The 144,179-nt window shown below is 45.2% G+C and overlaps 1 protein-coding gene across 3 annotated transcripts; it reads left to right on the plus strand.

The window, feature by feature from the left end:
• The first annotated feature begins 39,901 nt into the window (after positions 1-39,901).
• On the plus strand, positions 39,902-120,490 carry LOC146026037 (cytohesin-4-like). 3 transcript variants are annotated; one of them, XM_083156359.1, is made up of 14 exons: positions 39,902-40,038; positions 42,456-42,911; positions 57,725-57,798; positions 60,764-60,828; positions 60,909-60,975; positions 68,206-68,324; positions 70,974-71,054; positions 74,712-74,824; positions 83,598-83,746; positions 84,842-84,956; positions 109,943-110,043; positions 111,284-111,355; positions 112,812-112,957; positions 117,030-120,490. In XM_083156359.1, exons 2-14 carry the CDS (start codon positions 42,815-42,817, stop codon positions 117,106-117,108), a joined length of 1,278 nt encoding a protein of 425 aa, XP_083012485.1. In that variant the 5' UTR covers positions 39,902-40,038; positions 42,456-42,814; the 3' UTR covers positions 117,109-120,490. The 3 variants fall into 3 exon arrangements, with proteins under 3 accessions (XP_083012485.1, XP_083012484.1, XP_083012486.1); XM_083156358.1 differs by lacking the exon at positions 39,902-40,038 and having other exon boundaries at positions 42,376-42,911; XM_083156360.1 differs by lacking the exon at positions 39,902-40,038 and having other exon boundaries at positions 42,377-42,911; positions 109,943-110,019; positions 117,030-120,489.
• Positions 120,491-144,179: the final 23,689 nt, after the last annotated feature.

A 144,179-nucleotide genomic window follows, 5' to 3' on the forward strand; every position in this document is an offset into this window, starting at 1 on the left:
GCATAGTACGATGACAATATAGGGAATTAATTAGGTGCGTGATTAATGCTTGTTAATATGGAGTCTACCACCCCTTTTCTACCTAATTGGCTACTCTATCAATCACGTGCACTTCTATGGAAAATGAACTATTCAACAACTTTATTAGGACAATCACAAAATTCACAGGCTCTTAAATGCCCTATGAGGTACAATATTTATTTTATAATCTGATACAATTCATTTGGACTTTTTACTATTGCCTACTTTTGTTTTGTTTTTAGAAAAAAAAACATATTCATAAGTATGTTTCTTTTTACAACACATCTGTTTGCAACACATCTGTTTGCAAATCAGCACAGGCATCTGGAAAACTGCAGAAGTGCATCTTTATTAATGGAAGTAATACTGAAAAGAGTCTGAAGTGAGGCACTTCCTGTATGGATTCCTCCTAAATGTACTGCTTTCATCAGGAAAGTTCTGATTTTTGTAGTCAGGTCACAGGGTCCCATTGGGGGTGGGGGGATGGGGGGGAATGGGGAGAAGAACTTCCACTTCTGTTCTGCATAACAGAGCAACAGGTGTATGGATGCCGAGTACAGGATCATACTGTAGCATCAAGTTGCAGAGCTGGGAGAGCCTTGGGCAGCCCTGATCAGAAGAGATCTTGATGCCACATCCCCTTCCTGCCAACCCATGCCTTACAACTCCTCACCAACAGGTGAGCGCAGCGATCCAACTGCGAACTACATCAGTATCTCCATAGCATCTGTCCCCATCTCTCCACCATCTGCCCCCCCCCCCCCCCCCACTCTCTCCTCAGCATCTCTCCCCATATCTGTCCCACCTCTCTCTGTCAAGCATATGGTTGCCCCTCCCCTCTCTCTGGCCAGCATATGACTGTCATACCCTCTCTCTGCCCAGCATCTGGCTTTCTCCCTTCTATCTTTTTTTACTTGTACCTCCATCCATTTTCCAGCAACACCCACTTTTCCCTTGTTCTCCTCACAACTTGCTGTTCCTCTCACATTTCCCTTTCTTACTCCTCTTCTGCTGTCTTCACACCTTACATCACTACTGCTGTGGGCATCATGTGTATTCTGTCTAAGGTGCATTACTACTGTGGATTTTATGCATAGTGGATGCTACTGTAGACATTATATATAAGGGGCACTACTATTGTGGGTGTTTTCAGTGGCACCACTGTATATGGGGCACTACTGTGAGCTTTGTGTACAAGGGACACTACTGTGTAAATAACATGTTTCTACTATATGCTATCATTAATTTGGGCTATGCCCATGCCTTATGATACCACACCCTTTATTTGTGTGTGCTATCCCTTTAGGCGAGGGAGGGCGCATATTATAGATTTTTGCAGGAGGTCGCTGGACACCCTAGCACTGGCCCTGGCCAGGTGTTTAAATGGTGGAAATTATGGAAATCAGCCAAGGGAAGATTCAAAACAGCCATGGACTGTGTGGACTGTACTGTACTGTACAGACAAATATCTGTATTCCCCACTATTATCCACAATTCTGCAGAACCTGTTGAGGTTAAGCTGTCAGAGAGCACAGAATCATCTATTTGTAAGGGTAGATTCTGCAGCAGGAAGTAACATATCAGATGTATACTGTATGCTACACACTAATTATAGATAGAAGAAAAGAAACACATATGCTAATTACTGTAAGCTAGAAATGGTATGAAATCTACACTCAACAGTCTATTTTGTATCAGTCAGCCTTCCTTATTTACTGCTATGTATATCAGATGTACAGTAAGCAAAGGTAACTCTGCTTCCCACCTGTAATGCCTGCTGTAATTACAAGCTACAAATGTGACTCTTCTGCCACAGCATAGTGACATGAAAACTGACAACACCCAAATCTACATTTCTTCCCGACCTCCGCCCTTTTTTGCAATCTAATGTGACCGACTGTCTCTCTGCTATCTCTACAGGGATGTCCCAATATTACCCAAAGCTCTATATGTTCAAACAGAATTTATCATCTTCCACTCCCAGCACCCACTCCCCTCAAACCTCTTGTCTATCAACATCACTACTGCCTCAGTCACTGAAGTTCATTGCCTTAGTGTAATGCTTGACTCTGTTCTCCTTTCTCCTCACATCTAATCTCCCTCCCACTCCTGATGTAACTACAGAAGTATAAGTCATCCATGTTGGTAATGTAGAGCACTCCTGGGTAGAGTTGCCACCTCTCCAGGATTTCCTGGATTCTCCCTGAATTGCTGGCAACCCTCCAGGACATTTTTGCAGTCTCCCGGATTCTGGGATTCTCCCGGAATCCGGGTGACTTTGAAAGCCTCCACAGCCTCCCAACTGAGTGTGCACACTGTCAGGGGTGTAGGGAGGGTGGTTCCCAGAGGAGCGCGAGGTCCAGGCGCCAGAAAGGCCACAGGGCATGCACAGTGTGTCTCCAGCACTTGCAAGTTGCTGCCCGTCCCACAGCTACCTCTACTTCCAGAAATATTTAAACTGGGCCGCAGGAGAGGAGAGGACAGAGGAGCACTGTGCAGCCAACAGCTGAGGATGCTGCAGCAGCGCTTTCTCCCAAACTGATCCTCAGAGGAGAGATAAGCCGGCTGCTACTGTGTATCAGTCCCAGGACAGAGCCCTCTGTGCTGTCAGGCGAGGAAATGGTTAGGCCAGTGTGGAGGGGGGATTTGTGTGTGTGGGCGGTCAGTGTTTGGGGCAGATATGCATGTTAGAGAAGTGAGGGGGTAGGGAAGGTTGCTGTGAAGTTGTTGTCACTGGTTTCAGGGTGAGGGGAGGTATCTCTGTGGATCAACGTCAACCCGAAGCGTGGCGAGCGCAGCAAACCCGCAAGGGGCGGCGGTACGCGTCCTTCGACCTTTTCATACCCCCACTATCCATGTTGGCATGGAGTTGAGAATAGAAAGTGTGGCTCGCTGCACTCGCCACCGAGCCCGAAGCGTGGCGAGCGAAGCGAGCCCCGCGAGGGGACGCGGAACACGCTCCCGAAGCGTGGCGAGCGCAGCGAGCCCCGCGAGGGGACACGGATTACTTAACATGTATTCCGCGTCCCCTCGCGGGGCTCGATGCGCTCGCCCACGCTTTGGGTTCGTATTCCGCATCCGCTCGCCACGCTTCGAGTTCGGTGGCTCGCTGCACTCGCCACACTTTCTTTTCTCAACTCCACGCCGACGTGGATAGTGGGGGTATGAAAAGGTCGGAGGACGCGTACCGCCGCCCCTCGCGGGCTGGCTGCGCTCGCCACGCTTCGGGTTGACGTTGATCGTGGGGTGGCGTTAACAATTGGGGGGGCCATTTCACACTTCAGGGTGGCTATTTGGGGTCTGTGGGCCATTTAACATTGTTTCCTATGTAAAATCGGGTCAATTGGGCCATTTAACATTGTTCCCTATGTAAAATCGGTAATTGCGTCGGTCGCATCGCATGCGATTTTTTGGCCGCATGCGATGCGACCGACGCGATTTACATTTTACCATGCATTTCTATGTAAAATCGCGGCCATCGCATGCGATGTACAAGCGATGCCCGCGATGGGCGCCCTTCTAGGAAACAAGTACCAATGTGTTATTAAATGTAACAATAGGGACTTCAATACATGTCTGTATTAGAGGCCACACACACTTTACTGAAGAGGTCATGCCCTTTTCACAAAACTACGCCCACTTTTCTGGGAGCGCATGCGCACATGAAGGTGTGTGGGGGGGGGGGGTTGGAATCTCCTGGAATCGAAGATGCCTAAGGTGGCAACCCTACTCCTGGGCTATCTCCATATTACCTTGTTCTGAGGCCAGAGGAGGAACTACCATTGGTGCAGCAGGCGCAGTGCATCAGGGCCTCTGAGGACTAATTTGCATAATCATCCATTCGCAGCCTTGGTTCCAGGGGAGACATCATTCGAAGGTTGGTGACCATGGAATGATTCTCCAGCGCTCGCAGATCTGAGATCTTTCAGGATCAATCACATCTCCCAGGATAAGAACCGGAATGTTATGCTCGATATTAGTATTAGGCGCTAATTCAACTCTGACAAGTGGATAGACACTAGAAATGTAATTCTGGCCATATATATAATCACACACACACACACACACACACAAAATATATATATATATATATACTGTATATATATATATATATATATATATATATATATATATAGTCAGGATACGATCCGGCACTCACTGGGTGTATGTAGTTAACGGCTCCGGTGCCTTCTTTGGAAGCAGCAATTCCCATATAGTTGAGGGAATGAAGCGGCACTCACAAGTCTTGTTGAAAAAGTAGAAAATTCTTTATTTATCCGACATGTTTCGGGGGGTAACCCTCCCGTCGTCAGGGATATACATACAATGAACAACCAAGTGGATTTATGCAAAACGTCAGGTACATCTTGACCAATCAGGTGAATAAGATATTTAATTAGACACTCCCATCACACCTGTGGCCTTGGCTCCCCACGGAGACCATGACCAGTCAGGATAGTGGCCTGGGGTGACGTCAGTAATCCCACATGTTTAAAAAATAACCAAACAAACTTCAAAAAAATTTAACACTTAGTGGAATAAATCAATATACGTGCACATAGTGATATACAATAATTTACAAATTTAAAAGGAAGAAAAGGAGAATTCATTGTGTACCTCATATATTGTCCATGCGGATTAATATATGTAGGCAAAACTGAAACTACTTTTAGGGAACGGATGGCCAACCACAGGTTGGCGATACGATCAGCCCTAACTACTGGAGCTAGCGATCAACCTGTACCCCGACATTTTGTGTCGGCAGGTCATTCAGTAGCTAGCCTTCGCACTAAGATTATTGACCACATACCCGAACCCCGACGAGGTGGCAACAGAAGCCAAATGTTACTAAGATTAGAAAGCAGATGGATCATGAAATTGGAAGCTATGTCACCCCGCGGCTTAAATGAGCAGCTGGGGTTACATTGCTTCCTATGATATGGCCAAATGGCCCCATTAAGTTTTCAATTATATCTTTGTTGGACATATTTCTTATATATAGTGTCTTCGGACAATTGTCTACCCTTTGAAGTTCACTGCATAGGGTTAACATTGTGCCAATTAATTATTCTATACCGTCAGTCTGTTCTTGCATATTGAAAAACATCATAGTATCGATGTAGATGTCTGCATGTATTTTTATTGACCTTTTTTTTCCCCTCTTTTCTTCCTTTTAAATTTTTAAATTATTGTATATCACTATGTGCACGTATATTGATTTATTCCACTAAGTGTTCAATTTTTTTGAAGTTTGTTTGGTTATTTTTTAAACATGTGTGATTACTGACGTCACCCCAGGCCACTATCCTGACTGGTCATGGTCTCCGTGGGGAGCCAAGGTCACAGGTGTGATGGGAGTGTCTAATTAAATATCTTATTCACCTGATTGGTCAAGATGTACCTGACGTTTTGCATAAATCCACTTGGTTGTTCATTGTATGTATATCCCTGACGACGGGAGGGTTACCCCCCGAAACATGTCGGATAAATAAAGAATTTTCTACTTTTTCAACAAGACTTGTGAGTGCCGCTTCATTCCCTCAACTATATATATATATATATATAATATATATATATATATATATATATATATATATAGTTGTTACAAATGCTCACCTCAACCCCCTGCAGTTTGCCTACCGAGCTAACAGAAGTGTCGAGGATGCAGTCAACCTAGGGCTGCACCACATTCTACAGCACCTGGACAGTCCAGGCACCTATGCAAGGATACTATTTGTTGATTTCAGCTCGGCATTCAACACTATCATCCCTCACATCCTGGAGCCAAAACTCCGTTCACTAGGAGTCCCAGAACCTACATGCTCCTGGATCACTGACTTCCTGACTGAAAGGAAACAGGCGGTGAAAGCAGGCGCATTCATTTCAAACACATGCACAATTAGCACCGGTGCCCCTCAAGGATGTGTCCTCCCCCCCCTGCTCTTCTCCCTCTACACAAATGACTGCACCTCAGCAGAACAGTCAGTAAAAATTATAAAATTTGCAGACGACACAACGGTTATCGGCCTAATGGATGGAAACGAGTCGGCATACAGACGGGAGGTGGATCGGCTAACTAAATGGTGTAGCGGAAACAATCTTGACCTCAACCCCCTCCAAACGGTGGAGATGGTGGTGGACTTCAGAAGGAAACCAAATGCCATGCACCCACTCATAATATCTGACAGAGTAGTGTCGAGGGTCGACTCCTTCAAATTCCTAGGAACAAAGATTTCCTGTGACCTCAAATGGGGTTCCAACATCATTACAACTGTCAAGAAGGCTCAGCAGCGGTTGTTCTTCCTGAGGCAACTCAAGAAATTCAACATCCCGCAGGAGCTGCTGCTCATCTTCTACACTGCCATAGTAGAGTCTGTCCTTTGCTCCTCGATCACAATCTGGTTCGGAGGAGCAAACGAGAATGACAGACGAAGGTTGCAAAGAGTGGTGAGGATGGCAGAAAAGATCATTGGGGCAGAGCTCCCCACTGTCCAAGAACTATACCTAGCCAGGGTCAATAAGCGTGCAGGAAAGATCTTGGCGGACAAGCTACACCCTGGCCACAACCTGTTTGAACCCCTTCCGTCAGGCAGACGTTTTAGGTCCATCCCAGCAAAGATGACAAGAACTACAAAAGGCTTCTTCCCAATAGCTGTCCACCAACTAAACCGTATTGAACATACCAAATACTAAATACTAACTTGAACTTTTCTAGATACATGTGAAATGTATGTGATGTATGTTTATGCCTCTCTTCCCACCCCCTTTGTGTTCCCTGATTGATGCTGCACTGTTACCACAAAAAATTCCAAGCATACGCAAGTATACCTGGCCAATAAAGATGATTCTGATTCTTCTGATTCTGATATATATATATATATCCAAATGAAGGCAGCACTCAGGAGGTAATGTAGTAGAAAACGAAATTGCTTCCTGAGTGCTGCCTTCCTTTGGATATGTATGCAGTCTTCTGTCCGGGCACCGGGGCTAGCTGTTCTGTATATTTATTGAGTGCCAGCTGATTTGGATATATATATATATGTATATATATATATATATATATAAACCAATAAAATATATAAGTGCGCTGATAACTGTGCCGAGTCTTTACCAACAAATTTAATTGATTAAAACCAAAACTTCACACATAAAACAACTTGAGGATAGTACTTGTACCGAATACTTCCTCTGGAGTGGACTAGGATACCACAAGATTTTATGTTGTATATAAACACTCCACGGCTCAGTCAGTCTCTCCTCCGACAGGGTACTGGAACACAACGCCGCGCTGAGTGTCCTCCACGGACAACAATGCACGCCGGGAACCTTCTCCTTGTGGATACAGACACGCCGGGCACCGGGTGGGACAAAGACAGCTCAAGGGAGATCGGCTGGGACTTCTTCCCTAAGAGAAGTCACAGTAATGTATGGGGGCCTTAAGAATTTCTGGCATATGCAATAGTCTATTCAGATTCTTCTAGCATAGATATTCACACACACTCACAATTTCATGATACATTTTTGATGCTGATGGTCAAAATCCCGATGTTCAGAATGCTGGCAACAGTATCCCGATAGTGAAAATGCTGGCTTTTTATGATGAATATATAAGGCTAAACCTAACCACCAATCAAACAACCTCTCCCTAACCATACTCTTCACCCCTAACTGCACCCTAAACCAAACTGTCCCATTTGGCAACCTAACCCTAACCTCCCCCTTCTTCAGCCTAGCCCTCCTCTCCTGCAGCCTGACTCATACCATTTGCCATTGTAGGCATTTGAGCCCTCGGATGCCGTATTGTGAGCATTGGGAGCCTTGTAGTATTTCTCAATAGTGAGTAGTGCTTGAGCAAATGTATTGGCGTACTGTATTGGTGTGCTGAAATGATTGAAAGAGAAATTATATGCAGAGAGCTAAATCAAATGTTACATTTATTACCTCTTAACATTGTCAGACTGGTGACAGAGATACTGATGGCTCAGCTAACAAATTACCTGTATACAGAGATTGGTTTTAATACAAGAGTGACAAGATGGTATTACTATGTGTGCGTTCTTTCTGTTGTTATGCTTATTTTAAGTAATTATGTATCACTAACACTGAGCAGTACCAGACGAGATCTGTCCAGAAGGACACGGGGTACTTGTGTATTTGCAGGGCACCCAATTCGCATACGTACGTAGGCATAGCGAAATCGCATCGCATGGTATGATTTTGTGTCGTGCGATGCGTGAGATGCGATGCGATGTGATGCGATTTCACACCCGCTGTCAGTCACAACTCCAGAGGCGCCAAGACAGAAGCTGCACATGACGAGGAGCGGTGAGCAGACTGCAGATCCGGACCAGCGTGTCCCTTTTGCTTGGTAAGTAGTTTTAATGTCTTTTTTTTGCTTTGCAGGTTTAATGGTGGCTGGATCTGGCGTTCACCCCCATGCATGTGCATGGGGGGTGAACATTTGTAGGGGGGTGAACATGTGCAGGGTGGTGATGATGTGCACGGTTGGGGGTGATGATGTGCAGAGGAGGGGGTGATGATGTGCACAGGTGGGGGTGTTGATGTGCAGAGGAGGGGGTGATCATGTGCTGGGGGGGTGAACATGTGGTGGGGGGGTGATTATGTCAGGGGGGGGGTCATGTGCAGAGGTGGGGGGTGATGATGTACATGGGTGGGGGTGATCATGTGCAGGGGGGTGATGATGTGCAGTGGGGGGGGCGGGTGATAATGTGCAGTTGGGGGTGTAATAGTTGTTATGCAAGGTGACTAGCCTGTTGTGTCATGGTAATACTATTATAGCAGACTGCGGTGACATGTTGTTTATTGAAATATATAAGGAAAATGACTGCCTCTGGAGGACCGATCACAGGGACTATCATAATAAGGCCAAAAGGAATCAGGTATATGAGAAATTGGTTAATTACAGTAGAGCCCGTGACAGTGCTGCAAACTCTAAGTGGGTTCGGAAGAAGATTGCAAATATGCGAACAGTGGTGGTGAAGGAGAACAATCAAGTCTGGGAATCTCAACGTTCAGGAGCCGAGACTGATGAAATTTACAAGCCGAAATGGTGGTACTAGGAGCAAATGAAATTTATCGTTGAACAAGCACCAAGGAGAAGATCAGAGGGTACTCCTATGTATGAAGACTCTCCGGAAGTTGATTCGCTAGAAGATCTGGAGAGGGTGGACATAGTAAGTTTTTTATATGAAATGTTTTGTATGTAAGAAACTGTCAAATTAAATAATATTATTAACTTTTTTTTTTCTAGGAAGTTACCCCTGAGCGGGAAGCAGAGACTGGTCCTGTCACGGAAACAGAGGGTCCTCCGGAGGAGACTGTTTCCGAACCTCCACTAAGGAAGCAAAGGGGGAAGCAACCCTTCAAGACGACCAGCTCGGCTCCAGTACTCAATATACAGTACAATATATGAGATACAATATACAGCTCTCCTATACTCAAACACTCAGTGACCATCTTCGTCCGCATACTTATCTCCATCATTGGCCTCAAGCCTCTTATAGTATGTTGATTGAGTCCTCACTACTTATATTTAAGCTGTAATGTGTATTGAACTGTGGCGCTCTTTATTTCTATTTTTGTAAATTTTTCAATGTAATGCCCAGTTTTGTCTCCCTGTACTGTTCCTTTGTACAGCGCTGCGAAACACTTGTGGCGCCTTATAAATAAAATGATAATAATAATAATAATAAAATCGTCCAAGAGCATTTTTGTAAGCATGCGTAGGAAGCTCTAAAATCCCCTGGATTCTTTCCAAAATTTAGCAAATCACATGCCTGTGAGATGCGGGCGTTGGACCCAGAACAGTTCCGCATCTTTAAGCGTTTAGTACATTGCGGTATGTCACGCGCAGCAGACAAGAACTTTACTAATGAGTGTGACATAACACCAGGTCCTATATGCCACAGGCCATTGCCCCCACCACCCAACTACCCATATCACCACCCCATGCACATTGCGCCGGGTAATCCTCCACCTCCCCATTCTTCTTATTATGCGCCGCGGCCCCCTATACCATCCACCACTGCCACTGAAACCAGTACATTGTCTGGTGGTGTGTACTCAGCTTTGCTGTGTACACAATCCCCTACACCAGATGATGACATTTAACAATGTGTGGTTTCTTTTATTTGGATGTTGACTTTTGTTGTAATTTGAAATGTATATGATTCTGAAAATGTTTCTCTCAGATGCTGGATGACCTGCCCTCAGTCGGGATTCCGACGGTCAGTACTCCGACGTCGGAATCCCGACTGTTAAACTGCCCGATAGCCAGGATCCTAATTTACAGGGGCTACTCTCCCTCTTGGGATTCCATGACTATCATAGAGGTAGAATATAATCTGTTCCTAAAACACCCCCAATATCCACGTCACCCCAAAGCGTGGCGAGCACAGCGAGCCCCGTGAGGGTCGGCGGAATGCATCCTCCCGACCTTTACATACCCCCACTATCCACGCCGGCGTGGAGTTGACTTTATAAAGTGTGGTGAGCGTAGCGAGCCCCGCAAGGGGACGCGGATTAACTTTACATGTGATTCGTGTCCCCTCGTGGGATTCAGAGGTGCAGTGGCTGAAAACAGGGCGCAGCCCTAATGTGCATACGCTGCACCCTAAATTGCCCCCTTTTCGGGTGCTTGTGTGATAGAGATGGGCAAAACGGGTCACTCAAAAGAGCTGAGATCTAGTGATCAATCCGTGAGAAGATCCGGGTCTTTTAGACTGATCATCGGCTCGCTTTGAAAAAAGGGGTAATTTGATCATTGCGAAGCATAATTGGTTTTACAATGACTTATTGCCATAAACGGTAAAATCAACACTTTATTTTTATTTATTTTTTAAAAGTGAGCAGCCATCGATGGCATCTGCACCGATGGCCATCCCTAGCAGCAGCCTTGTTATTCTTTCTTTCACTTGCAGTCGCAGCACTGTACTCATACTCTGGAGTTAGTACATATCATCTGTCATAAGTGGCAGTGCTGAGCTCAGGCAAATGCATTGTAATGAAAAATGAAACTGAAAGTAAGAGAATGACGGTTCACCTTGTTGGGATCGGCGGCTCACTCACCCTTGTATGGTATCCGTCCAAAAGATCTGCTTCATACGCGAAGGACCCATCTCTATCATGTGGCGATGTCCCTATTCCTGCCATGGAAAAGGTGAGGTATGCAAGTGGCATGGGGAGAAGAGGAGCGGGCAGCATGGGCATGCTGCAGCCCCATGCTGGGGGCTGTAGCGAGGCAGGCTGAAAGTTAACCCTTGGCAGGCGGCGACTCCCTGTCCACAGGGAGATGTGATAGGTTAGGTAACTGGGGGAAGAGTCGGTGCTGCGGCTCCCAGCGTGCGGCGTTGGAGGAGGGAACGGGACACTGGACAGGGGGAGTGGAGGTGGCTGGATTGGGGGGCGGGCATATGTGTGTATAACGCTGGGGGCAGAATATTCTAAGGCAGTCTGTCAATCATCCAGTGTGTATAACGCTGGGCGGGGGACTGTAACACCGCCCAGCGTTATACACACAGGTGATTGACAGATCTGGCTAAATATATGAGATATAATATGCTTATATTGTAGTAATTGTACTGGTTGTGTGTTAGGCAGGCTGTCAGTCAGTGTAGTGGGGTACACAGGCAGGCTGTCAGTTAGCTTTCCATTGTTCTTTTTTTTTTTTTTTTCATTTTGTTGTGTGGTCACTGTGGTGTGCTGCACTGGAATCCAATACACCATACATAATATACTGTATATACTACTGTCAGAAGTTTTGTGTGTGATAGTTCTGCCTCCACGGTCCACACAGTGGCCCTTATTCTGATTGATGCGGATATTCCCAAATTCTTACGGTGCGGTCCGCACGCCACGCTGTGCTGCCGCGTGCGGCCATCGTCCGTAGAAACGCCCACGTGTCCTCCGCATTCGGACGGACTCACTCTTTAAGAACAGGGCGTGTTTACGGACGACATACAAACCATGCGTGTGCGGGGGAAACACTCAGATTCTGCACGGTATTACAGAGTATGCACGGGAATACCGCATCCGAACGGATGGCAAGCGGTCCGTCCGCACGGAAGCGGTGTATTTACGCAAAACTACCCACTATTATGTCTATTCTGCAATACATCACATGACCCACTTATTCAATTACCTATCCTCATAAAAAAATGTTTATTTGGAATTGGAATCAATTATATGCCAATATATCCTTACAACCATGCCTAACACATGCATTGCACACATTAACCCTTACAGCAATTGAAGTGCAATGGTTTCAATTAAAGCACTGACAAGCGTCCTATTAGTGAGTAATGAGTAAAGGAGTCGATTGTATTGGGTTCAGGTGTTAATGCTTGTAGTCATTAGGCGTTCCGTTCGCCTACCGCAAGACCGAGTGGTTTCCGCAAAGCAATACTTGACTTATGGACACCGCACATTTCTATCGGTTTTGTTCGCGTGCATTCGGAGTGCTATCCGAATGCACGCCCCCCAACATAAGTGTACTCCCCCGTGTCCGCCCATGTTTCCTCCCAGTTTTGCCCACTTTGAAACTACGCCCATGTGTCATTCCGCATGACGCCCATAATACGCCCATATTTCCAGACTGATTGCGGTGCACAGTTTTGTACGGGATTTGGCCGAACAGGTACGGAGTCAATGCGTGGCACATGCGCGTTGCGTTCTCCACGCATGCGCAGACGCCGTAAAGACGCTATCCGAAAGTATGCGGAAAAGTACGCATCAATCAGAATAAGGGCCAGTGTTATCCAAGGCCCATCCATAAATACAGTATAAAAATAAATTTTGCTGTTCTTTATTTTTTTGCTGTATACTGCACCCCAATAGTATACACCACAAGTTCCACGTGTGATTGTTCTGCGTTATACAAGCTGTGCGTTAAAAACAAATTAAATTTAAAAAATCCTAATCAATTTTTCTTGTCTTTAATTATTCATTCTTTGTGTGTAGTGCACCCATAGTATATATTGTCAGAAGGTGGGTGTGTGATTGTTCGGCCTCCAAGCAGTGTTATACAAGCTGCGCATTAAAAACAACTTAAATTTAAAATATCCCAATCAATTTTTCTCGTCTTTACTTATTCATTTTTTGTGTGTAGTGCACCCATAGCAGGGGCAGGCTGGGCCGGGGGGCAGGGTGCCACATGCCCCCCGGGCTGGTATGTATTGGCTGGGCCGTGTGGATTGCCCGGCTGCTGCTGTCTCCGGGTCCTGCTGCCACACACAGGTGACAGTCTCCATGTATGGCGACGGCCCCTTCAAAAATGGCTGCCGCCTTGGAGGAGACAGACACTAGACGTACTGCTGTACCTCTAGTGTCTGTCAGAGGATGACAGCGCGGCCAGCGCTACCCGGAAGTGCGGCTTCGGGTAGCACTGGCACGCTGTTTAAAAGGAACCCCTAGGCAATGAGCATTTACCTGGGGGGGACTAGCCGGGGCCTGGGAACAGTTTACCTGCGGAGGCTGCCGGTGGGAGCGCAGGTGGTACTGCACCAGGTCTGCCAGGGGAAGCTGCATGTAGGCCCTGGATGAGCTCATGGAGGCTGAGCTCGAGCTGACCCTGCCTGTCTTGTAAGTACATTGCTCTACCTAGACTTATACATATAGATATTCTGGGGTGTGTGTGTGTGTGTATGTATGTATGTATGTATGTATGTATGTGTGTGTGTGTGTACATACCGGTAATGAACAAACAGTGGCACTCCACGGGTTAAAGCAGGCAAATATATGTTTATTGGGCATTACAGTGTGTTGCAATATGTGTAATGGGCATTGCGGTGTTGGCATTATGTGTAATGGGCATTGTTTAATTGGCATTACGGTGTGTGGCATTGTTTAATTGGCATTACAGTGTGTGGCATTGTTTAATTGGCCTTACGGGTGTGTGGCATTATGATTAATTGGCATTACGGTGTTGGCATTATGTTTAATTGGCATTATGGTGTGGCAATATGTGTAATTTGCATTATATGTAATGGGCATTGTTTAATTGCCATTACGGTGTGTAGCATTATGTGAAATGGGCATTACGTTTCTGGCATTATGTGTGATGGGCATTACGGTGTGTGGCAATATGTGTAATGGGCATTGCGATGTTGGCATTATGTGTAATGGGCATTGTTTAAATGGCATTATGGTGTTGGCATTATGTTTAATTGGCATTACAGTGTGGCAATATGTATTATTGGCATTATGTGTAATGGGCATTGTTTAATTGGCATTACGGTGTGGCAATATGTGTAATCGGCATTATGTGTAATGGGCATTGTTTAATTGGCATTACGGTGTGTGGCATTATGTTTACTTGGCATTACAGTGTGTGGCATTATGTTTAATGGGCATTACGGTGTTGGCTTTATGTGGAATGCGCTGTCCCTATTTCGGGTGTGTGTGTCGGGGGGATGATTGTTTAATAATTGCTGCATACTAGATAGAGGGGAGAGGGTAGGGCGTTGAAACGATGGTGATGGTGGTGGGCCACTTGCTTGTGTTGCCCCCCAGGCTGAAAGTTGCCAGCCAGCCCCTGACCCATAGTATATACTGTCAGAAGGTATGTGTGTGATTGTAAACATGATCAAGCCAGATAGGGGTCTTATTGGGTATTGAACTGACAAAAACAGATACACACTCGCAGAACAAGTCCGACTCAGTGCTGCATGAAACACCCACTGCTCCTCGTCTTATTGAGTGTTAAACTGATGCTTTTTGGTGCCTAGTTTTTCAAACTGCCATCCTGTCTGCCGCTGCAGTGCCACTCCTAGATGAGCCACGTGTTTGTGCCACACACTTGTGTGGCTTAGCATAGTTATCCAGCTACCTCGGTGCAACCTTTTGCACTAAAAACAATATTGTGAGGTGTAAAGTGGTCAACATTGTCTGGAAAGGGCTGGAAATTAATGTTATCGAGGTTAATATTACTCTAGGCACAAAAAAAACGCAACATTTACATGATTTGGTAATTTTTTGACCATTATTAAAAAAAATCCAAATCCAAAGCTTTTCACCGCCACTCGACAAAGCCAAATCCAAATCCCGGCAACAAATCCAAATCTTCGGCCCCGGCGCTCATCTCTAGTTTGTACCATGATAAACTGAAATAGAGATCAGCATGTTGTGCTGCGATTACGGGACTAATTAAAACAGGCCCATATTGTACATGTTCATAACATACACAGGGTTTGTATAAAAAAATATCTATTGACGATTTCTCTACAAACAATTAAAATTCTTCATATTAAGACCCTTGTGCATTGACAGACTTCGGTCAGATAGTTCACCAAACTTGGAAGGTGCCCTGGAAGTCCTTTCCGGAACGTCCTTCAAGCAGCGCGTCAAAGCCGCTTTGACTTCTGCTACGGTCCCATGGCGGTGTTCTTTGAGGGCTGTTTTCACTCGGGGAAACAGGAAAAAGTCAGCCGGGGCCAGATCGGGAATGTAGGGGGGGCTGGGGCAGCGTTGTGATGCTGTTCCGGACCAGGTAGTCATTGACTATGAAGCAGGTGGGGCTTGGTGCATGGTCATGATGCAGCTTTTAGTTGGCGGAATGCACTTTCTTGATCAAGGCCAACGTTTCCATATCCAATGGCAAATTTAATGGCATAGCGCTGTTCAATAGAACGTAGCATTTTTAAGCTTAATCGAGCCTAGGTCCACTAAAACCACAATACAAACTGAACAGGATCTCATAGGCAACTGATGGTCGGTGCATGTTGAAGCTGACTTCTTCCCCCTCCATCGAACCCACCCGGAGCATGCACGCTGTGACGTACTGTCACATCAGAAAAAAATAGGTCTCATTGCTTTTTGTACAAACCCTGGCCTATGGTAGCATGTTGTAAATGTCTGAATAAAATGTTTCCCATTAACTAATGTCATGAGTGCCAAAGAGCCTAGACCACTGTTACAAGTCACAACAGAAATAAGATGAGACCAGAGCATACAGATTCTCGGACATCTAGCTGAGAAATGTAAAAAATATGGATTTTATTTGTGTATCTAGATGTATCACTGCAATAATAGCCTTTTTAAACAGTTGAGCTCGCAAGGAAGACAACTAGTGGCAGCAGATTTGTGGACATAATTAGGAAATGTGTGTTTAGCTACAGCAATGGTGACTCACCAGCATAAATATAGAGCTGGGGCACAGGAGCCATGTGATCAGCAGAGCCCAGGCTGTCTTCATTGGGCACAGTATTAAGTACAGACTGTCTCATAGTGTTTTAAAACACTTTGTAATCTGCTTATATCATATAAACTCCAGGGTAGGCCGCAACAGGTCACCTTTCATCAAAACACTTTGCAAAATATTTTTTTGTAATAGAAGCCAAATGTAAAAAAATGTATATAAATATAAATATGTGCACCGATGACAAAAATGACAATATATATATATATATATATATATATATATATATATATATATATATTCACCCGTACAGGCCAGCACACCTCGTCATCAGCAGCAGCAGCGTTGCCTTCCCCTGGTTTCCCGGATAGGATTCCAAATTACAGACACTTTGTGGGGCGGCACTCGCTTCAATAAATACGCTCACACTTGGAGTTAAGGTCTACGTTTCGGAGCTTTTTAATAACACTCCGTCATCAGGATATCGTCCTGATGACGGAGTGTTATTAAAAAGCTCCGAAACGTAGACCTTAACTCCAAGTGTGAGCGTATTTATTGAAGCGAGTGCCGCCCCACGAAGTGTTTATATATATATATATATATATACTCCACGTTTGGCCGGCACTCCAATGGCCTCAGTTAGTTTACTTGCCCGGTGCCCTCCGATAGATCCCCGTCAGCATGGCGGGTACATATGTCTGTCATACATACGGCGGCACTCTCAGTCAGAATAATGACAATGACACGGCTGTCTGGTGTCCAACGTTTCAGTGCTGTGTGCACTTTTATCAAGAACAGTGTAACAAAAAATGCAAAACTAACCCACATATATAGTAACATAGACCCTCATACGAGACGCTGCTTCCGTTCGTTCCAGCCATCAGCTGGTCGCACGGCTCTGACGTCAGCCACACCACGTGATACTGTTGCTTGGCAACAGCTGTAAACAAAAGTGAAGAACATTTTAAAACCACATTTAAAATCTCAAAAAATAGTGCAATATGCAATAGTGTGCTTATATCATTAAAGTGCTGCAGTGCATACATGACCAAAGAAATACATTTCAACTTTTGACTAACTATTTGGTTAAAACGTCATGCAGTTTGGTCGACACGCTGTCAGTGATACCCTGTGTCGATCCTGATATGTCTGCAACTTATAAACGAATATATCTAAAATAATTGCTATAAATATCATAATATTCAATTAGCTCTGACATATCGGCGCGTGTTCCGACCAATAATGCATAACGCTGACCGAAAATACAAGTTTATAAAAAATATATAAATCTTGCTGCAAGTTTATTGGTGCACATCCTCCTGGTTAAACAAATGTATATGAAAGACTGCTAGCTACACAGCAACAATTCCCCGCTTGGCATTTTTTCTTCACCTTACAACGCAAGGAGCACTTCTCAGAGCGTGCACTCAATCACACTTGCAGTATAAGACAGCATTCTGTGGACAGTGTTTTCTACGGTATTGGCTGCACACAGTGGTCCTACAGACGCCACTAATTAGGATGAGTCAACAGGAGGACGCAAGGGGATATTGTGGCAATCCACTCTGAGTGCCCCTGTGCCCTCAAAAAGGCTTAATGGCAGCCAATGCTGCTATTAGGAAAGACTGCAGCTTCATAGACACTGCAGGGATGTGAAGGGTTAACAGACCCAGCTCACATCCACGTGCAGAGAACCTGACATTCCCCTGATTGGCTGCCCTGGAGTGTGTGAAGACAGGAAGCTGAGAGGTCAGGGGTCAGCCAGCAGAACGGACAGAGAAAACTTGCTGCAGTGGAGAGAAGGCAGAGATTGTGCACAGAGAGAGAGAGAGGACACTTGGCAGCCTAAAGACCTGCAGAGAGGGCAGAGGTCAGCCCAGTGTGAGAAGAAGCAGCAGCAGCCATCACAGAAGGGGCCTGATTCGAGACCAGCAGGAGCTGGCAGCAGCTGAAACAGGTATTCCAATCCTCCTGTCTGCACCCTTGACACCCCAGTCCCCCTGGGACACTGTTGGCCTGACCTGTACCTGGCTAGTCTATGCCGCCCAGCAGTCGGCCACACTGCCACACAGTACCCTCACAGTGGTGTGAGGTGTAAAACTCTGCATATGCCCGGCTACTTTGCAGCCCCATTATCCCAGCCAAAGGGAACTAGCCACCGCTGCCATCAGCCACTGGCGGAGCCAGTGACCCCATCGCCAGGGTGTTGTTGCACCCAACCTCACCCCTTACAGTTGTTCCTCACCAACCTCGCAGGGAGTTGCCCTAGGTAACGGGAACCCGCCTGTACCCCTTTGAAGGGGATTGTTCATTTGTTCTGTACTATTCATAGTAGTGTGCACACTGTTAGGGCCTAATTCAGAGTGAGGATTTGTGCGTCGTGGGACCGTTATTGCCCTCAGGAACTCTGTATGGTGTCTGAGACTGCAGTTACAGGGTGTGCAGCGCCACCCAGTGGACAATCTGATTTATAGTAGTACAGGTGTAGTTAAGCATTTTAGTGTCATATTATTGTCTTTAATATTTCTCTCTTTAATAGTATTTTCTTTAAATGTCTTTGTCTTGGTTATTGATGTTTGCATATGTGTAGGAGTATATCACAGCGACTAGTGCAGTTGTTTTTCTTCAATAAATATTTGTCGCTGTTTCCCGAAGTAGCGTTGTCTTTTGTGGGTCCCTTGGGTTGTGCCGTTCTCTGCCACAGGTTCTCCAGCAGAAGCCGCGAAGAATTCAGAAGCCGCCGCCGTCACCAGCTCCAGATTAAGGTACGCCATCTTGCACCACACCGTACAGGGGCACTGTCACACTTGGCGTCTACGAACAGGATTGCACAAGACCCCTGTGAACGGCAAGATGTGGCGATCGCAGTACACAGAACCGCAGGAGATGCAAAGAACCGCCACTCCACCACCCCAAGCCAATCAGAACTCGATTTGGGCCATCATCGGAGCGATGACTGAAATGACCAGGATGATCCGTGAGATGCGTCAGGAATGGGCGGAGGATGAGAAGGAAAGACAGCGACGTGAAGGTGGCAGAAGGCATAGATGGCAACAGAATCACCAATGGAGGTCGGAACGACTACACAGTGACCGAGCCAATGTATGCCCACAGACTGGGAGAAGGCACGGGAGAAGAGGTCCACCGGCAGTGTTCCAGAACGCGTCAAGAGCATCCGGTGTAACTCAGATTACCGATAGGCCGCGAACCGGCCCAAGAAGGATCACAGGTCGTGTCCTGTGGTTTGATGTGCCACGCGGATATGGATACATTAGACGTGCAGACAACGGGCGTAGCGTCTATGTCCATTACACCGCCATACAGAACGAAGACCCCCAGAATTGCTTCCGGAGCCTTAGCGATGGTGTAACCGTCGAATTTGAATTAACAAGCGGGAAGAAAGGCACCAAGGCCGCAAAAGTGACTGGGCCGAATGGAACGCCGGTGCTACGCAATAGACACGCCCCGGAACAACAGTGGCACTACCCGCACCGTAAAGAGCCTCCACCCTACCACCAATATAGCGGAAGCAGAGTTGAACCGAGAGAGGTCAAGCAGGAGAACGAAAGGGTCAACACCAACCCTCCTCGACCAGGACAGATGCCCCGCCCACCAGAACCTGACATCACGAGGTCAAGCGAGAAACCGGTCGTGTGGAGTGAGGCGGTCCATCAGAATCGGCAAGAAGCGACCAGGCCTCAACTTCCGGAGCCAACAAGAGAGTACGTCCCTAGAATGGATGATGCCGACTATCGAGTGGCGAACCTAGGGTCAAGAAATGGTGGAATGGTTTACCAACAGAGAAGCCCCGAGATTGTGGTTCACATGGCTGTGACACAGACAGTGGAGCCGTCAGCAGCAGAACCAGTTGTGCCACTGCCTGAATCCAAGGCCAAAGTAGAAGCACCAGAGAGAGATGACAAGGCCGAGATTTATTCCATCGCTGGGAAGCCAGTAATGAGCAGTGAATACGCGACCATCTCTGGAGAGGAATTTGCCTTCAGAATCCAACAGGCAATACAGAGGTCGAAGAGGCAAGATCGAGAGGCGAGACATGCCTAAAGCTGAGTGCAAGTCGTGAGAGTGGGCGCCATCCGTTGACAGCAGTGGAGAAGCTGGCCCGCAGAGGGATGGAGTCCTGTGGCGGAGGGATGGTTGACTCAGGGTGCCCACATTGGATATCAGGTGATAGGGAGGCAGTAATTTGTATTTGTGGTGAATGTATGTGTACTCACCTGTTTTCTTTCTCACCATTAAATGTCTTGTCAAGGACATTGAGAGGTTTTTGGCAGGAACCTACTGACCCAGGTTAAGTTGCCTGCGGACAGGCAAATTTCCAGCAGGGAGGTATGTGGCAATCCACTCTGAGTGCCCCTGTGCCCTCAAAAAGGCTTAATGGCAGCCAATGCTGCTATTAGGAAAGACTGCAGCTTCATAGACACTGCAGGGATGTGAAGGGTTAACAGACCCAGCTCATATCCACGTGCAGAGAACCTGACATTCCCCTGATTGGCTGCCCTGGAGTGTGTGAAGACAGGAAGCTGAGAGGTCAGGGGTCAGCCAGCAGAACGGGACAGAGAAAACTTGCTGCAGTGGAGAGAAAGCAGAGATTGTGCACAGAGAGAGAGAGAGGACACTTGGCAGCCTAAAGACCTGCAGAGAGGGCAGAGGTCAGCCCAGTGTGAGAAGAAGCAGCAGCAGCCATCACAGAAGGGGCCTGATTCGAGACCAGCAGGAGCTGGCAGCAGCTGAAACAGGTATTCCAATCCTCCTGTCTGCACCCTTGACACCCCAGTCCCCCTGGGACACTGTTGGCCTGACCTGTACCTGGCTAGTCTATGCCGCCCAGCAGTCGGCCACACTGCCACACAGTACCCTCACAGTGGTGTGAGGTGTAAAACTCTGCATATGCCCGGCTACTTTGCAGCCCCATTATCCCAGCCAAAGGGAACTAGCCACCGCTGCCATCAGCCACTGGCGGAGCCAGTGACCCCATCGCCAGGGTGTTGTTGCACCCAACCTCACCCCTTACAGTTGTTCCTCACCAACCTCGCAGGGAGTTGCCCTAGGTAACGGGAACCCGCCTGTACCCCTTTGAAGGGGATTGTTCATTTGTTCTGTACTATTCATAGTAGTGTGCACACTGTTAGGGCCTAATTCAGAGTGAGGATTTGTGCGTCGTGGGACCGTTATTGCCCTCAGGAACTCTGTATGGTGTCTGAGACTGCAGTTACAGGGTGTGCAGCGCCACCCAGTGGACAATCTGATTTATAGTAGTACAGGTGTAGTTAAGCATTTTAGTGTCATATTATTGTCTTTAATATTTCTCTCTTTAATAGTATTTTCTTTAAATGTCTTTGTCTTGGTTATTGATGTTTGCATATGTGTAGGAGTATATCACAGCGACTAGTGCAGTTGTTTTTCTTCAATAAATATTTGTCGCTGTTTCCCGAAGTAGCGTTGTCTTTTGTGGGTCCCTTGGGTTGTGCCGTTCTCTGCCACAGGTTCTCCAGCAGAAGCCGCGAAGAATTCAGAAGCCGCCGCCGTCACCAGCTCCAGATTAAGGTACGCCATCTTGCACCACACCGTACAGGGGCACTGTCACACTATGCCAATATCCCTCTAATCAGAGGACATTCATATGGCTTCTCAGCAGAGGATACGGCCCGGGTTTTATTCCCTGAGCAACTGTCGACACAGGAGGACAGCAAGGGAGCAGAGGATTTGTTTCACCAACTTCAACGCCTCAAAAAGAGGGAATCTGACTTCCAGCTCCACGGCATAGCACTGTCAGATTATTTTAGGGAAAAAATGATTCCTCGAGGATTCAGGATTCGTAACGTCCCCACTATAGGACGTTACAATCCTGAATTTTGCAGTAAGTGGGTGGGAATCCTCAATCGCTGCAGCCTGGACTTGGTTCTCCTGGTAGTGGAAGAGGCTGGACGCGAATTGGCTCTGACCAAGGAAAAGATAAACCACGTCGAGCCCACCTTCAGAGCGGCCGCCATGGACGACCCCAGCCAGCAATGGCTGACCAAGCTTCAATCTCAGGTGGATAAATACCACCGTGATCTGGTAAAATTCAAAAGGTCCAAAATACACGGCTGTGGCTGAGGACTACGAAACCAATAAAGTTTACAGATGGGCCATGGGGGGTGAACAAACTGCTCAGCGCCCTTACAACGCTAGGGCTAAACACCACTGGCGCAGAAGACGTGAAGGCCAGAGCCGCGACATCGCTAAATCTAACAGCGACAGCGAGTTTGCCTATAATGACATGGACACCATACCTGAACCAGCCAACACCATCCCTTTAGGGAACTCTCCCTCCATGGCGCCCACAACAGCAAGAGGAAGAGGCAGGCCACCCGCAGGGGCAGGCAAAATCAAAGGAACACCCACAAGGACAACTCCAAGGAATCGGTGATCTACAACTTATCCTCATACAACCTCAACCCTGCTGAACAATCTGTATTGGAGAAAGGTTTATCATTCATCCCTACCAATAAACATGACGACTTACAATGGGGCATTGATACATACAAACTTGCAAGAAAACTCAGGCTAGGTGAACACTTTCAACATTCCCTTACTCCTCCGACCACAGATAACCATCAATCATTTATAGACAGTCGCAAGCATTCCAAGTTCGATCCCCAGTCATTCAACCCGTCCATAAAAACTTTCATGAGGCTTCTAGGAGACTCGGTGTCAAAATACACCAAAGCATCAGAGGTTACTCATCATAATGTGTCCAATGAAGAACGGCAGGCCCTCCGCACGCTGGGCGCAAACAACAACATCATTGTGCGCCCAGCGGACAAAGGCGGGGGCATTGTCATCATGAATACGGGTGACTATCGGGCCGAAGCCCTAAAACAACTGAGTGACAATCAGACTTATTGCAAACTAGAGGGGGATCCTACCAGCAAATACAAAAAGGAGCTGGACGCAGTATTGGATGAAGCAGTCAAAAAGAACACCATATCGAGCAAACTGGCCACAGCTCTCAAACAAGACTTTCCTATCTGCCCAGTATTCTTTACGGTGCCAAAAATGCACAAAAATTGCGAGCAACCGCCGGGCAGGCCTATTATTTCAGCTAGGAATAGCCTATACCATCCAACATCAGCGTTCCTAGATGGCCTGCTCCAACCCCTCATCCAGAAACATCCGAGCCACATCAAGGACACTACGAGCTTTTTGAAATACATCCAGCAGTGTACCATCGATTGCACAGGCACACTACTGTGTACTATGGACATTTGTAGCCTATATACGGCGATCCCACACCGAGAGGGTCTACAGGCTATGCGGGCATTCCTCATGAAGGAAACAGAACTGGCACTTGACATAGACCTATTTCTGGACCTGCTGGAGCTAATCCTTTAAAGGAACTATTTCCTCTTCGACGGGTCATACAACCTACAAAAGAGCGGGTGTGCGATGGGGAGCAACGTCTCTCCATCGTACGCCAATGTATTCATGCTCCAGGAGGAACAATTGATGTTCTTCTCGAAGGCCATATGGGCTGAACGGATACTATTATACTGTCGCTACATAGACGACGTCTTCATCTTGTGGCGGGGCGACAGAAATAGTTTGGATGAACTTATCCTCTTTATCAATTCGAGGGAGTCACCCATCAAAGTGACATCACAGGTGGAACCTGCAGCAATTAATTACCTGGATGTGCTGGTGAGCATAGAGGCCGGGGGACTTCATACTGAGGTATATTACAAACCAACCAACAAAAATACACTCCTCAGAGCTTCAAGCCATCACCCCAAAGCTCTAAAAGTGGGACTGGCGAAATCGCAACTAATACGCAGAGCCCGAATCACCAGCAATCCCCAGAAGCTGGAAGGAGCTCTTAACACTGTAGTCCACAGGTTCGCAGACAGAGGCTACGACAAAGGTACCCTGGAGCGACAAAAGGCGGAAGTGTTGCAGATTCCTAGACAATCACTGTTGGAACCCAAGTCTAGGTCCCAGAAAGATGTGCTGGCTTGGACCAGCAGATATTCCACCTCAAGCCCTGTCATACCAAGAGCCACAAGGGCCCTTTGGCCCATAGTGAGCACCGATCAAAGTCTGACATGCTATAAAAACAAGAGGCCGATGACCTGCTTCACCAGGGGGAGAAGCATAAAGGACATGATCGTCCATACGGATATCACTGGGTTTACAAACAACACTCAAAATCAACCCGGGGCCATGTTTCTCACCAAAAAGCCTGGGTGCTATAAGTGTGTGAAATGCACAACATGTCAGCATATGGACACAGGTTCCTCTTTTCAAATTCCCTCAGCACCAGGCACCTTCAAGATACGTCAGGTGGTAACATGCAGTACATCGCACATAGTCTATTTGCTGACGTGCCCATGCAAAAAGGGGTATGTCGGCAAAACGACTAGGCCCTTCAAGGATCGAGCAGCGATGCACCGCTCTACAATTAAAGCGGCATTAATTAACAAAAGTAAGGGAAAGGTGTCCGAGCATCCAGTAGCCAGGCATTTCGCCGAAGAGAACCATAAACTAAGTGATCTTAGACATTTGATAATCGATCACGTTCCGATACAACGTCGAGGAGGCGACAGGAGCACCAGGCTGTTACAGATGGAGGCCCGTTGGATATTCAAGTTGGGGACGGTGTTCCCTCGGGGACTTAACGAAAGGATGCCCTGGAATGTCTTTTAATGGACGTTGACCATCTGTCCTGTCCCACAGCCAGCGGCACCCCGTAACCTCTTCCCTGGTTTGCATCCCATTTAGGACCTCTCCACCAGCCAGCTGCTGTTCTAGCGCCCCATTGATTTAAAATCTCTAGGATCCATTGCGCACCCTAGGTTACTTCCAACCAACCATCCCAGCGCTCGCTGGGTAATCAACCCTTGCCCACCTGCTACACAGCATTAACCCCTATACTAGTGTGGCACCAGTAACATATGGCCGGCCAGCCTTTGTGTCACGCAGTCCCACACACCTGTAGTGCTTGCCCAGCCAGTAACCTCAAGCCACTGTCCTCGCAACATTGTTTGCAAATCATTGTCATGTTTAGCAGCTTATCACGCTGTATATGATACGTTGCTGCGCTAACTGTTTTGTAGTGTTTCTTGCTTTTAATCATTTTATGCACTTCAGTCACTTTCACATTTGTTTACGTGCAGGTCGCCTTGGTAACCAGGCGTTGCGTGAGCCGGACGGAAGAACCGGAAGGAGAGCATGCATCACTTCCGGCGACGCGCCGGCCACGGACGCAGGTGACGGGCTCCCGCCTCTGCCCTCTCCTACCTGATAAAGGTAAGAGTCTTACCAGTGTTTTGTGTCACGTCTGCACCTTGAAAACGGGGTTTTCCCCCGAAACGTCGGTCTTTTTGCACAGTTTGATGCGTTGATAAAAGTTATTTTGTACCAGTCTTCGAGTGCCGCCGTTGTTCTTTCTAGCCTATATATATATATATATATATATATATATATATATATATATATATATATTCACCCGTACAGGCCAGCACACCTCGACATCAGCAGCAGCAGCGTTGCCTTCCCCTGGTTTCCCGGATAGGATTCCAAATTACAGACACTTCGTGGGGCGGCACTCGCTTCAATAAATACGCTCACACTTGGAGTTAAGGTCTACGTTTCGGAGCTTTTTAATAACACTCCGTCATCAGGATATCGTCCTGATGACGGAGTGTTATTAAAAAGCTCCGAAACGTAGACCTTAACTCCAAGTGTGAGCGTATTTATTGAAGCGAGTGCCGCCCCACGAAGTGTTTATATATATATATATATATATATATATATATATATACTCCACGTTTGGCCGGCACTCCAATGGCCTCAGTTAGTTTACTTGCCCGGTGCCCTCCGATAGATCCCCGTCAGCATGGCGGGTACATATGTCTGTCATACATACGGCGGCACTCTCAGTCAGAATAATGACAATGACACGGCTGTCTGGTGTCCAACGTTTCAGTGCTGTGTGCACTTTTATCAAGAACAGTGTAACAAAAAATGCAAAACTAACCCACATATATAGTAACATAGACCCTCATACGAGACGCTGCTTCCGTTCGTTCCAGCCATCAGCTGGTCGCACGGCTCTGACGTCAGCCACACCACGTGATACTGTTGCTTGGCAACAGCTGTAAACAAAAGTGAAGAACATTTTAAAACCACATTTAAAATCTCAAAAAATAGTGCAATATGCAATAGTGTGCTTATATCATTAAAGTGCTGCAGTGCATACATGACCAAAGAAATACATTTCAACTTTTGACTAACTATTTGGTTAAAACGTCATGCAGTTTGGTCGACACGCTGTCAGTGATACCCTGTGTCGATCCTGATATGTCTGCAACTTATAAACGAATATATCTAAAATAATTGCTATAAATATCATAATATTCAATTAGCTCTGACATATCGGCGCGTGTTCCGACCAATAATGCATAACGCTGACCGAAAATACAAGTTTATAAAAAATATATAAATCTTGCTGCAAGTTTATTGGTGCACATCCTCCTGGTTAAACAAATGTATATGAAAGACTGCTAGCTGTTCTAATGAAACCAATATTACTGTGTGGAGGTATTATTAGCAAGCCCTACAGGAAACAATGTAGACCGAGTGACTCATTGAGCCCTCTCGGGGCCAAGGTGCCAAGTTTTTCTATCCACATGGATTCTCTTTGTAGGAGCAGAATGTTCCTATCGCCTCCCCTCTTCAATGGGGGTACCTGGTCAATTATCATGTACCTTATTGCTGTTATGTTGTGTTTAGCCTTAGCAAAGTGTCTTGCTAAGGGCTGATCACTATCCCCCTTGAGGATAGCCGCTTTTATAGCTGAACGGTGCAATGCCATTCTCTCTTTAAACTGCCGTTCAGTTTTGCCAACATATTGCAATGCACACGGGCAGGTGATAATATATACAACGAATTTTGAAGTACAGGACAGTCTGTAATTGATGTTAAATTTTCTTCCTGAGAAAGGATGATTAAATGAGCTGCCTGTCTGCATAAAGCCACATGTGGTGCAATTGGGGCAACGAAAGCATCCCTTCTTGGGGGTGCCTAAAAATGTGCCTCTGTCTTTTTTAGACATATCAGTAATATCTGTGCGCACCAGGTAATTTCTAAGGTTCTTATTTCTACGATAAGCAGGCATGAGTCTGGTATTCAGTACTGATATTTATAGCAATTATTTTAGATATATTCGTTTATAAGTTGGAGACATATCAGGATCGACACAGGGTATCACTGACAGCGTGTCGACCAAACTGCATGACGTTTTAACCAAATAGTTAGTCAAAAGTTGAAATGTATTTCTTTGGTCATGTATGCACTGCAGCACTTTAATGATATAAGCACACTATTGCATATTGCACTATTTTTTGAGATTTTAAATGTGGTTTTAAAATGTTCTTCACTTTTGTTTACAGCTGTTGCCAAGCAACAGTATCACGTGGTGTGGCTGACGTCAGAGCCGTGCGACCAGCTGATGGCTGGAACGAACGGAAGCAGCGTCTCGTATGAGGGTCTATGTTACTATATATGTGGGTAAGTTTTGCATTTTTTGTTACACTGTTCTTGATAAAAGTGCACACAGCACTGAAACGTTGGACACCAGACAGCCGTGTCATTGTCATTATTCTGACTGAGAGTGCCGCCGTATGTATGACAGATATACAGTATATATATATTCCCTTCCCACATCTTTGATATTACTGTTGCAGAGGCTCGTCACTAGAAAATTGAAACCGGAAGTGACATCACCTCTGATCAGGTATAAGATAGGTAACCTCACATCAGCCCTCACACTTCTGTTTAGAAGCTGGAGGACTAGGCTCTATTTTGGACGCTGGTAGGTTCCATTCTTGATTGACCTGTCAAAATTGTGTCGCTGTAAACTTTATTTGATACTGCTGTGGTATCTGCATGTAGCTGGGAAGATGTTTGTTGAGGTTGTTGCGAAGGTACAATTTTTCTGTCTTAACATTGCAACTTTAAACCATCTTTTTTTCTGTCATTTTTTGAAAGTCAGCTATCACAGATGTATGAACTCATGATATAGGAGGTTTTATGTATACCTCACTCGAATTCATATACCTATTGTTTGATGGTTGGGTTAGATTCTTAGCTCCCAACACATTGCCAATTAAGGTGATTATGTATGGGGCTGTCGAGCACTGTATATTGATTACCCATGATTGATTATTGATAACCCGTTATTGGTTTAAACCCTCATATATACATTTTGTAGGTTCAAAAATCCCCCACCTAATCAAAGTGCCGATATTGAGGTTATTTCGTATCGGGTATGTATTCGATTTTTTCCATTCCCTCACTATCTCCTTCTTGTCAGTCCACCTCGGTTTTTTAAAGAATTATATGCTCATTCTTTTGGTTCAAATTCCACAGATCTCTATAGAGACACCTAATCCTTTCATGAATTTTTAAAAGATTGCATTAGATCGACATACAGCTCTTCTTGGTATGTGAAATTTTATTTTTTTATTTATTATTTTTTATATATATTTTTATGTCAATTGGCTATTATATTGTATTGTATTCTTATGGCATTCTGTACCACCCATAGTATACCCCTGAGGAAGTCTCTTCGGAGACGAAACGCGTTGGGTTTTGTCCTTGCGGTGATTCATCAATTGAATTGGAATCAAGCAGATGTCTTCTGATTTTTAATAAATGTTATTGATTTATACATCCTTGTATCATTGTTCACCTTTACTTTATTACTGAAGGTGGTGGTACTTTCAACAGCGCCCTCTACGCTCCTACTTCATATATATATATATATATATATATATATATATATATATATATATATATATATACATACATATAGGAATACAATGCTGCCGGCACTCCAAATTCAAAAGAACAATATACTCTGGTGCCAGAAAGAGATAGCATACAGTCCAAATAATCCCAGGGTGTGGGACAAAGAACGGCCCTCGGAGATAATTAACTTTGAAATCTTTGTATTAAACTACAACATTGTAGGGCATCACTGTACCTGTACCTGTGATGCCCTACAATGTTGTAGTTTAATAGTGCCGTTCTTTGTCCCACACCCTGGGATTATTTGCACTGTATATATATATATATATATATATATATATATATTGTCATCCTCATCTGATTCTTCACCCCCATTAGTGCGTATAATCTCTTCCTCACAGACTTCTAATTTGTCCCCGCTGGAATCCACCAGGTCCCTCTATGCATTCTGGAGGCAATTGCTGGTAGTATTTGTAATTCATGAACATTATCTTCTTCACATTTGGAAGTAACCTCCTACGCCAATCGCTGACAAGGTTCCCGGCTGCGCTAAAAACTCTTTCGAAGTACATACTAGCTCTTGCTCCGCCCTGCATCTTCACTAGCATTTATGCTAGGAAAATTTAGATTTTTCCTCGCAGCCCCAATTGAAGGAGGAGCTGTTGCTGTGTCACATTTCGCTTGAGCTAGGTCTTGAGCTAAGGGGGGTATTCAATGTCTGTCGAGCTCGTTATTTTTGGCGAGCTTTGTTGTTTTCTCGACGAGAGGTTGGTTTTTTATGAGACCGCCTATTCATTGTCTAGTTTTCTCGACTTTGGTTTTCGGGTTCCTCGACTATCGAGTTGAACAATTCTCGACTTGTCGAGTTATCTTGGGTAAAATCTGTCGAGATAATTCCTGCATCCTATTCAATGTCAAAGAGTACACCTGACCTCGACTGTTTGAAATCACTCTTCCCTCAAAATTAACTCAACAATTCTTTCTGTCGTGACATTGTTGCATGTCCAAAAATTGTTATAACTGTATATGCAGGATTCTATAATGTTTGTAGTGCTTATCTTGACTTCTGTCTTTGTGATATTTTGCTAAATACCTGTATTCCTCTTTTGTTTCATTTTCCATTTGCTGTATGTTTATATGGTATGCTTTATTCCATTATTCTATTGTCAGCATCAGTTTTCTGCTTGTATTATTATGCATTTGTTTAAATTATTCCATTTGCCAAATAAGAATTATTCACTTTTTTCTGCTCACCTTTTATGTTCACTGTGCTGGATTTTGCCCATTGAAAGTCTTCTGTAAACATGTCTATTTGTGTCTACTTCTGGTTTGACCAAACACCTATGTTTAGGTCCCTTGTATCCATGTTGGGGCAGATTTACCCAGGATTCAATGTTTGTTGTTGCCATACTTTTGTTTACTTCTCCTACAATGCACTCTGGCCCTTATTCTGATCGGTGCGGATTTTTCCGCATGCGGTCGTACCGCCGATGGTTTCCGACTGCGCATGTGCAGCGGTCACTCTGCGCATGTGCAGTCGGTTTCGCCGTACCTATTCTTTAGACGCCGCACAGGGGGCGGAGAGGGGCGTGAAGGGCTACTTAGCCTCATTACCCTATGCATACGCCCCGCGTTTCATGGGCGTTCCCATGCAAACGCAGGGCGTATGCATGGTAATGAAGCCGTGACGCATGTGTAGGGGGCGGGCATCTGACATCGCCGGATGTCAGCTGCCCGCCCCCATACATGATTTCATACGGACAAGTGTCCGTGTGGTCTAGGGTGGCGGGCGCTGGTGGAGCGTGCGGCCCTGCATTCGATGTTCGGCGACCATCGAATAGAGGGGCTGCTCCCAAGATGGAGGAGGCGTATCCCCGTCCACTTTCATGCGGACCGCCACATATCCGCGTACGGACGGAGGTGGCGATCCGTATGGAAGGCGGGGATTCGCCTGCACGGTCCTGGCCGCATATTCTGATCTGGCCGCACAGATCAGAATAAGGGCCTAAGTTTACCTCAGAGCTCTCACTGAGGGCGGGATGTTATAACATCCGCGGCCCCCCTTCGCCGGACATCGCATTTTTAATAACGGCATATGCTATAACATATGCCGTTATTCATGCAAGGGACAGCTCTTGCGGTAAGAGCTGTCCCTTGCGATGTGGTGCCGGCACTGGACTTCCGGGTCTGTGACCCGGGAGTCCATCTGCGCATGCGCAGACCCCGGCGCCGGCCGCAGGGCACGCTGGGAGGGATCCGTGACGGATCCCTCAAACAGCGCTGCGGTAAGAAGCCCATAGGCTTCTGCAGGGATTCGCCAGCTTTAGCTGGCGATTCCCTCCGCAGCGCTGACACTGCGGAGGCGCCATATAGCATATAGAAATGCGGTAGAAACCCCGAAAACGGGGTTTTTACCGCATTTCTGCTATATAGCATCCCGCCCTGAGACTTCATGGAGATTCCAGCAATGTGCAGTCTGCTGATTTGGAAATGTTTTTTTATAGGAGAATTTGCATTTTTAACAAATATCTACTTTCATATCATTGACAACAAAAATGGAGCCTATGGGGGATATTCAATCTCCGGCGAGCACCTCCCACCGGGGAGATGCCCGCCGAGCCCTATTCAATGCTGTCTTCCCCGACAGCATTGAGCAGGGTATCTCGGCAGAACGAGCCCGACATCACAAGCTGTCGGTCTCGTTCTGCCGAGAACAGCCGGGAAGTGACAAGCTGCCGTCTGCAGCTCGCCTCTTCCCGGCCGCAACTCGCCGCCACGCCCCCTTTTCGCTCCCCGGCAGGCGGGACATTGAATCCCGCCTGCGTGTTCTCGGTCGAGCTGACCGAGAACGGGACTGGGTCATGGCGGTCGAGCAAGCTCGACTGCCGTGACCCTGACATTGAATACCGCCCTATCTCTGACACAATTGCCACTTTTCTCTCTAGGGGAGAACTCAACTTGTCGAGTAGTGGAGAACTACATTTTCATTCAAGCAAAATAAGATAAACAAATGCAAATGCTCGACAATTCGGACTGTTACTGGTGGGATTGAAATTACAGTTTGAATAGGTGAGAACTCGACTTGTCGAGCTAAATTTTCATGTCGAGCAGAACGAGAAAAACAAATGCTCGACAATTCAGACTTTTACTGGTGGGATTGAATACCCCCCTAAGAGAGATACAGCGTAATCTTTAAACCTAGGGTTGAACACGATGGGCAAAATGTATTGATCTGATTTCAACAGATTGACCACCCTTGGATCCTGGCCTTTATCCAAAAGTCCCACATACTTAGTGGAATCACTCCATTTTAGCTCCTCCTTCTCTTTCTCCAGCTGCCACTGCAAAAGCCTGATGAGTGAAATGACCCGACTCAAGCTGTCAGTGTCTGAACTGACTTCACATGTGGCAAGTTCGAAGGGTTGGAGAACCTTGCACTATGCGGAAATCATTCTCCTCTGCGCTTGAGTCAGCTTGGTTGCAGGGTTGCGGGGGAACTTGATTTGAGAGTTAAGGTGAGTTTGCTGGATGGGAGTCCCCTCAGTAGTGGGGAAGGAGCCAGGACAGTGTTCTTACTGGAACATGGCCACGTCTCTTTGGGACCAGCCAACTTGTGCACATTCATGGTTCATCATTATCTGTTTTTTCCTTCCGTTTCCCTGCCCTCTCTCACATGCTTACACATGGCATATACTGTAACATAATGATTTACACACAAATTTCATATAGATTTTCATATCCAGTTTGATTTACAACATACTGCAAAAATCTACTATTTACTACTTGCCTGGCATTCTGCATCAGATGTCACCAGTCAGGCTGGCGACCATCGAATGCAGGGGCTGCTCCCAAGATGGGGGAGGCGTATCCCCGTCCACTTTCATGCGGACCGCCACATATCCGCGTACGGACGGAGGTGGCGATCCGTATGGAAGGCGGGGATTCGCCTGCACGGTCCTGGCCCTTACATTGTTGTATCTGTTGTGACTGCCCACTGGCAGCGCTGGAAGGTTATTTTCTACCAGTCTCAGTGGGACCTCCAGGTCTGTTTGCATCCTGGGTATCCGTACAGTTCATAGATTGACAATCAATGGGTCGACAGTCATAAGGTCGACCACTATTGGTTCACAGTCGAAAGATCAACAGGGTCTAAAGGTCACCATGAAAAGGTGGACAGGGTTTTAAGATCGACAGACAATAGGTTGACAGGTTTAAGGTCGACAGACAAACTTTTCACTGTCGACCTATTGACCCTGTCGACCTTTTAACCCTGTTGACCTTTTGACTCTGAACCTTTTGACCCTGTCAACCTTTTCACTGTCTAACATTAGTGGTCGACCATATGACTGTAGACCTAGACATTGTAGATCTAATGTACTGTAACCTACATCCTGTATCCTCCTTCCGGTGTATTCCTTAGCAGGGCCGGCGACAGGGGTGTCAAGGGGGACAAGTGTGACGGGCCCCAGCGATCTGATGAGCCCCAGAGCATCCATGCCACGCCACGGCTGCCAACTGTACTAGCTGGCCTGTCAGTGACCCTTGTGGCCCGGCCGTCTACTGTGCACCATCTGTGTGTGTCTGAGTCTGACTGACTCACTGTGTGCCACTGCCGTCTACTGTGTGTGTGCCTTGCTTCTCGGCGGTCAGAGCTGTCTACCCTGTTTGTGCGCATGCCCTGGGGCCCCAGACGCACAGCCATACCCGCCGCTGGCGTTTTAGCCTCAGTCTCTGGCTCCTGTACTTTTACTGCACATGCACGGGTCGTCTGTACCTCTGCCTGCCTGATGGTAGTGCTCGGCATTCTTTTGTGAAAGTGACAGACCAGCAGCAGCCGGGAGCCAGGCCAGCAGGACTTATGGAGCCCATACACGGTCCGTTGTGTACGCCTCCGTTCTGTACTATGCGATGCGCGCTCCCGTAGTATGGAACAAAAAGTATGTGCTTCACATACTTTTTGTACTAGGTACACATCGGATCGGATCGCAGTGCATGCACACTGCATGCACTAGGGATGCGATCCAATCCGATGTGTACTATTTAAGTCCCAAACGGATCCGTTAAACTGACCGTGTATGGGCTGCTTTAGAAACAAGAGAAATCCGCACCTGAAAACAGGATCTGGAGCAGCGAATGGTTAAATGAGGCTCCTGCAGAAGAGGGTTGTGTGGATTTGGGATTAGGTGGGGCCCCAGAAATATCATTGTACAGGGCCCCAAGATTTCTGTTGCCGGACCTGTTCCTTAGTGGCACCAGATTCAGCTCCTCCTGTCCAAATTGCTGCACCCGGTGCCCTCACTAACCAGAGGATTTGTAGGAGACACGATGTGCGGCACTCGTAGCAAATAATCAAGCAGAGTCAGGTTCGTATATTAACGTTTCATTCCTTAGTGGAATTTCATCAGAATACAAAACATAAATGAAACCATCTTACCTTATATCCCCACCCGGTGCACATTTCGCCGCCACGGCGTCCATCCACGCTGCACGGCATCCCGATGACGTCACCGTATCAGCGCCACGCATCCCAGCAGGCGCACATCGGTGACGTAGTCATGTCAGGACCCGTATGGCGTCTGGTTACCATGGGGACGATACCTGTGTGTTAAAACAAATACAAAGGACACATTTGAAAGAGAAGTATTACAATAATGAGAACAATTTTGTATAGCTATACTCCATAAATATACCGCGGCAAATACATGTCCAACTAGTCATAAAGTAGTCATAACAAATAAAGAATATAAGCCTAGAACATATATAGTCAACATATGCGACATGGTTCTAAGATTGGGAAAGATTTTAGGTGACTAAGATCCTAAGTGGACTGTGAACATCATCCCTGTCTATCTAGTAAGTAGACATGATAATGGCATCATGTCATTCAGACCCCGAGGTGTGATGGTATCTAATTTGTTTATCCAGAATGCTTCTCTGCGTAATAGTATAGCATTCCTGTCACCCCCTCTCTTTAATGGGGGCACATGATCTATCATGCGATATTTTAAACAGGTGAGATTGTGACCGGCCTGCAAGAAATGTCTTGCGACCGTTTGATCACTGGTTTTTGAGGTATTGGCAAGTTTGATGGAAGAGCGGTGGGCCCCCATCCGCTCCTTGAATTTACGACTGGTTTTACCGACATACGCGAGGCCACACGGGCAACCAATCAGGTACACCACGTGTGTACTCTCGCATGTCAAGTGATGTCTGATGGTAAATTTTGTACCCAGGCATGGGTGAAAAAATGTGTCACCTGTCACTAAGAACTTGCATGTTGTGCAGGGACATTTGAAGCAACCAGGTTTTTTATTGGACAAGAAGTGTTTAGGGCCTTCTTTACCTCTATCAGTGATGTCTGATTTAACTAGGATGCTGTGTAGGTTCCTGGAGTTGGAATAACAGGGCATTAGTCTACTGTCATCCAATCCCAGAGACTCATCCGATTGAACAATATTCCAGTGTTTCTTGGAAATCCCCGTTATACCCCCAGATGATGTGTTGAATTGCATTACCCAGGGTATAACATCACCTGCAGTTTTTTTGAATTTAGGCTCCAATAATTGAAGTCTATCCAGCTGAAGCACTCGGTTTTTGGTGGCCAGAAGAGAGTCTAATTTATACCCTCTCCTTACAAATTTGTGTATTAATTCATCTATTTGAATGGCTGCAGTCAGACTATTGCTGTTAATCCGATGTATTCTCAACATCTGAGAATACGGTAGGCCCTGTTTTAATTTAGTAGGGTGACAACTGCGCCAATGCAGAAATGTATTGCGGTCTGTATTTTTAAAGTATACTGATGTTACAAGTTTAGATCGTTCAATCGAAATGGCAACATCTAGAAATTCAATACAAGTCTGACTCATTTTATAGGTGAATTTCACCGGGCTGTCAGATAAGTTATTCCTCTCAAGAAGTGCTGTTAGGTCCTCGATGGCTCCCCTCCAAATAAATAGGAGATCATCTATATATCGAGTAAAAAATATTATCCTAGAAGCGGTATAAGGATCTGAAAAAGAGATCATCTTCAATATCAAACATATAGATGTTTGCATATGTAGGAGCCACCGAAGACCCCATCGCACAACCTTTAGATTGCAGGTAATATAAACCATCAAATAGGAAATAAAATTTGGTCAAAATGAACTAGAGTAATTTCACCCAAAAATCAACAAGAGCCAGGTCCTTATTGGGCTGTTAAAGTAACAGGCGTTTAACTGCCTGCAAACCCGCACCATGCGGGACTACAGTACAAAGGTTCATCACATCTGCTGTGACAAGCCATACATAAGATGCTATTGTGCCCACACTGTTCAATTTCTTGAGTAGAGTAGATGTGTCGAGCAAGAAGTGATCATGGGCCTGGATATGTGGCTGCAGAATGGAATCCAGATATACTGCACTGGGTTGTAACAGTGATCCCCGAGCCGATATAATCGGTCTACCGGGTGGGGGATCTAATCCTTTATGGATTTTAGGGAGGGTATACAACAGGGGAGTTATAGGATGTTTAGGCAGTAGTATATCATGCAGTTCCTGTTTAATCAGATCAGAGTCCAAAGCATTATCAACAATCTCACGTAAAGTTACATAGAAGATATCAGTAGGATCTCTTAGTAGTTTACAATACCCCCCAGGATCTGCTAGCTACCGATAGATTTCTGCGCAATATTTATCAATGTCTTGGAGGACTATTGTGCCCCCTTTATCCGCCGGATGGATTATTATTATTGAGAGCTTCTTGTTCTTGGGGAGAGAGATTATTTATAGATCTATCGGTGTTTTTGATAACGGGCATCGTGTCCCGATCTATGAGTCTCATGAAGGTCTTGATGCTCGGACAGTTTGACAGTGGATCGAAGGAGGACTTAGGTTTAAACTGTTGTAATTTATTAGGAAGTTCATCGACTGGAGGCACTGAGGAGGAGATTTGTGATGCAAAAAATTCTTTCAATTTCAGCTTACGATGAAGCTGATGTTTCTCTGCTAGCCAATTTAAATCGTTCAGATGATTCGTAGGAATGAACGATAAGCCCTTTGACAGTACTGATTTCTCCGATTCTGTCAGTTCATGGGTGGATAAATTGAATATTAATTCGCTTTCTTGGTTATTTTCCTTCCTCCACGTCCCTTGGCGCTGATTTTGTTTGCCCCTTCTGGTGTATCTTCTACGGGGGCGTTTTTGCGTCGGGTAGTCACCCCTAAAGGGATCCCACGCCCGCGTCCCCTGGATGTAGTGGGTTCCGTGTCACTTGCCATGCTATTAGCTTCCACTGAGGTGTCAGTATCTAAATTGCTTCTAAAATTCTTAGATCGCCTAAAGAATGTTTTTTTTTCTAGGGTTCTGCTGTTGTATGCCGGATAGCCAACCATAGACCTGATGGGTCTCATAGTCTCTTTAAACTTTGGAAAATTTTTCTTTTTTAAAGTTGATAAGGTCTCTCTTATATATGGCTAATTGGTTATTCAATTTCGCCAATCAATCTGTCTCCTCATCAGAGGACAATGTAGGGAGATTGATCTTTTCGAAATCCTCTATCTTTTTCTTGTAATTGGCCATCTCTTTGTTAGACTGGTCAATAACCAACAATATATGATCCATTGCACATTTATTAGCAATTGATATCCACTTGGCACAGAACTCTGAATCAAATCTGCCAATTGTAGGGCTATTTTTGACCCTAAAGCCCCTTGGAATTTTCTTCCGCGGAAATATTCACTCAAAGACATTGCATGGTAAGTATAGTCAATCTCTTTCTGTTTTAGGCTGAGTAAATCTCTGTATACAACATCGGCAGAGCCTTTAAATTCTATAAAAATAACTTGAATGAGGAGGCGTTCGCAAAATACAAAGAATCAAACAAAACTTGTAAAGGGGTAATCAAAGCAGCTAAAATATTATATGAAGAGTGCATAGCCACTGAAAGCAAAACCAACCCAAAGAAGTTTTTTAAATACATAAATAGTAAACGTTTAATTAAGGAAAACATAGGCCCACTAACTGATACTAGTGGAAAAAGTGTTACTGAGGACAAGGGAAAAGCAAAACTGTTAAATGAGTTCTTCTCATCAGTATTTACTAAGGGAGAGCAGACTGTGGAACGAACATTTACCACAAACGGGATAAATAAGCCAGATCTCATTGTGGATTTCACGCCGAAAGAAATAATACTGAGGCTAAGCAAACTCAAAACAAATAAGTCACCAGGGCCAGATGGGATTCATCCGAGGGTATTAATGGAATTAAGGGATGAACTAGCTACCCCCCTACATTATATCTTTAGCAAGTCACTATCGTCAGGTATAGTGCCAAGAGATTGGAGAATAGCGGAGGTAGTGCCAATATTCAAAAAAGGAAAAAAAGGAAGATCCAGCTAATTACAGACCCGTTAGTTTAACATCAATTGTGGGTAAACTATTTGAAGGATTTTTAAGGGATGGTATCCAGGAATATTTAGATCATCACCGTCTACTCAGTACTAACCAACATGGGTTCGTGAAAAATCGTTCATGCCAAACTAATCTACTAGGGTTCTATGAAGAGGTTAGCAAAAACCTCGATAATGGAAATGCTGTAGATGTGATTTTCCTAGATTTCGCTAAAGCATTTGATACTGTCCCACACAAGAGATTGATTAATAAAATGGAGAACCTAGGATTGGGTGAAAATATCTGCAGATGGGTAGGGAATTGGCTATGTAATAGAGAACAAAGAGTGGTTGTGAATGGTGCCGTATCAGATATGATACCGGTACTAAGTGGAGTGCCCCAGGGTTCGGTTTTGGGGCCCATTTTGTTTAACATTTTTATTAACGATATTGGGATAGGGTTACTCAGCAATGTATCCATCTTTGCGGACGATACAAAACTTAGCAAAGTCATCAAATCACCAGAAGATGTCACCATGCTTCAAAATGATCTTGCAATTCTAGATGAGTGGGCAAAAAAATGGAAGATGAGGTTCAATGTAGATAAATGTAAGGTTATGCACCTTGGGAGACACAACCAGTGTGCAAGTTACAACCTTAGCGGAGAGGAACTGGGTAATTCCATACTTGAAAAGGATCTAGGAGTCCAAATAGACAGCAATCTAGGATGTAGTGCCCATTGTAATGTAGCTACAAAAAAGGCCAACAAAATTCTGGCATGTATTAAGAGGGGAATGGAAACTAGGGACTCAAGGGTAATTATGCCACTATATAAAGCATTGGTGAGACCTCACCTAGAGTACGGAGTACAGTTCTGGGCCCCACACTATAAAAAGGACATTATAGAATTAGAAAAAGTCCAAAGGCGAGCAACAAAGCTTATTAGGGGAATGGAGAATTTAAGCTACGGGGAGAGATTAAGCAATTTGGGACTATTTACATTAGAAAAGAGACGTTTAAGGGGGGACATGCTCAACATGTACAAGTATATCAAGGGCCAATATAAGGAACTGTCACACACCCTATTTTCTACTAGAAAGGAATCTAGGACGCGAGGGCATGAGTATAGATTAGAAGAAAAAAGATTTCATTCAGCTAGTAGAAAGAATTTCTTTACAGTCAGAACAGTCAAACTCTGGAACTCTCTTCCCAGAGAGGTGGTAACGGCTGGCTCATTAAATGCGTTCAAGGCAAAGTTGGACAAACATTTACTGGAGAAAAACATCCATGGGTACAAATAAGAAATATAATTTGTCTGTAAAATACCAGAACCTACCAAATCAGCAATGGATATCTATACCAGGTTGAACTAGATGGACGCAAGTCTTTTTTCAGCCTTACCTACTATGTAACTATGTAACTATGTGTTTCAGGCAGATTAAAGATCGGTTGTTCATGCATCTCATTATTGTAATACTTCTCTTTCAAATATGTCCTTTGTATTTGTTTTTAACACACAGATATCGTCCCCATGGTAACCAGACGACATACGGGTCCTGACGTGACTACGTCACCGATGTGCGCCTGCTGGGATGCGTGGCGCTGACACGGTGACGTCATCGGATGCCGTGCAGCGTGGATGGACGCCGTGGCGGCGAAATGTGCACCGGGTGGGGATATAAGGTAAGATGGTTTCATTTATGTTTTGTATTCTGATGAAATTCCACTAAGGAGTGAAACGTTAATATACGAACCTGACTCTGCTTGATTATTTGCTACGAGTGCCGCACATCGTGTCTCCTATATATATATATATATATATATATATATATATATATATATATATATATATATATATATATATATATATATGTACGTTTATATTAACCCCCCCCCCCTGCAGTTACCCATTGACCGAGTTTATACTGCCTTTACTCTGTGTTTTGACAGTGTAATACTCTCCCGTGCAGTTTGTGGCCAGTAATGACAAGTGGGAGGTGGCCCCCTGTCTAAAGTGACCCCGGGCCCCCTAAAGGCTTAATCCGGGGAGGTTTTATATATATATATATATATAAAGTTAAAAATAATTCTATTGTTTTTTTTCTACTTTGTTTTTATAAAAGAGTTATTGGGTGAAATGTAAAAGGATGAGAGAATCAGAAAGTGAGAGATTTGGGAAGAAATCTCCAGTTTTTTTAAAGCGGCAATCATTTACACCGCAAAATCAAACTGGTTTTGCAGTGTAAATGATTGCAGCTTTAAAAAAGCCTGGAGATTTCTTCCCAAATCTCTCACTTTCTGAATATCTCATCCTATTAAATCTCACCCAATGTCTCTTCTGAAATTAATGTATTTTTTGATATAGAGAATTTTCATGCTTTGGGAATACTCACTACGGCCACTTCACACTTACCTTCACTTATCAACAGTAAATAGGGCTTTGTAGGAAGGAATACGGATCATACTTACTTGACTATTTTCGAAACGTCTAGCAGGCTCTCAAAAAATCGAGCGGCACTGCTGGCCACATGCAAAAGTGGGCAAGTCTCCCGCAACCGCTCACCCGCACTAAAGTGGTTGGTATCGATAACTGGATTCTCATTAAATTGTCTAATTGTACCTGGACTCCACTTTACAATACTGGTAATGTGGCTATTGTAAAGCGATGATGTAATGCGGATAGTGAAAAGCATGCTATTACACTATTGCATCTCGCGCCCCTGGACCGCCTCTTCCATGACGCCCTCCTGTGCAACTTAGCTGCTCCATCCCAGAGGGAGCAGCCATAAAGTAGGCAAGTAGGATATGGAAAGGACCAATGAGAATTAGATTTGTAGAGTAGGTGCGGCAAGTAAAGCATTAGAACCTTGCTACTTCTACAATGTGTGGTGTTACTGGCTGCTTGTCATCAGCTTCTGTTAGAGATAAGGGGATACTTACAGTACCTACTCCTCTCTAGGAGAAGCTGGAAAAGAGACACTGCTGGGCAATACAGGGGGAGGTGTCTAATCATTGGGCCCCAGTCCCCAAAATATGGAACCACCATTCATGTAGCCCCACTACCCTTCCTGCTCCTCCCTTGGTTTGTGGAGCGTAACATATAATCACTAGGAAGTGGGCCTGATGCGGTACAGCTGTCTACTCTTCCGAGATTTTGGGGTACTAGCCCAAAAATCAGTAGCCTCAAACAGCTTCTGGGACGGTAAGCAATTTTGGATTAGGGGAAGATTCAACTGGCAAGGTATAACCATACAGTCGGGATTCTGTCACACATTTCTCCGACATCATAATCCCAACTATCAGCAGCCTGACAGGGAGGCAAGCTCATTCAAGCATTCTACATCTACAACGTGTGGTGTTACTGGCTGCTTGTCATCAGCTTCTGTTAGCAATAAGGGCATATTTAGATACTTTGTAAGTCTCTTCCTATTCTATTCTCCATGTTTGGGGGAGCATGGACCCCCACGGGGGAAAATAGCACATGTAAGTCAGGATTCCGTCTGTCGGGCTCTGACAGTCAAGATTCCAATGTCGGAGACACGTCCATCGCAATCCTGACTGTCTGTGAGTCATCCGGCACCGATTTACCAAAGATTGGAGAGAGCAAAAGTAACAACCAATCACCTTTAACTTGTCAAACCCAGCCTATAAAATGACAGATAGAAGCTGATTGGTTGTCTCTTTCCAAGCTTTGATAAACCTCCTATTGTTCCATTACCGCCCAACCCTCCCCTTCTGAAAACATCTCTTCCCCAGAAATGAATGACGTGTTTGCTCAAAGCATATTTTTAAATGATATACAAAACATCTGGCTGCACACAACTTGTGGTCTTTCAAAAAGGAACTTGCAGGGAGAGGTTAATGTTATTTGTTAAAATACACAGAGATATGGAGATGAAAGGGTAAAAAGAGAGGTAGACAGTGTTGGACAGCGAACAGCTATCTAAGTAAGACCACAGAAAAGGGATAAACAGGAAGCAGTAACTGATCTCTATAGTGCATTGTTGTTGATTCACATAGAATTACAGGCAGCGTTAGGAAGTGTGACTTCAGCTAGCAGAACACTAACCACAGCTTTCATGTCCTCTTCCTGTTACTAGGATTCTACTTCTCCCACCAGTGGACACCCTGCGCACAGACATTGATTGTGACAGATCTAAAACAAGTCATTGAATGAGCAGACAGAGCTGGTGCAGGCAGATTATAGAGGAAGCGGACACTGGAGGATACAGTTGTCTTTAGATGAAAACAATCTGTGGGTGAGACAAAGCATTGGCATGCGACGTGGACTGAAAATAAAAAAGGACAGGCCAATATGAAGAGTTAGAGAACATTTAATAATGAAAAATCAAGGTTCCTCAGATAAGAAGAGATACAGTATTGGATGGAGAAGCAGGTGATTCACTAACAGCCTGTGCCTTAAAAGTAAAACAGGGGATCTCATCATAGACCACTCTAAATGGGGAGCAGAGACAGAGCAAGATATCTGTTGATACCACCGGGGCCTTGTGCAACAAAGGGAGACATCCAGCTGTTCTTGGATAATAGTGACAGCGGTAAGTTTCCTATACAGTGTTGTTACAGTTATTTCAAAATAATTTCCAATGTTCTTGATCTTAGATATTTTGTGATATCTGCTTGGTGGTTGCTCATACTCTCGGTTCTTCATCCTTGGTGTTTTTTTATTTGTGAGTCTCTATGCCGCCTGCTCGGCCAACCAGTACCAAGTACCAACCACTGCCCTCTGAGAGGCAACATTTACATATGTCCTTTTTGCTGTTGGCCAGGTGCGTGTAAACATGTCACATAGGATGTATTCATAGCCAGCCTAGATGTGGGCCATATATAATATGGTGTAAGAATCAGAAAGTGAGAAATTTTGGTAGAGTTTTCCCATTTTTTTTAAAGCGGCAATCATTACATGGCAAAACCAACATGGTTTTCCAGTATAAATGATTGCTGCTTTAAAAAAATGGGAAAACAAAATTTCTCACTTTCAGATTCTCACACCCTGTTATATATGGCCCACATCTAGGCTGGCTTTTTCTCACACCCTATTACATTTAGCCCCCTGAATTCTGTGTTGTTCGATAGGAACGTTACAGTATCCTTACATTATTTTGTATGTACTTCCTCGCTCTCCCGGCACTGTTATTCTCTGTACTTGATGGTTGTCTCACATTACATACCTAATTCACATGCGCACATTCACTTGTGCGCAATTTGCAATACATTTGCTGCAACTGCACATATGCAAAAAAATCTGAAAACTCCTCAGGTGAGACCGTATCAGAAGAAAGGGAGTTGGAGTGTTGGGAAATCCTGGGTGGTTACTGTGAGGTGGTCTGAAATAAATGCTATGGGCAGATATAAGCGGTGTTGGTGCACACAATGGTGCACAGATTACCGGCTGTGTTACAACATGCAGAGATGCTGAAAGTGGTGGTCTGTGTGCATGCACATTCCGGGGCACACTGGTACACAAGGAGAAGGCTGAAACCAGCATTGCATATTATTGCTCCCGTGACCCCAACCACAGATGCATAAGTGGGCACAGCAGCACTCACCTCTGTATCAGGCCCCACATGTGATTCCCTGCTCACCTTGTTGTGAGGCTACCAGTAACTTATGCACATTTAATTAGACTTATTTACTGATGCAAGAATAATTGCACTGTTAGATCTGGGATTTACTGTCTAATTAGCGGTTCTAAATGAGCTGGTAAATCACTGTACTCATTGCTCTTACATTTGTTTTATTGTCTGCTTAGTGTTTAGGCTGATGGGAAGTCAGGTATCATAAGTATGGGGCCAGCAAACGCTTGCAACTTCACATACAAACTAAGGAGCCGATTCGGGATAGTAGTGATACGAATTTGGCCCCTGCCCCGATGATCGGGGTTTGCGCTTGCGCATTTCTGTTACACACTTATCAGGTTCTTTGTATCGGGGATGAGTGCGGTGGCGACGCTGAGCCATGGGAATGCTCTATGGGCATCCCCATGAAACGCTGGGTGTTCCCATGGGTATGCATACGGGCCGCCCTGTCTTCTTCCCGATGCCTGCAAATACAAGTCAGTTGAGACTGACTTTTATTTGCGATGGCAGGTGAAATCATTCGATGGTCGTTGACAATGAAGGTATACAAGGGGCTGGTGAGGGGGGGCAGGAATTTGGCGCGGCGGCATCTCTGGTGCGTGGTAAGATGCGATCTTTACAGTTTACTGAGCCAACCAGAATCACCACCTAAGGGCCGGATTCAGACCTGGTCAACACTGATTTAAATAGGATTTTGATCCAATACCTTCAATCCAGACAGAATAAATCCCACTCCGTGCAAGTCTGCTACCGGCTTGCGAATGGATTGCTGATCTGCAAATCCATTCACAACTCAATCACCACTGAATGCTTTTCCCAGTCAGTGCAAATGGGTGTAACTATGGCCCTTCCACGACTCTGCAATAGAGGCCACCTGCCCTCCCTTTACACACCTGGGCATGTCTGCGCGGTACTCTTTACCTAGCACGGCGCCCACGATTTTGATCGTGGGCATCGCAGGTAAAAAAATCGCAGGCATCGCGGGCATTGAATGCACTAAAAATCGGGTGCGACGCGACCGACGCGATGCCCGCGATTTCCCATAGGGAACAATGTTAAATGTCTCAATTGACCCGATTTTCATGTTCAATGCCTCAATTGACCCGATTTTTCCATAGGAAACAATGTTAAATGGCCCACAGAGGCCAAATAGCCACCCTGAAGTGTGAAATGGCCCCCACAATTTTTAACGCCACCCCGCGATCAACGTCAACCCGAAGCGTGGCGAGCGCAGCGAGCCCGCGAGGGGCGGCGGTACGCGTCCTACGACCTTTTCATACCCCCACTATCCACGTCGGCGTGGAGTTGAGAATAGAATAGTGTGGCGAGCTCAGCGAGCCATCGAGCCCGAAGCGTGGAGAGCGCAGCGAGCCCCGCGAGGGGACGCGGATACCTTCACAGATAAACGCGTCCCTTCGCGGGCTTCACAGGTATCCGCGTCCCCGCGTGGGGCTCGCTGCGCTCGCCACGCTTCGGGCTCGCCACACTATTCTATTCTCAACTCCACGCCGACGTGGATAGTGGGGGTATGAAAAGGTCGTAGGACGCGTACCGCCGCCCCACGCGGGCTCGCTGCGCTCGCCACGCTTCGGGTTGACATTGATCGTGGGGTGGCGTTAACAATTGTGGGGGCCATTTCACACTTTAGGGTGCCTATTTGGCCTCTGTGGGCCATTTAACATTGTTTCCTATGGAAAAATCGGGTCAATTGAGGCATTGAACAGGAAAATCGGGTCAATTGAGACATTTAACATTGTTCCCTATGGGAAATCGTGGGCATCGCGTCGGTCGCGTCGCACCCAATTTTTTAGTGCATTCAATGCCCGCGATGGCCGCCGTGATAAGTAAAGAGTACCGTCTGTGCTTTTCCTGACACTGGAAAGCATCAGGTCACCGCCCACAAACGTTGTTTCCTGTCATTCAATTTTTTTTTTGGCTGTTTGGCCTCAAGCCTATGCGCTGTGATCTGTATGCATGTGTAATTGATCGATAATCGATCGGCTTACGAATTTGCACAACAGCGATCAGTATGAATAACCCCTCACATAAGAGTGTAAGGAAAAACAGCCTTTTATATTAGGGCCCAAAGACTTGGGGTGATGCAATGAATTTACCTACATTTAAAATACCGATCACAGTATCTGGCGGCTGCTGGCGGAGGGTTGACTGGCGGACATGGACACACGAGCGTGGACGTGCGAGCGTGTCCTTTGCTGAGAAGGGGGAGAGCGTGCGTCTCTGACGCGCACTCTCCCCATCCACCAACTGGTGATAGTGCTGGTTGGCGAACAGCGCAATGATAGACGCTCAGATGAGAGCGGCTCCATCTGTACTGACATGTCCAAAATACCAAAGTCATTATGCCGACATGGTCAAAATGCAGACACGGTCAAAATGACGACTTTTAAAATATTGACAGGTTAAAAAGTCTACCTGCATTTTTCATGACTTTTTCTTTGAAACCAACTTGTTCATACTTTACCATCCCAGTGGACGTGGAGCGGGAATATAATGAGTGTAGCCTGAAGCGGGGCGAGTGATGCAGGCCATGCGAGGGGACGCGGCACACTTATTTGATGTTGATGTAGAAGAAACCCCCCCCCCCCCCCCAAAAAAAAAATCTGTATAAAATACAAAATCATAAAAATGTATGGTAGAAGGACAGTTACCACCTTCTGCATAACACAGTACAGTATATCCTCATTTCACTGCTTAAAGTATTCCGTGCTAGTTACACTGTAACCACAGAATATTCATGGGACACAACAATAGTATCATTTCAATGCTGTAACTGATTACATGGCACAGATATATCAATTATCACATGCAGTGACAGAGCTTTCAAGAAAGCTCTGTCCCTGTGATGCCAGCCTGCAGCCATATCTGGGTATTTTTCACAAATAATACCATGACCATGGGCTGGGCATGCACCTCCAACAACACAGCCACTGGCACCTCCGTCCTGCCCGTCACAATGATCCCTCTCCGCACTTCAACCTTTTCTCCCCCCCTATCATACTTACTAAACCCCGGGGGATCGGAGCTCCTGGAGAGCTGACAGTCAATGGGGCTTCAGTGACCTCCAGTGCTGTAAAGCGAGCTGCCACTTTGCAGCATCACTTTACGGCATGGGTGGGCAAAGGAGCAGCAGGGAGCCCCGATGACCGGCAGCCATCTTTCTATTTATTTTTTATACTGTAATCAGCTTCAGTGTTCATCTGACACACATAGCTGATCATCCTGGCCCGGACCCCAAACTGTTTTCTCTGCCATGGGGCATATAAATCTGTGCCTGGGTATGGGATTTGCAGTGAGCCCTGTGAATATTATAGCATTATCACATTGGGCGGTATTCAATGAGGCTGATTCGCCAGGTTTTTATGGCGATTTTGTGCTGTAAGGCGAATTTCTGACTAAAGCGGTGAATCACCCTATTCAATGACCAGATGGCGAATACATTTCAAGGTTTTTTTCGCCATGATTCACCAAGTAGCAATAGCTATATTTTTATGGTGAAGTGGAAGGTGAACTTTTAAAATAAAGTGTTTTTTTTTTTTACAATTGGTGTCAAAAAATCTGGAATTTTATTCTGAGGAGGGGCATGCTATTTTTATTCATGTGCTGTAAGCACATGAATATATATTTAATTTAAAAATATATATATATTTTTTTTTTACACAGACCAGCCAGCAGGGGGCCGGAGCCGAGCCGCTCATTAGATATTCATATATTCACTTCACCCGATCATTACATATGCATGATCGGGTGTAGTGAATATACCCGGTCCCCTGCTGGCACCCCCGGGGGGCAGCCTGTGCTGCCTGGCACCCGGGGAGCCCACCTCCCCCCCACAAACGTTCTGGGGCAGGCAGGGAGACTTCCATCTCCGTGCCTGCCACCGTCCTCAGGCTCCCTGCGGCGTCCGCCGCAGGAGCTCAAATTCGCCAGTCAGGGGCAGCGAGCCCCTGACTCGTTGAATACTGGAGCCGGTGAATGTGCAGCGAATCCTAAACAGGATTCGCTGCACGTCGCCAGTATTCACATTGAATACCGCCCATAGTCTCTGCTCTGATTCATAGTGTCCCATAATGGTATATAGTAAATAGTACTCAGTGTTGTGTTATTCATGTTGCTATTGGGATGTATTTGTATATACCTTTAATTATGATACTCTATGTGATGATTACGGACAACCTCTTATGTTTCCCTGAGTTCTTCCCTTTTCACAGGAATTCCTGTTCAGTTTGCTAAACTCTAATAAGTTATGCTCCCTTTTAGAAGTCTTATGATCTGTATCCTGTGAGGTTATGTATTCCCAAATGTGATGCTCGGCATGCAACTGGCCTTTTCCTATACTCATAACTCCATGATTCCTTGCATTGTAATCCACTCTGCTTTAGGCTCTGTCATCTCATTGGGCAGTATTCAATGTAAATATTCACGGCGTGCAGCGAATCCAGTTTAGGATTCGCTGCACAGTCACCACTGCCCGCCGTGTTCCGGAGCCTTGCCGTTCCCCCTATTCAACATCGCAGGGGCTCGCTGCCCCTGACGGCAAGTGTGAACCCCTGCAGCGGACGCCGCAGGGAGCCTGAGGACGGTGGCAGCCAGGGAGGTGGAAGTCTCCCTGCCTGCCCCAGAACGTATGTGGGGGGAAGGTGGGCTCCCCGGGAGCCAGACAGCACATGCTGCCCCCCGGGAGAGCCAGCAGGGGACCAGGTATTCACTGAACCCGATCGTGCATATGTAATGATTGGGTGCAGTGAATATATGAATATCTAATGAGCGGCTCTCGGCTCCCGGCCCCCTGCTGGCTGCTCTGTGTAAAAAAAAATATATATATTTTTTTAAATTAAATATATATTCATGTGCTATAGCATGAATAAAAATAGCATGCCCCTTCTCAGAATAAAATCCCAGATTTTTTGACACCAAATGTAAAACAACAACAACTTTATTTTAAAAGTTCACATTCCACTTCTCCATGAAAAGATGGAGAATTGCTACACGGAGAGACACGGCGAAAATCACTTAGAAAGACGGCGAGAAGTGCACGTTGAATAGGGTGTTTCGCGTTCTGACCCAAAAAATCACCTTCCAACGCGAAAATAGCACAAATTTGCCGTGAAACAGGGCAAATTATCCTCATTGAATACTGCCCATTGTGTTCCCATGCTATGTAACATACTTGATTGCTTTGTCTTTGCTTCCCCATTTGCTGTCTTACCTCCTAATGGGGCAGATGTATTAAGCCTGGAGAAGAGATAAACTGGAGATAAAGTGTAGATAAAGTGCAAGGGAAGAAAGTCTATGATGCAAAAAAAAAGCACAAAATATTCTCACTACAATATGTAAAAAAGGAATAATCGAATAGCATGAAAAAAAGTTCATCCGACAGAAGGTTCAATAAATCATGCTCTAAAGGTATAGAAATGGCGGTGAACACTCCTCCTTGTCCATCTTAGATGCAATGACCAGGGTAGAGGAGAGGCAACATCATTGGCTGACCGGAGAGGATGGAAGGAAACATGTAAGGAGTGGAGGTTGGAGTTTGAAGGATTCTATAGGGAAATAGGAGCCAGTGAAGGACTTGGTGGAGGGGAATGCTTGATGTGGAATGGTGAGAGAGGAAGAAAAGTCTAGCAGCAGCGTTTAGAAGAGGTTGAAAAGTAGTGAGATGGGAATGTGGTTATTATTATTGTAAATACATTTATTAAATCTTCAAAGGAATACATAACAAACTAAAAAGCACGGATTCATTACATATAAATGCGTCTGCTCTATGTGAACTGAGCCATCAAAGTTGCACTTCAAACCAGTAATAGTTTGAAAAAGTAATATCACTTAAATCCAACTAACAGATTTTATTGAACTAAGTAAAATAAGACCTTAGAAGAGGTTACAATACAACTGCCATACGTTAAAAAAAATGTAAGTACTTGTTGATGAGTCTGTAGGTCTAGTACTCAACAAAGTGCAGTATTCAATGCCGGTGCGAGCGGCCGGCGAGGGGGTTAAACTGCGAGGATCACAGAAAACCAGTGATCCTCGCAGTTTAACCCCCGCGCCAGCCGCTCGCACTATGCAACGTTCCCGGGGGAATCCTTGCAGTCACAGAACTGCGAGGATTCCCCTAAACTGCGAGAGCCATGGCTAGTGCAGCAAACTCGCTGTAATTAGCCTCGGCTCTCGCAGCTTTTGGAGGCACATTCGCAAATTCCCCCTCGCTCAAAAAACGGAGCGAGGGGGAATTTGCGAATGAGGGGGGGTCAGTTGAATACTGACAGTGGGGGTCAGTTGAATACTGGGGGGAATACTGGGGGGGTCAGTTGAATACTGACAGTGACTGCGAGCAAAAAGTCCTGCTCGCAGTCACCGCTCGCCCACGGCATTGAATATATGCCACTGACTCCCCACTTCCTGTAAAAGTGGAAAGTGGAAATCAATAAGAGAACTTTCGTAGCAATAGTTACTATAACTGTCAGTTTTGGGATTAGTAGTTTTTGGGAGGGATCAAGATTCCAAGAAGTGAAATACGCACACAAAAGTGCTTCAGGATCTAAATGTGTTTGTATTTTAAAGGTGTTTTAAACAATAAAAAAATTGGCCACATAACTCCCATTCTCTACTCCCTCCACTGGCTGCCTATTAGATAAAAGGGGTATTCAATGTTGGGGAAAAAGGCCCAACTGCTTTTAAAGTCAAGTCCTTTCTGCCGAGATGCCTCTTCAATGCTGTCCGGAAAGACAGTATCCAATAGGCACCCACCGTGTAGTGACGCCTAACAGTCAATCAGGAGTCGCTAGGATATTTCAATCCCAAATGCTGGGATTGAAAAATGCCCCTGGATTGGCTTCTGTAGTTGTGACCAAGTTTAATTTCCAAACTAATAACTACTAATGAATTTTTTTTCTTAAACTTGCTTTTAAAAGGCCAGGGAAGATGTTCTACACAAATGAGGGCTGCAATCACATTGGTAGTGTGTATAAGTATGATAGGTTCTTTTTTTACTGTGATACATTGTCAGCCTATCATTAATAAAGTAACAGCATAGACAATTAGTCTTACAATTCTGACTTATAAAATCAGGTACTGTTTACCTAGAACGGTGCCCACGATTTTGATCTTAGGCATCGCAAGGTAAAAATCGCGTCAGTCGAATCGCATGCGGCCAAAAAATCGTATGCGATGCGACCGACGCGATTTTACATAGGGAACAATGTTAAATGGCCCAATTGACCCGATTTTACATAGGGAACAATGTTAAATGGCCCACAGACCCCAAATAGCCACCCTGAAGTGTGAAATGCCCCCTCCCCCCAATTGTTAACACCACCCCACGATCAACGTGAACCCGAAGCGTGGCGAGCGCAGCGAGCCCGTGAGGGGCGGCGGTACGCGTCCTCCGACCTTTTCATACCCCCACTATCCACGTCGGCGTGGAGTTGAGAATAGAAAATGTGGCGAGCGCAGCAAGCCAACGTGCCCGAAGCGTGGCGAGGGGACGCGGATACCTTCACAGGTATCCGTGTCCCCTTCGCGGGCTTCACAGGTATCCGCGTCCGCTCGCCACGCTTTGGGCTCGGTGGCTCGCTGCGCTCGCCACACTTTCTATTCTCAACTCCACGCCGACGTGGATAGTGGGGGTATGAAAAGGTCGGAGGACGCGTACCGCCACCCCTCGCGGGCTCGCTGCGCTCGCCACGCTTCGGGTTGACGTTGATCGTGGGGTGGCGTTAACAATTGGGGGGGGCCATTTCACACTTCAGGGTGGCTATTTGGGGTCTGTGGGCCATTTAACATTGTTCCCTATGTAAAATCGGGTCAATTGGGCCATTTAACATTGTTCCCTATGTAAAATCGCGTCGGTCGCATCGCATGATATTTTTGCCGCATGCAATGCGACCGACGCGATTTACATTTTAACATGCATTTCTATGTAAAATCGCGGGCATCGCATTGGTCGCATCGCATGCCATTATAATGGCATGCGATGTACATGCGATGCCCGCGATGGGCGCCGTTCTAGGTAAACAGTACCTAAAATCATAATTATTTCTATTTCTATGTTGCTCCAAGTCTCTTCAGTACAAACTCATCCTTACTGTAGGTTGAAGTAAGTAAAATGTCAGTGTGATTGGTATGCATTGTTCTTTATGTAGTGCAAGGTCACTTGGGAAACATTATGAAAATGTGGAAATCCTATTAATAGCACATATAACCAGACACGGTTCCTCTTTTTCTAGTATAACATCTATGACGCACAGAAATAAAACTGTACATCAGATACCTATTGGAAAGACAAGATGTTACCCCTATCCACACATCCAAAGAGTAGTATTACTGTGCATTACCAATTGCCCGAAATCCACATTCTGACACAGGGAATGAGCCAAAATTCACATTCTGACACACAGAATAAGCAAAAAATCACATTCTGACACAGGGAAAGAGCCAAAATTCACATTCTGACACACAAAATGTGCCCAAAATCCACATTCTGACACAGGGAATGAGCCAAAATTCACATTCTGACACACAGAATACGGAAAAATTCACATTCTGACACACGGAATGAGCAAAAATTCACAATTCAGTCTAGCAATCTCCCTAATTTCACCTAGCCCACATTACACTGTAAAAAAATTTTGGGGAAAAAGAATAAGAGACAGATGCATTTCCATTCAGCGCCATTTCCCAGCACTTTACAATGTACAGTAGCTCTTACTAACTGCTTTAGGGCTGATCTACATATGGATATTTCACAAGATTCCCCTCAGATGTAGCAGTACACAGCCACGCTTCCAGGTGCCACGTTCACAATCTCTTTTCACAATCTCACCATATATGGAACTAGACACACCCTGTGGCTGGAGCATGACACGCCCCCTCAGTTGGGTGTGGTGCAAAATTATACCACCAAGTATAATCTCCCTGAAACTAGTTTTCAAAAGTAGGCAAGTGTGGTGATGTATGCACTAATGAAAATGACTAGCTGTATGGTTACCGACAATCTGGAAGAGGGCAGCCAGGTAGTAATAACATGGACGGCAGGGGGTAGGGGGCCAGACCGGTGGGGCATGGTTTGCCCCCAGCTCCACCCTCTATCAGCTGCTCCATTCCTGTCCCTACCCCTGCCTCGCCCGTTCTGGTACTGAATTTCTCTTACCCAGGCTCTCCCATACTTACCTCATTTCCATTGGCTGGCTGGGTCCTCCTCCTAGGCTAGGCCTGTCTTGCCTCCTTGGGCACATGCATGTCGATAACCTTCCAGACTTGTCATCTACAGGCCCATTTGGATCTTTATATGGCACTGCAAATAAGAAGCATATTCTATCCCACGAGAGGGGCTATTTAGTGTGACTTAGACGTGAGAGCAGTGTTCCCTCTAAGCTGTGCGCACGTGCGCGCGCACACAATTCGACGAGCATGCGCACAGACATTACAACAGAGCGCACAAAGCAGCAGTGGTCCCTTTTTGCAGTTGTGGACTCAATTATTGTGTGTTTCACCCATTAACTACATTGTGTGCTGTGTTTTAAATGTTTAAATGTTTAATATAATTTTGAAGTAAAGTTAACACAAATGCTGAGCGTGATTTTCCAGTTATATATAAGTGACGCACAAAAATTAAAATTTCCTTCCAAAGTTGCACAGCCCAAATCTTTTGCCGCACACAGTCTTCGTAAAATTAGAGGGAACATTGCGTGAGAGCCAAGAATGTAAGCTCTCACGAGCAGGGCCCTCTCTCCTTATGTGCTTTTCTAAGATTATATCTGTTACTTGTATACGTGTATCAGTGTCCGCTGCTGCAACTGTCTTTTATTTACCATGTGCTTGTCCTAATTTGCATTTGTACTGTAAATCAGTATTTTCTTGTTTTTTTTGCTCATCCATCTATTGTCAGGCGCTGCAGAACCCTTGAGGCTCCATATAAATAAATTATAATATAATATTAATAATAATAATGTTTCCTATAGTAACCAGTTTCTGTCTTTAATTTTTTTATTGCATCCTAGAAAATGATAGACTGGTGCTATGGGGAACATCACCTCTTTTTAGAAGCTTTAGTAAATATTAGAGATGAGCGGGTCCGGATCTCCGGGATCCGGCAGATCCGAATATCGGGATCCGAGTCGGGATCCGAGCCGGCTCGGGAGTTCCCGCCTAATTCCGGACCAAGGAAAAACGAGGCAAAACGTCATCATCGCGCTGTCGGATTCTTGCAAGATCTGGATTCTATATAAGACGCACGCGCGCCCCGCCATCTTTACTCCAGCATAGGAGAGGGAAGAGGGTGGTTGTGCTCTGTGCTGTGTGCTGTGCTATAATAATAATATATTATTTTGCTGCTGCTCACTCGATTAGGGTCTGCAGGGGCTGCTATACACAAGTCCAGTGTACAGGGGCTGCAGTGGCCAGTGTACAAGGGGCTGTGTTCAGTGTGACAGGGCCTGTGTACAGTGTGACAGGGTCTGTGTCCAGTGTACAGGGTTTGTGTCCAGTGTACAGGGGCTGTGTCCAGTGTACAGGGGTTGTGTCCAGTGTACAGGGGCTGTGTCCAGTGTACAGGGGCTATGTCCAGTGTACAGGGGTTGTGCCCAGTGTACAGGAGCTGTGTACAGGAGCTGTGTCCAGTGTCCAGGAGCTGTGTCCAGGGGCAGTGTCCAGTGTACAGGGGCTGTGTACAGGGGTTGTGTCCAGTGTGACAGGGCCTGTGTCCAGTGTGACAGTGTCTGTGTCCAGTGTACAGGGGCTGTGTCCAGTGTACAGGGGCTGTGTACAGGGGTTGTGTCCAGTGTGACAGGGCCTGTGTCCAGTGTGACAGTGTCTGTGTCCAGTGTACAGGGGCTGTGTCCAGTGTACAGGGGCTGTGTACAGGGGTTGTGTCCAGTGTGACAGGGCTTGTGTCCAGTGTGACAGGGGCTGTGTCCAGTGTACAGGGGCTGTGTACAGGGGTTGTGTCCAGTGTACAGGGGCTGTGTCCAGTGTACAGGGGCTGTGTACAGGAGCTGTGTCCAGTGTCCAGGGGCTGTGTCCAGGGGCAGTGTCCAGGGTGACGGCTGTGTCCAGTGTACAGAAGCTGTGTCCAGAGGCTGTGTCCATTGTCCAGGGGCTGTGTCCAGTGTACAGGAGCAGTGTCCAGAGGCTGTGTCCATTGTCCAGGGGCTGTGTCCACGGTGACGGGCTGTGTCCAGTGTCCAGGGGCAGTGTCCAGGGGCAGTGTACAGTGTGACAGGCTGTGTCCAGTGTAAAGTAAGAAAAATAAATAAAAGTAATAAATAAAATAAAAACACATTTTTGGAGGATGATGGAGGAGGAAATAGTGGGAGATCAGCAACCTGATAGAAGTGCTGAAGCTGCTACCACCAGTCATGACAAGGCCGATACCTCTTTGTATTTTTTGCTCTTTGGAGCATTTCTCTTTTTTTGGTATAGTTTATTAAACTGCCACCCTGTCTGCCCCTGCAGTGCCGCTCTGCTTCCAAGATGTGCCAGGTTGGAAGTGTAAGGTCCACATGTATGTGATGCCGACTGCTGTCGCTTAGCTTAGTCATCCAGCTACCTCGGTATACCCTTTTGGCACAACTACAGTAAATGAAAACAATTTTGTAAGCTGTGAAGTGATCAAAATTGACTAGAAATGAGTGGAAACTAATGTTATTGAGGTTAATAATACTTTAGGGGCAAAAACAGGCCCAAATTCTGTTATTTTAGCCATTTTTAGCATTTTTTTCTTAAAAATCCAGATCCAAAACCAAAACCCACAAGGGTGGTTTTGCCAAAACCAATCCAGATCCAAAACACGAAGGGAGATCCAGATCCAAAACCAAAACCCGAAAAAGTGGCCGCCGCACATCTCTAGTAAATATACACCTACAGTAGGTTACCACGTCTCAGGTGGGTCCGTAATAGGAAGTTTAAATATGGGATGAACAACCCCACTAAGAGGGTCATTCTCATTCATTCGGATGGGGCTAAATTCACCCCAGTTCTGATGTTTGAGGGTCTGTTCGTGCGGAAGGTGTTTCATGCGCATGTGCAGCTCCCCCTTGCGAATGGCTTTGGCGACATAGTCTCTGAGCCGTTCACAGGATTGGGGAGGGCCAGGGGTGGACAGCATCGGGGATCACCCTTAAGAACGCCCAGTGATTATGGGGGTCCCCATGAAAACGCTGTGTTCCCATGGCTATGCGGGTGGGCCCATGCCACAGGACGTCAGCCGCCCCCCTTGTCTTTGTCCCGGTATTCGCAAATAAAAGTCAGGTACCACAGAGTTTTATTTGTGAAGCCAGGAGAAATAATTTCATGGTTGGCGACCATCGAATGATTTCTTCTGCAGCGGAGCAATGTGAAGGGAAGTGTTTTCATAACGCATCCTCTCGCATGGATGATCAGCAGCTCCGGGGAAGGGGGTGGGGTATTTGGTGGGTGCTCTCTCTCAGGTGCGAGTTGCAATCTTTGCAGCTTACCGAGCAAACCAGAATCAGGCCCTAAGTCTGTGACAGCCAGGCACCACAGGGCAGAACACTAGAAAATGTCTAATGCTGGCTATACACTAGGGTAATTGGATGTGTTATATCCACTTTTGCAGCGATTAATCCTATAAAAAGTGTTCAAACCGCATGTACAGTATCTGATAGCAGGTCCGATGCTATGCGCTCTACCGCGGACATCACATCGGAGCCTGCGAATCACAGCTGCTGCATGCAGGGCCGGTGCAAGGTTTCTTAGCACCCTAGGCATTTCTTCAACATAACATACTACATGAAAAGCCTGTGTTTGTCCCTCTGTATCTTACTCTGTAGGAGTCGTGACAGGCTCAGCGCTGCCTCTGATTAAAAACCCTCCCATGACGAGGCCACTGCTGCTTCTGTCCTCCATGGGCCTGAGAAGCATATGATGAGCTCCACCAAGCAGAGCTCAGCAGAAGCCACTCAGCCTCTGACCTCTTGTGCAAAGACTCATGGGACTTAGTCAACTCCCAGTAATGCACTGCACACTTATGCAGTCAGTGTGCCTTGGCTCCTGATGCTCAGCACCATTAATCATTGTTACATTGGCAGACAGGTGAAGCTGCAGCACTACCTCACTGTCATGCACAAAACCTTTAGCTAAAAAAATTTAAAAACTGTTTTTAAAAATACATGTCAACCACAGCGGTCCCCTATATAGAGGGGGCCCAGGGGTACTGACCCCCTGTGCCCCCCTTCCCCTTAATCCGGCCCTGCAACTAAGAGGGTAACAGGGAGAAAAGAGAATTACAAGGATTTCTAGTATCTGAAATAATTTTATTAGCCTTGACTTTACTCCGTTTGGCAACCATATCTGCCGTCCTAAGCAAGGGTTGGCCAATGATTTTTATCTCTATCTAAGGAACCACAATCAGAACACTTGGAATTCCTATACATTACTGCGATAGCATAAGTTAATATACTCTCAATTCAGCAGCAATAGAAATTCACAAGTATTGGCCAAGATAACCCTACTGCCCTAAGTCTCCGCAGAAATCCGCCTGAATCCGCCTTGGGCCTGCTCTGTGCAGTCGCTATCACTGATCTTTTAGTCCAGAAAACCTAGATCACATCTGAGTTCAGCTTTTATTACGGATTTCCTATTTCCTCTGTATTCATCATTTCATAAAATAAGTATCAATTGAATGTAATATAACTGATCGCATTCAAAATATAAATAACTATTATTGTACGTAGCGTTTTCCTATGTGTGGCAACAACTTCATTGAACTCGCTTTATTTTTGTCTTCCGCTTAGGATATACCATGGCCCAGACAGAAGAGACCAAGAGAACATCATCCAACAGAGAAGAAATACTTGAATACATTAAAGTATGGTCTAGCTTTCACTTCTTTATCTTTCCAGCTGTTACTACAGTTTTTTCTTACTCTTCCTTTTATAAAACTCCAGCCACACATAACTTCAGCAATGGGGCTTTATTGCGGCATTTATTACAAATGGTGATTACAAAAAAAGGGGTTACCAATCACCCAAATTTCAGAGATCAATCCTTATTTGAGGTCTCTGTCCAGTTTTTACAAACTGGAATCGGCACACCATGACTCGGGCACACCATGACTCGGGCACACCAACTGAATTTAACACCTACACCCCCTGTAGCTTTATACCAGGCCCCAATGTGTGCGCACACATTGCCAATACTCAAATGCCCTTATACACGTCAGGCAGCTCTGCAAGACATGGCTGCATCATACCAGCACCTCATACCTCCGCAGCCGGCTTCCCTGCCTTTCCCCGTAACACTGCTTACCCGAATGTTAGTACACAGCAGCAGTGGAGTATTTGTTAATCCCTGCATGCTTTAACAATAAGATATCCTATATTATCTGCAGCCCCACTCACAACCCATAACATTCACATCCTGTTCCTACCCTCACTCACCTCCATCCCTGTCATTCCATCTAATAGTGCGGGCCAACCCCAAGCACTGCTCATGTACAGTAAGGAGCTGGTGCTTTATTTTTTATTAATATAACACTTATGTCACCTACAGTATGTAGCACATCTAGTACTTGGCTGCTACTTCTTATTAATGTATCACTTTCTAACACATAAACGAAACCTTCTTACTAGTGTGATAGCTTGGTTGTTAGGTTGAGCTTGCCCTGGGAGTCCTGTACTCTAGCCAAGAACCTTGGAAATGCTATGGACCCATTTAATAAGGTCACCTGGTTGTGGTAGACTGGACCATATTTTTGGTTTCAATTATGCCAAGAACCTCAATTTTACTCCATTTAAAATAATTGCAGAAAATTATATAGTTATTCTGATTAGCAATGTTCTTAAAGCCCCCATCCACTAGTGAGATTTGGCAACTTTTTATGCAATTCCGACACATTGCTGCGATGGATCGCATGACAAGTGACACATCACATGTCATTTTCCTGCGATTTTGATTTGAGGCACATTCCCATGCACCTCGAAATGCTGTCACAGGACCTACTGGCTTCCATGAATATTTGTCGCAGCTCGTAGCCCTGGCTTGGAATGCATACAATACATTGTATGCAATAGGACTGCATACAATGTATCATTGGCGATCCTGCCACCCGGCAGCTGCCAGGTGAGTTGGAGGGGTATTGCATGCGAGGTACCGCATGTAATACCTCACCCTAGTGGATGGGGGCCTTTAGTGTGCACCTGACCTTTCTTTTTTCGGTACTTGTTTCCTAGCATGGCGCCCATCGCATGGTATACCATAAGACTAAATATGGTATTCGATGCGATGCAACGCGATGTTGTACAATAAAAAATTGTATGGCATCGTATGGTCGAAAAGGTCGGAGGACGCGTACCGCCGCCCCTCACCAGCTCTCTGCGCACGTCACACTTTGGGTTTGCGTTGATAGTGGGGGGTGGCGTGGGGGTGCATTTAACATTCTAAGCACCCATTAGGGTGCTTATACAATTAAAATTTGCATTGCATCGCATCGCATGCATCGTATGCTGCTATATGGCATGCAATGCATGTGATGGCATAAGATGTCATAAGATGGAAATCTTGGGCGCCGTGCTAGGAAACAAGTACCCTTTTTTCTGTTTTTCAAGTATGATCAAGTATCAGCTTCTAACTGTCATTTTTCAAAGCCTGTAAGCCTGTAACATGACACTTAGAAGCTGATTGGTTAGTCATTTATCTGCCTACAAGGTTTGATTAATCCCCCCCCCCTTCATGTGTCTAACTTCATATTTGTACTTGCTTCACAAAAAATAGAGATAAATGAATTTCTCTGTTGAAATAAAATACAATACAGTATACTGTAATTAGATGATGTAATATCTCTTAACAAAAGGATAATGTCTTAATAATGATTTACAGTATATACAGTACCATAATTTGACTTTTTGAATCTTACTTCCAGTAATTGTCTTTAAATGTGTGTGGTCAATCATGATAAAAGTAGCAATATACATTAAAATTACAGTAAATTAGCAAGAGAGTCCATAAATATTAGTTTAGGAATAACCTTGTAAAGCAGATATATTGATTGATGGATCTATAAATGTTTAGATTGTTGGTGGAACTAAGTATAAGGCAAAGCCTTTTAAATTATTACGACCTTAGATCTACATCTGAGATTGCTGAAATTGTGCTGTGACACAGAACTCGCAACTGATTACGTATACACCGATAGTGTCACTAAAGGCCTATATACACTGGGCGACTTTGAGCTGAAAGCCGCTCAAAACAAAAGGTTTGAGCGGCTTTCAGCTCAAAGCCGCCCAGTGTGTATACCTCAGCAATGAACGGTGAGCGCTGCTGCCCGCTCCCGCATCATCGCCGGGAAAGCCGCTCTTCTGCTTGTAATACCAGCAGATGAGTGGCTTTGAGGACAGCTTTGCATAGCTCTGCGCTATGCAAAGCCATCCTCCCCTCTGAGGGGGAAAGCCGCTCAGTGTGTATGCACTGAGCAGCTTTCCCAGCAGTGGTGATTGTCCTCATCGCTGTCCATACACACTGGGCATAGTCGCCCAGTGTGTATGGACCTTTACTAACCCTGTACATACTAAGGTGGCCCTACATGTACAGTTTTGTTGTCAGATCTCGCTGGTTCGACCAAAAACATGGTATTAACAGAATTACATTTTATCGGTTTTCCAGTGTTTCGAAGCAAATGGTCAACTGTCATTTGTTCTCATCCATTCAGTCAGCTTGGACAATAAATCTGTAGATGTATGATCCTTCCAATCTCTACCTCCTTCCACCAGCTTTCATTTTCCAGCCTTCTCCACTGTCTACTCTCTCTACAATTCCTCTGTGGTTTTTACTCACAGAACTTACAGAATGAAATAACGGAAATAGTGTCGGAAATAGATGATTTTGAGCGACTGGAGATAAGGTGAGTGAATCTCATTGCGTGACCTGCGTGTAAGTGGTGCGGTATATAACATTATTACAACTGTTTGCTTTGTCTTGTAGCCGTAAAATAGAGAGGGAGAATGAATTGCTCAGTGCTAACAGGAAATTTAACATGGACCCAGAAAAGGTGAGTGCAAAGCAACAGAGAATAATTGCTATATATCCTATGGTGGCTTACTTATATTCAATTCTAGAGCACAACAGAATAGGCTGCAGGCTGGTGCTGTATAGATAAATAGATAATGTTAATACATTTAGGGTAGTAAAACAAAAATGTTTGCTTGCCAATTTTCACACCTAGTTTGACAAAATCCCTTGGCACTCAAAGAGTTAATAGGAATCTTTATTATATAGCATAATATAATTAAACAGTAAAACATCTGGTAATGTCACCATATAATAAAAGGTTGTAAGATATCTGATTGATGAGTTATCTATAGTCATTATATTGTAATAATAAATATAGTTTCAGATTATGCTACAATACATGATGCTTATGGAGCCACTTTCTGCCACGGGAAGATTACCGGCATAGGGCTGGTGTATGTGGTCTGCTGTAATAACAACATTAACCCCTTCCCGACATATGACGTACATGTACGTCATATGACGGTTGCGGGGGAATCAAGCCAGCTCACGGAGTGAGCTGGCTTGAAAGAGAGCAGGTAATGGCTGTATATTACAGCCAGGTACCTGCTCTCACGGCCACGAGCGGCGAGTTCGCCGATCGTGGCCGTTTAACCCTTTAAGCACCGCGGGCAAAGCGCCCGCAGTGCTTTAATAGCTGATCGGAGGGGGGGCGCCCCCCTCCGGCGCCGATCGGGGCCCCCCGCGGCGAGATCGGAGGGTGCCGATCGGTTGCCATGGCAGCCAGGGGTCTAATGTAGACCCCTGTGCTGGCCATGTCAGCATTCCTATTACATCCTGCCTGAGGCAGGATGTAATAGGAAGTGCTGAAAATCACTATGTTCAGCCATAGAGCTCTATGGCTGAACCTAGTACAGGCGATCGCGCCCCCTAGTGGTCAAGTACACTAGGGGGCCTTGTAGTAAAAGTAAAAAAAAAAAAAAAAAATAAAGTAAAAAAAATAAAAATATTAAAAGTTCAAATCACCCCCTTTCCCCATTTCACAAAAAAAATAAAAAAATAAACATATTTGGTATCGCCGCGTTCCTAAAAGTCCGATCTATTAAAATATAACATTAGTTATCCCGCACGGTTAAAGGCGTAAACGGAAAAAAATTCCCAACGCCAAAACTACGTTTTTTGGTCGCATCGCCTACCCAAAAAAATGTAAATAAAAGAGATCAGAAAGTCGCACATATCCCATAATGGTATTAATTAAAAAGTACACTTCAGCCCGCAAAAAATGAGCCCTCACCCAGGTCCGTAGGTGGAAAAATAAAAAAGTTATAAGCCGCAGAACATGGCGACGCGACGCAAATTAGAAAAACCGTAAAATTTTCTATTTTTTTTTTTGTGGTAAAACGTAACGAAAACTATATAAGTTTGGTATCACCGGAATCGTAACGACCCATAGAATAAAGATAACCCATCATTTTAAACGAACTATGAACTCCAAAAAAAACGTAACCAGCGCAAAATTGTGGAATTGCGTTTTTTTTCCTTTTTACCCCACATTGAATTATTTCCTGATTCCCCAGAATATTTTACGGTATAGTAAATGGTACCATTAAAAAGTACAACTTGTCCCGCAAAAAAAAAGCCCTCATGTGTCTATATAGCCGGAAAATTAAAAAAGTTACGCTTATTTGAACGCGAGGAGTAAAAAAAAAAAACGCCCCGTCTGGAAGGGGTTAAAGCCCCATACACACTAGACGACTTTTTGAAAGATATTGCTCATTTTGGTCCTTCTGAGCAATACCTACAAAAAAATGGCTTAGTGTGTATGCTCAATATCGTTAATGATGCACGCTCCCACGCATCGTTAGAGACCCCCGTCGTCTAAACCTACAGTGCAATGGCCTTCAGGTTCAGCATGGTCCCGGTGACGTCACTGATGATATTGCTTACCTATATAGTTCAATATCGCTTGCCCAGGAGTTCAGAGGAAAACACTGACGATATCGTACATTGTTCATATCATCCAGTGCATGGGTGGCCAAACCGGTCCTCGAGATCTACCAACGGTCCATGTTTTCCAGATCACCTTGCCGGTGCACAGCTGTAGTCATTACTAACTGTCACATTTTCAAACCTGCTGCAGTCATTCCTACTATAGATCCACAAGTTGCCTGAAAAACATGTTGGTAGATCTTGAGGACAGGTTTGGCCACCCCTTGGAAGTATGTATGGGGCTTAAGAAAGTTATGGAGAAAATACTTTAGTGTAGACATCTGTCAAACAAAATGTAGGTAGGGATCAAAAGCTTTTACACCACAATCGTAATGCATTAGACCTGAGCATCCAAGAATCCCTGGTAATTAGTACCCGCCCTCTCTTGGCGCCACTGCTCCTATCTACCCATTCTTCTCTTTGATGTTCCTGGTTACCCATACCACTCTCAACCATTTTTTAAAAATGATTCTCAGTACATTATGGGCAAAGACAGCTCAGTTGCGGCAGGGACATTACAGTTATCACACAGGGGACATGAGGTTATACATAAGGTTACATGTGGCTGAGTGCACAGATCCCAGGCAGCCATTTGGGGCGCCAACTTCATGTAAGGGAAATCGGTGGTGGTGGTGGTGGTGGAGGGAGAGTCACTGAGGCCTAGGGAGAGACAGTGAGGCCTGGGGCTGGAGTTGGGCCCTACCCAGGCTGAGTTCCATGCCGCTGCTATAGTCTAATCATACCTCCTCCACAGCATAGAGGGCTCCCGCATCTGCGCTGATGCTGGGGGACAGCGACTGGGGCCTGAGGGCCTGATCTTCCTTTGTCACGGCCGGGAGCCACCTCCAGGTGCCGATGGGGGTCATCATGCCGGGGGGCCGAGCCTACGGCCGGGTCTAGAGCCTCTGGTGCCCCTGACGAAGACCGTAGTCGAAACGCGTTGGGCGTGGCTTATTCTTGCTGACGGAGTGACGTCCTGTCTTCCACCTGTGGTCCCGGTGCTCCCGATCGTGTGCGGCGAAGTCCTGAGGCTTGGTTCAAGGATCCCTGGGTCTGCGGCTGAGTGGCGGTGCTTTGGCACAATTCGAGGAGGTCCACCGAGATTAGGCTTCTACTAGGCTGGCAAGCATATTCATTTAAACTTTCAATGTACGTGAGCCTTATTGTGCAGTAAATTTGTCTTGAATTATATGCTCATGGTTGCGTCTCTTCTCTGGTTTTTTGCAAGTGTACTACTCGGATCTTGGTACGATCCTTTGGAAGAAGATTGCACACATTGACTGATACTGTGGACATATTTTCTTCTGAGGACTTTTGCGCTGGGTATCTTGTTTTCTTCATATATATATATATATATATATATATATATATATATATATACACGCATATGGCCGCACTCCCAATAAGCAGTCAAGACACAGGTCACTTGAAGTTACGTTTCGAGGTTTAATCACCTCTTCATCAGACTCAAATACATAGCATACAATACGTGATATTTATACTTACATATCCCCAAAGCACAACCCTCCGAGCGCGGGAGCAGGAGCCGGCGTCTTCCGCATCCGTCACCACTGAGCGTCGCACGACGTCACTGCGCTCAGGCGTAGAGGCGGTCCGACAAGCCGTCAGCTCCGTTACCAGGGAGATCTGTACACAAAACCCAACATAAACAAGCGATCACCAAAGTGAACATATACCATAGAAAAACTTTAAAAACAGCTGGCAAGCAGATAACTGAAGCAATTTACCCACGAGATATAACATTAAATAGCGAAATATGATAATGAGAAAAATATCATTATAATCATAGCGCATAGAAATTAGTATAATCACGCCATACAAGGAAAAACATAGCATAACATAAATCAGAGAGAACAGCGCAGGCCTAAATGCTCATTAAGACCCCGTGGGGACAGGGTACCCAGGCGGTGAATCCAGGCGGTTTCACACCGCAACAACTTTAGGGACCTGTCTCCACGTCTAATATTGGCCGGGATGTGGTCAATGAGTATAAAGCGGAGGGCAGCAACACCGTGGGACGCCTGCATAAAGTGGCGAGCCACCGGCTGGTCACTGGCCCCGCTTTCAATGGCAATTTTTATAGAATGTCGGTGAGTGGCCATGCGATCCTTAATGGTACGGTCAGTCTTACCGACATAACCGTATCCACAGGGACAGGTCAACAGGTAGACCACATACCGAGTGGTACATGTTAACCTGTGTTTGATAAAGTATTTCTTTCCTGAGAAAGGATGACAAAAGAATTGTGAGGCCGTCATGGATCTACAGGTGATGCACCCTAAGCACCTGTAACAGCCGTTCTTGCGGGCCAAAAAATTATCCGACTGGATCTGACTACTGGACACCCCCGAAATATCAGTATGGACCACCCAATCAAAGATATTGCTCAACATTTGATCCGGTGTCCTATAACACCTCTATAAGGACATTTGGGAACATGCTAGACAACGACATACAGCCACTATTGGCTCAACATCGATCAGGAAATCTTAGCGTTGCAGAATTCCAAGCCCTGCGTGATCTTTCATCATATAATGACATTGTCATACGCCCCGCAGACAAAGGCGGGGCAATAATCATACAGGACATTGAACAATACAAGAAGGAGATTGCACGCCAGTTGTCTGACTCTAATGTCTACTGCAAACTGCCGAAGGATCCAACTGACCTATACAGCAAGAAATTGCAGACCATCTTGTCTACAGCTGTGGCATCTGGCAGTATTGATTTGAAATTATCAGAGGCATTGCTCCCAAAAAATCCCGTTGTGGCTATTCTCTACACCCTCCCAAAAGTGCACAAGAGCCTGGTGGACCCTCCTGGTCGACCCATCATTTCGGCCAGGGGGTCGCTCTTCCAGGCTCTATCAGTGTACTTGGATGCACTAATTCAACCGTGTGTCATTAATGCTCCTGGACACATTAGGGACACCACTGCATTTCTTAACCTGCTGGCCGGTGTTGGTACAGTGCCATCAGGTAGTGTACTTGTGAGTCTGGACATTACCAGTCTATATACCATCATTCCCAACATTGATGGTTTGCATGCAGTGGATAAGTTGTTAAGGGGCAATCCCTATTACTGTGGTCCTCCAATAGAGCTTGTCTTGGAGTTACTGAATTTACTGTTGACGCATAACTACTTCATTTATGATGGAGAGTTCTACCTGCAGCTGGCGGGGTGTGCGATGGGGTCGAATGTGGCCCCATCATACGCCAACGCCTATATGCTGCAGGTGGAACGTGAAATATTTCTGGATGTCCCTGGCGTATGTGATCACATCATGGCATACGCCAGGTACATTGACGACCTGTTTTTTATTTGGTCTGGGCCTGTGTTGGAGCTTGAGAAACACCTTGAAGAGCATAATATGTCTGGCAGTCCGGTCAAGCTTACGCATTGTATACATCCCTCAAAGGTTAACTTTTTGGATGTGCAGGTATCGGTACATGAGGGTACCATCTCTACAGATCTATATACCAAAGCCACTGACCGCAACACCATACTTCATGCAGATAGTTTTCATCCAAAGTCGCTGAAGTATGGGTTGCCTTACTCACAGTTCTTACGTGTGAGGAGGATATGCAGCTCTGACCAGTCAGCCATTAGACAGATGGATAAGATGACACAGAAATTTGAGGAACGTGGCTATGAGAGGTCCTCAGTTCTGTCTGCCAGATCTAAAGCCATGTCTAAAACTAGAGGTGATCTTCTTGAAGCGAACCCCCGCAAGACCACTGGTGACCGCATGCCATGGGTCAACCATTATAACATCCAAAGTAATGAAATAAATAAAAAATCTAAAAAATGGTGGCCTATTGTCACCTCTGACCCAAAAATTGGCCTTTCTGATAAGAGGTTAATGCCATGTTACCAAAGGGGTCGCAATATCTTTGATTGGGTGGTCCATACTGATATTTCGGGGGTGTCCAGTAGTCAGATCCAGTCGGATAATTTTTTGGCCCGCAAGAACGGCTGTTACAGGTGCTTAGGGTGCATCACCTGTAGATCCATGACGGCCTCACAATTCTTTTGTCATCCTTTCTCAGGAAAGAAATACTTTATCAAACACAGGTTAACATGTACCACTCGGTATGTGGTCTACCTGTTGACCTGTCCCTGTGGATACGGTTATGTCGGTAAGACTGACCGTACCATTAAGGATCGCATGGCCACTCACCGACATTCTATAAAAATTGCCATTGAAAGCGGGGCCAGTGACCAGCCGGTGGCTCGCCACTTTATGCAGGCGTCCCACGGTGTTGCTGCCCTCCGCTTTATACTCATTGACCACATCCCGGCCAATATTAGACGTGGAGACAGGTCCCTAAAGTTGTTGCGGTGTGAAACCGCCTGGATTCACCGCCTGGGTACCCTGTCCCCACGGGGTCTTAATGAGCATTTAGGCCTGCGCTGTTTTCTCTGATTTATGTTATGCTATGTTTTTCCTTGTATGGCGTGATTATACTAATTTCTATGCGCTATGATTATAATGATATTTTTCTCATTATCATATTTCGCTATTTAATGTTATATCTCGTGGGTAAATTGCTTCAGTTATCTGCTTGCCAGCTGTTTTTAAAGTTTTTCTATGGTATATGTTCACTTTGGTGATCGCTTGTTTATGTTGGGTTTTGTGTACAGATCTCCCTGGTAACGGAGCTGACGGCTTGTCGGACCGCCTCTACGCCTGAGCGCAGTGACGTCGTGCGACGCTCAGTGGTGACGGATGCGGAAGACGCCGGCTCCTGCTCCCGCGCTCGGAGGGTTGTGCTTTGGGGATATGTAAGTATAAATATCACGTATTGTATGCTATGTATTTGAGTCTGATGAAGAGGTGATTAAACCTCGAAACGTAACTTCAAGTGACCTGTGTCTTGACTGCTTATTGGGAGTGCGGCCATATGCGTGTATTTGAGTGATCCCACATCGTGGCTTCTCTGGACCGGCACCCTTACAGATATACTTTTGACGGAGTTGCTGCTTCAAACCAAGCCACTATATATATATATATATATATATATATATATGAGGAAGCGGCACTCGTCAGTCTTTACAACAGATTCTTTATTGTTTCGGAAACAAAACGCTTCCTCCGTATATGATATGGAATTGTCTTATTGTTCATACAAAGCACCGGAGCATTCAACATTCATGTAAAGATACGAGTGCTGGATATCTGAATATATATAGAGTATACATTATATATATAAATATCATATTGTTTGTCTAATCTGTAATTTTTGGTTGTGTATTTCAGGGAATTCAACTGCTGATCAACAAGAAGCTACTGGAAAACGATCCTGAACAAATTGCTAGTTTCCTATATCAGAGTTCAGGCCTTAGCAAGGCTGCCATTGGGGAGTACCTGGGACAGAGGTTAGAAGCCATATACAAAATCTTTTATGGTATATTTAAAATGCAGGGAAAGCATGGACACTGTATAAAATGGCTCACAAAATAAATGAGGTCTGGGCGCTTACACTCCCACAAGAATTATAAACAGCCGCCAATATAAAAATGCAGCACCCCAGTTGGCAACGCTGTATTACCACACTTTAATGAGGAACAAATGGAAATGGTAGTAAATATACCCAAGGATAAAATTGAAGAATGTCAAAATAAATGACAAAATATATTAAAAATGAACACATTATTATTAATAATAGTAATTATTATTGTATTAGAAATAGCATAAAACATATCAATACACAATTGATCTGATTCAGACCCGTTCGATCGGGTCCGAATTCGGCCCGTGTCCCATGGTTGTGGGTTTGCGCATGTCCAGGGCGGGCAGGGAGCTGCAGCAGGGGAACGCATCCCCATAAACACACTAGTCATTCTCTTGGGAACGCAGGAGTGTCGATGCCTGTGTGGGATGAGTGGCCGATGTCATATGACATCAGCGCCCGCCCCCTTTTCAGAGATCTGCGGCCGGAATGAAAATCAGTTTAGACTGGCTTTTATTACCGAAGGGTGTAGAAATCATTCGATGGTGTGCGACTATCGAATGATTTCTCTCCCATTCGGCCACATGCGAGGGAATGTGTTAGGGATGTGTTTGGATGTAGCCTAGCGATCAGGTCTGAATCAGGCCCAACATTACAAAATTCTTGTAGAGAAGATCTGGAGGCAGGTGGAGAAGAGCTTTGGCGAGGGAGGAGGTGGAGCAGCGGAAACGGTTGTTATCTCCGTCCTGTGACTACCCATAGTAACTAGATAGCGGCTGCACTGTGCAGAGCGACCCTGTACTTTGACTAGTGGGGGTTTGGAAGTACAAAATGGATTGTAATTGTACTGTCTTAAAAAATACATGCTTATGTGTTATTATATTTGGTTTGTGCCCTTGTAATGCTTTTGAAAAGTTTAATAAATCTAAAATATGTCATGGTACAAAGTGCAGTTCACCGCAATTTTTCTTTAGGAACTGAGGGCTAAACGCGCCGCTATAACAGTTCCTGCTTCGACTCATTAGCGAGGCGAAGCAGGAGGGGACACCGACAAGATGTATCAACATCTTGCTGGCCGAAGCGGGGGAGCAAAAACTCCCCCCTCCAGCGATGTTCCCTCCTGGAGACAGCGCATCAGTTAATATTAATGTGCTGTCTCCTTCCCCCCCAGCCAGCACACTGCACATGCGCGGGATCTCGCTACTCACGCGAGATCCTCAGCGCAGCTTAGAGCCAGCAGCAGGGACAGCGCTGTCCCTGCTGTGGGCATAGGGCATCGCTGCCTGCAGCTGTCGAAGTTGAAAGCTGCAGGTGGCGGAACGGTCAGCGATGCTGACCGTTCATAAATTAGGCAGGAGGCCGGCGCGCACTACGAAATACCGTAGCTGCGCTATGCCTTCTGCCCCACAGCGCCTCACGCTAGACCCCCGCTCAGCGGGTGTCATAGATCAGGGGAAGCTCTATCCCCTGCCACAATGCACAGGGATAGTGCATATTCCCCTGATCGACAGGTAATAAATCTACCCCTTAGGGTGGTAAGAAATCTCCAGGTTTTTTTTAAAGCGGCAATCATTTACACTGCAAAACCAGTTAGATTTTGCAGTGTAAATGATTGCCGCTTTAAAAAACCTGGAGATTTCTTACCAAATATCTTTCTGACTCTCTCATCCTATTAAATGTCAACCTTACTTTTCTTTACTATACAGTATATATTGATATTAGTTCTAATTTGCTCAAAAACTATGGGGTAAATATATTAAGATGGGGGTTCTTTTGAAGATGTGATTTTGCCCTTAGCAACCAATCAGATTATATCTCATTTCTTCTAGAAGGTGCTTAATAAATAAGTACATTCTGATTGGTTGCTCCCATTTTAGTAAATAAACCCCTGTGTTAAAAACAATGTTGGGTTTACACAAGCAAATACACCTATTGGCACCGATATCCACCTCCCAACCAGGCAAACTCCAGTAGTAATATGACCAGTGGGAGAACGAATATGCTTATTTCTAGCTACAGTAGAAAAAAAATAGATAAACGACATCGTCTCGCAACCCTTCCATGAGCCCTCTCCACAATGTAAAAATTGATGGGAGACCACTGAGATTCATGCACCTGAGGGATTTCAGAGCTGAAACCCTGTGACCACCTTTTTTTATTTGGATGCCATGTGTGTTGGGATCATGCATACAGTACCTGTGGTAATCCGAAATTGGGTGCTAGGACCACAAGGTTTCTAACCTCTTTAACCCTTGCTCACAACTGACTTCCAAGTCCACATAGGGGTAAATTATATTAGGAACTAAGGGCCTGATTCTGGTTCACTTGCTAAAGCAAACTCTCTCTTTAATGAGCTCAACCATGCTGATGTAACATGTGCAGAGTGAGTTAGATTTATGCAGCCTAGCAAACATGTCTGAATCAGGCCCTATTTAACAACATAATACCAGCATTTAAATAGGTCATAAAGATATAAATTGAATTTCATTTTTTTTTCTCACAGTATCTTCCTCTTGCTCTTATGGACACCAGCCTGTTTCCGTCCTCTCATATCACTTTTGTTCTTTCTCACCAGGGATTTGCTAAATATTCAGGTTCTACAAGCCTTTGTGAAATGCCAAGACCTCAAGAAACTTGGTCTCGTGGAGGCTCTCAGGTGAGAAATGTATATTGTATGTATCAGTATCAGAGCACCACAGCACGAGCACCCCACTAACTGTGAGGTGAGGACGCATGATCTCCTCATGTCACTGTCAGATGATGAAGAAGAGGAATTCAGTGAAAAGATTGAGCGATCACTGCATGCTACCTATTATTATACGGTAACTTTATCCAGGCAGCCTTGGAAACTGGCAACAGTTTAAATTTTAGTCTGAGGAAAACTTTGAGATAGTCTGTGTCAGAGCTCCGTACAGTGCTGCTTCATTGGTTTTCTATAAAAACCGCAATGCTAAAATGCCACTCCCAGCTAGACTTGTTATTTCTGCAGATTTCCTGTGGTTTCCTGTGGTGTCAACTATCCCTAAATACTTGATAACATATACAGTAGTGTCCACATACATCTGTCCAATGTGTACTATGTGTCGCATAATACACAACACGCGAGCTATGTGTGACTTGATAGCGCTAAGCGTCTGTGCGTGCAACTTTATTTTTTTACAGTACATTGCTAAATTATGCGAATAGGACACACAAGCAGCTTATGTTGATTAAAATGATATGCAGCAGGTGTTAATTCTGTGTGTGACTGTGGCTTAGGGTGACCAACTCATCCCTTTAATCCGGGACACATATTAATTACACAGGTTCTGTGGCAGTTCAAAAGCAGGTGAAAACCAGCCACAGAACCTGTGTAATTAATATGTGTCCCGGATTAAAGGGATGAGTTTGTCACCGTACTGTGGCTGTATCTGCAAATTAACTGCTGCAGTACTGTATGTTACTGAACATTGTATATGCAGATACAGCTTTGGTTGTATGTTTATCGGCGAGATGTACTAAGCCTTGAAAAGTGATAAATTGGAGAGTGATAAACCACCAGCCAATCAGCTCCTACCTGTCATTCTGCATTGCTCAGATCACTCAGCAACACCTCCCCGTGTGTAGTCCCCTTAAGTCTAAACGGGAGGTTTGGTAAACCCTACAGAGAAGATTTGGTTCCCATAGCAACCAATCAATCCTATCATTTTGAAGAATTTACTACATAGCAAGAAACTAATTGGTTGCTATGGGCAACCCCTCTACTTGCCCTTTGAAAGTTGTAACACATCTCATTATATGTTTTTGAAAGCCCTTTTTTCTGCCATTGGTATGTTAAGATAAGAATCTGGATGTATTTTTTTTTTTAAATGAAGGAAATATAAAGGAATGTGAACATGCAATGAGTATACAATGGCAAAATATTCTACGTGATATTATACAATATAAAACAAAATCATATTTTTCATTTTCTAATTCCATTAAAAGTACACTTTTCCATGCTTTTAATAAAACGTATGTACTATATACTGTATCTTTCAGTCATTCCTTAGCTCTTCACACAAGAGAATGCCCTGCTCTTTAATGTGGAGTGCAGTGGGGAAAATATATATATTCTAGAAAATGATATTTCTGTGGCCTTAACTAAGCCACTGTATACCCATCTTTTACTCAGCATGAGAAAATGACTGTATATTACAGATGATGGAATACAAAAAAAGGACAATTCTACAGAAAAAGGCAACATTTCCATTCCTCCACTTACTGTATCCGTATATAGAATATGTCATTGTATCTAAACTTTCTATAGGATAAGGTGTGTCATAATCAGTGCCAGATTAAGCCTTCAGGGGGCCCGGGGTACTTTAGACAGGGGGGCCCCCTTGTACTTGTCATTACTGGCCGCAAACTGCATGGGAGAATATTACACTGTCAAAACACAGAGTAAAGGCAGAATAAACTTGGTCAATCGGTAACTGCGGGGGAGATATATATATATATATATATATATATATATATACACACACACACATACATATACATACATACCACATGAAAAGCCTGTGTTTGTCCCTCTGCACTTTACTCTGTAGGAGACCTCACAGTCCTAGTGCTGCCTCTGATTAAAAACCCTCCCATGACTAAGCTGCTGCTGCTGTTCTCCATGGGCCTGAGAAGCATGTAATGAGCTCCACCAATCAGAGCTCAGCACAAACCTGAGAGGTTTGACACTTTGCCCTCTGGTGCAAAGTGTCACGGGACTTAGTCAACTCTCAGTAATGCACTGCACACTTGTGCAGTCAGTGTGCCTTGGCTCCCGATGTTCAGCACCATTAATCATTGTCACATTGGCAGATAGGTGAAGCTGCAGCACTACCCCACTCCCATGCACAAAACTTTTAGCTAAAAAAATAAAAATAAAATTATTTTGAAAAATACATGCCAACCACAGGGGGCCCCTAGCTAGAGGGGGGCCCAGGGGCACTGACCCCTTGTGCCTCCTTTATAATCCGGCCCTGGTCATAGGTGTAAATCACTTAAACCCTAAACTCTAACAAAAAAATAAAGACAATGAGACATCATTTTGGCAGCAAATTTTAGCTAATGTATTAATTGGCATTTACTGGAAAGCTTATGGTGGCAAAGAAAGGATGACCAGGATCGGCCAAATCTGCAATGCACAAGGAAACATAGCAGTCGGATACCTCCTTTAGTGCAACCGTAACCATAAACTTGTCAATGCAACCAAAGGTATTCACTCACCCTCCAACGTTACTACTCAACCATATGAGTGGTACAGCTAACTACCAGTCAAAGGCCCTTATTCTGATCGGTGCGGCCGGAGCCGATTATGCGGCCAGGACCGTGCGTGCGAAACCCCGCCTTCCATACGGATCGCCAACTCCGTTCGTATGCTGTAAGAAGCTGGCCGAACGGACCGCACGTATATTTTTCACGGAATACGCCTCCTACATCTAAGGGAACCTCCCCCATCATTCGATGGTCGCAGACCATCGAATGCAGAACCGAGTGGTCCACCAGCTCCCGCAACCTCAGACCACACGGACATTTCTCCGTGCAAAAGCAGGGATCTGGGCGGGCAGCTGACATCCGGCGATGTCACATGTCCGCCCCCTACACGTGCGTCACGGCCGCATTACCATACGTACGCCCAGCGTTTTCATGGGAACTCCCATGAAACGCGGGGCGTATGCATATGGTAATGAGCCCAAATAGCCCTTCACGCCCCTCTCCACCCCCTGTTCGGAGTGTTCACATATCATGTGGATTTCGCCATACGCCCCGCTCGCACATGCGCAGAGACGCCTCTGCACATGCGCAGACACAAAACATCGGCGGGCCGAACGCACGCGGATATATCCGCACCGATCAGAATAAGGGCCAAAGAGACCTTACCCTTTCACTCTGGACCTTAAATAAGCAATCTCCTCTACCTTACCCCCTAAACAGCTTTAGGCTACCATCTCGGTGATCAGCACTAAGCCAGCCCCCATCCTTGAGGTTTAAACTACATCTTTTCGCACTGTATCTAATTATTCGTTTTTTTTATTTATTTAAGGGCTATGTATACAGTATGTACATACACGTCTACAATAAGTCCTGCACAGTCATCAATCACACATCCCGCTTCTGTCTACTAGTACTAAGAATGGAGTTATATTGAAGAGGAGATGTTGATATGGGCAAACAATAAGAAAAAAAAGTAGGTTCTGATTGGTTGCCCATAGCAACATCCCATCCTCAAAGGAACTCCAATTTTAGTTAACAAACCCCTAATCTGAAATGACCTCTTTTTACTCCATGCCCTTTGCAGACGTTTCCTGGGAAGTTTTCGGTTACCAGGAGAAGCACAAAAGATTGACCGCATAATGGAGACTTTTTCAACGCATTATTGCCAGTGTAATCCAGACACCTTCAAGTCCACAGGTGATTCTAAACATATTATAATGTAAAGTATCTTTATTATTTATTTATTTATTTACAGTTTCTTATATTGTGCAGCATATTTCTTTGCGCTTTACATTTGGAAACAACAATGATAGAACAAAACTAGGGTAATAGACAGATAGGCAGGAAGGCCCAGCTCACCAGCTTGCAATCTATAAGGATTTAGGAATTGATACACAAGGATAGGTGTTATCTATTGCAGAATGGTCCACCAAAGGTTCTTGGTAGACTGTATAATATGGTTACATGGCAATGCTGACCAGAAAGAGGTGCAGTAAATAAAGACAACATATATGAGGAAATGAGTGGAATATATAGAGGGGATGTACTTGAGTAGCATAGCTCATAAAAGTTATGTTGGCGGTTCTGAAATATGATAAGGTGAGGGAATATTAGAAGGTTTGGAGAATACAGGAGAGTCTTATTGTGCGTGAGAGGGCATTCTGCACCGTGGGTGTCCTACAAAGTCCTGCAATCGTTAATGGGCTTGATTAATGAAAGACACTTATCTGGGGCACGATTCAACTTGAATCGCAAAGTTGCGAGTTTGGCCCCACTCTGATGTTTCAGGGATTGCTCATGGGGGTTATTCTGATTCACTCGGAAAGGCACAATCACTCTCTAATGGACAAAACCATATGCACTGCAGGGGGGCAGATGTAACATGTGCAGAGAGAGTTAGATTTGGGTGAATTATCTGGTTTCTGTGCCGGGTAAATACTGGCTGCTTTATTTTTACACTGCAATATAGATATCCTTTTGAAGTACAAACCCCACCCAAATCTAACTCTCTCTGCACACGTTACATCAGCCCCACCTGCAGTGCATATGGTTTTGTCCATTAGAGAGTGATTGTGCCTTTCCAAATGAATCAGAATAACCCCCTATATGCTGTTCTGCGCATGTGCAGCCCTTCTGTGTGATTGGCTTTGACGACTTGCATAGTCACTGAGCTGTTTGCAGTCGTCAATGGTGGGTACTGGACAGGCACATGGGGACAGCCAGCGTTTCCTGGATGTGCCCACAAAAACAGTGGGTGCACCCAGGGAAATGCTGGGCGTCCCCATGCAAACACAGGCAGGCCTCATGACATCAGCGCCCATCGCATCTGCGTCCCAGATGCTCGCAAATATAAGTCAGTCTAGGCTCAATCATTTGATGGTCTGCAACCACTGAATGATTGTTCACCCGTACACTCGCATGCAAATAGCTGTGTGAGAGTGCACATTCATTCACATGCAAATGCCGGCAAACGTACGGGTAAGGGGGCCGTACATTTGTACAGCCGGAAGGTAGCTTCTGATGGCTCAGTAAGCTGCAAATGTACACAGCTTACCTAGCCTTACTGATTCACCCCCTTATGCAGAGCGGAGATGTCAGGTTAAAAGTTATATTGAGAGATGTGCGGCTGAGCTATCTGTCAGGGTCAGTATTCTCCATGAGAATACTGTCTCTGACACCGGCAATTATAGATTCAAGCAGCCCGCTGTAGGGGCAAACCCTGGATTTTCACGGGGGGTTTCTGTCACACACACACACATTCATCTGTACATTCATACACATATAGCATGCATACACACTACAGACTCAAACACACATAGCATAAATGTGTTTCTGGTTACTCAGAACCCCCCCCCCCCTGTGTGCGCGCCTGCACTGGATATTAATAGTCGGAGCCTAAACATGGAGCGATGTATTGAGAACGCTCAGAAAATGCCCGGGGATCGCTATGTGTGTACAGTAGACACCATTAGGGTGGCATGGCAGTGTGTAACATTCTTCATATATTATCTGGAAGAAAACAATAGTAATGTTAGTCAGGAAAGATTGTTGGCTACAGTAGTAGTATTGGTACTTGTGTATTATCATGGCGCCCATCGCATCGCATCGCAATGGACCCAATTTCAGCCTTTTCCCGGGGCTGTGTATACAATTTTAATATCACGTCGCATCGCATGCCATTATAATGGCATGCGATGCGATGGATGCAATTTTCCATTGATTCCCATGTTAAATGGGCCCCCCAGACCCGATTTTTAATTGTATACCCACCCTGATGGGTTATGAGTATGTGAAATGCCCCCCCATTCTTAACGCCACCCCACTATCAACGCCAACCCGAAGCGTGGCGAGCGCAGCGAACCCGCGAGGCGGCGGTACGCGTCCTACGACCTTTTCATACCTCCACTATCCACGTCGGCGTGGAGTTGATTTTATATAGTGTGGCGAGCGCAGCGAGCCACCGAGCCCAAAGCGTGGCGAGCGCAGTGGGTTGGCGTTGATAGTGGGGTGGCATTAACAATGGGGGGGGGGGCATTTCACATACTCATGAGCCATGAGGGTGGGTATACAATTAAAAATCGGGTCTGGGGGTGCATTTAACATGGTCAGAAGCCATACAATTAAAAATCGGGTAAAATCTTGTACAATGCCCTGCGATGGAAATCGTGGGCGCCGTGATAATACACAAGTACCGTAGTATTCTTCAGTTATCGATAATGGAGCTACTGTACTGAAGCAATCTTTACCCAAAGTGTTGTACTATAAATTCACTTTCCCTGTGTGTACACTTAACCTACAGGGCGGGTATTCAATCCTTACTGATTTTTCAGAATTTAACATTTTATATTTACTTTGCCCAAATTTGACCTATTCAATCCAAGTACTGATTTATTGACTGTTGGAAAAATCAGCAACACATGGGTCAGCAAATTACTCGCTGATACGCGTGTTTTAATCAAAATCGCATTTGTTTTCAACTACTTTACGCATATACAGATTCGATTTTAAACAAAGTCAAACCTGCATCGGTGGAAAAGCGTCCGTCGCATTAAATAGGTATGGTCGGATATTTCGGGTAGCCAAAAAATTTGTAAAACATTGATAAGGCCAAGGAGTGAGAACAATTATACTTATACTGAATGGTCTAACATACACTACCCAAATTATTTAATTGTTATAATTTCAAGACCCAGTTTTGTATAAATGTGACCAACAATGTTTTAGATCATGCGCTAGTCTTCTTAATGGTGGTATAAACTACTCCACCTAAAACATCTGCAAATAACAGAACCATAGCTGTAGGTCTGGGAGTTGATGTTATTGACAGGAGGGGGTAATGGGATGGGGTTGTATCAAAGTGAGAGATAAAGTTTTGAGAGACAATGTGCCAACCAATAAGTTCCTAATTACTATTATTTAAACACGGGCTTTAACATGAAAGTTAGAAGCTGAATGGATCATCGTCAATGGTTCAGCCACTGCGGCATTCCCCACAAACAGTCTGGACACGTCTGCATTGTTCGCACCATGCCCCCCCTCCCCCAATGCCATGTCAATGTCCCAAATTACTGCATCAATTCCCGTTGCTATGCCAGCTCTTAGACTGGGGTCGTATTTAACAGAATATTTGAGCACGCATTCACCTAATTGTAATTTTTGCTAATCAGCAACTGAAGCTGAATTAGCCCCAATATACATATAATGAGTAGGCACCACACTGATATAATAAGAAAATGATGTATCATATATAATAGGTGCCTGCTTATGTAAAGAGGATATGCATTATGATGTAATGAGTAGGAGCACAGTGGCGTAGTGGGAATGCATGATAACATAAGTAGGCACCACACTGATAGTATAAGGGGATGCAGTATAATATAATCAGTAGGAAGACACTGGTACAGTATAATGAGGGGATGTAGGATTATATAATGAAAGGCACATAGACTGTCTCGCTGTCCCACCCACGGGCAGCAGTGTTCCGCAGTGAACCCCATGCGCAGAGCATCTATTTATGGAGACTGACGGACAGGGGTCATGGCCAGCAGCTCTCAGAATATTGGCCATGCCCCCATAATGATTACAGCGGAAGGCATGGCTCACGAAAGCCACATCCCCATGAAGTGATGCCCCTTTTGTGGTGAGGCCATGCTCATATTTAGGCTCCAGGTTCTGGGTTCATCGGCACAAATGTTGGGCAGTATGCATATGTAATGAGGATATGCAGGATGATGTAATAGGTACTGTAGGCACACATTGAGAATGCAGGATGATTTCATGAGTAGGTTGGCCAATCCCGGGACTGGGATTGGTGGGATCCTGGGATTTGGCCCCTAAATTGCCGGGATTTCAATCCCGGGATTGGAGTTTCCAATTCCAGGATTTCGGGATTAGACTGCACAAGCCCAGTCTAACGCCGGGCAGCGTCTGAGCACGTGCTAATGTTTGTGTTTGCTCAAATTAATTAAGGGGCTCTGCCCTGTGTTTGCTCAAATTAGCTAAGTGGCTCTACCTAACCAACCCGCTTGAGGTGATGCAGGGCAGGCAGGAACGAGTTTGGACATCTGGTCCGGACTAAAGGACCTGCCAACAATTTCTGATATGTCTACTGTCACTGCAATTGATGCTGTCACCATTGTATAATGGTGGAGGATTACATTGGTGACAGCATCCAAGTAGACATGTCAGTCTGTACAGGGCCGCTCTATCACTAGGCAGCTTTAGGCAACTGCCTAGGGCACCAGGATCTGGGGGGGGGGAGGCGCCACCAAGTCTGCCTATCAAAAGATCAAGGATGTCTGTGATGATCCTTGTTGTACTTAATGCAGGTGGTTGCTGTGGAACTTCTAATGCAGCCCACACACGCGCGGATGCCGGCGGTGCAATGCTGTACGATGGGGTGCGCGCTCCCGCGGCACCTCATCGTACAGTACAAAAGTATGTGCAGCACATACTTTTTGTACTAGCTTTTTCTAGCACACGGGAAATTGCCAGGGCATGCCCTGCCTCAGACCCCATTTACACTGCAATTCAATCCGGGTTATTCCCGGGTAAGGCCCTTTCACACTGAAAACGGATCAGCCCTGTCTTTCCTTGCTGGTGTCATTAAAAATGGACCTTTGGGCTGTTTGAGATGAGGTCACAAGAAAGGGAAAAGGGAGGGAGTGGGTTCTGCTCCCAGCATTGCAGCAAAGATGGCAGACGGAGTAGCTGTGTTGCAGTTTGTGCTGTACTTTTCAGCAATTGAGAGTTTGAAGCAGCTTCTCACCCTGTGCTACTTGCTTCACACTTGGAGGAGGAGAGCACAATTCTTGGCTGAGAGGTCTAGATCTCGACACCAATATTTGTGCCAAAGGAGAGAGCGTGGTAACGCTGCTGCTGCGCTGCTACATGCGCCCTGTGCGGGTCTCCAGCAGATGACATCATCTGCCAGAGCCGCAGAAGCACCAATAAGCTCTTCGCGCCCCTCTACCCACCAAATAACCCGGATAATGACCATTTACACCACCCTGAGCCCCGGATAAGCCCCGTGTCCGACCCTGGACATTTGCCGGGTCAGATTCCCGGGGAACAGTACCCGTGTTATTTTTTTTCAGCCCATTTACACCATCTCCTGCCCCGGACTGGAGCGGCAATATCCCGGGTCCAACCTCTGGTGTAAAAGGGGTATTAGTGGCCTAAAAACAATATTGTGAGGTGTTCAGAATAGACTGGAAATGAGTGGCAATGAATATTATTGAGGTTAATAATACAGTAGGAACAAAATAAACCAATTTTCTTTTAGATTTTTGCTGTTTTTATGGATTTTTTTTTTAAATACAGAACCAAAACCAAAACCCGAAAGGGTGGTTTTATCAAAACCAATCTAGATCCAAAACACGACGGGAGATCCAGATCCAAAACCAAAACACAAAACCCGAAACGTTCCTGATGCACACCCCTAAACCAACTATCATTTTTTCAAACACAGCCTCTACATGATAGCTAATAGCTGATTGGTTGGTACTTTCTCTCCAACCTTTGATACTGTAAATAGCCTAATAACAAGAAGGTACACAATGAAGATGCATTAGGTACAGTACAGAATGGTGTGGGGATATCGCTCTCCTTTTCATTAACAACACACACACATCTGGAAAAAAAAACGCAACAAAAATGACAGGTACTGTACACAGCTCCATTAAGTATACACACACATGCACTGTACTCCGTGTACAATACTGTAGGTGGTACTTTACTTTAAAGAAGATTACATTTAATCATTTATTGATTTCAAATAAAAATAAAATAATTATTCTGTAAGAAACACAACTCTTGCATTCTGAGACTGCTTCCTCATTTTTATTCTAGGGTGATTGTGTGATGACATTTGTTTTGCATAGGATATCCTGTATAAGTGAGATATAGTTTTTCATATTATGTGGTTTAACTTTTTTTTACATCCTTTTACATTTTCCGGCTGTATACATATATAAAATATGATTATATTTGTAAATAATAGTTTTGACTACTAATGACATAGTCATAGGGGGTTATTCTAATTCACTCGGAAAGGCACAATCACTCTCTAATGGACAAAACCATATGCACTGCAGGTGGGGCTGATGTAACATGCAGAGAGAGTTGGATTTGGGTGGGGGTTTGTACTTCAAACAGATATCTATATCATACCCTCCAACATTTGAAGGGCATAAACCGGTACACATTCGGAAAGGGGGCGTGGTCATGGTGAAAGGGGTGTGACCATGTTTAAAGGGGCGTTGTCATGGTTAAAGGGGGCGTGGTCACATCCACTTTCCGAATGTGACCTGGGCCTTTTTTTCCTATTTATAGATATATATGTTACTGGTAAATTTTAATTAATAGTAATAAAACAAGTGTTAAATGCCACCACCAGCAGGCAACTGGGCTACATTCTGTATGGGGACTGATGCACTAAAAATAAATACAAATTGCATAGAGATAGCTGAGCTCACCCCCATTAGGGGTCCCATTGGAAATGACAGGTACTGTAGAAATGAGTGGGATTCTGGTGTCTATGCAGCATTACTAAACTGCAATGTTTTGTATTGGGTTGCTGTATCAGAAACTGGCAAATGTGTTCAGTTAGAAAGTCACCTTTAGCAATTCCTATAGTTTTATAGCCGCTGAGCTGCACTCCCCTCTCACCGAGTCAGGCTTAAACTGACATGGCCCCTGAGTTTGGGAGGGTCCGCACTGGAGCCGTGTGAAGTCATGACGTGAGGCACGCTGGGCAGAACCCGCTATGCACCACTGGGAGAAGGTGCAGAAGACACTAGTACAGCTTGATTACATTGTCTTCGACCCGCTGGGGTCGATCACTGACATTGGAGATGGGGGAGCCACCTGGAAACCGAAAAATCGGTAAATCGGTACACTTTGTTTTTTGCCGGTACAGACCGTTAAAAAATGGTACTGTGCCAGCAAAATCGGTACAGTTGGAAGATATGCTATATTGCGGTGTAAAAATAAAGCAGTCAGTATTTACCCTGCACAGAAACAATAAAACACCCAAATCTAACTCTGCACATCTGTCCTACCTGCAGTGCACATGGGCCCTTATTCTGATTGAGTCGGGTGGCTCCGAATGTGGACGGACGGCCGATGGTTTGTGTTTGCGCATTTGCAGAGGCGTATCTGCGCATGTGTGAACCCCTCACACGTCCAAACACGGCGTGAGATCCATGCAGAAAATGATTGTACGGAACCATCCGAGCAGGGGGTGGAGAGGGGCGAGAAGGGCTGATTTTGCTCATTACCATATGCGTACGCCCCGCGTTTCATGGGAGTTCCCATGAAAACGCTGGGCGTACGTATGGTAACCGGCCGTGATGCACTTGTGGGGGGGGGGAGAAACATGACATAGCCGGATGCCAACTGCCCGCCCATATCCCTGCTTTTGAACGGAGACATGCCCGAGTGGTCTGGAGCACTCTGTGCTGCCTGACCACTTGGTCCAGCATTCGATGGTCGGCGACCATCGAATGATGGGGGGGTTCCCACAGATGGAGGAGGTGTTCACATGAAACATCCACTCGCGGTCCGTTCCGCCAGCATCTTACCGCATTCGGACGTTGTGAGCGATCCGTACGGAAGGCGGGGCTAAGAACACTCGGTTCCTGTCCGAAAATACGCATCCGTCCGATTTAACTAGAATAAGGGCCATGGTTTCATCCATTAGAGAGTGATTGTGCCTTTCCGGGTGAATCAGAATAACCCCCATACTGAGGTGCTACCATTTAGCCGTTGATTATACTGGATTATCCAATTGAGAGAAAGTCAAAAGTAAACTACAGACAGGATTTTATAAGGGGAATTAAATAACGTTAAAAGCTCCAGATAATCTCAAAGGGCTTGAAAGATGTAAACGAGAAATAAACAGTTGTATTGTAAAATGTTACAAATGCTTCTTACACCTCTGTCAAAATGACTACTAGTGCCAAATACAAGTGCTCAGAATGTAGCATATTTTTAGATCCTTTCTGAGGATCGGAAACTTTGTTGTCCAAGGACATAGGTTAAGTCTGGAATACAGCCTTAGGATCCATTGTTCAGTTTTAATTGACAATAAACAGAGCATCAGTTATTTGAAATGAGAACATGTTATTGTGAGTCATTGTCTCATTAAGACGTAGGAATGTCGTTTAGCCAATTTTGTTAGAAATAACTTTCCTGGATAGTTTTATTAAATCGCTTTAGGATAATTGTCAAACCATCTGTGTATATCCTTATTCTACTGTTGACTGTTATTTTAAAAAGTATCAGTTATAAATAGCCTAATCTTCAGTAGCACATACATTTTAGACAAAAGGATCACCCGTTGGGAAACTAATATTTGAGTCGCATCACCCGTCTGAGAACTTATTATGAGCTGGTTCATAAATATCCATGTGTTACTAATTCTGTTATAAATTATTCCCCTACTTTTCTAATATTTTTTTCCATCCAGATAGCTGCTATATTGTTTGCTTCTCGTTGATCATCCTAAATACCAGTTTATACAACCCAAGCGTTAAGGAGAAGCCTGATCTACAACAGTTTATTTCTATACATAAAGGGGTGCACCCATGTGGGGATCTACCATCGGAACTGCTGACAGTGAGTAAGCCAAGACTAAAATGGTTCAATCCATCAAATGACATTGATCTCTTGTGCAAGTAAAGTTTCTGTAGACACTATCAGCGTTGACTTATGTTGAAGGGTGGAATAAAAAAGATGCATTGGTTCCAAGATATATCAGTAACTGCACTTGTTTTAGACTTTCACCAGCTGCCTCCCTGGTTGGTTTCTTACTTCACCAATAAAAAGAAGGGTGGGCAGGTTAATGTGAGCACTTCCCTTTAAGCATCACATGACTTTGGTGAGCCAATTCCATTAGCTAATTGGTCTATCAGAATTGAATTATCAGCACAGACAGATCGAGGCTTGTTATATGTTCCTTATGTCTACAAGACTATGGGAGTTCACGCACAGGTAGACTAGAATATATTAAATAGATTGTTTTCTGCAATAGTAACATTCAGAGTTAAAGCCCATTTGTTAAAATGTTTGTGAGACTCCAAAACACTGCCATTTGCTGGCAGAGATTGAATATACATCTCTTTCTCACACATGCACAAACACAGAAGGTGGCAGACTAGCTTTCGAAGCTTTTACTTTGAGCGGGCTTACTAGTTATAACATATAAAAGCAGCACTTTAGGAAAAATGTACTGTATCAGTAGGATGTAACAGTCCAAGTTCGCCGGAGGTGCAAAAAAAAAAAAAATCTGTGTTCTGGAGAACTCACATTCTATTACATTCAGACATATGTGTCAGATCACTTCCTATTCAATAAATTGTGGGTGCTCTAGTTTTATTGTTGGATAGCAATACAGTACATCTCATAACCTCACTTTTCTTTTCGGTTTTATATAAATGACAGAATTAGGGTTGTCTATTTCAGGGAATGTCAGTCTTCTGTCATTCTGTTTGTTTCGTGTATATAATTAGTCCCCCAAGTTAGTGACTGTGGGACAGTTGCACTTTATAAGCAGAAGACCTCTGTGCTTTGACTGTTCTTGGTAAAAAAAAATATCCCTGAATAATTGAAATTCCTTTCCTATATCGATAAACTATATATACATCAATTAAAGTTCTATTAATGCTGTCGGTCATTTACAGAACCTCAATCCTATTGTGTTCTTTATGGCAGGAGATGTATGAGAGCCTTAAGAAGGAGCCATTTCAGCTTCCTGAAGAAGACAATGCCTGGGAACTCACACTTGCTTTTCAAAAGCCACAAAGAGAGGGCTGGCTCCTCAAAATGGGTGGGTCTATCTCTTATTCTATTCTTCAATTAATATTTGTTCTATTCTTGAATTCATTTTTGGAGTGTTAAAGCATAGCTCTGCTAATCTGGTTGGGTTTCAATGATTACCTTTTACACTTTACTAGCTGTATACAGCCAGTTCTGTACTGCAATATCCTAGTGCCCCATTCCCCATTCCTCTACTTCGAGTTACTGTTTTAAGCTTGATGAGTAGGTATTGGTGCCCGTCACCCAGAGGCGAAACTTTGGGAGGCAATGGAGTCATCTGCCGCCGGGCTCCTGCTCCCAAGGGGGCACTTCTACTCCCCTGCCAGTTTGAATCAGTTAATTAAAAGCCTTTGATATAGCTTGTATGGCATACTCACCTCCTAACATAATTTTTGCAAGTCTCACACCCTTTTTTAGTACCCATGACCTGTCTTACTGGAGACAGACACCTTGAGCTTTTTTGGGGGACACCAATATTTATTTTGCCTACGGGCTACTGGGACGAGCTTATGCCACTGCTCTCACCTGCGAACTTCCTATTCTAGGAGGGAACATCCCTACCTATGAAGGTAGATCAAATAAGTAGAGCAGAGGTGTGTGCAGTGTGTGATCAGTAGTACATCAGTGACCCAAGTGGATGTAAAGAATGTTTATTGTATTTGACCTCATCTATCTTGAGTTATCCTTTAGAACAGGACTGGGCAACACCGGCCCTCCAGATGTTAATGAACTACACATCCCAGCATGCCTTGCATCAGTTTCCGCACTGCCACATAGCAAAACTAATGCAAAGCATCCTGGGATGTGTAGTTCATTAACATCTGGAGGGCCGGTGTTGCCCAGCCTTGCTTTAGAAGATGTATTATCCCTGGTAGTAAGGATGTATAAATGGAGGTACTAAAAGTCTCATGCTTACTTTTACATTTTCCTATCCCTTATTAAGAACCAGCATCTTTACTGCCTTTTAGGTGTTTATTTACTAATATGGGAGTTCTGTTTAAGATGGGATGTTGCTACAGATGAACCCTGACAGCGTGCCATGTCTCCCTGTCTTGGTGCGCCATTTGCCAAGAATGGGGTACGTGTGAGATGCTTGCATGCCCCATTAACAACAATGGGATGCATGAGCGTGAAAGACGCACACGCATTCCTGTCTCGGCGAATGACGCACTGAGACGGAGAGACACAGCATGCTGTCGGGATGAATGAAAATGGCTCCATCTGTATGGGCAACCAATCAGAATCTTCTTCTTTATTATTTAGCACATTCTAGTAGATAATAGATAGAATCTGATTGGTTGCCTATAGCAACATCCCATCTTCAATAGAACTAGTAAGTAAACCCCTAATGGTGTGTACACACAGTGAGATTATTCCTTTCGATTTTGACTAGTCAAAATTGAATCGGTATCGCATAGACATCAAATGGAGATTGAACATGTTTTTAAGCTTCTGATTGCGATCGTTTAGCCCAAATTGAATAGCCAAATAGACAGTGCAGCCAAGACTATATAGTGGAAATCGAATACAGATAGAATGAATCGAATTATGTTTTTTTTTGTCTTGCGATTTAATCCTGCAGTGATCTATGCCCCCTTTCCCTTGTATGAACAACCTATTATTTAAATTTATAGCATAATCAAAATCAAATAGACAAAATCACATGCAAATCGAATACAAAAAGTCAAAATCGAATAGGCATCGCACACGAGTTAGCAGAACAGCAGAAATCGAATAGCAATCGCATCGCAATCGAATCGCAACTGAATCTCACCGTGTGTACACATTTGAATTCAGAGAATTAATCAGTTAAAGGCATAATAAAGCTGAACCGGTCATTAAACATAGCAATGTGGCTGTGGGACTTTAATCACTTTCATTGATTGCCCAATGCTTTGTAATTACCTGCTGTATCAAGTGATGGCTGTCATAAAGCACAATGGCTGTTTCCACGCATAAAATCAATGCAGATGTAATTAATGTTTTTAAGAGTTACTTATTTGGGGTTTGCATATTCTGCAGTGCTTTACGTAGACTATTTGGCCGTTCACACCAGTAATTGTCCAGAAGATGAAACAATTTTATTCTTTGAGTATAAAATGGACCAGAAACCACATACAGTAATTACCTCATTTTTCATGGGTTTAGTTCCCTTCTGGTAAATAGTTCTGGATTCCAGCAATATACATAATGTTTCACTTCCCATTCTTCATAGAAGCTGCTTACTCCCTGCTTTCACTTCAGTGCATGCGTCACATCCCTATATTACTATCCGCCCACTTACTTTTGTTGTACTGTATTTTACTTTGTAATAGGGATGTAGAGTGTTTAGAATTAAATTATATCAACGTTTTTAAGATTCAGGTTCCATGAAATACCTAGGCAGGGCCGCCGACAGGGGGGGGTCTATGGGGACAAGTGTCCTGGACCCGGCCAGTCAGACAGGAGGGCAGGGTCCACAGCACCCCCCTGCAGCCCCCTGCCTCTTCACTACACAGCCGCCATCTGCAGCTGGGCCCTACCCTCTGACCTCCAATCCCCATCACATAGGCGGGACGCACAGCACATCAGCTCCCTGGCCGGAGCCCAGTTCCAAGCCCCTGCCAGTAGCGCCTGCTGCCCACTGCCTGCCTCGGACGTTAAAGCAGGCAGTGCGGTGGGCAGCAGGACAGCCAGGAGCCCCCACAATTGTGACACATCACACACCCACCAGCCTGAGGACACTAGCCCCCATATCAGAGGGATACCCAGCGGCGCCATACAGGGGAGACGGCATTGCATCAGCGCTGCTCCTGCGGTAGACAACATTACAACAGATGAGGTGAGGGAGTGCCTGCTATGCCCAGTCTATCTGGGCTGTCTCGGGCCTCACAATATCTAGTGGCAGCCCTGTACCTAGGTTTTGGTCTACTCTATCAAAATACTACTAATACCCTTTGATTTAGTGATCAGGCTTCAGAAACTAAACTTGAGTGTAAGAAGCTCATTCTATATAGAGATTTTTTTGACTCTACAGGTATCCCATACTTGCCTACAGTATACACCCAGAAGTTGTGGGAGCCTTACAGTTTTTTTATGTTGTCTCCTGCACCCATGTGCACATCTCCTGCATCCTGCACTCTTCCTACTGAAGCAGGCAGGATGGGGAGATTTTCACAAGTCTCATGGTGGGGGAATAAGTGGGTAAATTATTCAAACTGTGTCATTTTAACCCACCTGCGGACACGCAAATAGTGTCATTTTCCCATGTTGGAGAGGAGCCTAATGACAGGAGCGTCCAGCCCCCCCCCCTCTGAAGTGTGAAGAAGCGTCTCCTCTTTGGATCCTGAAAGGGGGGGGGGGAGAATAGGCAAGTATGAAATATCCTGAATCAGGTTGACAGAAGGGTCACATCACTATTTTGTTGATGGATACTGATTCTTCTACTATCTAAAGATCAGCCTTTGGCTTCCAACCTTCATTAGTTCCCCCTCACATCATGGCACTACCACTCTCATATGCAGTCCTGGTATTTTTACTATGTGCCCTCTACTACCCTAATTGTAACAGTACACACACTGGCACCTACTCCCAAGTCTCCACTTTCAAATGATGGGGTCCTTTAGCAGCTATTTTCTGATGATCACCTGTGATCATCAGAACACATCACCTTGTGTTATTATTTATTTATATAAAGTTTCTTATAAAGCGCAGCAGATTCCATTGCGCTTTACAATTGTAGACAGTGATAGAACAAACTGGGTAACAACAGACAGACTTGGAGGTAAGGAGGTTCGAAACACGAGGACAAGCACCAGTAATAGCATAGCAGTCCCAACAAGTTCCAAGTCCAGAAGGGAAGCCATAAGATACATAAGTGCCTTAAAGGTTTTGCATGTGGAACTTAAATATGAAAGGCTTGCCTAAAAAGGTGAGTTTTCAGGGAATGCTTGAAAGTTTGGAGACTAGCGGAGAGTCTTATTATGCATGGAAGGGCATTCCATAGGGTGGGAGCAGCCCGATGAAAGTCCTGTAATAGTGAATGGGAGTTAGTGATCAATGCAGAAGAGAGACGCAGACTAGAGTGGCTGAGTTTGGAGATATTTTGTGATAAGTAAAGAGATATATTCTAGTGTAATAAGGTAAAATAAAGGCAACTAATGTTTGGACTGGCAGAGCGGATTAGCAGAGGATGAGCGTCTTGCTAGGCAGATCAGCCTAGAAGTAGCATTTGAAATGGATTGCAGCGGCAAGAGTCTGCTCTTGCGAAGACCTGTTAGGAGACTATTGCAATAGTCAATGCGGGAAATAATGAGCTTTAGTAAGATTGAATGTGGGGAACAAAAGAAAGTTCAGAGTCAATGATGATACCTAGGCAACAAGCTTGTGGGGTAGGGTAGATTGTCAAGTTGTCAACAGTTATGGAGATATCAGGATGGTAACTGTTCTTGGCTGGTGGGAATATTTCAGAAATATTGAGTTTGAGGTGGTGAGTAGGCATCCAAGTTGAGATGGCAGAGAGACATTCAGAGACTCGGCCCAAAACCACTGGTGACAACTTCAGGGTTGATAGATAGATTTGAGTATCATCCGCATACAAGTAATACTGAAATCTGAAAGAGCTGATTAATTTGCCAAGATATGAGGTATAGATGGAAAAAAGCAGAGGACCTACAGTAAAACTGAGCCTTGCGGAACTCCAACTGACAGAGGTAGTGTAGAGGAGGTGGAGTCAGAGAAGCAATCACTGAAAGAGCAATCGAGTGTAGTGTTTTTATGAGAAGATTGTCAAACGCAGCAGAAAGATCTAGAAGAATAAGTAGTGAGTAATGACCTTTAGACTTAGCAGTGACTAGATCATTTAACGAAGAACAGTGGAAGATGACGCTGGTTTAAAAAAACATCAATCTCTACTTCTAACAAAACCACTACTAAAACTAAAAGAGGAAAGAGAGGAGGGACATGTCAAAGGATTAGACATAAAAATATATCCTTCTGCTAAGGGATAAACACAGGGCTGGGCAACACCGGCCCTCCAAATGTTAGTGAACTACACATCCCAGGATGCTTTGCATTAGTTTTGCTATGTGGCCATGCTGAAACTGATGCAAGGCATGCTGGGATGTGTAGTTCACTAACATCTGGAGGGCCGGTGTTGCCTAGCCCTGGATAAACATGAGAACGTATAAGCTAACTTCTACTAAAGTCTTTACCCTTAGTGACCACACTTTAACTAGTGATCAAGTCTCCATCCTTCAAAGAGGGCTTAAGTTTGCCCCAAATAACAACATTCTTTTTTTTTTACTTCTTTATCGATATAAAAAAATATATTAGAAAACTTTTTAAAGAAAATGTTTGGCCCTTAAACCACCAGCGGAAGACAATACTAACAACATCAATATAAGGGATCCTATTAAAAATCCCTTGACAATTAATCCCAACCATATTGTTTCCATAAAATCATTAATGAAGAATTCAAACTTCTAAAAAATAACCTCCCCACCTTAAAACACAATTTATTTAAGGAGAGAGAGAAACCATAGAAGCATTTAAGCAAATATGAGGAAATCATTATTAAACCGGCTGATAAGGGGGGGTTGTTATTTTACATAGGAATATGTATATGGCAGAGGCTTTGCACCAATTAAATGATGGAGGCAATGATCCTTCTTCAAAAATCTTGAAGAAACTTAAAACATTGATACAGAAATATGTTGAACTAGAAACCATAAAAAAACAATAAAAGTAGCAGATTTCCTTATTATAGAGGCTCTCTCAGTTCCTGTACTATATTTGCTGCCCAAAATCACAAATGTACTATTATCAATTGGTGACAGCTGATGTCACCTCTCTGTAAACAATTATTAAACATTCTGATGGACTGGAAGCCCTTAAACGAACATTGATTGATTTAAGTTACAGCCTAATTTACAAAAGCTAATCATCGGGTGTATTACATTTATATTATACAATATTTTTTTTAATTTTGATGAGGTATATCATAATCAGGAAATTGGCACAGCAATGGGGAACAGGTTTGCCCCCAGCTATGCAAACATCTTTATGGCCAGGGGGGAGGATGATATGGTCTGGTGCGGGCATAGCTGGGTTGCAAACCTGGTCCAGTAGTGGTGCTACATTGATGATATGGGGTTCATATGGAATGGGGACAATGATTCCCTCAGCCAATTTATGAGCCACCTCAATTCTAACCTGTTAAATATTAAGTTGACTTTTACACCAAGCAAAACTAAAGTCAATTTTTTGGATGTTAGGATTATTATAGAAAGTGGGAAAGTGGAAACCACAATATGTAATAAATCCTCAGATTCAAACACATATATCGACCCTAAAAGCAATCATCTTCGCTGATAGATTTCCAATATCCCCAAGGTGCAATTCACCTGTTTGTAACAAAATTGCTCCAATGTTAATAAATTCGATAATAGCCCTGATGAGATCTAAATTTATAAACAAAGGGTATAAGCCATTGGTTCTAAACAAAGCTCTTCATGAAGTAGAGGATATACAGATGGGGCAGGTCCCATCTTTGCAGGGGATGGCGATGGCAACGCCAGCCGCCATCCCCCGCCAGTGCCATCTCTATAGCGAGAAGGGGACGCGCGCGCACGAGAGGCACGCGCGTCCCCTTCCGACGGCGCTTCCAGCGTTTCCCCCGGGTCACCGCCGGCTTGTCGTCGGTCACCCGGGGTCCCTGCCGCCTGCCCGCAGCCCCCCTAACCCTGTCCGTCTCCCTGAAGCGGAGATGGACAGGGTTCTCATTGCCCCGCCGACGGAGATTGAGACACGCGTGCTCGTGAGACGCACGCGCGTCTCAGTCATATGGTGAGGCAGGCTGCTGACGGATCGACAGCGGTGACGTTCTGGCGATTCGCCAGCAAAGAAGAAGCCTGCCCCACCTGTACAAGAAGATGCAAGAAGGCATGAACCAGTAGGTGACTCCTTTGGTATCGCCTTTAACACCTATTATACTAGTTACCACAGGTCCATTGAGAAAGTTTTTAAGCAACATTGGAGCCTTCTCCTTAAGGACCTGATATTGGTGGAGATCCTTCCTAAAATGCCGTGATTTATATACCGGAAAGCAGCAAACTTTAAGGACAAATTAGTGCCAAGTGCTTTTGGGAACAAACCAAGCTTGGGGTCAATAAGAAACAAAGGTTTCTATAGATGCAGGGATTGCCCCATTTGTAAATTCTGTGGATCAACTCTCAGAAGTCATGCTTAATAACCACTTGGCAAATATTCACCACTTTATAACCTACTGTACAATTCCAAGATTATTATTCATGTCATCAGATGTTCCTGCAAAAAAATTATGTAGGAAAAACCTTAAGGTGTTTGAAGATTCATTTAGCTGAACACATTAGGAATATAAAGAAGGGGGATATCTATCACCCCTTCTCCTTACATTTTAAGGAGCAGCATGACTGTGCAACCAAACACAGGTTTTTTGAGGGTGGATCATGTCAAAATGAATTGGAGAATATTAATAGAGATCAGATCCTTGCCAAAACATAGATGAGATGGATTTTAGCTTAAACTCCCTGGCACCTCTCGGACTCAACCATGACTTAAAACTTAAATGGTTCCTTTAAGATATCCATTTTTAACCTTTTAAAACACCATGATTTTAGCACGTACAATATTTTATAACTCTTTTTAATTGTATTTTACTTATTGGATTGTCAAATATAGGTGTTCTAACTAAGGGCCTTATTCTAGTTCACTCTTAGAGGCAAATTCCTTCTCAAATGAACAAAACCATGTGCACTGCAGGTGGGGCAGATATAACATGTGCAGAGTGAGTTAGATTTGGGTGGGGTTTTTCTTCAAAGTGAGATCTATATTGCAGTGTAAAAATAAAGCAGTCAGTATTTTCCCTGCACATAAACAAAATAACTCTCCCAAATCTAATTTTATCTGCACCTGTTACACCTGCCCCCCTGCAGTGCACATGGTTTTGTCCATCTGATAAGGAATTTGCCTCTAAGAGTGAATTAGAATAAGACCTAAGTATGGATACATATTTGTACTATATGTTGAATAGGGCTTATATATTGTATTTATTGCTATGTACCTTATTGTATGAATGCAGTTTTATACCATCTAGGTTGCTACATACAATATACCATTAATCCCCGTATTTTCATTTGCAATCCATGTGATTATAAAGGAAGTATTCCCTGGACAGTTAGACCATGAAAGATGGCTGCCACACCAGTGGAACGCATGATATGCGATCCACAAGATTTGATTGCTGACAAGCAAAGAAAATGTATCCGCCTTTCCAAAATGACCACGATACTTCCGGAATGCATGGCTTGCATTCCATTTGCTGGAAGTTGAGGGCCATGCAAGTTTCCAGAGAATATCTAAAGGCCCCCTTACATTTGTCCAACTTGTCATAACGACAAGTCGGACCCGATTGTCCCAGCAGCTCCCCGGGAGGGATCACATGCGATGGCACTTCATGTGCCAAGTTTTGCATGTGATAAATCGCATGCGATTTATCACATGCCACTCCCGGGGAGCTGCAGGGACAATGGGAGCGGGGGACAGCAGCAGGAATATGCCCGCAAACAGAGAGTGGGCAGGGGGGGGGGGTCGGGGTGCAGGGAGCCGGGCAGGAAGCCGCTGGGCAGGGAGCAGGGGGGGGCGGCGGCGCAGAGTACCAGGGAGCCGGGCAGGAGAACATGATGCAGCAGCAGCACTTCCAAAAAAAAAGAAAAACCCCATACAAACGAATAGGAAGCCATTGATTGGCTGAGACCTCTCTCAGCCAATCAGCGATTGGCTGAGAGAGGTCTCAGCCAATGAATGGCTTCCTATGCGTTTGTATGGCCCTTTTTTTTTTGAAGTGCTGCTGCTGCAGCGTCTTCTCCTGCCCGGCTCCCTGGTACTCTGCGCCGCCGCCCCCCCTGCTCCCGCTGATGCTGCCCGGCTCCCTGCGCCTGACTCTGGTAGGTCCCCTGTTGTGGGGGAGCACGGCTCCGGGCAGCACATAAGATTTAGCAAATCTTATGTGCAGCCCGTCCGACCTCCCATCTCGGGGCCGCGCATCGGGTCGGAGGGGATGTCACCATATGCGATTTGGGACGATTTCACGGCCCGATTCATCCGAATCGGGCAAAATCGTGCCCAAATCGCATAATGTAAGGGGGCCTTAGGACACCTTCTCTAAAGATATCTACAAACACTGTTGCGGCAAGTAAACAAAATTTAGCTCCCTATTCCATAAGTATGGGAGGAAGTGCTGTGCAAATGGATCCTAAAATAACCTAAAGATGAGGTATAAAAGTTGCTCTAGCAGTCAGTCACTCCACAGCCTTGAAAAAGACAGCAAGTGCTGTTGAAACGCATTGGGGAGGAGTGAGTGACTTGGGTTGTTATACAGACCCCATGGGACCACGGCAAGTGGCCACTATTACCGCCCCCAAGTGACCTTTTATAATTGTATCGTGTTCACTTGTTTATTCAATTAAACAGTATGCTTTTCTAAGAAGGCCTCCTTTATCCTTTGCATATCCCATACCTCCATCATTGAGAGGGTTTTGGGAACGACGAATGTAGAGGCACAGCTAAAGATACCTTTATGAGAGTACTATAGTTCATACCCACGTGAGTTTGGTACGCTTACCAAGAGGGGATATTGCCTTTGGTATCTGATGTTTATTGATCTACACGAGGTGACTCCTATTGGTGTGTAAAGAGACCTGTATAGACACAATACTACTTCTCCCTGTGTGAGTTGGGTACGCTTTGCATTTATAGTGGTTACCCACCCCTCTCTTCATTAATTTATTATATTGATTCCCTTACACCATATTTCAGTTTATTATTTTACATGTTTTGGAACCCACTTCTATTACAAATCCACTGTGGTCGAGATATACAGAAATGAAAACGGAAACCAGCTACATTTTCCGTTCTTTGTTATATGTGCATCTCATCTGAAAACTACAGTACTTGTGGTTCTCATCTGTAGAGAGGTAGAACCGTTTCTGCCTGCTACTTTTTTGTTCGTTTGTTTGTTTTTAAAGTGACCAGATCATTCACCACTTTAATTATTGCTGTCTCAGTGGAGTCTTTGGAATAAAAGCCTGGCTGAAGTGGATCTAATAGGGTGTGAGAGTTAAGAAAGTATGTGAGGCGAGAGTAGACGAGTCTCTCGAGTAGCTTGGAGAGGCATGGAAGTTGAGAGATAGGACGGTAGTTAGAGAGAGAGTTAGGGTCAGAATTGTGTTTTTTATTATAGAATGGCAGTAATCACGACATGTATTAACAGAGAAGGAAAAGTAACAGTAGCAAGAGAGAGATTGCAGATTTTAGTTAATAAAAAAATTATATCTTCCAGAGACAAGGAGAAGGCCTATCTCTTTCATACTGGCCCACAAACCCGGTGCCTTAATTCTTATTTTCCAACAAACACCAGACAATCACTACAACAATTTCCCCAAAAAATTAAATCTTCCACAAATGTGGAGATCTAATGCCATACACTATTGCGATTTGGGACGATTTCAGTTCAGGCCAAGAAATCAGCCCAAATTGAAGGTGTTTTACATCCCCCTTGGGTACAATGCGTGGTCCCATGCGCACCGGATCTAAACCATAGGTCGGACATGTTGCCCGTCCGACTTCCAACTTGGCCCCCCTCCTGGCGGCAGGGAACGAGGTCACATGCGATACATCGCATGTGAAAGCACCGCATGCAATTTATTGCATGCAATATTGGTGCCCGGGAAGGTCCTGGGTGGCTCACGGGGGTGTCGGATGGCCGATACATCGCAGTAGTGTATGGCCACTTTAAAGTCCATCTCTCTTCCCATTCTTCTATCAAATAAATGTGCTCTCTCATTTAATGCAGTCAGTTTAAATAATGATATCCATTGTTTGTCTGCAATATTATTCCTGCACACTGTAAGCATTTTATCTGATATATAACTATAACAAAAGTTGCCTGTAGTTCACTTTCTTGAAATCAATAAGAAAAAAACATTTTGTCTGTTTTGGTTATATTGTGTTTGATGTGTTAGAGTTAGACAGATCAAAAGGCTTATGGCATACTGTGAAAATGCAATGTCTGCAGAAAGAAAACAAGGTATACTGTGTATGGGTTCTACATTAATTACATGAATGATACTGATATTGGAATGTGATGAGCACAATCGCCTAAAAATGTGCTTAGCACAGGGACTGGGAGAACCCTTAGCAGCATATGGGTTAAAAACTATGATGATGTAATGATAACAGAAAGCTGCTACTTACAAGTGGAGTGGAAGTGAGCGGTACAGATGGAGCCGTTCTCTTCATTGCTGCTTATATCTGGCCGCTGGTATGGCGGATAATGTGGAATAGGGCGCACAAGCTTCGGAGACGCATGCGCGTCAGAGTCACTGGCGGGCCTTGGCAATTGGAGCGCTGCAACGGCAATGAAGACAGCGGCTTCATTTATATGCATGTCCTTATATTAAGGAGTAGCAGCGGAGTAGTTTGCAGTTAGGAATCGGGTCCCACTGGCTGTGTACCGTCTCTGGGGTTCCCGCTATCGCCTGTAGGAATAATGCCACTGCTTCCTACACCCATGTCAGCGTGGGGCAGATGGTCAATGATGTCTGAGGGCAGCGTGGGTAGCTCCCAGTGGATTGCTGGCCAGGCAAAACCACGAGGAGATGCTGATGATGCTGCAGACGGAACCAGAAGTGATGCAATGTGGTTTGTCTCCATAGCAATGGGAGAGTTCTTCTGCCATGGGGAGACTTATTCTTCTTCTTCAGTCATTACCAATATTATCTTCAAGTACCCCTAATTGGTCTATACAATACCCCCAAGGTTGGGAACCAATGCTCTAGATTAAGAAATACCCATATACTGTAATGCTACCCATACATATGTGTGATCGGATTCGATGCAACATCGCAGTGCCCGATCACATCTTGTGGTGCTAAAGTGCCCCCTTTGTAGCACCCGATATCGCATGCCATCTTGAGATGGAACATCGGGTGCTGGAAGAGGGTGGGCAGAGGGCGGCGTTATGTAGCGCAAGAAGCTGTTCAAGCACTGGGCAGCCCTCTGATCAGAGGGCTGCCCAGTGTTTTAAACACTTCTGCCGCCACCGCTGACAGACCCCCGCCACCCGCTAGCGCTTCTTGCGCTACATAACGCCGCCCTCTGCCCGCCGTCTCCCACACCACCAGCGGTCCCTCCAGCCCCCTCTTTCCCCATTCCCACGCGATGAAAAAGCGTTCCCTCTGCCCCCCACCTGCGGATCGCATAGATATTAGGTGCAGCACATAATATCTTTAGACCCGACATCACGTCGAATGTCCCCTTAAAAATGCATACAATCTTTCGATTTATCAGCCAGATGTGGTCGAAATCGAAGGATTGTATGCGATATCTCACATATGTATGGACAGCATGGCATCTGGCACCTTGACTGTGTCTATGTGTCTAATGTTTCAATCTCCGTTACTTTTTCAAGAACAAGTTAGTGCTGCGTGTGTTAACCCTATATAGCGACTGCACTGTACCCTGCAACTCGCGCCTCTCTAATTGTTTTTTTGTTTTTTTTTGGTGTGGGGGGGGGGGGGGGGGGAGTGTAATACGTCCACTTGCCCTCCCCTATACCAAAACCTGTGTATACTCAATATAAAATATAAAATAGTTTTCCGCAGCTATTACTAACAAGGTTCTTGCTTTTGACTCGTTCTGAGTTATCACAAATCCAGTGTTCTTACAGGAATAGAAATATATATTTTATCAAACACTATAAACATGGGTCAGGTCACATGGGTGTGCTGGAGTCGTTCTAATTTATACAATAAAATAAAACCCTTGTGATTTACTTATTTTTGTAGCTTATTTATATGCAATTTTTGTAATCATACAAAAATTAAACTACACACACATTAAGAGTCCATAACTACATAACTTTGGTCATAGAGGGGCAGATTTATTAAGCTCGGTGAAGTGTTAAAGTGTCTGTTTTTTATCACCGGCCAATAAGCTCCTAACTGTGAAGTTACAGGCTTGGTTTGAAAAGTTACAGGTAGGAGCTGAATGGCCGGTGATAAAAACCAGGAACTTTATCACTTCACCAAGCGTAATAAATCTACTCCAAAAAAACTTATTAACTAAAGAGTACAACATTATATTCAAATAAAATTTAAATTAATGATATTAATACATACAGTACACTTTCAATCTTATCTTTCTGAACAGTGTTACAATCTTAATTAGCTTTAACATTAACTTGTAAGCTAAATATTTTTAGCTGGTATGACACCTGAACTCCTAAAATGAGCTTCTAAATCTACATTTTTATTTTTTCTATTTAATTTGAAATATAGTAATAAAAATGTGTTCTGTGCTGTCCCTTCACTCTCATTTGTTTAAGACATATATTAGGCAGAACTGAGTATTTTAGGAGAAAATATACTGTACAAAGCTAAAAGACCCAGGGGTGTCTTAAGAGAGGAGGAGACCTGTGTGCAGCCATGCTAATTCTCGGTCTGAATACACAGCCAGCTACACCCAAACCTGGGGGACGCCACGAAGTCAGCAAGTACTGTATGTCCACTAATATGATCTTTGTTGTGTATATTGGTTAGTGTAATGCATTTATATATGGCATATGTGGCAGGGACAGCATATTTACACATGAGGGTAATGTGGAAGATCCAGTCAATGTTTTAGAGCAGCAGCAGGAAAATTAGATGCAGTCCAGGTTTCCGAAACTAATGTGATCAAGGTTTCGCTGATTAGCAGCACCTGTGGCTTCCTGTTATATGTGTGTCCAAGACAGGAGGTCATTGCTCCCTATGCTGAAAAGCAGCTGGGTGATATGCCGGTAATGTAATATTACAATATTACGTAAGTTGCTTTGGAGTGTACCCTGACTGTGAAATCTGTGGAAAACCCTGCGATGCTGTAACCTTGTTTGCCGAGCTGTTAACCTGGTATGCTGTTTAACTGCTACAAAATAAAGACCCAGACTTCCTCTATATCCAGTGTATGTGATTCCTTGTCACACATACTGTAGTTGTCACTACTGTAAGTTGCTCTTTGGGGTGTGTACTTTTATAGTATTTGTATCTTGTATTGTAAATGTGCAACTGTCATATAGATGGGGCCGGGCTCTTCCTTGCTGGCGAATCGCCAGAACGTCACCGCTGGCGATCCGCCAGCAGCCCGGCTCGCCATCTGACTGAGACGCACGTGCGTCTCACGCGCACGCGCGTCTCAATCACCGTCGGCGGCGTGACGGGATCTCTGTCTGTCTCCGCTTCAGGGAGACGGACAGGGTTAGGGGGGGGTGCGGGCAGGTTTCGGGGACCCCGGGTGACCGCCGACAAGGGGGAAGAGCTGGAAGCGGGACACGCGCACCTCTCGTGCGCGCGCATCCCCTTCTCGCTATACAAATGGCGGCTGGCGGGGGATGGCGGCTGGCGTTGCCATCGCCCTCCCCTGCAAAGATGAGCTATGCCCCATCTGTAGTTTCTCTTTGAATACTGAGGTAATAGATCTGTGCTTCTTAGATAATAGAGTAGTTCCCAGATTCTCAAACTCTGTCCTCAGGACCCCACACAGGACATGTTTTCCAGTTCACCCAGCATGAGCACTGTGTATTTCCAACTGTCATATTTGAAAAATCCACAGATATCCTGGAAAACATGAACTGTTTGGGTTCCTGAGGACTGAGTTTCATACATACTGTATGTGGCACATATGTATTAAAAGAGCGTGGGTGGGGATTGGCATATGGTAATATAAGAGGTGGGGGTGATTTACATAAAACAGATAAGGAAAGTGGGTGTGGTATACGGCTCCGACAGTCGGGAATCCGACAGTCATTATAATGACATTGGAATCCTGTCCGCCGGTACTCAGACAGAGGGCCAGTGCAGAGAAGCCCCTTGCGGGCTTGGTGGTTTGCTTTGCTAGCCACAGGTTCTGTTCTCCCTCTATGGGGGTCGTGGACCCCCAGGAGGGAGAATAACCCCTGTAAGTTGGGATCCCATCTGGAAGGCATTTTACAGTCGGGATTCCGATGTCGGTGTACTGACAGTCAGAATCCCGACTGTCAGAGCATCATCCGCCACCCAAGGAAAGTACACTAAATTATAATACAATAAACAAAAAAATATTATAATATTATATATATCTATATGCAAGCTGTTTGAAGAAAGCCTTAATAAAGGCTGAAACATCAATCTATTTACAGGCTACCTGCTTGTTTGTTATTCAAGTCCAGATTGCTGCGGTTTCCAGTACTATATATATATATATATATATATATATATATATATATATATATATATATATATATATGGCCGGCACTCCACTTACAGTTCGTAAACCTGAGTGCCCTCCCGGGAGAGACTGATGGCTGTTCCTATACAGATATCAGTGTATGGGTGGTACTCCAATAATAAAAGACGCAAGGTCCAAACAATGTCAATTTTGCACACATTGCATGGATTCATACTAGCCTTGGAATAGAGAGAAAGTGGTTGTAAATATAGCAACAACCATGACAGTTAGGAGCTGATTGGCTGGTACTTTATCACTCTCTATTTTATCTCTCTACAATGTTTAGTGCATAGTGCTGTGTCTCTGATGATCATTTTACCAGTTATCTGTCACTGTTGTTGAGACATTTCCTTAAACTTTATTTCTAAATTAGCCTTATATTGTCCCATGTTGTGAAAATATGGTATCTACCGCCTTCTGTATTTTCTCACCCGTGAAACAGCTGCTGTCCCCTTCCCCCTATCAATGTGTGTGAATTTATATTCCATACTACAGTACTTCCTCTTTTGTAAAATAAACTTCCTACTGTGCTTGCTTCAGTCCTAAAATGTGGGTGAAAGTGCACACCCTTCATTACTAAATGACTAAAGTAACTCTCAGTTAGTCATCCAATTTTGCATTATGTTTGGGGACTTTACAATGCAAAGCTTTATTAATCAGACTTAGGGCGGTATGCTCTAACATCCGCTGCCCATTTTCGCCCCCCCCCCCCCCCCCCTTAGCCGGCCACCGCATTGTTAATAATCGCATATGCTCTAACGAGTGATGGGGACAGTAGCGCTGCGGTAAGAAGCCCATAGGCTTCAACAGGGAATCACCAGCTTTTGCTGGCGATTCCCTCCGCAGCGCTGCCACTGCGGAGGGCCATTTGAGCATACAGAAATGCGGTAAAAACCCAGATAATGGGGGTTTTACCGCATTTCCGCTTTAGAGAATCTACCCCTTAAGCCTTAAAACTAAGGATGGCCTTAGAGACCCTCACTGAACTCTAAGAAAGTCTCCTTACTGTGCATACATGATGGGATTTAGGACCCAGGCAATCTGATGTACTGCTGCACACACTTGCTGACTCTCTGGTTGATGGAGGGAGCAGTCAGGTGTCAGGTCTGCTCACCAGAGGGTAAGACTCTGTAAAAGGCAGCGGTTCGGGGTGTGGAGATGGCAATGCACAAGGAGGACTATGATGTCATGATTGGCATCTCCACGCCCCTGGCCACTCCAATTTCCTCATGATGAAGCTGTTTGTGGGGGTGAGTGCAGGAGAAGGGGGAGGTTATGTTCAGGAACAGCCTCTGAAATCTTGGGGCCTGGTACGCTGACATATCTGGGGCATACTTGCCTACATACTCTCATCATTTTAGCCCCGCCCCCTCTCCGCGGACCCGCAATTTCTGGTAATTAAACAGCGGGCATGGGGGGAGCGGGTGCTATTACCAGAATGCGGGAGACTTGCCCACCTTCCCGGGGGGGCAGGAGGTGGACCTGATTTCCGGGAGGCTCCCGGCCATTCCAGGAGCATGGGCAAGCCTGATCTGGGGACCCCCTTGAGCATCCAACTTGAACCCAGACCCAGACTCTGTTGTGGTGGATTACACTATACTTACAGCCAGAGGACATTAAAATGCTCTGAATATTAGACTAATAAGTGGGGCATACTTTCAGTTTATATGTACATTTGTACAGTGTATGCAGTTCAGCATATGGCACTAGTATAAAACAAATACACACTGTCACTTACCAACAGTAGCAGAGAGTGATGGTGATTTCAGCTGTGGTGTCTTTGTGTGTGTGTGTGTGTGTGTGTGTGTGTGTTTGTTAATTCTGCCCTGCCCAGAGGTGGTTCCAACTTTCATAAGTCACCATGGTGGGTGGGTGTGGTTTTGTGCATTTTGACATAAAGTCGCAAACAGGGATCGGACCAGATGACCATTTGGTTACCGGAGGGGGATGTGCGCTTTAGTAATAATAGTTTTTTTTTGCTTGCCCCAGCACCTGTGCTGTGTGGGCCTGAAGGGTATCCAATGCAATACAACTTCTTATAGCACCCTCAAAACCATGGGACCCCTCTGACCACCCTGGGCCCGGTACAGTGTAACCTTTGTCCCCCCTGTTGCCAGGCCTGTGGATGTTTTGGGAGGTGTGAGCAAGTTGCGGGAGATTTGGCCACTTTTCCAGGTGACCAGGAGTGCCACATGATTTTCGGGAGCCTCCCAGCCACTCCGGGAGAGATGGCCATTATGCTGCTGCACCATGTGGCTGTAGATCCTTACTTATGGTCTGATTCAAACACTACCTGTTCTCTAGGTTGCAGCTGAGCCAACAGGTAAATGCCGTCCGCCACCTGCCTGCCATCCAACCGAATCCCCCCCCCCGCCCCCTGTCGCACGAATCCTTGCATTTGCATGCGAGATAAGTGTACACTTATACATCCACTCGCATGTGGCCACCGGCGTGAAAAATTATTTGATGGTTGCCGACCGTCTAATTATTTTTTTTACCGTTCACAGTCAGTCTAGATGGCCAAATGCAGGGCGGGCGCTAATTTCATGTGACTTCACCAGCTTTCCCCACGCAGGCATTGACAAGCCTGCATTCCCAGGGGAACGCCCAGCTGGGCGTTCCCCTGTCGCAGCCCCCTGCCCGCCCCCTTTCCTCCCGCAACAAATGTAACGCCTCAGCGAGTCTGATACTTGCCGAAGGCATTCGCACAGGGAGTCTGCACATGTGCATGTTCGCACATGCGCAGACCCCCACCATCAGAAACAGGGCCGGATTTGGACCTGAGCGATCATACCTAAATTGCCCCCACAGTTGTTAAAGCGGCTTTTCCGTCAGGCAGGCATACAGTTTACTATGTGTAAAAAGTGGCCAACTTCAGTGACAGTGATCAGAGAGGACGTTCCACAAAGCAACCTAGGTGCCTGTCTAGGGCCCAGCAGGTCCCAAGGGGCCCCATTAAGATATCCTGGCCATCTAAAATGTTCCCAGATTAGAATTGCGTGACTACCACTTGATGTGATGACATCACACAGACGTGCCCGCACTCCAAAAGTTCCTTTGATGTAGTTTGATAGGATAAAAGATGCTTGGACACACAAAATGATGTCATCCACTGTATGTGGGCAGTCAGTCTACCGTAAATGTCAAACAGGTAAGCCCACATCCAAAACCTGGAGCCTGATTCAGATTTGTATGCAATACTGATGTTTAGGCAGCTGAGCGTTTATCGGTAGACTGCAAGTGCGCCAAGGTACTCTATCCCTACCACCTGCAATGAGGAACAAAAATATAGTGCTAGGGATTGTTTCAGGGAGGAGCGCCCCAAACGGGTATCTTGTCTGGGGCCCCTGTTAGGTCTAAATCCACCTGTGATGGAGAGTGCCTGTAATTGTCTGATATGAACCTGATTATTCGCAGGAAAGATTTCACACAGCAAATATTTGCAGGAGAATGTTGGTGGTATACAGTCCACATGATCCATGATTCTACATCCTTACGTATATCAATCAGTCTGTCCACAGTTCTATGTTCTCACGTTCTGTGACATAATGTCTGGGCTTGAGATAATGGACAGATTTGCTAAGATATTTTTGTGTAAAAAGTGTTAAATCTGGTAATATTTCAAAGGCAATTAAACTACAGATACATTTTGAAACATATAATTAACAAATATAATAATGTTTGTGCAATTTACATTTAATAAATATTTATATTTAGTATCACACATATCTTTAATGCTACGTACACACGTGTGATTTGCACTATCGATTTTGACTATATAGTGCATATCGCATTGCACATAGTGTAAATTGCACCGTGCTACGCAGAACCCGATACCAATTCGATGTGTGGGTTTTTACTGACTTTTATTTTGGAAGGGTAGAGAAATCGTTCAATGGTCAGTGACCGTCGATTGTTTTATCTCCCCTTTGGCTGCATGTGAGCGGATGTGTTCTCGCAGGACAGTCACCAGCCTCAAGTAACCACCAGTCCTAACTTTGGCACCAGACAGCACAGGCTTGTTTGTTTTTTGTCTTTTTGGACAGCCAGTTCAGTGAGGCAGGGGTTTAGGGATGCTGATGGGGCGGGAAAGGGGGCGGGGTGTCTGGCAGATCATCCGGTGTGGGGGTGTGGTCAGCACGATTATGTACTCATGGCCACACCTACCACCCTGTAATGCTGGTATTATTTCAGGCATTGCACAGCGGGGGGCAGGGCTACAAAGACGTAATTTGCGTAATTTGCTCCCACGGACCCCCCCTACCAGGAGGGTGGGGGGGGTCGTGGGAGAATGGCCACATCCCAAGAGGCTTTACCCCCTTTCTGATTTCTGGGACTCTCCCGGCCATTCCAGGAGGGTAGGCAACCCTGCTTTATGTATTATATATCAAAGTTTCATTTGTCCAGTTTCTCAGGCAAAACTCCCAACCAAAGATATAATGTGATATATAAAAACGAGAGGTATTTATAACAGCCCACCACCACCACCCCCTCACCCAACTAAATATTTATATATCCCCTATTACCACCAGTCCAGATGGCGCCTTTGGACGTTGGTGATTCACATATACTGTAATGCAAAACTTCTCATGTCTCCGTATGCCTCATTGATATTAACATATCGACAGTATTCTACTGTATATATACCCTAGAGTTGTCGATTTTCCAAGTATGCGGTATCTGATGTTTGTACTTGTTACATTTACTATCCATGCAGGGGGGAAAGTATGTTTATTGTATCTCAAAAATTTCAATAAAAATCATTGAATTAAAAAAAAAAAACGAGATGTATTTATTAGATCAAACTAGTAACAAGTGAAAAGTCACCACTGTTATTGTCTCCCATTTATTATATGTAGTGAATTTCTGTCAAACCGTGGAGTTAGCTATATTTAAATTCTTGATGCAAAGCAGTGTGAACTAGTATTTTCTTATCCACACCTTACAAAGAAAGCATGATAATACTCCTTTAAATATAAAGTATATATAAATAAATATAAAAACTACAGCAGAGGCAGCCAGAAGTCTGGGCTAAGTTAATATTCATAATAAAACTTATCAATCCACTTGGAAGTAGTGATGTCACTAAAGGCACAGAATGTACAATACATTGCTGGAATTTCCAGTCTCTTGCGTCCCTCTTCCTGTTATCTGGACCCTGCCCCATCCAAGCTTCTTTTAGGGTGTATGGAAATTATCGGCCCTGCATTCGCAAAAATAGTTCAATGCTCTTTGCAGACAGGCATTTTTCCCCGAACCACTAAAGGAAGCAATAGTCAGACCACTTCTCAAAAAATCTAATTTAGACCCTGACTGCAGGACCAACTACAGGCCAGTATAAAATCTTCCTTTTCTAGGAAAGGTTATTGAGAAAGTGGTTGCAACTCAACTAGACACCCACTTGTCAACCCATGACATTTATGATCCGTTCCAGTCAGGATTCAGGAGAAGACATAGCACAGAAACAGCTCTGGTATGTGTGCTCAATGATCTTCTAAATGCAAGGGATAGAGGAGACTGTTCAATCATAATCCTTCTGGACCTTTCTGCAACATTTGACACCGTTGACCATGGGATTCTAATTGAGCGCCTGAAGAATTTCTGTGGTCTGGGTGGCACAATCCTTAGCTGGTTCAAATCATTTCTTGCTGGCAAGTCACAGAGAGTTTCATCTGGAGTATACTCTTCGCCACCTGTGCCCAGTGCCAGATTAAGCCTTCGGGGGGCCCGGGGCACTTTAGACAGGGGGGCCCCCTTGCACTTGTCATTACTGGCCGCAAACTGCACGGGGGAATATTACACTGTCAAAACACAGAGTAAAGGCAGTATAAACTTGGTCAATGGATAACTTCAGGGGATATACACACACACACACTCATATATACCACATGAAAAGTCTGTGTTTGTCCCTCTGCACCTTTCTCTGTAGGAGACCTCACAGTCCCAGTGCTGCCTCTGATTAAAAACCCTCCCATGACTAGGCTGCTGCTGCTGTTATCCATGGGCCTGAGAAGCATGTAATGAGCTCCACCAATCAGAGCTCAGCACAAACGTCTCAGCCTCTGCCCTCTGGTGCAAAGTGTCATGGGACTTAGTCAACTCCCAGTAATGCACTGCACACTTGGCTCCCAATGCTCAGCACCATTAATCATTGTCACATTGACAGATAGGTGAAGCTGCAGCACTAGGCTGCTGCTGCTGTTATCCATGGGCCTGAGAAGCATGTAATGAGCTCCACCAATCAGAGCTCAGCACAAACGTCTCACACAAAACCTTTAGCTAAAAAAAAATTTCTTATTTTTTTGAAAAATACATGCCAACCACAGGGGGCCCCTAGCTAGAGGGGGGTCCAGGGGCACTGACCCCTTGTGCCCCTATTATAATCCGGCCCTGCCTGTGCCGTTGTCTTGTGGTGTCCCACAGGGCTCTATACTATCTCCCATGCTTTTTGCAGTATACATGATTCCACTGGGTGACATAATCAGACGTCATGGCCTGGTCAACCACTGCTATGCAGATGATACACAACTGTACCTGTCCTTTGCTCCAGGCATTCATAACACAATAACAACCTTAAATAGCTGCCTTGTTGAGCCCCAGGAGTGGATGAATGCCAGTTGGCTGAGACTGAACCCAGATAATACAGAAGTCATGATGATAAATCAGCAGCCTAGCCAACTGACAGGTCTTACGCTGGGGGGCACAGCACTAAAAAACTCTGATCATGTGCAGAATCTGGGTTTGTCCTAGATAGTGGCCTGACACTTAAACATCAGGTGTCAGCTGCAATCAAATCCTCATTCCTTCATCTGAGAACATAGCCAAAATCAAGCACTTAATTCCCTCAGAAGACCTGCCTAAAGTCATACATACATTTATATCATCATGCCTAGACTACTGCAATGCCCTTTACCTGGGTCTCCCATCAAAAGAATTGCATCACTTGCAGCTGGTACAAAATGCAGCCGCCGGGCTATTAACTAACCAGCTCTGCTCCTGCCACATAACTCCCATTCTCTACTCCCTTCACTGGCTACCAGTAAAATGGCAAATCATTTTCAAGGCCCTACATGACCAGGGCCCAAGGTACCTGCAGCAGCTTCTGATTCCTTACTGTCCTACTCGATTACTATGATCCGTTGAAGAAGGACTAATAACAGTACCTAGAATCTTCCTTCACCACAGAGAGGAGCTTCTCATTGTAGCTCAGCCACCTTCTCAGGGAGTCAGCGGGCCACTCATGCCGCGGCCGTTACTCACATCCCTCCTCAAAGCGCAGGCTGCGGCGCAGTGTCAGTCAGTCAGGCCAGCCGGAAGTTGTGGCTGCCAGGCTAGAACATTTGCGTGGACAATATATACGGGCTTTGGGCCCCTAGCATTTTGGCAACTGCCCTTCAAGCCCTGTTCTCGGGTATAGAGAAGAGCCCTCCAACAGTACCGAATTTGCCGGTACAATACCGTGTTTTAACGGTCTGTACCAGCAAATTAAACTTGTACCGCATGTTTTTTAAAGAATTGACAGCCAGGCAGAGAAAGCTGTCTGTGCTCTGCCCGGCTGGATCTAGTTTCTGCCGTATAGTCAAAGCAGCGGCAGCAGCCTGGTCCGTCGCCGTTATCAATTCTCCCTAGTCTGGACGGCCGCGAGCCAATAGGAGCTTGCGGTCCCGCAGCCGCTCATGATTGGCTGCCGGACCACAGCTCCTATTGGCTCGCGGCCCTCCAGCGGGAGAATTGAAAATAGCGATGGAGCAGTCTGCTGCTGCTTTGACTATACAGCCGAGCAGTGTAAAGACAGCTGTCATTTCTTTCAATGGATTCAGAATTGAATCCCGGCGGTCGGGATCCCGGCGTTCAGAATCCCGACGCCGGAATCCCGACAGCCGAAATGCCGACAAGGGGGGGACGTGGATCGCCCCCCCTTGCGGGCTCGCCACACAGCGGGCCCGCAGCGGGCCACGCAGCGGGCCCGGTGCCTCGCTACGCTCGGCACACTAATTTATTCTCCCTCCAGGGGTGTCGTGGACACCCCAGGAGGGAGAATGTGTCGGCATTTCGGCGGTCGGCATTTCGGCGGTCGGGATTCCGGCGTCGGGATTCTGAACGCCGGGATCCCGACCGCCGGGATTTTAACTACATCCCCTTTCAATTATGTGCTTCTGGAGGCTCCCCCTTGGCAACGAGCAATTCTCTCCCCCTTGACAACGAGCAATTTCTCCCACCCCTGGCAACGAGCAATTCTCCCCCCCCCCCCCTTACAATCAGCATTGAATTCCCCCTTGGCAACGTGCAATGTACTCCCTCTTGGCAACAAGCCCTTGGCAACGAGCATGAAGCCCCCTTGGCATCAAACATGAAGCCCATGGCATCAAGAAAGAACCCCCTAGCAATGAGCATGTAGGTAAGCAACATTTATGTGTCAAATATGTAATGTGCATTTTGGTTTGTTATATAGTATGTAATGGGCATTATGATGTGTGGCACAATGTGTAATGGGCATTACAATGTGTTGCCTTATGTGTAATTGGCATTACAGCGTTTACTAAAATGTGTAATGGGCATTACGATGTGTGGTATAATGAGTAATACCACGCCCTTTTTGTGCTGCCACAACCCCTTTCCATGAGGCCACACCCACTTTCTGAATGTGTACCAATTTCTGCCCTTCAGATTTTGGAGGGTGTGCCCTTTGGAATTCCAGAGTAGATAGTGGGTAGGTTAATGACACGTTTCTCCGCCTCCTTTCGGTTTCAGCGGTTTCCTCAGATAGTGGTTTGGTGTATTGTGACGATGGCACTTTTAAATTCTCGCTATTTAAAAGCATCACATTACACTGACAGGGTGAATAGTCTATAGGTGCGCTGGTATCTTGACAGCCCCTCCCCTTCTATAAATTATGGTATTTTTATTAGGAGGACAAGCACCCTTTGTTGTGGTACCACTCCAGCCACATATGGAATACATGTAGCTAAAAGCTATTTTGTAAGGTCAAGCTAAGAAATAACAACGGAACATCAATAGAGATTTTATTGAAGTATTTATCTTGACTTGATGTGTGTAGCCATGAAATGTCCATTATCTTTAGCCTAGAGGCAAAATGCAAATGTGTACTGTGCTGCTTATTCTATACACAGCATAAAACCTGCATTGTAATTAAGCTCAGACTTGTGCCAGAAATGTATGTATTAATTTGCATTAACAAAGCTCAAATACAATATATAAATGTTTAAACTCATCTTTTGTGATATGAGGTTTAACAGGAGCTAATATTTACATATTACACAGCTTTATAAAATAGAGGTGGGAGGGGATTTTAGTGCAGGAAAAATAGGATGGAATCACCGGCGTATATATTTAATGGATGCAAGGTGCGTGGTACACATGAGTCCCTGGGTCAAGGGGGGACCACTACCCACTCTGTACCCATTTAAATATCTCACAGTTGGCCTGGCACTGACTGTGCAGCTGGAGAAATCACTGAGAAAATGGCCGCTGTGGCCATTTTCCTCGAATTGTCGCATGGCCAATAGAGGTTTCCACGGGAATCCCAGAGTCTTCTGTACCGCCGGAGGGGATGGGGCCCAACTAAAGCTAGCAAACATCCCCCTTATCTCTTAAAGTTAGAATGAGCCATTGTTATGTGTGTCGCGCAATCAGTGCTTCATTTGTTTCTTGTTGCAGGTGGCCGTGTGAAGACTTGGAAAAAACGATGGTTCATTCTCAAGGACAACTGTCTTTATTACTTTGAATATACAACGGTGAGAACAACTGAAGGAACCATGGTGAACTGAAGGGCCAATTTAGACTCATTTGTAACGGTCCGAATTTGTCCCCATCCCCAATGATTGGGGTTTGCACATGTGCAAACCCCGGGAGTGACTGACTCCAGCGAGCCAGGCCATTTGATTTCAGAGTGGTAGACAGGGAGCGGAGGCAGGGAAGGCCCAGCGTGTCTATGCCTGCTTGGGGTGGGTGGCTGATGTCACATGACGTCAACACCAACCCTGAATTTGGCGATCTGCCGCCATAATAAAAGTCAGTCTAGACTGACTTTTATTAGCGAACGGGTGAAAAATCATTAGATTTTTAGTAACCATCAAATGATTTTTTTCCCCCATACGGAAGCATTCCCTCACATGTTAGAGATGGTATTTGATGGCAGGGCTGTCGACAGGGGGGTGCTATGGGGACAACCGGGCCCCACTGCTCTGACAGAGGGCAGGGCCCAGGCAGCTCTATCCCCGCATGTCCGGCACCAGCACCCCCCTTTACTTAACTACACAGCGGACCTGCACCCCGCCAGCCTGCAGGTCTTCTTGTCAGCGCAGCCACCATCCCACTCCTTCACCAGAGTTGGCGGCTCCAACTTACATCAGCAATCCAGCGCCTGCTGCCCGCTGCCGCCGGGGATGTTGATACATGGTCCAGGAAGCCAGGTGTCCCCGCAGGAAGCCCCCCCCTTCCCCACCGCAGCGCCTCTCTCTCTATCATGAGCCTGGGATTAGTGCTTTGCCACCCTGGCCTGCCCCGCAGTAATTACAGTTAAATAGATAATTATTGTACAGAGAGAGAGGAAGGTGGGGGAGAGAGGTATTTGTACAGAGGTTTTTTTTTTATTTTTATAAATGGCTAGTATACAGGGGGAGGGGGAGTTTTGTGCATATATATATATATATATATATGTATATATATATATATATATATACATATATACACAGTGTATGTATGTACAGTATGTAAATATAATATATATATTATCAAAGGCAACTGGGATGAACAACAAGGGGGGGGGGGGAGCCCGGGCTATTCCTATTTTGTCTGTCCTGGGCCCCATAATTTCTTATGGCAGCCCTGTTCGTTGGCGCCGGTGGGGGGGTTGTTCGGCGGGGCTGCAGGATGCGTTCGCCTGTTCCCCAGGCTGCCAACATACACAGCCTAGCAAACTGGTCTAAATCAGGCCCGGAGTCTGGTAACATAGGTGGAAGTGGTAATATCAGTCTGACTTTTTTTTTCTTCATCCAGGATAAAGATCCACTTGGAATTATTCCTCTGGAAAACCTGTGTGTTGAGCTAACAGAAGATCCCAAGAAACCGGTAACTATAAATAATAAAGAAAACAAGGGTTCTTTATTGAAGTCTGCATTAAAACAGTTCTCAATCATTCATTTTGCTGTGAAAGTGAAACAATGGGCAAAATGTACTAATCATCAGGTTGTCAATATTGTTGCGATTGCAGCGTTGTTTCGGTGGAATCTAGGCTGTGCTTAAATCCGTCAATTTCACTTCATGGGGGATTGTGGTGTTTCCACAGCAGGATCCAGGATTGGAAAAGTATGGACATTGACAGCAGTTTGTAAACCAATGAAATCTAATATTTAGTAAATCCCATATTTTGGCTTCCACACTGACAGCAATGCCCATCAGTGTCTAAATGCCAGCCATCCCACTACTTACTAAATGTACCCTTCACTACTAAGTACTTATGTGCATACTGTACAGTAGAGCCCTCTGTGTTCAGGTTCTGGATTAGCGCGGTGCAACATGTGATATTTGGATATGGAGTATAATGGGAGTGGATATTATCACACAGAAGCCGCAGTGTAGGATTTTTTTGTATTTATTTAATTACAATCAGCAAAGTTTTTTAATACTAATATGATATTTAATCCCTTTTGTGCCCTTTCAAATGGAACCGAAAATAAAACTTTAAGGATGTTTTTGGTAATTTGAGCAAATTAATTGTGGAGACTGGAAGTTATTTTATTAATAGTGAATTAATAGTTAATTAAGTATTTTCGGTACTTGTTTCCTAGCACGGCGCCCATCGCATCGCATACCATAAGGCATACGATGGTATGCGATGCGATGTTAGCCGATGTTATGCAATTTTAAATTGTATACCATGAAATTGTATGCCATTGTATGCCATATACAATGGTATACGATTTTAAATTGTATAAGCATCCTAATTGGTGTTTTCAATGTTAAATGTGCCCCCTATAAGATAAATAATTGTATAAGCACCGTAATAGGTGTTTACAATGTTAAAAGCACCCCGGCGCCACCCGTGCTATCAACGTCAACCCGAAGCGTGGCGAGCGTAGCGAGCCCGCGAGGGGCGGCAGTACGCGTCCTATGACCTTTTCATACCCCCACCATCCACGTCGGCGTGGAGTTGATATTATATAGTGTGGCGAGCGTAGCGAGCCACCGAGGCCTAAGCGTGGCGAGGGGACGCGGAATACATGTGAAGTGATGCGCGTCCCCTCGCGGGGCTCGCTGCGCTGGCCACGCTTCGGGCTCGGTGGCTCGCTGCGCTCGCCACACTACACAACTTCAATGCGATGCGATGAGATGGCATACAACTTAATATCGTGGGTGCCATGCTAGGAAACAAGTACCGTATTTTCATTATTTGGTTACAGAAATGTTATACAGTCAGTATGTCTATATCAGACACACATTAAATTAACTATAGAATAAATCTAATTAGAGCTTTGGCTCTCTATCAACATCACTCAAAAATGTTGCCTTGTCTTTATGTACCTAGTACTGTTTTGACCTTCATGCAAGAGGACAAACTGTTAAAGCTTGCAAAACTCAGGCAGATGGGAAAAAAGTGCAAGGAAACCACCAATCATATCACTTGTCTGCTACAAGTCATGAAGAGAGAGAGAGCTGGGTGCAAAGTCTCAGGTCAGTTTTATTCAATAGCTTACAAAATAAAGGAAAATGTATTTGCCCTTTAAATGATGTTTGGGTAACACTCCGAAGAAGAGGTGTTAGCCATACACACTTGGGTGCACAGCTATTCGCACAAGAGGTGATTTCCACTTAATTAGCCGTACAACAATAAAATTAACACTAGGACTGGCAATTGGAATCCTTTAAGTGTCCAAAGAACGTTTCCTGATTAGCCAATATGCTGATTAGGCTGCCTTGCAGATTACAGCCAAGGAATAAAATTAAGGCTTAATTTATACCATGCTATCACCTTCCTGATGTACTGCGGGGGGTAAATGTCTTAATGTGACTGCCAGATGGCTGTGCCATTGTCACTTATTGATGGAATCATTCTTTTATGTACAGTACATTTTGCTACAGGACCATCTAGGCACAGGGCTGCCAATTTATGTTTTTGCTGGAGGGTGCTCAAGGAGGTGTGGCCTTATGAAAAGGGGCATGTCATTTGGAAAGGGGGTGTGGCCCTGAAAAATGCTGACCTGAACGGTCCTGAATCACAATGTACACACAATAAGCAATAGCTAATACTGCACATTATATACACAACACATAATAGTGACTAAAACTGCTCACTGTAAGCACACATACTACACAAAAAAGGGCAGTGTGTATAAAAAAGCAACACACATTAAGCAGCACACACACTCCACTCTGCCCAGCAGTCGTTACTCACCAGAGCAGCAATGTTATGATGGTGTCAGGCAGGCGCTGCTAATGGTGCCAGGCATCATCTTGTATGCACGAGTGTGCATGCGCCAGTTGGTGGGTCACGGTTAAGGAAAGGGGCTTATGCAAGCTTACAATACACTCCTCCTGGCCTCGCGTATCCCAGGCAGCAGGTTTGGTGGAGCTGGTACTGCGGACGCCAATCAGCAAGTAAATGCGTCATGGCAGTGGGACTTAGAAGGTCCGTGGGTGCTCATAATTTTTTGTGGGTGCTCGGGCCCTTGAGCACCCACAGAATCGGCACCTATGGCTTGGCAGCCTAAAGCCAAAGTCTCCTTCACATGCCACAAGCTTTAGATCCTACATGCCATTTATATAACCTTTGTTACATGCACACGGGCATAGGTGCCGGTTCTGTGGGTGCTCAAGGGCCCGAGCACCCACGGAAATTGATGAGCACCCACGGGCCCGAGTCCTGCTGCTGGGCCGCCATATTAACTTGCTAATTTGTGGCTGCCGCACCCACATTGCCGGACCCGCCACCTGGGAAACAGTATGCCGGGAAGAGTGTATTCTGTCCGCGGAGTACCTACACTGTGGGGGCATTTATGTACCTGCACTGTGGGGGCATTTATGTACCTGCACTGTGGGGGCATTTATGTATGTGGAACTATGTTGCTGTAATTTAAATATTGGAGACAACTGTGCTGCGTAATATAAATTGGTATTATTTTGTGGCCACACCCCTTCCCCAAGAAGCCACTCCGCTATAATTTTGGCTTGAGCACCCACCAGCAAAAACATAAATCGGCACCTATCCACATGGGCAGTATGAATGGCGAGCCCCTAAACACCCATACACATATGTTTAGCAGGATCACAAGGAGAGCAACATGTGTATTAGTCTAGGGCATCTGGAGCCTTTAATCAGGCCCTGCAATAGAAACTGAAAGTGAGCTTGAAGCACGACTGATAGATAACCTCGGAAGCTGGTGTCCATTATCAGCATTCAATGGCAAATGTGAAAGGATCTCCCTTGACTAAGGTGTTAAGGTGTCTGTCATCAACCATCAAACAAGAGACTGATGTGTGCAAGGGGATAGAATGAGGAGCTCGATGGGCAAACAATGAGGAGAATTGTTCCACTCTGAAATGATCTCAACCCGATAGCTCAAAAGTCAAAACAATTGTCTCAAGATCCCTCATGCAAAAAAAGACAGTCCTGCTGTGAGTTAGAAATGAGTTCACTAGAACCTGCCATGACAGAATGTTACCCCCTCTGTCAGAAAAACCTTCTTATGCTGGGTGTTGAATATAATCTCAGGAAGATTTATACATTAGGGTGGATGGGAGAGTAAATTTTTACTTGTAATTATCAGTACTACCATATCATTCTAGCATCTGTACAGTGTCTAACACTGTGGGTTGGAGCAATGAATGGGAACTGACCTTGAACAAACGGTTACCCAGGTACCTTAATGATAATCACCTCATGAACCATCACAGTGATATTTTTGTGACTACTCAAGGAGCTGTAACTAGACCAAATAGAAATGCTCTGACTTAGTCATGCTGGTCGTTAAATGGCAAATCAGAGAGGGCTCTAATGTGCCTACCATATGGGGAAGTATAAATATACATCATAACTGCCCACAGATACCATGACGTTGGCTATACTGTATACTGTATCTATGCTCTGTGTGACCAACCTTAGGGTGTCTGCCTTAATTTGTCCATTCTTAGAATTCAAGGTTTCAAGTTCAGAATTGGATGAAAGAACCCAAAAAGTTTTCATGCCAAAAAGAGGTTCCCATCAGAGTAAGAGGATTTGCAGTGTCTCTGGCATAGTCCTTTGAAAAACCAGCTTGGTCTCTAATGAAACCTTACTCAGCCAATAAACCTCTGAATGGCCTGTTCCATAAGACCTATCCAAGGTCACCCCTTAATAAATACAGGAGCATACTGGGATAATAAGACAAAACTGACATTTCCCACAGTTAAAGAGAGGCTTTTTTTTACTATGGGGCATATCAAAAGTTGTGCAGTAATGCTAACTTGATTCTCCAAATATCCAGCATTGGGAACAGATGGGGATGGACAAGACCAGGCATGTCCAAACTATGGCCCTCCAGCTGTTGTAAAACTACACATCCCAGCTTGCTTTGCCATAGTTTTAGCATTCCCTAATAGCAAAACTGTGGCAAGGCATGATGGGATTTGTATTTTCACAATGCCTGAAGTAGAGGGTCAGCCTTGAAAGCACCTGTAAGCTACTGTACTTTACCTCCAGTTCTGGCCCCTAAACCCCTACAACCACTAACACTGTGTGGGGGTTTTCATAATACTTAGCTAATAGTCACAGGACTTTCTTTACATTTTTTGTTACTAAATGGAAACCTCCACACTTCTATGGCAGTTCGTGAAAGAAGTGTCATTGGTAGGCATGCATTGGTAGGCATAAGGAATGCTGGTCTATCATGGACACAACTTCTGATTTAGAGCACTTATACTTCTCTACACCAAGTTTTTCCAAACATTTTGCCAGTGTCACCCAATATAGAGCAAAGAAAGTAATTTTTTTATTAAGTATTCTTTGTTGATGTATTTCATTTATAATGGATGAAAGTTTGTAAATATATTGGAGAAAATATATCTGTAGAAATTACAAGATATACCTTTTTGTTCACCTTTTTGTTCATCGGAAAGTTTACCATAAAACTATAAACTATTATATAAATAATATTCACATTCCATTATTGCTGCTGGGAAGAGTTGTGACCATCAGCAGCTTCACCATCGAGGGTCTAAAACCATCGATAATAAGATATTGATGGTTTGTGTTTTGCACAGTTGACATCCATATATATGTCTAGTGTCCATTTTTGTGTCTTCGAAACACTGCCATCTGTTGGCAGCGAGTGAAACTACATCTCTTTCTCTCTCACACATGCACAAACACGGAGGCAATCACAAGGTAGCAGACTAGCTTTTAAAGCATTAGCTAATGTGTTCATGTTCAACCATTGGACTCTGCTAATAATATTGTACTGTCCATCAATTATACTGGCCATTAATGGTTAAAACCCTCACAATCTGCATCTGATTATTGGTTGCTCAACCATCAAGGGTGACCAACCATGGGGGCAGATGTATCTATTTCATAAATGGACAAGTGGAGAAGCTGCCCATAGCAACCAATCAAGTTCTAGTTATCATGTATCATGTAAATTATATAATGAATCTAATTGGTTGAGCCTCTTCCCCACTTTTGGGAAGATTTAATACTTCTTATCCAATCAAATGTCTCTACTTTGTTTGTTTTTTCTGTAAGGAAGTCTCACCAGCTTTCTATCTTTAGATCCAGCATTTCCTGGAATCCTTTCTATGACACTGTCTCAATCCAGAAGAAAATATTGACAATCAAGAAGGATCACTAAACAAGGATAAAGAATATTTGTACTAAAATGGACAAGTGAAATCTATACACAGGGCTAAAATGTGGAACCCTGTACAAGGCAAAGCATAGGGGATTACCTCAGTGTTCGGACCTGCCCAGCAGCCACTGTTCGTGGCCCTCATATACTTCCAGGTCATTCACCAGCTTCTTGTGGCCATGTAGATCTCAGAATTGACATTTTGCAAGATTCCAGCAATGGCTGTTGCAGGCAAAACCTTAACAACATCCTGAATTGATAACTTCAGTAGAAATAATATACATTATAATCGGTGTTGTAACGTCTATCACATAATCCACATTAAGGAGTCACCTGGAGTTTGTAGCAAGACAAGTTTCCAAATACAGTGCTGCCTTAGCGCTCAAGACTGTTTAATCATTAAACTATAACATGAGACAAAAAATTGATTGTACTACTTTTTCAGTGTTATCCGGCACAAGAAGCTACGCTGCAATATACTATACACAGGAAATGCATGAAGAAAATCATTCAGTTTCTACATGTACTGGATGTTCCATACATGTACTAACAGGCGCGGGCTGGACAGCTGGGGATTCACTGATGGGCCCCAGTGATTTATGACCCGCCACCCTTTTTCGGGGGGAAGGGCCTGATGCAAACTTTTACTAACTAAATGCTACCGGGCAGTCATCCACTACTGACCAACCCGGAGGCTGCAAAATGACTTTATTAATGCCAATGGGCAGTCATCACCTATTGACTAACTCTGCAGCAGGAGCGGCTGCAGACATCACGTTGCATCATGACATCACGTTGCATCATGATGTCACTCTCTGGACTCGATTCCTATATTCCCTTAAGCCCCAGTCCAACACTGTGTACTAATATACTAACATACACTGAAGTATTATACAGAGTATTTAGATGGCTGTCCATCCAATTTGTGTAAATGGGTCTATAGTTGTTTTATTTTGTGGCAGAATGTTTGTATTAATTATTGTGTATTGCTGTATTTGTGAAATTCAAAATAAAATACACCATATACAGCAGCTATAGCACTTATCACCAGCAGAGGTCATCCAACACCATAATACTGACGAAAAAATATCATTACTTAATTGTGACTATTCCATCGTACACTTAAATCAGCACTGTTCCCGAACTCTACAGGCATATTCCGCAGCTAAAAAAGACAACTTAGCAGGATTACAAGTTGGTGTCTTTTTGATGTGCAAGGAGCGAGAAACATGTTATAGACTTGTTGATATATGGGATGCCAATTAAAATTTGCACATTACACTGAATATTACAGGCTCAGAGTGACTTTAATTATATCTTCAAGGAAAGAAAGGTAGACCACCCTTAGAGAAGAGGCAAAGTTGCATGTGATCCTCTGCTGTGTGGAGTCCCCTCTGGCAAATGGAGGCGGCTTAAAAAAAATCATGCACTTTGAAAATATGGTGCATGCCTGTTACATAGAATGTGCATACTTTCAATTCTAGCTAGAGATCTGTCCTCATTAAAACTGATGTATGCAAATGAGGCGCCAAATATTACTTCTTTGAAGTCCCAGCTAACAAGCAAGATAAAAGGGATGAAATTTAACCCTCTCGTTTCAAGTCAACATAAGTGAAGCTATTACCAGTCTCTGCATCCTGGCGGCTGTATTTCCATCTTAGCAGCCCCAAGCTCATGCTGAATCTGGAAAGGGAGGAGTGAGGGACCTTTCATCTTAATCCCATATCGCTCCCTATCACGTCACCCTCTAGTCAGATTTACCTCCAGAGGAACATTACTGTCAGAAGATAATTTACAGAAGGGATCTTTAAATATGGCTGCCCACTGGGAATTTTCTAAGCAAATGCCTTATAATTGAGAATAGGTTATTGGTTGGTATATTTAACCCACTTCTACCAGAGGGGAATGAAATGGAATTTATTGGGGGGGGGGGGGGATAATAAATAATAATTGCTACTAATATGTGAACTGTACATTGTGTGTGCAAAATATGCACACACAGTAATAGATTGTTGTGGCAAAATGTAATTTACAGTGTCTTAATTACTAGCTTCTTTATGCTTTGCTGCTGTGTGTATAGAATGATCATTAAATGTGTAATGCACATTTTATATGCTAGTGTTAGAATTTAGTTGTGGCTGTGTTCCATTAAACAATATCTCATGTGCATTGTTGTGATTAGTATGTTGTGTTGCAGAGTGTGATGTGTGGTCTATGGATCTCTGGACTTGCAGCAGTGAAGCATCAGGTTTAATTGGTGCTGAGGAGAGGAGGTTTCCATAGCAACAACACATCCCATCTCTGCAGTGCGCTACTGTGGGGTAGGACACACCCCAGTGTGAGGGATGGGGAGAAGGATAGAGAAAAGAAGGAAGAGGAAAGAATAGAAATGAGAGAGATACAAAGAGAAAATGAGAAGATTGAACAGTGTGAAGTATTGGAGGGGACTTAAATTCAATAAAATTAGTTATATTAAAGAGCAAAACGATGGAAGCAGCAGATGGGAAACATATAACATGGGGCATAGGAAGAAACAGCACAGGAAAAAAGGGGATGGGTAAAAGGGTAGATAGATAGAAAGGTGAAAGGAGAATTCCACTCCCACAGCAGGCTCTTATTGGCTATATGTAAAATGATATTTGTATATGTTGACTAAGTGGTGCTTTCTGAAAAATGATGCTCTTATTGCTAATGTGAAAGGCTGAATAATTGGTGTATATACTGGAGGATCTAATGTATTCTTCAATGGAAGTGGCGTTCTATATGACTTACAATATGTACAGCTGCTGTGTTTTTTTTCTCTCCTGTTTATACTGTATAATATAACATGCCATCTCTGTACTGTATGTCATTTACTGCTATCCATCTACATTGTGTATATCCGTATATAGGCTTGCACGTACAGGTGACAAGTTTGTACAGATAAATCTATCAATGTGGCTGTAAGTGTTGCCGTCTGTCACTAATCAGGATATATGAAGATTAATACTGCTTCAGCATGTGCAGGAGGGAGGACAGGAGACCTGCCACCAAGACAGATAGGGGGGAGGCAGGAGGTGAGAGAGCTGATTGTAAATCAAATGCTGAATAAGCAAGGTCTTGCTGTCACCATGCCACATGTCAGGGTCCAAAACAGGACAGGTGTCCATGAGCGAGGGAGTCAGGCTGGGAATCCCAACACAAAATGAGGATGCCACTCTGGAAATACACATATCCACAATGTGAATGACTAAACACGATGGACTGTTTTCCTTAACCAAGTGCTCCTTAGCCAATTAAAGAGCACCTGTTGCCATGAAGGAAATGATTCATATGCATATTATCATTTTTTCTTGAGATTTATGCCACTGTTATGTTTTTACTAGCATTTTAGCAATCACTCTAGGGTTCATGATGTTTTACAATGCTGTAAACAAACTAAAATAGAATAAATTGCCTTGCGACATATGCTGACACAACTCAACGAAAAACATACACCAGCTTACATTAATTTTACATTTGTTATACATGCATTTTGCATGCGCATGTGGGTCTCCGGGTTTACACGCATTCCAAGCATGCGTCGTCGCTTTCTGATTGATGAGAATAGAAATTACAAGTAGCTACAATATGATTAAAGCACAAAGGGGGAGATTCTCTAAGAATCTCCGCCGCCCATCGCATACTTAATTATCGCATATGTTGTAACATATGCGATAATTAAGGCAAAGCTCTTGCGCTAAGAGTTGTCCTTTGCGGTGGGAGTCGCCGGGTCCCAGCAGGTCCCGGCGGCTCCCCCCTCCCTCACACACCCGGCGCTGCTGCGCCGGGCTCTCCTCCTCCCTGCACCCGGAAGAGGATCAGTGCAGGGAGGAGGTCACAGGTCCGGGCAGCACTGCGTTGTGCTGCCCGGACACAGGTGAGGGGGGAGGGGGCGATGCGGGGCGGCGGAGGGATGCGGTAGAAGCCCATTGGCTTCTATGGGGCATCGACAGATTTTAACCCGGCGGGGGATGCTTACAGCATCCCAAAATGCGGTAAAAACCCCGATAACGGGGTTTTTACCGCATTCCTTGTTTAGAGAATCTCCCCCAAAATATTTTTGCAAAGCTCCTATTTAAATATGTAAACAATGGTGGTAACTGGGCAATAGGTTTGGGGAAATAGCATGTTAATAGTTCTGATCTCATGGTCCCAATATATAGCTTATACTGAGTAACCATAGAAACACAGAAACATAGGGAGACAGATTTAATAGGATGCGAGTTTTAGAAACATTTCAAAATCGCACCTTATCGCACTTTTTCAAATCGCATTTTTTCTTCCAAAACCGATTATTTAATGGGATGCGCTAATGTACCCAAAAAGTGCGGTGAGGTGTGAAGAGATACGATGTGGTGCGATTTTATGACACAGTAATGTGTGATTTCCGACACAGGTCATGTGCGATTTTCTGACCAACCGGAATGCGAATTACAACACACCCTCCGCATGCCAAATAACCCCCTAACCTATTGGCCCACCTAAGTCCCTTACAATATGCATCACACCCCCTATATAAAGGGGCACAGGAACCATTTTGACCTTAGAAAGGTAGTAAGGTGCATGGAGAGGAGAGGAGGAATGTCTCGGAGCGGAGGTATGTCTGGGAGTACAGGTGGCAGAGGCAGAAAGGGGCCAGTCACAGCCAGCACTAACAGAGGAGCCAGGGGGAGAGCCAGCAGAGGCACACCAACACCCAGCAGTGTGAGAGGGAGAGGAAGCACTTTGGTAGCCAGCATGGCCACATCAAGGCCTGGGCCACGCCGGACCCCGGAGGAGCAGGCACAGCAGGAGGAGGTGGAGGACCCTCTTGCCTCCCCATCTCGTCCACTCACACAGGACCTGTTCAGTATATAGTCCAAGGAGGAGCTGCAGGAGGTCCACATCTCTGAGGCGACTGGCCTGAGGTGGAGGGAGATGGAGGTGAGGAAGAGGGTGATGCTGCCCTGGAGGAGGGGGACATGGCCGCAGAGGAGGTGGAGGAGGAGCCAGAAAGTGCCCGCACCCAAAGTGGCGGTAAGGTGCGTTTCTCCTACGGCCCTTGTCCGCGCCATAGTCCCTGTATTTGACAGGCTGCTGGGGAAAAACAACAACCACTGCACAGCAGAAGAGGGCCATGTGGGAGTCTATCACTGGCGCAGTCAATGCCGTTAGCAGCCACAAAAGAAGCGTAAGAAATGTCAAAAGACTACTCAAAGCCAAGATGGCCACCAAAACAAAAGAGGCCAGCCGCACTGGAGGAGGCACCACCCAACCCTTGACATATATGTCATATGAGAAGAAACTGAAAGGAATTATCCCACCAGAGGTCCTTCCTGGGCTCCATGTGGCGGACAAGGATTGGCCAGCAACGCCACCCCAAGCTGGTAAGTGGTCACACATTTTCATGTACCTTTACATCAACCATGGCAATGTTTTATAACTGTAATGCTCTCTTGTAATGTTTGCATAACAATAGTGCTGGTGTGGAACTACATATCCTAGCAAGGTTAACTTATGTAAATGTCATGGTAATAGATTGCAATTGTTGGTGATGCTGGGTCATGTAGTTCCACACCTGCTGGTATTGGTCAAATGCCTTCCAAATTATGTTATAGGTTTAAATTGCTCAGGCCCCAAACATAGTTGTAATGTTGTAATAGCTAAAACGCCTCCATACAGCATTATTGGGGGCATTTTTTTTACAAATATTATTTTTTTATTTTTTATTTAATATTTTCTAAAACAACATTTTCTAACAACATTTTCTAAAACAAGATATTGGCCACAAATATTTGGGCAATGCATGAGGAACTTAGATTCTACCAAAAAATAACCTTGGATAAAATCAATGACAAATACAAGTAATATGCTCTTCCAGGCAAACAAAATACTGCTCATTGTCAACAGGCCGGCCAGGAACGAGCATCCTAAATACTTCAACATCTAAAGGTTAATTTAGTGCATCATTGGGACTGTGCCCACAGATGTGCCCAGGTGTGAACCAGCTGGCAAATGCGTAGGGGGTGTCTAAAGCTCACCTTTAGGCTTTTAGTTGATACGATATGGAAACATATACAAGTTTAATACTCATTTATTTAACTTTTTTGTTTAGAATTATATCAATTTAATTAATTTGGTATTGTGAACGCCGGCACCCTGTACACATCCCATTCTGATGTAAGATTTTGTATAAGAAAAAGACCTAGTGGTAACTCAATCTGTATTGTCTACAGGTCTCCAGAAAGATTCCTGTATTTCTATTTTAGTCTATTTGGATGCTCTCTGTATTGTATGTTACAATGATTCTTTTTGATGTACTGTATATTTTTCACTAGGATGCTATTATATTTAGATATGTGCGCCATCAACTGTGAGCGCAGGAGAAATCATGGTACTCTTTACCTAGAAGGGCACCCATCGCGGGCATCGCATGCACTGAAAAATCGCATGCGATGCGACCGACGCGATGACCGCGATTTCCCATAGGGAACAATGTTAAATGTCCCAATTGACCCGATTTCCCATAGGGAACAATGTTAAATGTCCCAATTGACCCGATTTTCCATAGGGAACAATGTTAAATGGCCCACAGAGGCCAAATAGGCACCCTGAAGTGTGAAATGCCCCCCCAAACGCCACCCCACGATCAACGTCAACCCGAAGCGTGGCGAGCGCAGCGAGCCCGCGAGGGGCGGCGGTACGCGTCCTCCGACCTTTTCATACCCCCACTATCCACGTCGGCGTGGAGTTGAGAATAGAAAGTGTGGCGAGCACAGCGAGCCACCGAGCCCGAAGCGTGGCGAGCGCAGCGAGCCCCGCGAGGGGACGCGGACACCTTCACAGGTATACGCGTCCCCTCGCGGGCTTCACAGGTGTCCGCGTCCCCTCGCGGGGCTCGCTCGCCACGCTTCGGGCTCGGTGGCTCGCTGCGCTCGCCACACTTTCTATTCTCAACTCCACGCCAACGTGGATAGTGGGGGTATGAAAAGGTCGGAGGACGCGTACCGCCACCCCTCGTGGGCTCGCTGCGCTCGCCACGCTTCGGGTTGACGTTGATCGTGGGGTGGCGTTAACAATTGGGGGGGCCATTTCACACTTTAGGGTGCCTATTTGGCCTCTGTGGGCCACTAGATTGTAAGCTCCTCCGAGTAGGGCCCTCTTCCCTCCTGTTGTCAAAGCCCACTTCTCTTCACATTTCACTCACAGCTCTCCTTTACTCCAACACTCAGTGACCATCTTCATACTCATCTCCATCATTGGCCTCAAGCCTCTAGTTGTATGTTGATTGGGTCCTCACTACTTACATTTAAGCTGTAATGTGTATTGAACTGTGGTGCTCTTTATTTGTACTGTATTTTTGTTATTTATTCAATGTTATGCCAAGTTTTGTCTCCCTGTATTGTTCCTTTGTACGGCGCTGCGAAACACTTGTGGCGCCTTATAAATAAAATAATAATAATAATAATAATTTAACATTGTTCCCTATGGAAAATCGGGTCTTGAGCGCGACATCACTAAGCCCCGCCCCATTATGTTAAACAGTTAAATTCACGGATCTCCGTTGAGGGGCGGGGCTAAAATGACGCGATTTTGCCATTTTAGCTCCGCCCCCTTCTCTGAGACCCGCGGATTTAAATGACCCGATTTTCGAGAGACTCCCGGCCATTCCGGGAGGGTAGGCAACCCTGTAGTAGATGCAAATCCTGATATTCTCCTGGGTACATGAGATCAATCCCGTCATCAGCATCTAGAAGGAGGGAATACCGACCGGGCTCTGGTAAGTATATTTAACCTCCCTCTGCTTCTCTAACACCCCCCCCCCCCCCTGCAGCCTATCTTCCCCCACCTAAGGCTCCCTCTCTGCAGCCTTTAATTTCTGCCCCCTGGCACCCCCACAGCCCAATCCTAATCCTCCTCTAGTGCCTAAACCTAACCCCCCGGCCTAATGCTTACCCTCCCCTCATACTTTAGTTCGTAATGCTGGCAGATGGGATTTCGGCACCAGCATCCTCAGCAATGCTGGCATTCCGGCACCAATCTTCTGGCACTAGTATTGTGATTGCCAGCATCTCACCATATACAGTGAATAGATATGTATCACTGTACATGAAAAATACTGATACCCTATGTGCTGTGGGGACATCACCCCCTTTAATTTGGGAGAGAATTACTGTGCAGGGCCAATGTGGAGGTTAAAATGTTCCACCTCACCATTAGAGGTGGTGGAACTTCCACCCCGTTCCCCCCTGGTCCCAGTTACCTATGATTTGGCTGTTAAGGCTTCATTGTAACATGTTTCCATGGTCATCTTAATTTTGTAATAAACTCCTCCTGATATGCATTAATAATGGAAACTAATGGGGATAAAACTCAGAAAAAAAAATCAGGCATGATATACGGTATGCGGCGTATGCCAATAAGAATTCAAACTGACAAGTGTGTAGAAATGATCAAAAAAAGAGGCAAATTGATAATTGGATCCCTGCTGGATCCATGCTACAAATGTAAACTGGAAGAAAATGTTGACACACTAGAAAGAGAGAGTCTGTGTTCTTGTATTGCCAAGAATCATGGTAAGTCTTCAGTTGTAAATGCGGCAATGGAAGGAAAAGTGTCAAATGAAAAATCTGTCAGTGTGTTGTAATGAAATTCAGCGACTGTCACCATAACTGCCTTATTAAAAGCCAGGATCAAGAGCCACACAATTCTGCATTTTATAGTCCGCGCTAAGGGCCTAATTCATGTGTGTACGCTAATGCATTAGCAAGTGGGATTTTCTAGGATACGGAATTGCTAATGTTGGCAAGTGCTGCTGACATCAAGAAATGTTAAAGATACACTCACGGTAACTCTATTGCAATTGCATGCGCATTAGTAGACTACACGCACAAACAAAGGACATTGGGGCTTAGGGATGGTCTGCGTTTTCCCAGCCTGTTAACACCTCCAGACGGTCACTTCCTGTCAATTACGCTGTGTCGAAATTCTCATTGAGAGCGAGATCGCAGAGTCACTGTAGCACATGCATATTGTGACTGCAGACGCAGCACTTGTGCAGCCTACCATTAATTTCTCCATTGTATGATAACAAGCCATTGCATACAAACATGAATAGGCCCTAAATGCTCAATGGGTATGGGTCATAGGGTCGACACATTGGGTCAATCACTGAAGGTCGACGTGTCCTTAGGTTGACACCTCAGAATGTCGACATGGGCTTATGTTGACGGAGCCATTAAGTCAACACAAGCAGTAGGTCGACATGGGCAAGGTCCACAGTCAAAAGGTCAACATTGTTTTTTCACTTTTTTTTGTCCAGAATGTCAACATAGTCGGCATGGACACGTTATCGGTGCACCACATCCCCTCACATGGCTCACTGCGCTCGCCATGATTCGGGCACTATTTAATTCTTACTCCACGCCTGTCGGCACATGTCGGCTTAAAAAAAAGTGAAAAACCAAATGCTTGCGTTGACCTAATGACCCTGTTGACCTAACCCCATGTCGACCTTCTGAGGTGTCTACATAAGCCCATGTTGACCTTCAGTGGTCAGCCCAATGCATGTCGATCTTAGGTGTGTCAACCTAGCAAACATACACTTTGCTCAATAGTATTTTGACCTTATTGTGATAATGATAGCCACTGAGTGTAATATACACTGGAAAGGTGTGACCATGTGTACCAATAGAATGTTATTGATACATAGGGGTTTATTTACGAAGATGGGAGTTCTATTAAAGATGGGATGTTGCCCATAGCAACCAATCAGATTCTACTTCTTATTTATTTACCGTTAAACCGCCATTAAACTGAAGGAAAACAGGAAAAACGACAACAAACCAACATTATTACAGAAGGACTGCATTGCATGCACAAAAATCAGGATCATTGGGCCTTATTCTGGTTAGTGCGGCCGGGCCGTACGCGTACGTCCCGGGGTTTTTTATGATCTGCGCATGCGTACATTCGCTAATGCGCAGGCGCGAACACTCCACAACGCTTACGGACGGGTCTCTACGTGCGAAAAAACCTGTACGCGAGTGTACGGGCATTGGGGGCGGCATAGGGGCGTGATGAGGGGAGCGGCCGAAATAATGAGGGAAAATGGGCGTAAACATGGGCGTACACGGGGGTGTGCACCAAAAATGAACGGTGCTACTACCGCACGATCGCCTAAAGCACCGTTCATTTCGGACACAAAACAGGCGGCCGCCAACCGCCATCTTAAACCACCCCTACAGATACTGCATGCCAGCGTGCGCCTGGGTTTGCTAATTTACGCTGATTACTACCAAACACATACACCTGAATGTAATAACCAATGCTGCAGTCTATTAAGTCCAAACCATGATTTCACTACCTGCAAGCCACACACAGCACTCAAACACATTGGAAGCTTATCTTTCTATACTTCTCTACATTTAAAGGTTTGTTTAATTTAAGGTAAGAATCTTTGTAAGACCTGCTTATATATGCTAAGGTAGGTATTTGTTAAACAGTTAGACACATTCACTACGTGCTTTCATAGACTTTACACAGTAGCACACTCAATCTACACAAGTCGACATGTGTCAACGTGTTCACTCTAATACAAACATAGGTTTTGTATTTATGATACAATAACATAAACCACATCTAACACCTACAAAGGATGTTTCAGCAATGTTTTAAGCCCATGGCCACTATTTTGCACATTAATTAATTCAATCAATTAATTAATTTTCATAATTATAGTTGAAAGGCAAGATTTGCAGGTCCATATATGTGAAGGGTATGCCAGCGTGCACGGACGTACGCTCACTCTCACGAGCGGTGACATAAGCTGAGTTTTCTATTGAAAACAATAGGGACCCGTCCTTGCAAGCTGGCGTACGCTCAGATAGCAGCAAGAAGTCGGTGGGAAGACGGACGAGAGACATCCGTAAACGGTGGCGTACGCTCAATTGTACGCCAGTTGTCGGAGTGTAAGGGCTGGCCCGTCCGTGTACGTTGGCGTACGCTCAATTGTACGCCACTCCCCTTTGACGTTGTTTCTGGCCGTACGTATGCGGCTGAGTTGTGGGTGGACTTAACCCCAACGGCCGCGTACGGATAGCGTACGTTAATAGCGAACGTACGCACGTTTGGCCGCTACGATCAGAATAACCTCCAATATGTGGTCTCTTCTCACCTCTGTCATGCGAACACAAGGACTAGGCCCACCACCCCTCCAGCTGAGAAAATCAGGACTGCTTCCAGGCCTACTCCTCGTGGTGAGCTGGGGGCTATGGGAGGAGAGCACCAGGGTCAGTCTCAGTAGGAACACTTCCAGCTCCCCACTCTCACACCCTCCTGTACTGCTCCCATGAGACCAGCACATTTATGACTTTATCACAATAATGTTTCCCAAATTTTTCCTCTTTCATTGGTTCCCTGCAATGGTGTTTTTAACATGTGTTTTTTCCCTCAACGGTACATCTGCCCCACATTCCTAGGGTTACCACCTTTGTGTTGAGCGATTCCCGGACAGTGACCTGGCCCCTGACACACCCCCAGTCCCACCCCTTGAGCAACCTTATGGGTTTTTTTTGTTTTACATTTGCTTCATCTATTCTTGATTTCGCACACGTTAATACCACATTCACGTTATGTCACATCACACACTGTAATGCCCATTATACATTATGCTACACACTGATGCCCATTATACATTATGCCACACACCATGATGCCCATTAAACGTTATGCCATGAGTGGACAATTTAAAAAGAAAATAGGGACAAAATGGACAGTGCGCACTGAAAAATTTACACCGTAATGCCTATTACACGTTACACATCCATATTATACTACATGCAATAGTGCCTATTACACGTTATGCCAGGGCTCAACAATTTTTCTTAAAAAGAAGAACAGCGCGTGCCAGAGGTGTGCATCAAAAATTTACACCATAATGACTATTACACGTCACACACCCATATTATACCACATGCCATAATGCCCATTATGAGTTATGCCAGGGCTCAACAATTTAAAAAAAAAAATAAGGACAACAGGGACAGTGTGCGCCGAAGGCATGTGCCAAAAACTTACACCAGAATGCCTATTATACGTCACACAACCATTACATAAGTATACTAGATGCCCATTACACGTTATGCCACAAAATCTAATCCCCATTACACATTATCCCAAACACAACATAATGCCCATTACATATACCACACACCGTAATGGCTATTACATATTATGCCATATAAATGCCGCCTACCTCCTTGTTAATTGCTTGGGGTTTCTTGCTCAATGCCAGGGCCTTCATGCTCGATGCCACGGGGGAGTGCAAATGCCTGTTGCCAAGGTGGAGGGCAAATGCTCGTTGTCAAGGGGGAGGGCAAATGCCTGTTGCCAAGGGGGAGGGCAAATGCCTGTTGCCGAGGGGAGGGCAAATGCCTGTTACTAAGGGGGAGTACAAATGCTCATTCCCAAGGGGAATGCAAATTAATCAGTCAGCTGGAGCCGGGCAGAGGAGATGGCACTGCTCTGCAGCCTGCCTGGTGGTGCCGCTATATCAATCAGACACCAGAGCAGGTCCGCCTGTGGCTATTTCAAATATCGTGCCTGACCTGCTCACGGTCCGGCTGTCAATCAGGAGCCGCTGCACCAGATTGGCTATTGGCTGGCTGACCGTGAGCAGGGCAGACACAATATTTGAAATAGCCACAGGCGGACCTGCTCCTGCTCGTCACCTCACAGTGAGGTCACAGTGCTGTCGGTCTCTAGTTGGCTTTCCCCGGCAGCACATGATCTCCCGCCCAGGGCGGGACTGGCGGGACTTTGCGCTGGGAGACAAAATAAATAAAATTGTGCCCCCCCCCATACATAATGTGTAATCTAATTAATTTTGCACACCAAAGGCGTTTGTTGCAAAAAGGGGTGTGGCTTAATATAAGGGTCATGGCCTTGGTATAAGTGGTGTGATGTAGCAGGAAAACATTTACATTACACCTCACTTTTGCAACCTGCATGACCAGACACTGGTTACCGCAGGAATGGTCGTTTTCCTCCCATGCTTAAGTTGGCGGTCTGAAGGCCACACAGTGACATATAAACATAAAGGCACACAGTGATCTAGTACACCTCACAGATCAAGCCCAAATAATGACAGGCTACATACTGTAAATGAATATAAACTGTTTAGCCGTAATGCCAATTACACATTATGCCACACACCGTGATGCCCATTACACATTATTCCGCACACCGTGATGCCCATTACACCCCACACTGTGATTCCAATTACACATTACTCCGCACACTGTGATGCCCATTACACCGCACACTGTGATGCTTATTACACATTAGGTATTTGTTTCCTAGCACGGCACCCACGATTTTTATCTTATGCCATCGGGTCTATCTGATCGGGTTGCATCGCATCGCATGCGACCCAATCGCATGCGATGTGATCAGACCCGATTTTTAAGTGTACAGCCACCCTGATGGGTGATTACTATGTTAAATGCACCCCCAGACCCGATTTTTCATTGTACAGCCACCCTGATGGGTGATTACTATGTTAAATGCTCCCCCATTGTTAACACCACCCCACTATCAATGGCAACCTGAAGCGTGGCGAGCGCAGCGAGCCCGGGAGGGGCGGTGGTACGCGTCCTCCGACCTTTTCATACCCCCACTATCCACGTCGGCTTGGAGTTGATTTTATATAGTGTGGTGAGCGCAGCGAGCCACCGAGCCCGAAGCGTGGCAAGCGCAGCGAGCCCCGCGAGGGGATGCGGATTACTTCACATGTATTCCGCGTCCCCTCGCGGGGCTCGCTGTGCTCGCCACGCTTCGGGCTCAGTGGCTCGCTGCATTCGCCACACTATATAAAATCAACTCCACACCAACGTGGGGGTGGCGTTAACAATGGGGGTGCATTTAACAGAGTAATCACCCATCAGGGTGGCTGTACAATTAAAAATCGGGTCTGGGGGTGCATTTAATATAGTAATCACCCATCAGGGTGGCTATAAAATGTAAAATCGGGTCTGATCACGTCATATCGCATCGCATGCCATTGTAATGGCATGCGTTGCGACTCAATGTTAAAATTGTACAGTAAGCTCTTAAAACCCTAATATCGGGTCCCATCGGGTCCCATCGCATACCTTAACTAATGGTATGCGATGGGACCCGAGTACCACACATTATGCCCCACACCGTGATGCTCATTACACCCCACACCGTGATGCTCATTACACATTACACCCCACACTGTGATGCTCATTACACATTACACCCCACACTGTTATGCCCATTACACTTTGTACCCCAAACTGTGATGCCCATTACACTTTGTGTTTCAAACCGTGATGCCCATTACACTGCACACTGTGATGCTCATTACACATTATGCCCCACACCGTGATGCCCATTAGGGGTAAAGAGAGTGAGGGTTTTCTGGAAAATGAGGGACTGAGAGACAGGGTGTCAGGGATTAAAAGATGAAGGGGGATAAGGGGGAGAGAGAGAGAAGGAATTAGGAAGACGGGGTGTCAGTTCGAGAGTGGGAGGAGAAAGGGCAGGCTATTGCAGGGTTGGCACAGGCATGCTCACAAGTGAGAGCGAAGTAAGCAGACTGTCACTTGTGGGGGGGGCGGCGGGCATGTGCAGGTGAGACAAGGAAGGTATGCTGTCACTTGCAGGGAAGGGCAGGCACACACACAAGGGGGGGTGCAGGCTATTACTTACTGGGGGGTCAGCAGGTATGTGCTGCTTGGAGAGAGGCTGTCACGGGGGGTGGCAGGCACATTCAGGTGAGAGGGAGGAAGCAGGCTCTCACTGGCTGGGGGGAGGGCTCGGTAGGAATGCACAGGTGGGAGAGGAGTGGCAGTCACAGGGGTGGCAGGGAAATTCAGGTGTGATGGAGGAAGCAGGCACAAAAGTTTTTCAAGTTAAAGGCAGACATGTAATATCCCCTCTCCCTCCCCCTTTTGTTACCTGCGGTTAGCTTATTTCAGTTAGTGCCCATACTCCATCACTGTGAGCACCGATGACTGACAGCTGCCTGCCTTCCGACGCTCCGCTATACTGTGTTGTTGCGGCGGGTAATGGTGACTGTGGGCGGGATGTACATCTCTGCAGGAGCCGCCTGGCAAAAGAATGGGGCAGTTGCAGTGCCGTCTTGTCTGGCGCTAGACGCAGCCTGCCCTATCAGCACCCCAGCACAGCACTTGCTGCTGCTGCTCTTCCCTCCCCAGTGCTAACCCGGCGGTCACCGTCACCTCCAGCTTATACAGTGGGTCGGGGGGAGCTGGCGATGCATCCGGCTGCTCTAGCAGAGGCGGGCAAGCCGTGCGGCCCTGCTCCCGCCTCCAGTTCCCGAACATTGGATAGTCCGGGAACGCCACCCGTCTGGACTCTGGACACCCGGTCTAATTACTGGACTGTCCGGAGTTATCCCGGATGGGTGGTAACCCTAGGTATTCCTGTAATGTGTACCTCCACTGATTGCACACCCTGCCAGCAGTGACCTACACAGTGCACCCCAGCTGGTTGCCTCAGATGGTTCCTCTGCAGGCAGGATGTGCTTCACTTGAATGTTTTCATGCTACTACACAAGCATCCGCTTTTCCATATATGTATCTGCTTTTCCTTGTATTGCTCATCTCCCACGGTGTAACCTTCATAGTGCGCCCAACATGGCTGCCTCATTTGGTACACTTGTGGATGGCATGAAAAATACATGGACCTGACTGTCTTGTTAGGACCCTACTCTACACTGTAATCACTCCATTGTGTGTCATTTCTTCTAGGGGTAACCTATTCCACCCAGGGTAATCCTACGTAGGAGATGCTGCCTCACCTGGTACCTTGTTAGGGTGGAATACACAACCAGTGAAAGTTATTATCCAAAAAGCCTGCACCAACAATGCATTGTGCTTACTGTGCTCTTTAGGCTTTATTTTATGTCTGTGTGACTTGTATATTGCTGTACTACCAAATCCTCTGTATTATCTGCATTGTTGTGTTGCCTGCAAAGAGCTTAAATCCTGCTGGAGAAAGTGCGCTATATGAATAAAATTTGATTGGCTGCCCTTAGAAACATCCCATCTTCAATAGAACTCCCATCTTAATAAATAAACCCATATACAGATGGAGCACCTCTCAGCCAGCTCAGGGAATCACTAGATTCCCTGAGCTGGCACAGGCTGGCGGAGAGAAGCTCTCCATCTGACGGGGACGCGTCAGTGTCTCACACGATCGCGCATCCCCTCAGCATGGCGGCAGGGAGCAGATTCCCTGCTTGTCTCCGCTTCAGGGAGATGGGCAGAGTGAGTGGTGGCGGTGGAGGGCAACAGGGGAGAAGTGGGGAGCCAGCGAAGGGGGTGGTAGGCTCCGTCAGAATGGGGCACGCACGTCTCGTGCACGTGTACCCCTTCTGGCAGATGGCGCACAATGACAATTGGCGATTCTATAGAATCTTGGCAATGGGACCTACAGATGGAGCAGCTTTCATTAGAGCTGCTCCATCTGTAGTCCCTTTGCCAAGATTCTATCATTTGAAATACTTCTTCTTAGAAAGACCTGGGCCTGGCTATGTGCCCCTAGTAATGCCCTTAAAATGTTATGCGACTGAAATGGACAGAATTATCCAAATTTGTTTCCTACCAGTGTTCAAATTGTTCTTTCAGTTCTATTAATGTAATAGCCACATAAAACAGCTTGGTCAGTTATTGCCCAAAAATATAAGTATGCTCATTCATACTCAAAAAGTAAATCAGGAATGTGTAAGCTCTAAATCCATCTAACCACCATGTAAGAAATGTAGGACTTAGATGCCAATGGGAGCAATGTAACTTGCCAACAACATTTGATTGCTTTGAATGAGCTTTCAAAGCAAGTCACTGATCCGAGAAGGAGATTCCAGGTATCGGTGAAAAGAGGGTAAGCAGGGTCCAGGGAAGATTAATAGCAAAAAGAAGGGTGGATTCCAGCCAACCATGAGACGGATAAGTTGTGGCTTCCCCGATATACTGTAATTAAGCTACATGAGTTTTCTACTGCTAAAAGCTTTTTAACCACAGGCCCTTTTAAAGAGTACTGCAATAAATAAAGTGCTACTAAGCTGGGATAAAGTAATTGCTGTGGTCATTTCACTTGTGGTCTTGCCTGGAATGTACTGTAGTTTGATCCGTGGACTTTCAATAACACAAGACCACTGTAAGTGGTTAACTTTCTAGGTTGCCCAGGTTCCATCCTGTCTCCGCAATGTGATTAATACATTAATGCTTGTTATAATTTTGCACTGTGTATGCATATTGTTATGTAAATGAGAAAAGCCAGAGTAGCATTTAGTGAATATCCTCATGTATTGACTTAACGCTGGGGACTGTACTTGTAATAGGACCATAGGTAATTGTGTGTACTGTTATGACCTTAGAAACGTACTGTAGAAACAGTTTGATGGCAGATGAGAACCATTTGGCCCATCTAGTCTGCCCCTTTATTAACCATATTGTTACCCTTAAACCCAATTTGATGCTTATTTCTTATATAATTGTTCTACTGTCTCAGTCTCTACCCACTCTGACGGGAGGCTATTCCACTTGTCCATTAGCCTTTCTGTGAAGTAATTTTTCCTCAGATTTTTGTTGTACTATATACCTTAATTTGAATATTTTTTTCCTCCCGGACCTTATTAAAACCCTTGATACATTATATTTGAAAGTTTCTATCAAGTCCTCCTTTCTCTTCTTTGCTCCAAACTATATATTTTGCGAATTTCTAGTTTTTCCAGGTAAGTTTTGCCTGGAAGTAGGCCATGCACCATTTTAGTTGCCATTCTTGTACCGTCTCTAGTGTATTTATATGTTTTTGTAAACATGGCCTCCAGACCTGGCTTAAAGTGTTTTTGATGCGGTCGTACCAATGACCTATACAGTGGCATTGGAGCAGATGTATTAAGCCTTAACAAGAGATAAATGCAAGGGTGATAAAGAGAGATAAACGTCCAGCCAATCAGCTCCTTACTGACTTTTTTCAAACACAGGCTGTAACATGGCAGTTAGCAGGTGATTGGCTGGGCGCTTATCTCTCCTTATCACCCTTGGATGTATCTCTTGTTAAAGCTTAATACATCTGCCTCATTATTACTTCTTTCTTTCTGCTGCTTATTTTTCTCCCTATGCCACCAACTATCTGACTTGTCTTCCTCATTGCTTAGTTACATTGCAGGTCTCATTATGTCAACACATACTTGCCTACTTTTGAAAACTAGTTTCAGGGAGATTATAGTTGGTAGTAGAATTTTGTTGAGCGACCCATTGAGGGGGTGTATCATGCTCCTCCCAAAGGGTGTGTCTAATTCCATATATGGAGAGATTGTGAAAAGACATTGTGAACATGGCACCTAGAATTGTGGGTATGTACTGCTGCATCTGAGAGGAATCTTGTAAAATGACAAATATATCAAAATGTATATGAGCCCCAAAGCAGTTAGTAAGAGCTACTATACTTGGTAAAGTGCTGGGAAATGGTGCTGATGATTCAATGTAAAATGTAAAATGTATCTGTCTCTCATTCCTTTTTTCTCAAAAATGTAACAGTGTAATGTGGGCTAGGGGAAATGAGGGAGAGAGGGAAATTGCTGTTATTTCAGGGAGTCTCCTGCAGAATGCAGAAGGGTAGACAGCTATGTGTCAACATTTGGGTGTTGACGTTCTCAATGTTGACAGTTTTGTGATGGACAGTGGTAACTGAATCTTCTAAATGTTTGATAATACAGAATGGAGGGTATAAGCCCTTTAGTGAGTGCTAAATGTGTTATTTCTCATTTTTAAAATGAAACCTAGAATGTAGTTTTCCAGCTGAGGCAGACACAGGTGATTCATTAGATGAGTAGATTCAGCACAGCAATGATTGGTGGTAGACTGAGACAGAGAGCTATTGTAGTATAATGAAGCCAGGTTATGCAGGATAAACACAATGGCAGAAACAATATAGATTGGCAATGCTTTGCAACAGGATATAATGCAATCCAGGAATGTGATATTGACAAAGATCCAGGAATACAGATTACTGACTCAGATGGCAGCAAACAGATGAAAATAAACTGGCAGATTTCTTACTGTACCATTCGTACCACATAAAGCAGAAGTCTAAAGTGCAAATAATAGGACTGTACAAATAGCACAGCGCAGACTTGTCTACATAGAATATATCAAACCCTCCAACTGTACCGATTTAGCCGGTACAATACCGCTTTTTAACGGACTGTACCGGCTAAAATAAATTGTTCCTAATGTACTAGTTTGCGGGTGTAGATTATGTCCAGTCAGTACAGTGCCCCCCTTCCCAGTGATGCCTTGCGGTGTCTCTGCGTCATGACCTCAGCTGAGCCCACGGCCCCGCTCCTGCAGGGCTGTACACACAGAGCTTGCACAGCATGTATCCAATATCTGGATGCCACTGCCAGTTTAGACCCATCAACCGTACCAAATGACCTGGACTGCGAGGACGACGCTGCCACCACCACTGGAGCGACCTACGAGCAGCCTGGTGGTGAGTGGTGGCCAGGCACCAGTGAGGGGAGCCACGACTGACCATGCAGATGTAGCTGACAATTGTCAGTCACTCGGACTGCGCAGCAGCCTAGTCACGGAGCTGTCTCACCCTCACAATTAAGCTTTGACATGTATAAAATTGTTTCCACAGATGATCTGACTATGCAGAAATTAATGATTCTGAAATGCAATGATTCAGAAAGGGAGCATCGCCATGTCCCCTTTACATGTGGCCACTCCCTCTTTACCCATGACCACGCCCCCTTTTCGACTGTGTACCGGTTTCTTCCCTCCAAATGTTGGAGGGTATGATATATCCTCTTCAGCAGATGTCCAGAGAAAAGATGCAAGTGGGAGATGATGGGGTGGAGCTTGGCTAATGTTGTCATTAGGCCCCACTCAGTCACAGTCAATTGTCATGATTGCATACCTCCCAAAATTTGCCAGCCTTAACTTAGAAACTACTGCACTTGTAGGGGCGGAGCTACCAGGCAGGCATGGCCCTGGGTAGAGGGGGTGTGGTCTAGCATCACGTTCCCCATTTTCGTCATTTTTGGGGGCATGCCCAGTGCTCCCCTAGCAGCTGAGCAGCCCCTGGCTCCCTCCCTGCCTTCATGCCCCCACTGCAAAAGCAGCCAATCATTATATAGCTATAGAGAGATGAATATATTGTATTTAGAAACAAAGGCACTCACAGGTGACTATAAAATAAAACTTATCTTATGGCACATTTAAAAGGTTCAGGAGGTTCTTGCTGAAAAATAGCACTATATATATATATATATATATATATATATAGATCTATATATATATATATATATATATATATATATATATATATATACTAGGTGATTCATCGCGCCCTACGGGCGCTCTTCACACCGTCGTAAGGGGCTGCGCCCCCTTAATTTGTGAACGTTTGTATATGAGAAATATGGTTAGAATTGTATGAAAGATGCCCTGTATTGCAACTTAGGTGTCCGCGAATCGCGGGAGGGGGGGTCGCGGAGGGTGCCGCGAATTGCAGGAGGGGGGGTCGCGGGGGGTGCCGCGAATTGCAGGAGGGGGGGTTGTGGGGGGGTGGATGCTGCGAATCGCGGGAGGGGAGGGATTGCAGAGAATCGCGGGAGGGGGGTCGCGGGAGGGGGGTTACGGGGGCGGGGGTTGCGGCGAATCATGGTAGGGGGGGTCGCGGGGGGTGTGCCGTGAATCACGGGAGGGGGGGTCACGGGGTGGGGTGCCGAGAATCGCGGGGGGGGGTGTGTGTGCCGTGAATCGCGGGAGTGTGGGTTCCGGGGGGGGTGTGACGCGAATCGCCACAAGAAAAAATCAACACAGAAAGGTCAACACATGTAAATGTTGACATAAGTGTGGCACTTCATTGGTGTCCATGTCGACACATGAGAATGAATATGAAAACATTCAAAAAATGAAAAAAAAAACTTCAAAAACTCATGTCAACCTTTTTCATTGTCGACCATAGCCATGTCAGTGTTTTCCATGTGCAATTTAATTCTGGAGCTGCCGCGAATCGCGGGGGGGGGGTGCCGCGAATTGCGGGAGGGGGGGTCGCGGGGGTGGGTGCCGCGAATCGCGGGAGGGGGGGTTACGGGGCGGGGGTTGCGGCGAATCATGGGAGGGGGGGTTGCGGGGGTGTGCCGTGAATCACGGGAGGGGGAGTCACGGGGTGGGGTGCCGAGAATCGCGGGGGAGGTGTGTGTGTGTGTGTGCCGTGAATCGCGGGAGTGGGGGTTGTGGGGGGGGGGGGGTGGGGGGGGTGTGACGCAAATCGCCACAAGAAAAAATCAACACAGAAAGGTCAACACATGTAAATGTTGACATAAGTGTGGCACTTCATTGGTGTCCATGTCGACACATGAGAATGAATATGAAAATATTCAAAAAATGAAAAAAAAAAAACTTCAAAAACTCATGTCAACCTTTTTCATTGTCGACCATAGCCATGTCAGTGTTTTCCATGTGCAATTTAATTCTGGAGCTGCCGCGAATCACGGGGGGGTGCCGCAAATTGCGGGAGGGGGGGTCGCGGGGGGTGGGTGCCGCGAATCGCGGGAGGGCGGGGTTCACAGGGGTTCCGGTGGGGGGTTGCCGCGAATTGCGGGAGGTGGGGGGTCATGGGGGGTGCCGCCAATCGCGGGAGGGGGGGTTGCGGGGGTGGTGTGACGCGAATCGCCACAAGAAAAAATCAACACAGAAAGGTCAACACATGTAAATGTTGACATAAGTGTGCCACTTCATTGGTGTCCATGTCGACACATGACAATGAATATGAAAAAAAAAATTAAAAATAAATCTTCAAAAACTCATGTCAACCTTTTTCATTGTCGACCATAGCCATGTCAGTGTTTTGCATGTGCCATTTAATCCTGGGGCTGCTGCGAATTGCGGGGGGGGGGGGGGTGCCATGAATCGCGGGAGGGGGGTGGCAGGGGGGGTGCCGCCAATCGTGCAAGGGGGGGTCGCGGGGGGGTTCTTTTTGCCGCGAATCGCGGGAGGGAGGTCGCGGGGGGGGGTGTTTTTTCCGCAAATCGGGGGGGGGGGTCACAGGGGAGGGTTTGCCGCGATTCGTGGGAGGGGGGGTCGCGGGGTGGTGGTTATGCCGCGAATTGCGGGAGGGGTCGTTGGGGGGTTCTTTTTGCAGCGAATCGCGGGAGGGGGGGTCGCGGGGGGTGTTTTTGCTGTGAATCGCGGTAGGGGGGGGTCACGGGGGAGCTGGTGTTTTTGCCGCGAATCGCGGGGGGGGGGGGGGGGCGCGCGGGGGGGGAGGTTTTGCCGCAAATCGCGGGAGGGGGGCGCTCACCTGGTGGCTGTGGAGTAGCAGTGCTGGGCAACATGGGAAGGCAGTGGGTGTCTGGCACTGTCTGTGGGCTCACTGGGCTGGTTCTCTGTCACATACCTCCCAACATATCCCTCTCCAGGAGGGACACAATGCTCTGTTTCTAGACTTTCTGATCCTATACGGAGTTGCCAGAAATCTGATGGATGACTCCATGAACAGATTTCTGGCAACTCCGTATAGGATCAAACCTAACATGACTAAGGAGGAAATTGGTGCACTACAAGCATTGGAGAAGGATAGATCTATTATTATACGTCCTGCGGACAAGGGCGGAGCAACGGTGGTGATGAATGTGGAAGATTATAGAAACGAAATAATGGGCCAATTGTCGGACGTTGAGGTTTATGACCGTCTTTCCAGAGACCCAACAGTAGGGTTCCAAAGGGAACTCTTTTTGGTTTTGGATGCAGCTGAGACTGCAAAGTTTCTCCCAGAGAAAGTGGTCCAGATCTTGAAAGTCAAACACCCCGTTATTCCTGTGTTATATACACTACCCAAACTCCACAAGAATCCCACCAATCCCCCCGGCCGCCCCATCATCTCGGCCCGGGGCTCCCTTTTACAACCCGTATCCCAATTGCTTGATAGTATTCTGCAACCGTTACTCCCCCGCGAAAAGACTTTCCTCAAGGACACTAACACCTTTCTCCGCAGATTAAAAGAAATTGGGTCTCTCCCTGCAGGTGCTCTTTTATGCTGCCTCGATGTGTGCAGTTTGTACACATCGATACCCCATGAGGGGGGACTGAGATCGATGAAGGATTTTTTGTTGAAATATTTGGACCCTGATGTTTTTAACCATGAATTGTTTCTTTCCTTATTGGAATTGACATTGTGCCGCAACTTTTTCCTATTTGATGGAGCATATTACATTAAGCGTAGAGGGTGTGCAATGGGATCTTCCGTTGTGCCCTCTTACGCGAATGTATATATGTTTGCACAGGAACAGGACCTCTTCTTCAGTGACCGGGCCATTTGGGGACACATCATGCTGTACCTACGGTACATAGATGATGTGTTCCTCATCTGGACTGGGGGGGAGGAGGGGTTCCTGGACCTGATGAGGGACATTAATGCAAAAAGTCCTTTCATTAAATTTACATATGAGCATAGTGAGTGTAAAGCCAATTTTTTAGACGTAGCCATTGAGATTAGGGATGGAGCTATTTCCACCAGTAGATTCTCCAAGAGCACTGACAGAAACACTCTCTTGAGGGCTTCGAGCCATCACCCACCATCCCTCAAAAAGGGTCTGCCCCTTTCGCAGATGTTGAGGGTGGCACGCCTGACTAGTGACAGGGAGAGGTTGCCCCATGAGTTAGATCAGATGATTGAAAGGTTTCTAGTCAGGGGCTACAATAGAGACCTGTTGCTAGTGCAGAAACAGCAGGTCTTGGAGATGGATCCTGAAGCCCTGTGGTGCCCTAAAGAGAAACAAAAGGGAAAGAGAATCCCTTGGGTCCATGAATTTTCCCTCTCCAGTCCCATTGTCCGGAGAGCATCTCGGGCGCTATGGCCCATCATCCGGATGGACAATGAGCTACCTGGCCTTAAAGACCATAGACCACTCCTTGCATACACACGGGGGAGAAATTTGAGGGACCGGCTTGTCCATGCGGACATATCTGATTATACTCCGTCCGTACCCCCTAATGTATATACCAAGGCCCCAGGGTGCTATGGTTGTGGTATGTGCATAACCTGTAAATTCATGATTAAATGTAAGAGCTTTAAACATCCCCATTGCAACAAGAGCTATGATATAAGATCTGTGCTCACATGTTCCTCTTCCTATGTTGTGTACGCTATTATTTGTCCTTGTGGCTTATGGTATGTTGGTCAAACCACCCGTAAGTTCAAGGAAAGAATGGGGGTACACAGGTCTTCCATTGATTTGAGTCTTAGGGGAAAAGATGTGGACCAACCGGTCCCGCGGCATTTTAAAAGTATGGGTCACCCATTGTCATCTTTAAAATACTTTATCCTGGATCAAGTCCCAGAATGTGCCCGTGGTGGGGATAGAGCGAAGAAATTGCTCATCAGGGAAACTCAATGGATTTTGAGACTTGGGACCACCAAACCAGGTGGTCTCAACGATAAAATAAACTGGAATAGTTTAGCGTAATGGTCTGGTTTCCGGTTTTGTATAGGTCTTTTTTCCTATTTTTCTATTTTGCACAGCAATGCTTAATTATTATGCCAGTGATTGTACCGAATTTAACTAATTCCTGACATGGTAGCAGGGTTCCTGTTACATCCTAGAATTGATGTGTTAACATGGATTTGTTTGCAGGTGCAGTTAGTGTATTAGACTTAGGTCTGTACATTAATGCTTTAAATTAAGCTTTTTTGTATATATGTTTTTTGTATTGTTGTATTGTTCATCACTGATCACTATCCTTGTGTTTGTTTATTTTAGATTGTTCACTGTCCTACAGCATCGGGATCCTAGATGGCAGCACCGTTCTGGGAGGGAGCTGCGTGCTCTATCTAGTAGAATGCGGAAGTGGAGCCCTGGAACGCATGGCTTGCGTTCCAGGACATAGCTTCTGATATCCTGGATGTGGTGCGATGACGCACTTCCGGCACTGAGACGGGCGGCCGCGGGAACCGGGCGACGGGACAGGTGAGTAATCAACTATGTTATCTATTTATATATTGGTGGGGGAGGTATGGGGGTTGTTTGACCACATCGTTGTACTGTAAGAGGCTACCATCCTGAAGACGGGGGCTGTGTCCCTTGAAAGCGCTAGATGCTTTCTAGCCTAATACATATGCTGAAACTGAATTTCTGAGTCGTGTGCCTTCATTATTGGAGTTTTATATATATATATATATATATATATATATATATATATAAAGAGAATAGAAGTGCACACTACTTTTTCACCACTTTTCGTTATGACGTTATGAAAGATATAAAAAATGTAAAACTGTTTATTCGAATATCAGTACATAAACATTTTTTTTCTTTTTACAAAGGTTTTTACATATAAATTCAACAAATGATCCAACACCAGAATGGACTTCTCAAAGACCCGATGGGATTCGCACGCGCGTCTCAATCTCCGTCGGCGGGGCGACGGGAACCCTGTCCGTATCCGCTTCAGGGAGACGGACAGGGTTATGGGGGGTGCGGGCAGGCGGCGGGGACCCGGGGGAAGCGCTGGAAGCGCTGCCGGAAGGGGACGTGCGCGCCTCTCGTGCGCCTCTCGCGCGCGTCCCCTTCTCGCTATAGAGATGGGGGATGGCGGCTGGCATCGCCATCCCTGCAAAGATGGGACCTGCCCCATCTGTATGAAGTGTAGTTAGTAAATTTCACCCGGTGCCTTATAGGAGGTTATTAATAAAACTAGGTAATTTAGAGTTAGGAGATAAAATGTGTAATTAAATAAAGAAATGATTGGACAATCTGGGACACAGAGTGGTGGAAAATGCATACATTTCAGCTGGGGTAAGGTCCAAAGTGGAGTCCCGCAAGGTTCAATATTGGGACCCACCTTGTTTAATATATTCATTAATGATATAGGAAGTGACATAGTGAATAAAATTGCAATACTTGCGGACAACACAAAATTGAGTAAGGAAATTAACTCAGGAGAGCATGTGGATACACTAAAAAGTGACTTAATTAAACTGGAAAGGTGGGCGGAAAGGTGGAAAATGCAGTTTAACGTTGATACATGTAAAGTAATTCATTACGGGAACAAAAATGAACAATCTACTTATAGGCTAAATTAAGTTATTATATGGAATTCTGCTGTAGAGAAGGACTTGGGGGTCATCATAGATGAAAAATAACGGGTAATAGTGTAATAGTGGGTAAAAATAATGGGTAATAGTGTAATAGTGGGTAAAAATAATGAGTAATAGTGCACACTGCTCAAGTGCAGCAGCAAAAGCAAACTGGGCACTGGCATGCATAAAAGGCGAATGGATTCAAGGGATGCCAATGTGATAGTGCCTCTTTAAGCAGGGCCAGATTAACAATGGGACTGACGGAGCTGCAGCTCCAGGCCCACAGTCCAAATTGGCCCACAGCATCTGAAGAGCTTCCTGCTGCAGAAGACAGGGAAAAAAAGTTTTCCTTCTCCTGCAGCGTCCGAGTCCCCATCCATTTTGCCCTGAACACAACCCCTGCATGCGGCCACTTTGCATTAAATGTTGAGTTACAATCCTGCTGGCGGCACAGTGGAAGAATTTGTGGAAGATCACCACGTGGTCTGGTATTTACATGGTGGATAAATGACAATGTTAGATACAGTCAGATAGGCTCACAGACCCTTCTGCTCATCTGTCACACCCTGATGAGTATGTCTGGTAATGTCCACAATGTATACTGTAGATCCTCTTCAATATCAGAACCAACAAAAGGATTTCCAATGGCACTGCAATGGGGAGTTGTCCAGTGCCAGGATCAGTATTATATAAGACCTTTAAAGGGTAATAATATGTACCAGTGTAAGGAATCACTTGTAAAGGTAGACACCAGTGGTGACTACCTTTGAGATTGCTAAAGATGGTGTACCTGCAAAATAAACCTGAGAAGCAGAAAATTAATGTAGTGATACACTGTTGCAATCCACTAGAATACTTGACTGCTACAGACTATAAGATACAATCAGTGGGATCCATCTGACTACCCAGGCTACTTATGGTATCTA

This window comes from Crinia signifera, chromosome 8, assembly GCF_055691185.1.
Source record: "Crinia signifera chromosome 8, ASM5569118v1, whole genome shotgun sequence".
NCBI lineage: Eukaryota > Metazoa > Chordata > Amphibia > Anura > Myobatrachidae > Crinia > Crinia signifera.

Excerpts from the sequence above, each read along its gene's own strand:
- LOC146026037 (XM_083156359.1), top strand. The coding sequence starts at position 42,815 with ATGGGGAGCAGAGACAGAGCAAGATATCTGTTGATACCACCGGGGCCT. Across the intron at positions 42,912-57,724 it reads CTTGGATAATAGTGACAGCG|GATATACCATGGCCCAGACA; the intron begins GTAAGTTTCCTA and ends TCTTCCGCTTAG. Across the intron at positions 84,957-109,942 it reads GGGCTGGCTCCTCAAAATGG|GTGGCCGTGTGAAGACTTGG; the intron begins GTGGGTCTATCT and ends TTCTTGTTGCAG.